General features: G+C 43.1%; 2 protein-coding genes, 1 non-coding gene and 2 pseudogenes across 4 annotated transcripts; 2 read left to right on the top strand and 3 right to left on the bottom strand.

Moving 5' to 3' along the window:
* Nucleotides 1-29,191: 29,191 nt before the first annotated feature.
* Nucleotides 29,192-95,103, bottom strand: RDX (radixin). Of its 2 annotated transcripts, XM_004585041.3 has the most exons (14): nucleotides 94,940-95,102; nucleotides 75,782-75,857; nucleotides 68,003-68,086; nucleotides 63,285-63,380; nucleotides 61,866-62,140; nucleotides 51,093-51,176; nucleotides 50,672-50,818; nucleotides 46,455-46,551; nucleotides 45,726-45,889; nucleotides 41,660-41,790; nucleotides 35,505-35,665; nucleotides 34,277-34,369; nucleotides 30,550-30,792; nucleotides 29,192-29,850 (listed from the first exon to the last, which is right to left on the bottom strand). In XM_004585041.3, exons 2-14 carry the CDS (start codon nucleotides 75,791-75,793, stop codon nucleotides 29,686-29,688), a joined length of 1,752 nt encoding a protein of 583 aa, XP_004585098.2. In that variant the 5' UTR covers nucleotides 75,794-75,857; nucleotides 94,940-95,102; the 3' UTR covers nucleotides 29,192-29,685. The 2 variants fall into 2 exon arrangements, with proteins under 2 accessions (XP_004585098.2, XP_058519927.1); XM_058663944.1 differs by lacking the exons at nucleotides 29,192-29,850; nucleotides 30,550-30,792; nucleotides 34,277-34,369; nucleotides 35,505-35,665 and adding an exon at nucleotides 40,251-40,391 and having other exon boundaries at nucleotides 94,940-95,103.
* On the bottom strand, nucleotides 61,614-61,753 carry LOC118759620 (small nucleolar RNA SNORA29). The gene has a single exon (XR_004996310.2). It is a non-coding gene; the product is annotated as a small nucleolar RNA SNORA29 (small nucleolar RNA).
* On the top strand, nucleotides 86,666-89,210 carry LOC131480010 (uncharacterized protein C3orf38 homolog). Its single transcript, XM_058662317.1, has 2 exons — nucleotides 86,666-86,737; nucleotides 87,481-89,210. Exons 1-2 carry the CDS (start codon nucleotides 86,666-86,668, stop codon nucleotides 88,186-88,188), a joined length of 780 nt encoding a protein of 259 aa, XP_058518300.1. The 3' UTR covers nucleotides 88,189-89,210.
* A 22,962-nt stretch (nucleotides 95,104-118,065) lies between the features above and the next one.
* Nucleotides 118,066-118,859, bottom strand: LOC101533815 (intraflagellar transport protein 20 homolog; annotated as a pseudogene).
* Nucleotides 118,174-118,280, top strand: LOC118759538 (U4 spliceosomal RNA; annotated as a pseudogene).
* Nucleotides 118,860-143,802: the final 24,943 nt, after the last annotated feature.

Here is a 143,802-nt window from a genome sequence, read left to right as displayed (position 1 = left end):
CAAGTACTTCCTCAGGCTGAGCTGTCAAAGTAGCTGAGCCAGAGCTCTGCGCCCTTCCCCCACTCACCCCCCCACTCCCCACCTTAGTACTGTTGTCTGAAGACAAAGGGATGATGCTGTTGATGAATGACGTAGCACTTGGAAGGGCGAGACCTGTGGAAAGCTGAATCTTATCCAAAGTTGAACAACTGGGTCTCCTCCCAGTTAAATATGCGTCCTTAGCGTTTGCACCTCAGCCTCTGAGCTGTTGGCAAGTTTACGGTGTTCCTGTGGTGTCTGTAAAGACCCTGTAGGGATTTTTTTTTTAATCTCTTAACATTTTAAAGATTTCTGTTGGTTGCTTATTTTTTTCAAAAGCAGACAGACTTTCCATTTACTGGTTCAGTCCCCCAGTCCCACAAGAGCCAGGACCGCGGCTGGCTGTGGTGAGAAGCCTGCAGTCCGGGTCTCCCACGTGAGCGGCAGGGGCCCGAGGACTGGATCCATCCCCGGCTGCTTCGCAGGGTGTGCAGCAGCAGCAGAGCCAAGACTGGAGCCCAGGTGCACCAGTGCAGGAAGTGGAGCATCCCGAGTGGCATTCTAACCCTCTGAGCCACAACCACAGCCCCTTTAGAGTCTTGAGGGTAGCTTTCTAACACTGTTTTTCTCCAGGTGCTGTTGTCACCCTTCACCCTAAGAATTAAGAGGATGAATCCCCAACCCTCCTCTCCAGACACACAGCCTTCACTCCCAGACACAGCAGATGGGAGTTCTCACAGGGCATACGGAGGGTCCTGTTCTCTTGGGGCTGTTAAGATCAAATGAATTAAAACAGAAAACTTTCGTGTATGTTGAGTGGCAGCAATTCTTGGGGAAAAGAGGTTATGTTTAAGTGCATGTAATTTTCAGGTGTTCTCATCAGAGTCTTCCCTATCTATCCAGTTAAGCTGTCTCTAATCTGGTGGATTCAATGGTAAGATCTACTTTCAGGATCTAACCTTTAGGCAGTTCGCAAAGTCCATTTCCTTGTGACCCCCATTGGTAGGTTTTTCTTGCTCTAAGGGATTTTCCAAATTTCATAAAAGAGAAATGAATACTGTAACAAATACCAATTACTGAAAAGAAAAAAATCTGGACTTTCCAGAACGTCAGGGCAGTGGTTTCCCGAGCATGGGATTGACGACCTCTGTGGTCCACTTCGCCTCCTGAGGCTGGCGCCTGGTGAGGCTGCCCATGCCTCAGGAGGCGCCAGCCTCAGGAGGCTCCTGACCTAAGTGAAAGGGCGGGTCAGTCCCCTTTAAGAACCTGCAGACTCCATCGACAGCACAGCAGGTGCTCACAGCCTCCGGTGGGTGGTAGTCGCTCCTGGGGAGGTGTCAGGTGGCAGTCATTCGCTCCTGGCTGGCTCCCTTGGAGAGACCCCCGCTGGCAGGGAAAGCATTTCTATTTGAGGCTTTAGGATAGAATCTTTGCATAAAATCATGGAACAGATATTATCCCTGCTTAAATGTTGATTTACTATCCCAGTTTTAGCAATGAGAAAAGATGGGGCATAAAGCAGGTACTCAGAGGCAGAACATGGTTATCGTTCCCCTGGTCTTCCCCACTTCACGGGGTACTGGCAAAGGGCCCTGATCAGCCTTGCTATGATTTATTCTAAAAACAGTATGAGAAATGAAAACCAATTATACTCCAACTCCTTGAAAGTTAACCTGCTGCACCTTCCCCTGGGGGCATGGCAGGCTGGGGGGAAGGTGAAATAGAACTCTTGTTCTCCACTGAGCCTACTCACACCTTCACTCTGCTTCCCCAGGAGTCAACACAAAGACATCCCTTGTATTGGAGGGAAGACTCCTGCCCGAGATTTACCTGCCCTGAGCCTTGGAGTGATGGCCAGCTGACCGTGCGGAGAGAAACCCACAGCCACTCGCCTGTGGTGGGTGTGTCTGAGGTGTTCTATGCAGGAAGGAGGTTATTGAACCCGGCACTGGTCTCAGAGACACCTGAGACTTCTGTGTGTGTCTGAAGAGTAAAAGGCAGTGCACTTATTACTTTATGATTTGTTTATTTCAAAGGCAGAATTTACACAGGGGAATGAGAGCTCTTTGAACTGCTGGTTCACTCCCCAGATGGCTGCCGTGGTCAGAGTTGGACAGATCCAAAGCCAGGAGTTTCCTCTGGATCTGTCACATGGGTACAGGTGCCCAAGCACTTGGGCCATCTTCTGCTGCTTTCCCAGGGGCATGAGTAGGGAGCTGGATCAGAAGGCGAGCAGCCGGGACTGGAGCTAGTGCCCATATGGGATGCTGGCGCTGCAGGTGGCAGCTCTACCTGCATACCAGATGGCATTGACTGCTGTTTACATGCGTATACAAAGCCCTCTTAGGGTAACTTTTAATAAGGTCCAGCACTAACTCAACTCTTTTGTGTGGAAGCAACCATGTTTTGCATTTCCCTGTGCCTTGAATTTACACCCTTTAGGCATGAGATTAACTAGTTGTTAAACTAGATGGCCAGGTTCCCTTCCCCAGGAGAATTCAGTCGGGGCCAGAATACCAAAAGCAGAAGACACACAAGGCTTTAATTCATTTTGTGCTGTGGTCCTGGGTCTGGAGACATCGCCCTCAGTCCTGCACACATAGACACAGGGCCCCCAGCACCAGGCCTCCTCACATCTCAGCCTTCAAAGCTCCTCTCTTCCCTCTCCAAGGATGTAATTATCATTCATTTGAATAACTGTATCAAATATGCATGTGAAAGATGAAGGGAGATGGCAAGTACAATTGGGGAGCTACATGAAAAGCTATTCAGTAAACCCTGGGAGTTTGATCTCTAGGAGTTGGCTATGTGTGTTACCAAATTAACAGGAGGAAAACAAAGCACTGAGTGCCCTGACGACGGCAGTACTCACGCAAACAGTGCCAATTATACAGGGAGGAGCGGAGCCAGACGCAGGTGCCAGCGCAAGCTCCACCCCCGCGCCTGTGTTGAGCCAAGGAAGGAGGAAGCTTTGGGGCTGCTGGGTGGTGGGCGGTGTGAGGGAGGTTGCAGCAGGGAGGGCCAGGCAAATTGCAACCCGCCCCCCAAGCCTCTGACCAAACCTGAAGCCCTCTAGCTCCTGCCTTCTTCACACACACCACCTGCCCCTACCTCACCCCCTACTCCGCCCCCATATCCCATCATCTCCTCCTGACTCTGAGTCATCTGGACGAGCTAGTCTGCCTCCTCGCTCTCCCAGGCAGAGGGTGCCCAGGGACGTAGAGACAAACGAGGAAGAGGATTTGAAAGATCCCCCTCCATCACCTTCACCTACAGACTGCAGGGGACTTTTGCTGAGAGAAGGCAAGGTAGTGGAGTACTGCTTACACAAAGCAACCATGAAGCCTGGTTACCAACCCAGTGCCCCCGTTGCCACACCATGAAACCTGGAACATGTTCTTAATCTTTTACTTTTGAATATGTTATTTTTGAAGATCATAGCAAGAGAGAGACAAACAGAACTATTCCATTTACTGCTTTACTCCCCCAGTGCCCATAGTAGCCAGGCTGGGACAGGCTGAAGCCAGGGGCTCACTCCAGGTCTCCCATGTGGGAAAGAGGTACCCACACACTTGAACCATCACCTGTTGCCTCCCAGGATATGCATTAGTCTCTCTCTCTCTCTCTCTCTGTCTCTCTCTGTCTCTCTCTCTCTCTCTGTGTGTGTGTGTGTGTGTGTGTGTGTGTGTTTCAAACAAATTCATCTTAAAGGAGCAGGAGAATGTTTGCTGAATGACTGCGGGATGGCCTTTCTCTGCTCCTGGCTGCCATGCACAATGGTTCTCAGCATCACGGCCCTTCCATTCTGTTCAGTACCTGTCCGTCAGGGCGACGGAAGCCGGCTGCCCCAGGCACGGGCCATCCAAGAGGTACTGCTTGTGTGAGATGAAGCCCTGGGCATCTACAGATGCTGTTGATCTGGGGGGAAGACTCTTGTGTGTTCCAACCTTGAGCTTCTTCCTTCACAGCCGGCTTCTCTCAGAGGTGGCTTGCATGGATGGAGGACTGGGCAGCTGGACAGCGGGGCCCAGCCAGCCGCCCACTCTGCTTTTGAGGCTGGGGCAGAAATTAAGAGTGTCGCGAGGGGCCCTTCTCTCTCCTAGCTCCTCCTACACTCGTACTCTGTCCCGCAGACCCTTTCTTCTGAAGTCTATGGGGCCACAGAGCGGATCAGAACAATGGGTCCCAGGTCACACAGCCTGGCCAGGTCTTACTCACCCCTCGCGGTTGCCTTCCACCGAAACCATGGAGGATCTGAGCCCACGTGAGGCAGCGCGTGCAGAGGAGCGTCCCCGGGCCTGGCCGTTGCAGTTTAGGTCCAGATTCCGCTCTGTGAGGGGCTGGGACCCGGGCGTCCTGCGCATCCCGGGAAGCTCTCCAGCGTTCTCTCTCGTCTCTGTCCTCTGGGCACCAGGACCACCCGCGTCCCATGACAAGGCGACCACCCTTGTGTGCAGAGTGCAAACTGTAGGATCATGGCAGAACCTGGGGCGTGTGGGCTGCCAAACACAGACGTGAAGCGTGGGCTTGCCCGAGGCCCCGGGGAAGCAGTCAATGTGAGCAGTGGCAGGTGGGGGTACTCCTGGCCGTGGCTTGGGGACGCTGTGAGAGCGACTCCGGACATTCCATGAACAGGAAGCTCGGCCAGGCCGGGAGTGGGGAGTGGGGAGGTGAGGCCTGGTGGGAGGTGATGAGGTCACGGAAGTACCGCCCACGGAAACAGTGGTGGTTTCCGCAGACGCGTTGGATGTGAGAAGCCTTTAGCAGTCCAGGCCGCGGAAACCTGGCCACTGGTGGCGGCGGAAGTGTCCTCTTCTCACCACGACACCACCCAGCTGGGACCCCGTCGTCAGGACGCCGCAGCAGGCCGCGGGGACCCTCCAAGCATGGAACGGTGAGTTCGGTTCTGGATGAAAGCACTTGAGGTGTGCTGGTGAGCAGTGCCAGCCGCAAATACACTGGCCCGAGAGGCCCAGGGCTCCCCTGCTTCTCCCAGCACCGGTGTAGCTGAGAAGGGTCCTGCAAGCCCTTGTGACCCTGAACTGGGAGCCAGGTGGTGAGGCCCTTGAGGCCCATGCCAGCCAAGGAGCCAGGGGTGGGCCTCTGTAGAGAACCTAGCCCTTTCTGACCAGTGCAAGTGAATGGGAGAAAAGCCGCTTGGGGGAAGACCAGGTGTCGACACTTGGAGAGGGACTGGGCTGCTCTGGGCTCGCCATGCCAGGCAGCAGGGAAGGACTCCATGGGTGGGCGGAGGGCACCCAGGGCTTGTGTGAGGGGATGTGATGCTTGTGTGATGTGAACTGCACAAGGCCGGCTGGATGCCAGAGTTGTGAGAATTCATGAATTTGTTGAGCAAAAGAAAGCAAGGGTTAAAGAGCACACACCGAATGATTTCATTAAGTATGCGCCAGGTGGAGCTGAGCTGTGTTGTTTGAGTTGGGGCTCATGCCCTCCTGGGGGTGGTGGTGGGGGCTGGGCAATGTCTGCGTGGGTGACCTTGTGCCGATGCCACCTGCGTGCAATGTGTGGGACACATCCATCCCAGTTTTTGCTGATGTGTGAGATGATTGGGTTTTCTCATCTCGATGAACAGAGTTTGAAACCCACAAGCTGCCTGTTGACTAGAAGGTCCTGGCTCAGTGTACATGTATGTGTGTGCGGTGTTTTCCAAGGTTGGCTCAGAGGAGAGCTAGACGCGCATCTCCTGGAGTTTCTTTTCCAGTCGCCGTTTCAGGGCTGATAGACAGCTGGCACTGACTCATCTTGTGTTCTGCTTGGAACTGTCTGTTTCTCCCCGAGGCGTGGGCTAGAAGAGGGTATTGATTTCTCCGAATTACTCATACTGACCCAGGAACGCTTGCCAGCCCCTCCAGAGCAGAGAGCACCCTGCTGGCTCAGCCTGGGGAACATTGGGTTCTTCTAGGGGCTGTGGGCAGCAATAAATAGAACTCCTTCCCTCAGCCAAGTGCTCTCTGGGGCTTAAGTGCCATCCCCAGTCCAGCAGCCTCCATCTCGCCTGGGAACTAGTTAGAAAGGCACATTCTTGGGCCGTACCTACGAGTTGCTGGATCAGAAACTGGGAGTGGGGCCCACCATCTGTGTCTTGACAAGTCCTGCAGGTGATTGGGAGGCATGTTAAGGTGAGAACCGCTGTGCTGAAGCAATTGAGTAATCAAGCAAAAAGACGACGCAGGTGAAGGCTGTCGTGTGGTCTCCGCTGCTGTAGCAGCCGGAGCAGGAGAAGGCGGGCTTGTGCCTGGGGTGGCTGGGCTGCCTTCCTGGTTACTGGGCTCCACAACAGAGCTTGTTAGGCTCGCTTCTCCCACAGGAGGGCCTGGGAAGGCCTCTGGAACAGAAGCGCATGCTAGAGCTGCCTGCCTCCTGCAGGCAGCCAGCTAGCTGGCTCCAGAGGGCAAGTCCAAGATCGGGACTGGACTCTGGGGGTGCCTTGCCACTTTCTGAGCCAAGCAGCTCATCCCACGCCTGGGAGAGGAATGAGAAACAGGCACTGGGGCAGGTGTGCTATGCCGAGGAAAGCTACCCCTGTGCTGCAGGCAGACCCTCTGCCTCACCCTAACGCATTCCTAAAGGTCTGATGTGGGTCACTGGTGGTTAGGGCAGAGTCGCTTTCCTTCCCAGCAACGTTCTCTTGGAAGTAGAAGGCAACCAGGGCTGAACAGTTTCTGGGGCTGGAGGGTGCTCTTCATGCTCCTGCTAGGGTGGGTGGCTGTGAGCAACTTGCGGGTGTGCTGTAGAATCATGAACACCAGGTCTGCTTGCCTGGCATACAGTAAGCCAATTCCTGACACTGGAGTGGTGGGACAGAGTAGCTGTTTATTTTGCAGAGCATGCAAAGGTGGGGATAAGCAACACAGCCATAGTTCATTTCCCAGATTGCCTGTGGGATTAAAGGTGCTGAGCTGGAGATGGAGTCGAGCAGTAGGCGATTCACTCATGTGCTGCTGGGTTGGTCCACAGTCTCCTGGCCTGCCTCTGATTGGCCAGCAGAAGGCGGCAGGTGTGGACTTCTGAAGGTGCTAGGATGGAAGGTGGACTCCAGGCTGTCTAGGGGCTGTGTGTAGCTGGATTTTCCTGGGACGAAAGCCTGGGAAACATGGCTAAGTTGCCTGACATTAGGATGTTTAAGAAAGTGAGCATTGAATTCTGAGTCTTGTAATCCAGGTTGTGGGATTCATAATCCCATGTGTGCTTTAGCGCCTTAATGCATTCATTTTTAGTGATTGAGCTAACTTGGTGTTATTGAAGTGGAAACTGAGGCGCTATAAGCTACAGATGAGAAACCGAGGCCTGATGATATGTTCGTTAAGGACATTAGGAGTAAGGGCCTTGGGATCAAGTGAAGAAAAGAGACTCATTGTCCAGCAGCTGTGCAAGGTCTTGGATGTGGACAGGGCACCTGCGCTGGGCCCAGCTGACCATACCGCTGTAGAACAGCATCACAGTGGCTGAGCTCTGGTTGGGTTCAGGGCCCTGCAGCAGACTCGATGACTCATCAACAGGCCAAGTTGGCTGTAACCCATTAAGTTGCTTTCTCCACCTCACTTCGGTTTTTCTGTAATTGCTGACTGATTGCGTTGTTGTTCTCAGAACCTGCTGTGGTTCTGGGAGCTGCTCCATGCGCAAGTCATTAGCTTTGCTTAAATGGACATGGCTGTGTTTAACTGCCTTGAGGAATTTTCCTTGGCGTAATTTGTCAGTTGTTTCTTCCTGCTCGTCTGTTCCTGTGATAAGAAAAGTCATTGTGCCTGGTACAGGGAGAGCCCAAAAAGAAATGGGCAGAAGGAGGTGCAAAGGGAGGTGCTGCCTATGGCTTCCTAGAGGGGATGTACTTAGGTGGTGCATGGAGTTACTGTCTTGATGCGTTCCTTAGCGCCTGCGCATCAGCAGTCTTCCTAAGGCTAGTCAAGCACCCCTGTTGGCCATCTCATGCCCTTTGCCTGTGGTGTTGAGAATATGCTACCTTTCTTCCCTTTCTTAGAATGGGGAGACCCTAAGCAGAGACAGGGCCTTAAAATCATTTGGTCCAAACACCTCATCTAGAACAGCAGAGGACTCCAATGCCCCAGCGCTGACTGGTGGCAGAGCCCACAGCCTGTGCCCAGGTTTGAACTCTCTAAGCTGCAAGTTGTCAGTGTTCAACAAACTAACGTGAGCTTTTCACAAACACAGCCTTCTCTCTCTGGGGTCATTTCTTTTTTTTTTTTTTTTTTAAGATTTATTATTATTGGAAAGCCAGATATACAGAGAGGAGGAGAGACAGAGAGAAAGATCTTCCATCCGATGTTTCACTCCCCAAGTGAGCCGCAATGGGCCGGTGCGCGCCGATCCGATGCTGGGAACCAGGAACCTCTTCCAGGTCTCCCACACGGGTGCAGGGTCCCAAAGCCTTGGGCCGTCCTCAACTGCTTTCCCAGGCCACAAGCAGGGAGCTGGATGGGAAGTGGAGCTGCCTGGATTAGAACCGGCACCCATATGGGATCCCAGGGCTTTCAAGGCGAGGACTTTAGCCACTAGGCCACGCGGCTGGGCCCTCTGGGGTCATTTCTTACTTGTTCTATCACCAGAAGCAAGTGATAGCTTGTTCCATGTCTCTTCAAGTAGTCATATTCTGTAACACTATCTCAGCTAGATACAAGGGGGAAAATTCGAGGCAAACAGGATCCTATGGCCTCGCAGGGGAGAGCAGCAGCCCCCAGTCAGCTACCTGTGCCCATGGCCAGAGGTTCTCTTGGATCCATTAACAGGTCAGAGTAAGAATGGATGTGGCACAATGCTTCAGACAGGTCTCTGCTTTAAGGGCCTTCCAGTTGATTTGTGTGCATGTGTGTGTATGCATATATATGTAATTTTTAAAAAATGACAGGAAGAGTAAGAGAGAGAGGCTCCACCTGCTGGGTCTCTCCTCCAAGAAGCCTTAATGGTCAGGGCTGGGCCAGACAGAAGCATGAACCAGGAAGGCCATCCAAGTGTCCCACACAGGAAGGAGATACCCAGGTGCTTGAGCCATTATCTGCTGTGTCAGGCACATTAGCAGAGAGCTGGATCTGAACTGGAGCAGCAGAGACTCGAACTGATGCTGTGACGTGGTAATAAGCTGCTATTGCAGGTACCGATTTAACCTGCTCCACCATAGTTCCAGCCCCACAGGCCATATGTTTTTAGTACATGGACAGCCTTTTCATAGCAGCAGACCCCTGCTGTAGGATATTGAACTTCTGGCTTCCCTGCATTCCCAGGCCTTTCTACTGAATCATTTTATGCCAGTTTCTGCTTATATTTGAGAGGGCCAGAAAACAACCATTTGACTTTACAACACACACACTCACACAACAAAGGATATGATTGTCTTTCAAGTATCAAAAGGTCCTGATAACCAGATATTTCAAGTTATGACACATCAGTTTGGGAATGATGCTTCTTGACATTAGACCAAGCATTATATCTGCCAACTACAAGGTTACCTACTTAAATATGTTCCTCGTAGAAGAAGGTTGTCTCTGAAACAACTAGTTGTAATGTCCTTGAAAAGCAGCAGTGACAGATGGAAGGTTCTGTGTTACACTGGCATATTTGTGTGATTTTTCTGAAAGTCTGTAGGGCACCTTCGTGCCCGTCATGTCATCATGCACAGTACATTCCTGAGGGATACAGACTCAGGAGCCGTCGCCTGATCCACTACGCCACAGTCCTTAGACATTCGAGCCACCTCCGCATGCCAGGACCGGTGCTATCTAGTGAATTAATAATGTCACTCCGCATCCTGGCTCTGCCACTCTACTCCCCTCAACCCTCTTGGTCCAGAGCACCAGCCCAACAGCTGATGCAATCAGGAGATGACTGGAACCTTGGACGGGCCAGCAAGGCCAGGAGAGTGATGACTACACACGGTGACGGCCACTGCCTCCCGCCGGGATGCAGAATCGAGCGGAGAGGAAGCAGCAGGCGGTGTCAGAATATATTTATTACTACTCTTATGTACAAGTGTACAAACAGCCTGGACAGGGAAAGGGAATGGAGTATCCTGGACTCGGGCACGGCCACGGGGCTACACACCAGAGTTACTTAGTTCAGAGCCGAAAGGAAGTCACATACTTTTTTTTTTTAAAGTGGAAAATATTTGAAAATTCTCTCTCTAGACTCTCCTTATAAGCTAGTCATGCAAGAGGGGGAAAGAGTGAGTTCGGAGAAGCTGCTGCCTCTGGTACCTGGCAGACAGAGCCTTGAAAACAGGTGCAGCGTCTGCTGGCTTAGGGCTGTGGGTGTGCCCAGGCCCTGGGTCATCTTCCCAGAATTTGTCCTGAGGAGAGGCGACTGAGAGGGGCTTGGAGAGAGAGAGAATGAGAATGAGAAAGGGCAAAAGGACAGTTAAGCAGGATGAGGAGAGAGCCATCCGCCAGGGCCCGGGTGAGGCGATGAGTCCTCATCCTTCCAGTTCCAGCCAGGATTCCAAACTCGAGGGGCTACACACAGGACACCAGGGTTCTTAGTGGACCAGAGCTCGCTGGGATGTCGGCAGCCAGGAGCCTGCGTGAGGACACAGAGAGCCAACAGCAGGGTCAGGCGAACATGACAGAAATGCAGATGTTCCCGGGACAGGGTTGCACGCTGCATCAGCCAGAGTACCTCTGTATATTAAGTTCACACTGAATCACAGCAGTCTGTTACCGAACTGTGGAGAGGAGCGGAGTGTGGCTGAGGAGGTGCAGCCTTGCAAGGCCTGTGCTGGACTCGGAGTAGCTTCACACACCCACTGAACTCAGCCCGGCTGCGCTGGTTTGGGCCTCAAGAGGAATCTAACCTAGTAAATTGTTTGCAGTGCAATCTGGGATTGCGATGTAGACCCGAGATGGTGGAGTAGACACTCTACCTTCCACGTCGGCATCCACATGCCTCTTTGTGACGTGAATAGATGAGCAGCCAGGGATGGGCAAAGGGCCGGAGTATCCCAGGAATGAGTTTACCTCCCTTACACCAAGTTCACGTGACCCATCCCAGTTCCCCTCCCAACTCAGCAATTCCAGCAATGCAGCTTTCAGGTCAAGCATGATCCAGGCTCTTAAGGAAAAAATCAGCTTGGAGCGTCAGAGAAAGGGCAAGGCCAGAGTGGTGGTGGTGAGAAGCACCTGGTCCTTACACAGCAGGCTGGGCCAGCCTTTGGGGCTAACGGGCACCCTGTGTGCCCTCCGGTCCCGAGGCTTCGGGAAGTTGTGAGGAGACCAGACAGCTAGCTCTTGCCCTTGACTTTAGATGTCACCACCTTCAGTACTCTCATCCCACAGGACCACCCCCCCAGATTCCCCAGGCATGAGGAGGGCAGGATGACAGAGTGTGGGCTCGACGAGCCCAGGGCACAGTGGGAATGGGACCAGACAGCCACCCAGCAGGCCCTATGCTTTTTGCTTTTTTTCTTTTGAGTCTGTGACACCATCTGCCCTGGAAGGGCCCAGCAGTCCTTGCAGGGCTGCCAGCTATGTGACATTTCAGGCTGAAGGATGTGGCCGTGGCCAGCAACCTTGGTTCCGTCATAAACACGTCTCTGATCATTCAGAACCTCGTTCTTTCATTTGATCTTGACTTTTCTGCCGAGTCATGGATGAAACTTGCATTTCCCTACTTTGATGACAATACCTTAGAATCAGTCTGACTCCAAGGATTGGGTGTTGAAAAGCCAAAGGAAAAAAAATTAATGGTGAACATCAAGGAGGAAAAATTATAAAGCATCAGGCCCATTTTTAAGTTGAAGGACAAAGACGACGGAAAGAGCCCTGTGACGGCAGCTCTGCGCTGTGGGAAGTAGGTTAGAGGTGAACGGCTGAGGGTGCGTTTGTGGCACTGCAGAGGACAGTGCGGATATGGGGCTCAAATAGGAATAAGACTAGCTGAATTCTGTGAATTCATAGTTAGCTGTACGCTTTCGAAACCAGGGAGCACGAAGGGTGAGGAATGGGCCACGGCCCTTCTGGGGGATTTTGAAGCAGTGTGTTGACGGGCATGAGATGTCAGAGTGACACCTGCAAACCTTAGCTTCACTTCACAGTCATCCAGTGTCAAGATCTAAAAATGTCCCTCCCTCAGTGAGCATAGACAAAAGTTTTCACCAAAAATTTTAACTAACAGTAGACGGTTATCCCAGATCTTAGTTTTGTCTCAAACATATCCACATCCAGCTAGAGTTGCTAGGAGTGTTTAGCTCAGGGAGGCCTGGTGAGCAGGCTGGAGGAACTCGGGGAGACCCTGAAAGAGCTGCGTGTTGCTGCGATTTAATTCAGAAGCAGGTGGCTCCTAAGAGTCTCTGGAAATGTAAACACTTGGAAAGAACCTGTTACAGGCAATCATGCTGCAAAATGATTTTCAAGTACCAAGTGGAGGTCAACATGTAATGCAACATAAGCCTGGTTGATGAACCAGTTTCTTCTTATGTTTTCTACCCTATATGTTTTTAAGTACATCTGAGGATTAAGATATATATATGATTGGTATAGATATATTAAGATATATATATAACTATATAGATGGACCCCCCTCCTCCCTCCCAGCAGAACCCAGGGTGCTGTGTGAGCTTGGCCTGCGGGTTCTAACACCTGCTGTAGGTTTTCTCCCAAAGGCCAGAGAACATCCTCAGGTACCACGCACAAGCACTTCCTCAAGATGATGGGCAGGACCTCGCCTTCGTGACCTCTGGCTGACCCCAGCATGGAGCTGGAGGAAGGTGTTACTGCAGAAGAGCCTGACAGAAGCATACATTCCAGACTTGGGGGCAGGAGAGCAGCTCGAATTAGCTGCTGTGGTGGCAGAGGTTGGTCTGGATGAGCTCTGCTGACTTGCAGTTTGCTATGTGACAGGCGGGGACCTGGAGGGGACCGGTGTGCCCCCAGCACCCTGGCCATGGACAGGGAGAGGAGGTCTCAGGGCAAAGGCAGGATGGCGCAGTCCTCCCTGCCTGCTGTACTTACCTAGCGAGGCTGGCCTCTTCATCCTGTTACATTTGCTTGATGCTGTTTTGGCATGAACGCATCTGGAACAAGGCATACAGTTTGGGTCCCCACCTTTCAAAAGAGACAGTAAGATGTTAGAAAGCTTGTAGTACATGAACAGCAGGAAGCCAGGCGGGCAGAGCGGACCCTGCCGGCTCAGCAGTGAGGAGCGCCAGGGGCCCCTCACCACCCGGGCTTGTGCAGGGCTGACTGGGTAACCAAACCTCCACCATGATCTTAATCCTCTTTAACCTTTGTCTCGGTCCACCTTTGAACTTCCACGCACTCTGAGAATGTGGACATAACTTGAAACCTCTCTTGTAAATCAATGCTAACTGTTGACTTGTAACACCAGTTAATCCCTTTCACAAGAATAATGGGTCTCAAGGTGGCAGGACTTCCCAAGTGTCAGTAACACTGGCTTCTGTCAGTGATTCAAGGCATTGCTAAAGTTTTAGGCACCAGTCCAAACTAATTGACCCAGGACATCCTATGAGATCCGCTTGGACATGAGTGGTTACTAACTGTGGATGAGCAAATTGTCAAAATAATGCTGCTGCCTCCTGTGGGTTAATACAGACAGTGGAATGACCTCATTCTCCAATACCTTGGCCTCGTGGGGAGAGTCTGCCTCACCTACAGTCCTTAGAGACAGCAAAAACATCAAGAAACTGCTCACCTAGCTGAGTTTATAAGTTAGTTCCCACCCTGGGGAGAATACTGTTGAGTGTGTTGCCTATTCCCATGGCCAGGCCGTTAGATCTGAAGTTACTGGCAGACTGTCATTTAAGTAGGTCCTGTTCAAAGGGCATCTGTGCACTGTTTGTCCAGAAAAGCATGTGACGGATGGTGACTCTGCACCCAGGCCTCCGACCCAGAGCGCGAAGCTCCGTCTTTGCAATGAAATGCAGTAGAAGCACCAAATGTGTCCTGGCTGAGACCTGAGATTGCTCAACCGATTTATGATTGGTAGTATGTGAGCTTGCTGTTAGGCTGGGAAGAATTCAGTAGAAACTTAATCTCTGAAAGGGAGTTGTATTTTTAGGGGCTTGGAAGGCTGGCACAGCTGGCACTTCCTTGGCTGCCTCAAAGAACGTGTCATCAGTACTACACACAGCTTGACTATGACTAAGAGATGAGGTCACACATGTAATGGAACAGAAAAAGGAAGAAAAATATTAATATGCTGAAAAGTTGAGAACAGCAGAAGAAAGGAAGATAGGAAAGTAAAGTGGAGAAGTGTAAGGCACAAGAAGAAAAACAGGAAGAGACGGTCAGCATAGGAAACTGCATCTAGACACTTCCCTAACAGGGGAAGAATTAATTTGGAAATTTCCAAGATGGCCACCAGGTGGTGCCATAAGATTAAACAAGTTCCATTGAAGCCCACAGCAATTGAGGGCAGTGGATAGATGCTGGTGAATCCGAGGGGCAGCACACTCCAGGAGTGGTTGAGTATATGTACCAAGTTATCCCAGGACCTCCAGGTTAGTTTATCAGCAAACATTCAAACGCACTATGTTACCAGTTCTTTTAAAGCACACTCAGAATTTAACTTACATCATAATTAAATGTAATATTTTAAACTGCTTTTTTCATTAAAAAGTACTCTAATAAAATAGGTATAATATAAAAGGAAGTCTCATGACTCTGATAAAAACCCTAGAGAAAACATCTTCAGAAGCAAAATGTTACAATGTTGGAAGCTTCTCTCTTCCATTAGAAAGGAGATGGTGCTGATGTTCAACTTTGGACTGTAGGTCTCAGCTACCAGCTTAGTAAGGGAAGAGAAAGAATAGAAAACTGAAAACCATCACTATCTACAGACTAGATGGAAAAATCAGACCCACAGACCACTAGAAACAGTAAAAACTAGACCAAGACCCCAAATTTAAAGTCAGAAAACAAGAACTAGTTGAATTTTTCTAACATCAGCCACAGAAAGTTTTCGAATGTAGCTCTTAGATAGTAAAAAGTGATGCTAACATGGTGACATGGCACACTAAACCAACTGCCCATGGCACCAGCATCCCACAGGAGCACCAGCTGGAGTCCGGGCTGCTCTACTTGCGATCCAGCCCCCAGATAGTGGCCTGAGGAAGCAGTGGAGGATGGCCCAAGGCTTTGGACCCTTATATCCAGGCGGGAGACCCAGACTAAACTCCTGGCTCTCAGCTTTGGACTGGCTCAGCTCCATCCAGGGAATGGAAAATCTGTCTTTCCCACTCTCTCTCCCTAACTCTTTCAAGTAAAAATAAGTAAGTCTTTAAAATATATATATGGCAAAAAGTAACATGCTTAGTAAATCTAAAGATGAAATAAATGATGTTCATGGAAAAATTCAAACACTTCCACTGATAAGTTACTTTAGTAAATGGAGAGAGAAAATACATTCATCAGTAGAAATGTTTAATATTACAAAGATGTGATTTCCTTTTTTTTTTTTTTTTTTTTTTAAGGCAGTTACCGAGAGGGGCAGAGGGAGAGAAAGGGAGATCTTCCATCCAATAGTTCACTCCCCAAATGGCTGTAACACCTAGAGCTGGGCTGGTCTGTGACCTGGCGCTCCTTCCGTGTTTTCCACAAGGGTGCAGGGGCCCAAGGACTTGGGCCATCTTCCAGTGTTTTTCCAGGCCACCAACAGGGAGCTGCATTGGAAGTGGAGCAGCCAGGGCTAGAACCAGCACCCACAGGGGATGGACGCTGGTGCCACAGGTGGAGGCTTAGCTTGTGTTGCCAGCCCCCCAAACTATTTCTAACCAATGCTCCTTTTTATCACACCAGGTTCTTACCACACAATTTAAAATCTGAAATTTCTGAAGATGGACAAAGGCCCAAAGTTAAGCTGGAATTTATTATAAAAAACAAGAATGAGAAACTTAAAAAAAAACTCAACCAGATACCAATGCTCATTAGAAAGTTCCAGTGAGCATTTGGTATAGCACTCAAAACACCTGTTGTAATGCCTGCATACAGTATCAGAGGACCTGGGTTCAAATTCCAGTTCCATTTCTGTTTGTTTTTTTTTTTTTAAGTGATTTTGTTTTTATTGGAAAGGCAGATCAGATTTACAGAGCAAAGGAGAGACAGAACTTCCACCCACCGGTTCACTCCCCAAATGGCTGCAGCAGCCAGAGCCAAGCCGATCAGGAGCCAGGAGCCTTAAGCCTCCTCTGGGGTCTCTGGTGCAGATGCAGGGTCTCAAGGGTTTGGGCCGTCCTCCACTGTCACAAGCAGGGGGCAAGTTGGGAAACCGAGCAGCCGGGACATGAACCAGCGCCCATCTGGGATCCCAGTGCTTGAAGGGGATGATTTGCTAAAAAAAAAAAAAAAAAAACCATTGTGCCAGGCTCAGTTCGAATTTCAACTTCCTGCTAGTGTGTATAATGGGAAGCAGTAGGTGGTTGGGCCCCTGCCAGCCACGTGGGAGCCCAGCTCATGGGCATTTGTGTGAGTGAACCAGCAGATGGGAAGTCTGTCCCTGTCAGAGTGAGATACATATTCTTAAACAGGAATTCAATTAAGGAAGAATGAACTGTTAAAATGCTCAACAACTGTTCATATACGTAGGGAAAATCAGATCCATACTTTATATCATGCAAATTCTTGGTAGCTTAAGATTGAATGTAAAAATAGTAAAACTTTTAGGAGAAATTTTAAAACACAAGCCTGTTAGAGGAATAAATAGAATATCTTCACGACCTCAAGAGAGAATAATTTCTTAAACAAAAATACATGCAGGAAAAAAATCTCCACAAATCACAGAGAGAACGATTTATAAAATAGCATAAAACTTAGTTGTAATCCATAAACCATAAACAGGCAAAAAGTCTGCACAACGTGGAAGATGGTATCTGTAACACATTTATGTATCTAAAATGATCGGATGAGTGAAATTCAAAAAGTTCACACAGATCACGTTAAAGTGTTGGTGCTAAAAATTGTGGAATCCACACAAACGCAGAATCTTCAAAACATCATGGGAAATGTAGGAAAAGTCATGAGTTTCCAAGGTGTTTTGTTGTCTTGCTTTTGCACGAAAATAAACTTTTAGTTATATTTTCTATGAACTTCTGGAAAAACCCTCATGGTTTCGTTACACACAAACCTACACATTTTGATGAATGCTGTCGTGGTCTTTTATGAATGCAATGAGATGCGTGCATTCCCGTGATGACTTGGAATGTTTCCCGTACTTTGAGTCCTATGAACAGGACAGCTGGAGCAGGCGTCGGGCCTGGCGGCTGAGGTGCTTGCACCCAAACAGCAGGACCTGCTCCGTTCCTGCTTAGTGACTTGCGAATACAGTTTCAACAGTGCCGAATGGCCTAAGTCATGGGTTCCTGCCACCCTGTGAGGTCTGGATTGAGTTTCCAGGGACTGGCCTTGACCTTTGGCTACTGCAAGCCTTTGAGGAGAGAATCAGGGCAGAGAGGGAGCTCTGTCTCTTTGATTCTCAAATAAATTATTCTTAAAGTGTCAGACATCGTCTTCCAGTGAGCATGAGCATGAGCAGTGCAGACAGTAGATGCCCAGACCCTAGTTTCAGGGGCTATACCTCTCCAACTTTGCCATTAAACTGGTTCCCAAAGGACAGAGCCACAACTTCACCTTGGCCATCATTTGTTTCTTTAATTGTTGCCAGTTTAATAGTTTCAGACAGTACGTCAAGGTGTTTTTAATTTGCATTTTTTTTTGTATTGGCATAGGTGAGGATTTTCCTTAAGTTTATGGGACTTTTCCTGTCTTTAAAAGAACAATTCTGGTTTATACTTATTTTTAGCTTACCTTGAGCTAGTAGATAGAGATTCTCCTTGTACCTGAAGGTCTTCAAAGGGCTCCTGCAGAATGTGGATTGCAAAAAAACCTATGCATGGATTTCAAATGTCCTTGCCCTAAGTAGACTGGTCTTTTAATTCCAGTTGTCCATAAACTTTTTGAAGTTCCCTTGTACATGGGTTTGTTTTTTCCATGTTTTTAAAAAAAAATCTAGAGGGGCCCGGGGGCCCGGCGCCGTGGCCTAGCAGCTCAAGTCCTTGCCTTGAACGCCCCGGGATCCCATATGGGTGCCAGTTCTGGTCCCGGCAGCTCCACTTCCCATCCAGCTCCCTGCGTGTGGCCTGGGAAGGCAGTCGAGGACGGCCCAGAGCACTGGGACCCTGCACCCACATAGGAGACCCGGAAGAGGTTCCTTATTCCCGGCTTCGGATCGGCGCAGCACCGGCCATTGCGGCTCACTTGGGGAGTGAATCATCGGACGGAAGATCTTCCTCTGTCTCTCCTCCTCTCTGTATATCTGACTTTGCAATAAAAAATAAATCTTTTTTAAAAAATCTAGAGGCGGTTATTTCATGATATGAAAAAATCCTGAAATTCTGCTTTAAGTGTCTGTAGATACAGTCTTATAAGAACATAGGTAGGCAGGTTCGCTCAGACGCATGGAGCCACATTGGTGCACAGCAGCAGAGGTGGCTCTGGGACAGGCAGTTTGGCCCACAGGGTCAAAAACACATAGCATTTTGACTTAGACCTTCAGCTTGCCAACCCATGCTCTCATTTGACAATCAGGATCAACTAACCTAAAGGCTAAAGGTAAGCAACTATGGCGATTTTCTTAAAAATTCAACTTCCATTTTAACTCCACAGTCAAATCTAATAAAAACTCAAAAGGAAAATTCAATCAGACCGATTTCTACCTGCAAAGTAAATGTAGTAAGTCACCTAGAGGAACTAGGAAATGTGATGAACAGTGCTGCCTTCTCTCCCTCTCTTCAGGATACTCTACATCAACAGAAACCCTGAGGAGTTCTAACTAAATACTCCGTGGCGTCCAGTTCTGCCAAACTGGCATTTTCTTCCTCCAGAGGTTGACTCGGGCAGTTTGCTTGAACTCCACACCCGGCCCCAGTCCTGGCATTCCCTCTCAGCCACTGACCACCTCCCTCCCTTGTCTCTGCCCTTTCCTGCAGCACACCAGGTGGGCAGCAGCTGTCTGCCCCCTGATGCCCAGCCTCCTGAATGTTCTGCAGGCGGGGTCCCTGGGTTCCTGAAGTATCGTATTCCGCACCTCCTCTTTCTGTCAACAGGTACCGCAGCTTCTCCTCTCTCCTTTTCCTCTGGTTCTCTAAGCACTCCTGCGCTCAGATTCTTCTTGATTTCAAGTCTTAAAAGACTTTCCATGCATGAGCAGATTCTGTATTTTGACTTTACCCACCTCATCCTGAGAATAAGAGCCGAGCTCTGGACAGATTGGCCCCATTGTCCCACACGGTACAGCTGAATGGGCCTGCTTTTGGATTCAATGGGTTTGAGTTCCAGGTCACTGGTACCTGTACTAAACTTAGTCAATATTTGAAGCATCTTTCCTTTGGCCTCTAAATTAACGGAAGCTCCCTTTGTATTACATAGATGAGAGTCTTCCAAGAGCATGTAAACATTTCTCAATCGGCTTTAAATTGGAAAGACTTCCGCTTCTAAGAAAATCAACATCCACGTGCAGACCCTGCCCTGTGGTCCATGCAGGTTTCAGAACTGTAAAGCAGGACGACGCACCTGCCTTGAAGGACACCTGCAGGCCTGCATGACATTCTGGTGTCCAGTAGGGAAGGGCACTGCTTCCTCCAGCGGATGCAGCCCTTGGCGGCCAAGCTCCAGGCTTGCTGGTGGAATATAAACAGTTGTGGCCGGCCTTCTGTCCCTGCACTGCTGTCCCTACAGCTCAGATCCTGCTTTATATGTCTTCCCTTTTCTTAGCTATGATCTGGCAGGCATGTTTTGGTCCCCTGGGGTCAAATCAGGACACTTGGCCTGGATCCTGCAGCCTTCTTACCATGACTGAGAAAGCTGCTTGTGGCCTGGCCTCTTTCCACTCCGCCTTCTCAGCTGGGTCCACTCGGCTCTGTGCCTACCACATCATTTTCTGTGAGCAAGTCAAACTCCCTCTGCCCTCAAGGGCTTTGCATATGCTGCTGTTCTACCTGGAACACTTGAAAGTAAATATTATAAACTGGTACTCAGTGGGCCACTCGCAATGTTATATTCTGCAGGCCCAAAATATATGTTATGTATTCATGAATATATAGTTATGTATTTTACATTATCAACAAAATACATTTGTGTAAATAAAATACATATAGTATATATTTGTGTATAAATAGATATTTGGCCTGCAGAAATTTTCCTGAACTTTTTGAAGTAGCTGATGTATCACAACTGTAATAATTACATGTAGTTTTATTTCAACTTAAACATATCTCTAGATACCTTCCAAAGCTATACTATTAACTAAACATATATTCGTTTTGAAAACAGTAAAATCCTTGCCCTCACAGAGCTTACACTCTAAAGAGACAGATAACAAACAATACAAGTAAGAAAAATGTAGAGAGTGCTAGAAGGTAAATGCCATAGAGGAAAACCAGAGAACAGGGAACACTGGGGCAAATGAGATTTTCAAGTAATGTGGTTGGAAAAGGTCTCATGGAGGTAATATTTATGTTTATCATGGAGGCGGCAGAGGCCTCACTCACACAGATCCCTGGGTAAAAGCACCTCCAGCTGGGGCGCCAGGAGTTGGAGTGGCCGGATTAAAGAGAACAAAGGAAGTCAGTGTGATGTCAAGTTAATGAGAGCAGGTACGGTAGATGACATCCAAAAGAACCTGTCAGGCTGTAAGTGACTGAGGGGCACACTGCTTTCGCTGAGAGGGGGTACCCAGGACAAGCTGAATGAAAGGGACGTGATCTGACTTATCTGTTTAGAGCTGCTATCTTAAACCTGTAAAACATCAAGAACGAACTCAGGAAACAGAATCCCAGTAGTCCTGTGGCTCGAACAGGATGAGAGCTGTGGAGGACATCTGAAACAGTCAGTTCTGGATCTGTTGTGTATTTTGAATGTTAAGCTATCTTTTTTTTTTTTTTTAAGATTGATTTATTTTTATTGCAAAGTCTGATATACAAAGAGGAGAGAAAGAGGAAGATCTTCAGTCCGCTGATTCACTCCCCAAGTGACCACCACGGCCAGAGCTGAGCCAATCTGAAGTCAGGAGCCAGGAACTTCCACCAGGTCTCCCATGGTGGTGCAGGGTTCCAAGGCTCTGGGCTATCCTTGACTGCTTTCCCAGGCCACAGGCAGGGAGCTGGATGGGAAGCGGGGCTGCCCGGATTAGAACCAGCGCCCATATAAGATCCTGGTGCGTTCAAGACGAGGACTTTAGCCACTAGGCCACTGCGCCGGGCCAGAAATATTGAACTATCTTTTAAAGACTAGGTGTTGGTTATGAGAAACAAGTCATGGGCGTAGTAAAAGGCTTTTCCTTGATGGAACTGCAGGAATGGGCTTGGTATTCATAACTGAGAAGGGAAAGACGGAGGCAGCAGCAAGTGGAACGGTGTAGATATTGTTTGATGTGCTTATTGGGCCTCAAAGGAGAAGTGTGAGTCTGATGTGTGCCTGAATTTGGATGGGGACATTGTGGCTGGAGACTTTAGTTTTCAGCACCCATGTGCCAGCTCAAGCAGTGACACTGGACACCGTCACAAGCAGCCAAGGATGGTACTGAGCCTGGGTATGCTCCAGGTAAGGGAATGATGAGGGAACCTCACTTAGCCAAATAGACACACACAAAATACTCTAATTAGAGTAAAGCACAAAGTATTTACAGCTTAGGACAGACTATGTCTTCAAGTCCACATACTTAGTACAGAGCCTGGTAAATACTCCAAACATATGGTCAGCAACACCTTTCGTGAGGTTCACGGTGAAAGCCTCCCATGTGAACACAAGGCGTTAAAAGTGGAAACTAAAGGACCAGGATTTATACTTCAGTATCCACGATACTGTAGAATGCCAAGACATGAGGAAAAAAAAGACAAAAGGTATTATTTGTTAACCATTAATATGCCAAGCCTGTAAAGCATTCCATGTTTTGTTATTACAGTGGTCACAAGATTAGTAATGTTCCTCCCACTGGACAGATGAGAAAGCTTGGGTTAAAGATGGTTGTAAGTAGCAAAAGGCACTTGGCCTAGATGTTAAACTGCCAGTTGGAATGCCTGCATCCCATTTCCCCTTTCAAAGGACCTGCGTTCAAATCCATACTCTGCCTTTTTTTTTTACAAACTAAACATCAAAATTTCTATGCAGTTACATGTTGTTTAGCATTAACAGTTATAAAATCTTAAGCCACAATTTAAACTTTGCAGTATATAGTGATTAAGCACAGTTTTACAGAACTTTGTATTTTAACAACTGAAGAATAGAAAAGTTTTAGGCAGGTGAGCAGGGAAATCCCCAACAACTTAGTGAGTGAGGAAGAATTTAACTCTACATCCTGCCTAGTAAAGTCCAAGAGAAGCAAATAGGGAGCCTGACCAGGAAGTACTGGCTGAGCAATTAGTTGGCCTTTTCCCTGGCTGTTTCAGACTTTCTGTGTGTTTCTTGCTGTCTGTCTGAAAAGCCAAACGGGAAGCCTCATCAGTAAGGTACAAGCTGAGTGATCATCAACTAGCTGACCTTTATTAGTCTCTGTCTGAACTAATTTTGGGGCTCACAAGCAACCCCGATGATCAGTGTGACAGGCCTGGGAGCCAAGGCTGGAACTAGATAAGGACCAGAGAAAGCTCCTCTCCTGAGTCCAGAAGGAAATTTACAATCCTTTTATCTCTGAGTGCCACCTGGGGCTCCTGGCTGTAGGGTCACCCGACCCTATGAGAGGGTTTTGGGCTGCTACCATCCAGTGTGGGAAATCCAATAGGAAATGACTGACCTCAGAGTTCTCGGCCTCCGAGGGCATTCACATTCCCTGTGATCTCCTAGGCAGCTGGGCACACTCTGCTCTCGATTCTGGCTTCCAGCCACTGCATACCTGGGGAGGCAGCAGATGGTGGCTGGGGGAAATTCAAACCCTGCCATACATGTGGGAGACCTAGAATGAGCGCCCAGCTTCTGGTGGGGGCCTAGCCCATCAGTCTAGGCATTTGGGGGAGTGAGCCAGCTGTTGGGACAATGCCCTGACTCCCAAATTAAAAAAAAAAAAAATCAGATGGTTGAGTCATCACAGAATAAAGTCATGTCAAAATTCAAACCTGATGTGGGAATACAGAACACATGCAATTACTTCTACAGTATGCTGCTTTTACCTATATTCTTACAATCGTATGCCAGTCAGGCTGGTCTTGTATGTAATCTGCTCTAAAATTTAGGAAAAAAAATGTAAATCTAAATATTTTCTGCAACAAAACGTGCTGAAAAGGAAGGAAAATCCCTGCGTTCTAGCTTGGGGCTCTGAGTCTGCGTCCTGAGTTGCTGAGGATGCGTCAAGAAGCTGTGCAGACCCAGAGAGCAGAACTGAGCCTGACGGAAAGCTGGCTCAGCAGAAATAGGAACCACATCAGGCTCAAGCTTTCCTGGTCTCTCTAGGCCACACTCAGAATCTAGTGTGGCAAAAGGGGAAAATGAAGGTGCTGTAATGGTCTGATGTTTAATAATACATGATGGCTTATGTATGAGATGGCACAGAACAATTCCTTACCTATACACAAGATACCAATAATGTAAATGTTTAAAGCCTTTCTAATGCATGAGGACACTTCCATACCAACAACCTCTCAAGACTTAAGATTACTGATAAACTGTCTGCCCTCCAAATTCATGTTGTTCAAATAACCTGAAAATAAGAGTTTAATGTACTGGGCAGCAGTGCCTTCCAGTATAAACCATATCGATTTAAGTTCTGAGTTTTAATTGTAGACCTTAGATTGTCTGGTACTCAAGTGTTTACAAAATAACCATATCTCAGGTTATTTTAACCTGCACATAAAATTGCTAAATGGCAATGATTTCATTTTATAACTGCCAAAGCAAACTTTTTGTTTTTTTAAATAGAGGCTGACAAGACTTCCCATCAGCTGGCTGACTCTCTGCAGCTGCATGCAACAGTCAGGGCTGCGTGCCAGGCCTCCCGAGCTGGGAAGGGCCCTGCCGTCTAAGCCAGCTTCTTGTCCATCAGGGAATACTCCAGTGCAGCCAGGACTCAACCCAGACACTCGAGGGAGTGAACCAGCAGACAGTGGAGCTCTCCCTCTGTCTGTAACTCTGTCAAATAAAGTAAACTTTAAAAAAAAGGGGGGGCGGTGGGAGCACAAAACTCATCCCCAAAAGGTTATTAAAGAAGAGGTTTTAGGAGTCCCAACAGATGATGTAGGAAATATAAGAAAAAGTATACTTACATGCAGCAAACACAGGAGCAACTTAGATCTAGATGTTACAGTCTTAACTTGGTCCCCAACTGTAGCCGCAGCCTTTTCTCAGGCTAATGAGTGTACATACATTTTGTATACTTTAATGGACCTCCCACAAAGCTACAAGGATGCTTTTTGGGTTAAGACTGAGTTACTGTCCTGTTCTGTAGCTGCGCCTTCCCCAAAGCCATAAATCCGACGAAACCATCTCAGCACAGGGCTTGGGTTCCACAGGAACTGACTAAACCTACTGTTTATCATGCTAGTCAGGATACAGCAACTCCAATCCTGTGTTAGATGAACTTTCTAACTCTATTCAGTTGGAAAAGGCTGCTCCTTGGGAACGCCACTTCCTATATAAGGTGCCGATTCAAGGTCAGACCACTCAGCACTTCAGATGGAGTTTCTTGCTAATGTACCTGGAAGGCAGCAGATAATGGCAATGAATACTTGGGATCCTGCCACCCACGTGGGAAAATCAGATGGAGTTCCTGGTTTCTGGCTTCTGCCTGGCCTAACCCTAGCTATTGCAAGCATACAAGGAATTAACCTGTAGAAGGAAGAGACCTCTGACTCATCCTGTCACTGTGCCTCTCAAAACATCTTTAAAAAAAATCCTGAATCCCCAAATTAGGAGTCCCCTGAGACATTTCTCCAAAGATGTACAAATGCAAATAGTATATGAAAAGATGCCCAATGCTTTTCATGATGTGGGAAATGCAAATCAAAACTAGAATGATACCATTTCACCATTAGATACCAAGGACATAAAGTTACCAATCTACTCTGACATACCTAGTCATCTTAAATCAACAGAGACAAAGTAGAATGGCCTTTTATGAGGGACTGGGGAGGAAGGATGGAAGGTTCTACAGCATGATGATAGCTGCACAATACTGAATGCACTGAAGGCAGATGGACACTTGACAATGACTGAAATGATAAAGTTAGGCTACACACACTTTGCCACAATGGGTAAAGACTTCCCTGAAAACCCAAACCCCATTAAGCTTCTTGGTAAATAATGCAGGCACCACCAGATATTAGATTTGTTTGTTCGAGGTGAAAGCAAGAGTAAATCCTAATAAGCATTAGCAAAACTTCAAAAATCACAAACTTTCCTTAAGGATATCTTTATTAACCACTATGTAAATCTGCACCTGTAAGAGGACAGTTTATCAGAAAACAGGCATATTCGAGAAATCTGTCCTGAGTGCTCACAAAGTTTCCTGTCACTGTTCTTCCTTGTGTTGTGGTAATTTCATTAATTATACGACTTTTAGCTAGAAGAACTAAAGTCTTAATTTTTTTTTCATGCTTAAAAAAAAGAGGAAGGAGAAACTCACTCATGATTCTATGAAATGATTAAAACATCGTTTTAAAATGTTGAAAAAAATTAGTTGAAAAAAGCAGAAGGGATAGAGCTCATGTTATACAGTATATAACACAGTGCAAGAATTTCAGACTTTGTTGCATCAATAGGAATTTTTCCAAGAGTAATCACAGAATCTCAAATAACCTCGAGAGATTGTAACCCTTTTACGATCTCTTTTTACCAATATGATCTCCTATTACCAATAGGAATATAAGCGTTTGGTTGTTATGAATTTATAATAAAATCAGTATTACTATGTTTAGAAACAGACATGCATAAATACCAAAATGAATTCAAATTTGTAAATGGTCATTAACAGAAGAACACGTGGAGTAAAAAAAAATCATGCATGAGAGCAGCTGGCTAAGCTGTGACGCACGGAGGAATCTGGGCATACAGGTAACACCAGCAATACAGCACTAGCATTAAAAACACATCATATTGTTAACTAAGATAATGCTTGAAATCCCATTAAGACAGACCAAAACAAAGGGTCAGCAGTTACAGTAACTGGTTTTAAAACCTCAGATATGTTAAACAGGACTGATTCAATGAACAGCCCTATGTCACCAAGTATTAACTCAAACTTGAGGTTATGTGCCGTGTGCTAACCATCTCAGTCCTGCAGAACTGTAATGCTAAATGCAGGAAATAATGCACAAATACTTCTGTTCCTAAAGGAGCATATGCAAACCCAAATCAGAAAAAAAACTCTTGTGTGAAAGATCAAATTTTAGGAGGTAAGATCTTCCCACAGGGCAAATAGCAGCTCTGAAAATCTTGACAGATAAACATATAAGATGGTCTAACAAAATGTGCGAGTTAAAATTAATTTTAAAATAGTTGATTACATGATATGGTGATTACCACTGACATATGGAACAGCGTTTTCAGTATTTTTTCCCTACCTACTGGTATTAGAAGGAACTGAATTGCTAGAACATTTTTGAGAATTTGAAAAGCATTGGTAGAATCCACTGAATTTTTGAAATGTGCTAGAACACTGTCACTGTATGGGATAGTCAATTACAATATGATAAACTGTAAACACGCTTCTCATTTAGGCAGCTCCACATTGAACTTTTTCCCTCCTTAGTAATATCTAAGACTTATCCATTCAGTAAGGTAATAACATTAATGATTTCTTAATTTTACTTAAAGCCTTAACTTTTAAATAAAGATGAGTGGTTATTGTGCATATAGAAGATGGGTGCTTTTGGGTTTTAGGCTTATTCACCAAGCAACAAGGTGACAGTAACTGGGATATAATGTGGTAAGAATTTTTAGTTATTACACCATTAACACTTTTCTAATGATGAAAAAGTTGAATTCCAGAAGTCTTAAAGTGGCATTCCTACTTCTAAAAAAATGTATATAAAAATTGTTTTGACGGCACCGGTCTTCCCTTGAACGGAAACAAGGTGACAGTTAAGTAAAGTTGGTGTCTTCTCAGTTTATAGTAATGCTTATTTTTAGAATTGATTTGTTCTCTAAGAATAGAGTATTATAAAAGCTAGTATTACACTTTCTGAAAGGCAGTTAATATAAATTTATGGTAATTGCTCTGTAATGTAGGTTGAAAATATGCATTAAATAAATGCACTTAAGCATATAGTTTTTCAAAGAATACTAGAATTTTAATAGTGAAAGGAATTTACAGCAGTGAAACAGCATCTTTATAAAGACAAACTATACACTGCTTTAAAAGCAATGATTAGAATTCTTCTATCACCTTCTGTTGACAGTCGGTTTTACCACAGAATTAATCACTATTTGCAAACCAAATGGTTGTTATTTAGGGCAGGCATCAACCTACTACTAGTCTAAAATGCTTCATACCCACTTCTCAGATTTAAGATGTGATGAATTCATGACTGATTATAATTCTCAGGAAATACAAGAAATCCATGTGAAATAACAACAGTGGACCTTAAAGACATGAGTTTTTCTCACTTTATTGTTAACCCATGAATATTATCCAAAATTAGAGATGTAATTTAATTGTACAACACAAAATTATGCTAATGGTAAAAGCCTACTGGAATTTACCAGATATTCATTAGTGTATTTTTACAATGCTATAAACATGTTTTCAACTGCTAATGATAAAAGTTATAATTGATTTTGTAATTACTAAGAAAACCAAATGGCTTAGAAAAATCCATACAGCTTTAAAAATGGATTAAATCCATTTTAATTCTAATCTACAAATAGATTATAAACAGCAAATATAACTGGTAATTTTTCAACACTGTATCAAACTGGTGTAGCAATGGTAGTGCACACAATCAGGGAAACAAGACAAGTGCAAGTCCAGGTTTTCACCTATTATGGCAATGCTGAATGTTCTGGAAAGTGGAACTTAAGTTTAAAGTCTGAACAGTGGAATCCACTATCCGTCCCCGATGTACTACTGATAAAAATGTTCTATGGTTTTGAATCATGTGGGACCACCACTATACAACAGTCACTTTAAGTTAACCAGTTATCTTTTGTCTTGTAGAGTCAAAAATATATACTAAATGCAGCTTTTCCTTTCCATGTCTGCCCAGATTAATCCTTTTAAAGTCAGCAAAATAAAGCACAAGACTTTTTTTTAGACACAATGTCAATCTACTGTGCATGAAAAAATGTTTAATAAAATGGCAATTTTAACAGATAAATGTGTAATAATACCAATGGAAAAGTAGCTGAACCACACAGAGAAAACAAGGCTCTCTGTAACTTCAAATCTAGGAACCTTACCAAGGGGGAAAAAAAATCAATATTTTTCTTTAATTGGAAGAATATCTTCAGTTAGACATAATTGAAATTAATCTGCAAGTTTCTAAAATATGAACCAAGATTTGCTTTTGAAAAAAAAAAAGTGATTTAGAAATCAAAATCAAGTATGATTATGTAGCTGACATCAAAAAACGAACATTCTTATACTACAAAGGTAATTTCTCTCAGACACTCACATACAGCACACATTACTCCTCCAGGAAGACAGTACACCAGTGAAAGCTTTTAACTTTAATACAAATCAGAGTCCCGCAGTTCAACTCAACAAGGGCAATTAATTTATCACTCAGGTATTCTGAAAGAAAATGATCTTCATGATTGAGACTATCACTATGCAGTATGGACAGTTTACACACTCCATGTTTGACAAAGCCAGTCAGCACAGGTCTAACAGTGAGGTAGTAGCCCTGTTCCCTTCCTGGGTTGGGGGTTTTCACATGGTGCCTCTCCAGAAAGGTAGAGGGTTTTTGTCTTAGTGAACAACAAACTACCAGCAAGTGTATTTGTTTTTTATTAACAATTTTCTAAGAAAATCAAATGTTTTTTTCATGGCTTTTTTTTTTTTTTAATTCTCCAGAAACTGTCCTAAAGAACCTGTTGTCTACACTTCTGAAGCAGCAGGCAAGGAAAACCATGAGGGAACTACAGGAAGCAAATGCCAGTTGGTTCTGCTGTTAGATGACGGTAATTAAGCAAATATCCAAGACTGCAAACTAGCTGCACACTACAGTATTACAATCCACATCCATCACCTATACAATGATCAGACTGCACTCTACTACCATCATTTTAAACACTGCCAACGATCTGTATCATGGCAGAATTCTAGCTGTGGATGTGGCAGAATATGAGAAGGGCACACTGAAAAATGAGAATGTGGAAATGCGTGCAGGTTAAAAATACAGAAGGGGCGAGAGAAAACAGTGCTTTACGTAAACACCATTATGCTTTAAAATGTACAAAATGTTCAAACCACACGCACATTCAGACGTGATAATTAGTGTTAATTTAACAGGAAAAAAATGGAAAATGGAAAATATGAAAGGAGGCAACAAATCACTGTTCTCCACTCCCTGCCCTGAAAGAAAACCAACCATGACATCACACTGCCTTAATGCTGAAGAGCTCGCCATAAATTTGTTAGCCACCACAGTCAAACTGGTATTAAGTGCTTTGGCAAGGTGGGATGCATTCCATCACATCTGCAAAGGCCTGCTTTTCTCTGATGGTGGTTCAGCTTATGAGGAACATGTATGCAAACGAACAGCTCTCACATTGCTTCAAACTCATCAATACGCTGCTTTGTATTGCCTTGTCGAATCTGTCGCAGAGTCTTGTACTTGTCACGGCCTGCTTTAACGTTCTCGGCATGAAGAACATCATTTTGTGTTTTCTTAGTTTCATCTCTGGCTTGGGCTAATTCTGAACTTAATGCCTATATTTTAAAAAATAGAAAGCATGACTTAAACTCATAAAAGTTTAAAGTTGCATGAATACACAGGAAATTTTTAAATGCATTATTTCTTTATGAAATATATAGGATTAAGGGTAGAGGTAAAGGAGGAATAACATTACCTTTCATTTTTGCTTTTAAAAACCCCAGTATTCTGTTGACTACTCTAGATTCCCTCGCTTCCTCATCCAATATTTGAAATGACTCTACACATCCCAAAACACACATTATAATGTCAGTAACAATCTAGAATGTACAGCATGAGGGAAGCTTTCTAAGTCTTCATACACTTATTCTATCACTATGCTTTCCGTTCTTCCTAAAGATCTCACCAATTAAAGACCCTTCTCAGAAATAATTTCCTATTCTGATCTAAACTGACCTCTTGTTATTTCCGTATTGAAAGAATAATTCGAGTTACACAGTCCCTTGCAGGAACTGAAATATTAGTACAGTCAGTATATACAAAACTGCCCATAACACATTTTTACAATACATCCTACCTCTTAAATGTGTCAAGCTATAATTAAACAACTCACTAGTTAAGGCCTGATTAGACAAAGGTAACATTTGCTAATGAGATTATCCAATGGACAAAGAGAAATAACATGACTATAGGACACACCACTCACAAGGCCAACCAGGTTGAGAGACAAAGATTTATAACTAATCCTTAAATACCTGGAGCTGCTTTTTAACACGCTCATTTTTCTGTGTTTCCGTTACACGTTCTTCCTCGCTTCTGTGGTTCATTACCCCTTCGTTGGATAATTCAGCACTAGCCTCAGCATTGTTCTCATCGTGTTCATCATGTTCATTTTCCGTTGGAGCAATGACCGGTGGTGGTGGAGGTGGAGGGGGCGCTGACATCACAGTTTTTAACTCTTCTTTGGTTTTTTCCAAGTCTTCCTGGGCTGCAAAAGCCTGAATATTGAAAATTACATATGTAAGCAACTTACTTATAAAGCTGGTAATAAAAAAATTTACCTTTATTTCAGAATAATGAAAAATCAGAGTTCATGGAATGCTATAAAGTGACAAAGTTTTTACTTTGCAAATCCCAGTAAAATTATTAATTCTAGCAAAAATTATCAGTTGCTGCTAGAACTACTACATTTGACAGGATGTGGATATTCATATGAAAATGTCACAAGCAGAGTGGAGTCTTGCATGTTGTAGTCCAGCACGCTAACCTGCTGCCATCCCCAAACAGCATCAATTTAAAATCTCCACTGTTCTGCTTCCAAGCCTATGTGCATGGGATGGCAACACAAGATGGCTCATATGTTTCGGAGTCCTTGCTTCCCTTATTGGAGACCCAGAGAGAATCCCAGACCCTGAAATCGGTGGCCTCTTGCAGAATTGAACCCACATATAAATCTCTGTCTCTCTCCCTTATTAAAAATACAACATTCAATAGATCAGCTATGAGTAATGAGGGAAAAATATAACCAATGGTGGAATACATTTTCAATGAAAATTAACAGTGAGTTGGGCCCGGCCCCGTGGCCTAGCGGCTAAAGTCCTTGCCTTGAACGCCCCGGGATCCCATATGGGTGCTGGTTCTCATCCCTGCATCTCAACTTCCCATCCAGCTCCCTGCTTGTGGCCTGGGAAACAGTCGAGGACGGCCCAGAGCATTGGGACCCTGCACCCATGTAGGAGACCTGGAAGGAAGTTCCTGCCTCCTGGCTTTTGATCAGCACAGCACCGGCCATTGCAGCCACTTGGGGAGTGAATCATCAGACGGAAGAGCTTCCTCTCTCTCTCTCCCCCTCTCTGTATATCTGACTTAATAAAATAAATAAATCTTAAAAAAAAAAACAGTGGGTTAATAAAGTATCTTCCAATGTGATACAAGATAAAATAACCACGTTATCCTGGTGTACCTAGGGTAGCCTTGTGCTCACTGCTGTCCTGGTGTAATAACACTGTTTTAATAACAGATTATGTGGAAGTCTCATCTATGATAAACTGTAGCTAAAGCGTTGCTTAAAATTATTCATGCTTCTAGGTGTGATTATAATTTACAGGGAAAATTAGGAATCAAGGAATAAGCTGAATGACAGTGTAAGAAGTAACCAAATACAGGAGACAGTGTAAGAAGTAACCAAATACAGGAAGGACAGACACTCTGCAGGTCCCTTTAATAAATCCACCTCATAAAAAAGAAGGCTGTCACAAGTAAAAGAAACTTAGGGGAGTCCTACTTTTAATACTGGTTTAGAAGATCAGCTATCTCAGATTTTTGGGCCAATTGAGAAGTTCTGAGTATAATCTAGTATTACATGAAATGAAAACACAGAAGGAATAGCATGAAGGTACACTAACTTCAAAACTTCAATGGCAGTTTCCTTCTACTTTTTGAAGCACTAAAACACACACACACACAGGTGAATAAAATTCCAGCTAAGAAAATGAAAGCCATTATCTATATTGAACACATTTTACTTTAAAAAAAATCACAATTATGTATCATTTGAGTGCAAAAGTTACTAGTAATCTCTCATATGTCCTACTCCTGCAACTAAACACTAATTGAAGGCACAGGTTTAGTTACAACTTGTAGCTCTAGGATCCCATATGAGCAATGGTTCAAGTCCCAGATACTCCACTTCTGCTCCAGCTCCTTGCTAATGCACCTCAGGAAAACAGAAGTTAGAGGCCCAACCTCCTGGCATTAGCCTAACCTGGTTCAGCCCCAGCCACCACAACCATTTCAGGAGTGAACCAAAGGATGAAAGCTCTCTGTGTGTCTATCCTGTCTGCAATTCAGATAAGTCAATCTTAAACAAAAATCCCAGAATCATTACTGTACCCCTTGAGTATACATTCAATCATCTAGTGCTATACCCTTTTCATTCTACCATACCATGTCCAACTGTTAGCATTACTGTGGTATTCTCGTTAGTGCTTCTTCAGTTTGAGTATTTTAAGAATCCACACTCTAAAACTTTGCACACAAAAGACGGGGGATAATACCCAGAATATACAAAGAACAGCAGAATAACCATAACAACAAAACAAGCCAGTCAAGAAATGGGTGATGGAAATGAGCATTTTTCAAAGGAACAAATCCAGATGGCTAACAGACATGAAAAAATGCTCAAGCTCCCTAACAATAAGGGAAATTCAGATGAAGACAACACTGAGATTCTACTTAACTCCAGTGAGAATGGTCCACCTACAGAAAACTACCATCAACATCTGCTGGTAAGGATATGGGAAAAAAAGGTACTCTCCTAGACTGCTAGTGGGCCTGTAGCCTTGTACAGCCACTATGTAAATCAGTATGGAGACTACTCAAGCAACTGAAAACAAAACATAATTTAAAAAAAATATATATATACTCTCCCATGCTGTTCTTCACATTGAATTGCATCTAATTTTTTCTTTTTAAATAAAATCAGTTTTGATTTTGTTACAACTCCTGTTTTAAAATATCTGTCTAGAGGTCCTCCCTACTGCTTTGCCCCAACAGGCAACTTTTATGTAACTTATCAGCCCTTTTCCCAAAATTCCTTTTGTAAGATTTACACATTTCAAAGGTGAAGTTACAAACAGCACAAATTTTTACAATCGTCAGTTCAATCCCCCAAAGAACCACAAACAATGTGCTGGGCCTGGTTGTATTCAGGAGTCAGGAACTCCAGGAATTCCATCCAGGTCTCCATGCGAGTGGCAGGTGCCCAACTACTTGGAACTTTTTTTTTTTTTAAAGATAGATGTATTTTCATTGAAAAGGCAGATTTGCAGAGAAAAGAGACAAAGGTCATCTATCTGCTAGTTCACTCCCCAAATGGCCACAAAGGCCAGAGCTGGGCCAATCTAAAACTAGGTGCCTCTCTTGGGTCTTCCACGGGGGTGCAGGGTCCCAAGGCTTTGCGCCATCCTCGACTGCTTTTCCAGACCACAGGCAGAGAGCTAGATGGACAGTGGAGCAGCCAGGACATGAAACAGCGCCCATGGGATGCCAGTTCTTGCAGGTCAAGGATTAGTTTAGTAAACTATCGCACAAACTTCACTATCTTCTGTAGGCTGCTTTCCCAGGTGCTGGATCAGAAGCCAAGCAACCAGAACTCTACTCATCACTCATGCGATACTGGCAGCTTAGCTGACTGCACCACACTGCCAGCCTCCAACACATCTAAATCTTAAGTTTTTGTCACTTAAAGGTTATCCTAAAGTCTAGATACGCATACTGAGTCAACCTGCTGTCCAGCACGTTCAGTCCCTCAAAACATTGCAGTAAAGTCCATCTTAAATGCCAACAGAAAATCACCTTTTCTCTGTTGTCCATACTTAACTTACATTTGCTTTTATGTTTATTCTTCTCTGAAAGTAGTCATACAGCTAAGTACAAAATAACTATTAACTAAAGGATGCCAAATGAACAAACAATGGTTACTTTGTGCTGCCACTCAGTTGCTTCCTCTTCTTTTTTCTTCTTGGCTTCTTCTAGAAGTGCAATCTTGGCAGTGAATTCAGCAAGTTCTGCTGCCTTAAATAAAAAATACAATTACTAAGATTGACAGGCTGAGTCAGCATTTTAACATACATGCTCGGGATTCTGTACATATCTGTACATTTTTACTTGTGAAGGAGGAAATGATGGCCAGTGGGGTAGAGCAAGAAGACAGAGTCCTACTTACACTATCAAAATGGTTGCAAAGGCCCAGGGTCAGCAGCTGGGAATTTAATCCAGGTCTCAACTGGAGTGCCAGGAACTCAAGCACTTAAGCTGCCACCCGTGGTATGTGTTAGCATCTCTGGGTATGGAGCAGGGATGTCCACCCAGGCGCTCTGACTGGATGCAGGTGTCCCAAGCAGAGTCAAACTGCTAGACCAACCAACTGCACGATACTTGGGATAGGTAACTTTCCATTTTAAAAAAAGCCAATACATGTATCATCTAAGATTGTAAGACACATCTATAGTAGGTCCTATAATAATAGCTTACCGGGAGGAAAGGTGATAAGATTTTTATTCTGTAGATGCATCAATCCTGGTTCAATAGCAGGATCTTAAAATGTGAAACTTAGCTACTTCTTACTTTTATCAATGAATCAGCCATGTACCGAAGTCTACAAAAGCAGGAATTACGATAAGGTGGCTCTACAGCTAAAGAGCCCTTAGTCAAATGATCTCGCCTGATTCTCCAATAAGCCCTTAACTAATATCATCCCTCTTTTCAAGAGCACTGAGGTCAAAAACATCCAGATAGGTGCCTGGACAGATATTTGATTCCAGGACCTCTGAAGTAGTCGGGCATACTCAGTAATTTCCAAGTCTACTCTATCAACAAAATTTTCAAACAAGCCTGATATCTAGTTTTCTTTTTAGGAACCAGGTTACACGGCATCAGTTCTTCTAAAGCACAAGACTCCATTTGGCCTATTGCCGCACCTGTTCAGAGTTACAATGTTGTTGGCAGTAGGCCTATTTGTAAGGTGTAAAAAAAAAAAAAAAAAAAAAAAAAAGCTATGAAGAGTTTATTTTTTAAGGGTTTTGGGAACATGTATATAAATGTTTAGATTTATCTCCACTTTTTTACTAAGTTGTGCTTTACATGTAGTTTGTAAGGGTCACTCCAAGCATGTGCTTTACTCCGAGACAGAACTAGGGCAGCTACTTACTAGCTGTTCCTGATTCTTCATCTGGTCAGCAGCTTGTTTTGCTATGGCTGACTTGGCCTCTTCAGCAGCTCGACGCTCCTTGTCAAGGCGTTCTGCTTCTTCTTTTGCTCGCTTTCGTTCCTGGTCCAGTTCTAGAGCTTTTCGAGTCTGTTCTTCTAGTTCTGTGAAACGTTAAGTGCCCCCCAAAATGATTAATTAACAAAGATTCTCACTATAAAGAAAGAATAGTACAAGGAATCTCTACAGTTTTCAAAAGTTAGCGCATATGTAACTACATGTGTAATCTCATTTGCAACTTGGCAGAAACCTAGGGATTTCAAAAATCTGTTAATTTGGGCCCAGCGGCGTGGCCTAGCGGCTAAAGTCTTTGCCTTGAATGCGCCGGTATCCCATATGGGCAGCAGTTCTAATCCCGGCAGCCCCGCTTCCTATCCAGCTCCCTGCTTGTGGCCTGGGAAAGCAGTCGAGGATGGCCCAAAGCCTTGGGACCCTGCACCCACATGGGAGACCCGGAAGAACTCCTGGCTTTGGATCGGAACAGCACCAGCCATTGCGGTCACTTGGGGAGTGAATCATCGGACGGAAGATCTTCCTCTCTGTCTCTCCTCCTCTCTGTATATCTGAGTTTGTAATAAAAAATAAATCAATCTTTAAAACTCTGTTAAAGTTAAAAATGCAAAATCTCCGTAAGTCAAATTCCTGCACAGGAACAATTTTGACTCTGGGAAACAAATTTCCATGTTTCAGCAATCTATACATAACACATTCTAAAATGTATCCAGATTAATACAGATCGAATATCCCTTATCATACAACAAAACTCTGGAACCATAAGCACTTGACCCTGGATTTTAGGGTACTTGCACATAATAAGTTATCTCAGGGACAGGACCAAATCTAAACACAGAATTACTTTATTCTTACATACATAGTCTGCAGATAATTTTACACAATACTTTCAGTGGCATCTGTGTTTTAATTAACCCTCAGTTGATGTCACATGTACAATTTTCCACTTCTGGCATCATACTGAATTAGAAAAAAGTAATTTGGAAGTTTTGGATTATGGAAGCACATTCTGTTTTAAATCAAGATTCCAGATCAGGAGAACCTCTCCCTAAATAGTAATTTTGGTATGAGTTATTGAAAATTATGTCACTGATAACACACTCAGGAGGACAAGTAATATTTGGAGCTAATATGAATCTTCATAAAATTCTTATTCCAGTGTTATTTGAATAACAAAGATTTTAAAGGAGTTTAAAAGTACTAATTTAAACATTTTCTGGACAATTCTTATTCAATCCTATCTTGGTTCTATGGTAGAAGACAACAGTGCCACCTGTTAAGAATGAAAAGTATCCTAAAAAGACTGACTTTCCCTAATATAATTCATAGAATAGAGGAAAAATTAAAAGCTTATGCCATTCCGTTTCACAGCTAAAAGAAATGCACAAGCTTTTCTTTCCCTGGTCTGAAGTAATTAAAAATTAGGATGTAAAGGGGCAAGAGGGAAAAAAATTCAGTAAGTTTTAAGCTATTATTAAAACAGCACAAATTCTGTGAAGCTATTTGCTTATAAAGAATTGTATACAGTACAGGATGCTACCACATTAAATTCTAGGATTTTTTCATGTTAAAATTCACTGTTTAATTAATGTCCAAAAAAATCAAGCCCAACAACAAACTTTTAAGAAAGTGCACAAAGCTCATGGCTTTATCATTCATTTTGAAGAACTGAAATCAAGAGAACAGGTGAAGCTGGCATCCCACCTGGCCACCAGGTGGTGTTCCAGCTATTCCGGCTAGATCCATGCTAATGGCCTGCGAGAAGCAGCAGGAGGCGGCTCTAGGGTTTTGACCCCTGCACCCACATGGGAGATCCAGATGGAGTTTAGGCTCCTAGCTTTAGACTCGCCCAATCCTGGCAATTGCAATGATTTGCAGGAGTGAACCAGTGAACAGAAGCTCTCCCACCCTCTCAAATGTTTGTTTGATATCGGCATACCAAGATTCATGGTAACATCATTGACAACTGTGAGAATGTACAAACAACTGAAGTGTCCAATGAAAATGAACACTGAAGCGAAGTGTGGTGTGTACATACCAAGAAGGAAACTGAAAGATGCTGTAACATGCATGAATATTACAGTAAGTAAAATGAACTAGTCACAGACAAACACTGTATGATTTCACTTATGGTAATTAAAATCATAACAGAAAGTAAATTGGAACTTGTCAGGGGCCTGGGGAGGGAGCACCAAGGAGTCAATTTCATGGGAAGATCACTTTAGTTTTGCAAGATGAAGAGTAACTAACATGAATATATTGTCACTGAACAATCATTTAGATACTCAATTTTGTGTTGTATTTTGCAACAAAAGCACAATGCTTTTATTTTCTCACAACTGAAAATGTTCTGTACTATAAGAAATTGAAATAGTATGGATTACAAAGTTAAATTTTAGAATAATTATTTTCTATCAACTCTGTCATAATAGTCAACCTGAAAAATGACAGATAATGCTAGTCTGAGGCATATTTTCAAGTCTAAATTTTCTTAAATGTGAACTACAACTGAATTTGTTCATTCTAGAATGGAAAGTTGTGAATAATTATACAACATATAAATGACTTCCCTATTTCTTTTACAGTTGACTGAGAACAGGAATTAGCAAACAATGGCATGCCCTAAGTATAAAACCCAACCCAAGTCCTGGTACAAATACGTATGTATGTATGCATTCATCTGAAAGGCAGAGCAGAGATGAGGGAAAAAGAGAACTTCCACTTTTAGGTTCACTCCCCAAAGAGCAACAACCAGGCCTGGGGCAAGGCAAAGCATTCCCAGGTATAATAGCAGGAAGCTGGAGCAAACACTAGGACACAGACTGGCACTCCAATATAGGATACTGCCTTTGCAAGTGGCAGATTAACTCGCTGCACCAGCTCCCGATATTTTTTGGATCTGGCTCATGAAATGTATCAGAACAGTCCCTTCATCCCCATGAGGGGCTGGGGAGAGCTGTTTTTCACACTGCAATGGCACCGTTGAGTAGCTGGCACAGAAACCATGTGGAGTCTGATATTTAATTTGAAAATTTGTTTTATTTGGAAGGCAGAGAGACAAAATTTCTAACCACTGGTACATTCTCTTAATGCCCATAACCAGAGCATTTTGTAAACGTCCATTGAGCCATACACCTAGAAGTTATTTGCAATTCAAATGAAAAAGTAGCTTCTCTCCTAAAGTACCACTGTCCAGGCAGGTATCTGGCCTGGCAGTAAAGCCTCATCTCTGCCTGTTTGTACCCCACTGAGCATCAGGTTGGAGTCCTGCATCCATCCACTCCTGTGTCTAGCTTCCTGCTACTGTATAGGAAGACAGTGAGTGATGGCTCAAATACTTCCATCCCTGCCACCCATTTGGGATATATGGATAGAGTTTCCAGTTCCTCACATTTAGGGAGTAGGGCAGGAGATGGGAACTCTCTCAAAACACAAAGTTGGGAGTTTAAAACCACTGTCTTCTCTTAGTAAGATCTACGGTCCCGAGGCCAGCATCATGGCGTATTATGTTAAGCCCTTGCCTGTAATACCAGCATCCCTCCCATATGGGCACTGGTTCAGGTGCTAGCTGCTCCACTTTGGATCCAGCTCCCTGCTAGTGTGGTTGGAAAAGCAGTTGACAAGGGCCAAGTTCTTGGGCCTCTGCACCCACGTGGGTCAAGCTCCTAGCTTTGGCGTTGCAGCCATTTGGAGAATAAACCAGCAGATGGAAGATTTCTGTCTGTAATCTGCCTTTCAAATAAATCTTTAAAAAAAAAAGAAAAGAAAAAGAGGGCCCGGCGCAGTGGCCTAGCAGCTAAAGTCCTCGCCTTGAACGCGCCAGGATCCCATATGGGCGCCGGTTCTAATCCCGGCAGCTCTACTTCCCATCCAGCTCCCTGCTTGTGGCCTGGGAAAGCAGTTGCAGTTGAGGATGGCCCAAAGCCTTGGGACCCTGCACCCGTGTGGGAGACCCGGAAGAGGTTCCTGGTTCCCGGCTTCGGATCGGTGCGCATCGGCCCGTTGTGCTCACTTGGGGAGTGAATCATCGGACAGAAGATCTTCCTCTCTGTCTCTCCTCCTCTCTGCATATCTGACTTTGTAATAAAAAAATAAAATCTTTAAAAAAAAAGAAAAAGAAAAAGAAAAACGTTAAAGTGAGGTCCACAAACACTGTAACAGTCTCAATACTAATCCCCAGTACCTGGAACATTAAATATATATATATGAAGTGTTTAATTAAGCATTCAGAATACAAGAGATTGCTAAATCTTTACTCATTCCTATGACCATTTTTCTGAATAAGGGTATCTAAAATTTTTTGAAATAGTAACTGAAATAGGTCTGGCTATGCTGTAGCTCAAATATCGTTGACCAATGTTACAATTTCAAAACTGTTAGAATTATAGGCTTTGGCCTGGCCCGGCCCCAACCACTGCAGACATTCTGGAAATAAACCAGAGATGAAAAATCTCTCTCTTGCCTTAATTCTGCCTTTCAAATGATAAACAGTTTAACAGTGACATTATGGAAATGAAAACCAAAAGAAATATAAAATAATGGCTTCAGTTTAAAAATCGAGTGAAAATCAACTGTAAAGTTTTTGCTTAAATGAAAAATTATAGCTTACATAACTTACATCTAGCCAAAGTTACTGCATTTGAATGAGAAGTCAGCATAAATTACAAGACAAGCATGTGGACTTTAGGTCAGCTTGGGAAAGCTTTATTGGAAAACACAAAGCAAGTTAGATTTCCTTGGCCTTAAGATGACTGATTTGAAATTGTCTTGATAGGGATGTTCTACAGTCTTTATGTTCTATCTTCCCCGTTTTAAATCCTAAATAAATGAGATTGAAAATTCAGTAAATAACTATTCTCTTAGGAATGATTCTAGGTAAAGTGCTATAACAATCTTTTCTTTAAAAACATTAGTGATACAGTTCTATTTTAAACTGTCCCTTTTAAGCATACATTAGTATAATCAATTTTTACTGCTTTCTTGGTCTAAATGTTCTTCTACCATTCACACAGTACTTAGTATGGCTGTCTCATTTAATATTTTTTTGCATTTATGTTACACTACATATCTATATTCCTAGAATAGATCACTAAGTAGGCACTCATTTATGTTTATTTTAATGGGTGAAAAAGGCACCTACAATGCTAGAAGCAAGTTCTACCTGTGAACTGTGGCCTGCAAACAAATGGTTCCCAACAGTTAGAGCTGAACTGGTTCAAAGCCATGAGATTTTTCTAGGTCTCCCACATAGGTACATCTTCCACTACTTTCCCAGGCGCATTAGCAGGAAGCTGGATTCCAAATGGAACAGCCAGGACTCAAATCTGTGTCGCAGGAGGCAACCTTTATGCCACAGCACTCGTCCCTGCCTTTGATCTCTTGTTTCTAAGACTTTCACATCCGTAAGAATTGATGTTCTTAGTGAGAATAAAACCCAGAATTTTTCTGTTTTTTTTTTTCTCTTACTATTAAGTTTCTGAAGGTTTGTGATCAGTTTCCAGATGTACAACAATCTTTCTTCCTTTATCCCTGGCTACCAACTGCTGGCTATTTCCAATGGAACCAAATCATACTTTCTACTAGCTGACAGGAGTAAACAGTACAGATTTCATGTGACTCCCTGAGATTCTACTGCTTGGGAAACACACTTCAGTGTTTTCAGTAATTCTGCTTGTTGTAGTTGCTGTGACAAATTAGCAGGTGGTGGAATTTACAGAACAGAAATCACACTATAAATCCAATGTAGCATTCTGCTATTCATAGTGCTCAAGAGATAAGTTCCTCCACACATGTCCCCACCTCTAAATTATCAACAGTACATCCGTGTGTTGTGTATTTCACTAAAGTGAAACCTTCCTTACGGGAATACTCACCCCCTAAAGAATAAAAATGCATACAACCATTTACAATGTGTAGAATAAAAATGAGAAGTATTTACTCATCCAATTAAATAAAAAAGCATTACAGGAGTCCATGAAGTAACGGTTTGGCAACTAAATGCACCAGAACAGTTTAATACTAGTATGGAAGTACTATCTGACAACGAAGTAATAATTCTGAATTTACTATCAAAAAGAAACTTGTACCTTTTTGGGCTTTCAGTGTTTGTTCTTCAATTTGCCTCAGACGTTCCATTAGTTCCTCTTTCTCACGTTCTATTCTTTCTTTTTCTTTTTCTGCTATTTCTCTTTTCTTCTTTTCATTCTCTAACTGTGCCCTTAAAAGAAATTGCATTATTACAAATTAACTGAAATATTTATGTGAAACCAAAGTGCTAATTGTGAATTAACTAAAGAAAAACTGCACCATTCATTACATTTCTTTAGTTTAGAATACAGGAGTACAATAATGTAAATCTAAAATGTTATCTAAAAACTTAAGACAGCAAGTGACAATGCGCCAAAGGAAGAATATCATTATTAGAATTTTATCAACAAACTACATAGAATCTATTAAAAACTTTTTGAACATTGGGCCACTTCAATGGTTCAACTGGCTAACCTCTGCCCGCAAGTGCAGCATCCCATATGGACACCAATTTGTGTCCTGGATGCTCCACTTGCCATCCAGCTCCCTGTTTGTGGCCTGGGAAAGCAGTGAAAAAATAGGCCAAACCATTGGGACTCGTGTGGGATACCCCAAAAAAACTCCTGGCTTCAGAATGATTTGGCTCTAGACATTACAGCCATATGGGGAATGACTGAGCAAATGGAAGACATTTCTGTCTTCTCTATGAATCTGCCTTTCCAAAAGAAATAAACAAACTAATTAAAAATTAAAGAAAAGGGCCTAATGAGGTAGCCTAGTGGCTAAAGACCTCACCTTGCATGCACCGGGATCTCATTTGGGTGCCAGTTCATATCCTGGCGGCCCCACTTTCCATCCAGCTCCCTGCTTGTGGCCTGGGAAAGCAATTGAGGACGGCCCAAAGCCTTGGGAACCTGCACCTGCTTGGGAAACCCAGAAGAAACTCCTGGCTTTGGATCGGCACAGCTCCAGCTGCTGCGGCCACTTGAGAAGTGAATCAGCGGATGGAAGATCTTCCTCTCTCTCTGTCTCTCCTCTCTGTATATCTCATTTCCCAATAAAAATAAATCTTTTTAAAAATTGAATAGAAAGCTAATCATAACAGCCAAAAACAAAAAACCCACTCAGGTATTCATATACCAGTGTACTGAATCTCAATGTACTTATTATAGGACTATAACTGCTGATTATTTTTAAGAGGAATTTGAAAGAGTGTCTACAAACAGCAGTAAAGTCTTTGTCAAGTATATTCCTCATATACAAAGCATATTCTTTAGGCAGACTTGAGTGGAAAAAAGCAATCTAAATTCTTGCCATTTACATACAGAACAAACTTATAGAAACTGTATGTTGGTCCTGTAACAATAACTATACAGCCGATATGCCTTAAATACATTCTTTACATTAGCACAGCCTTCCACTATGTCCTGAAGCCCACAAAGTCCCTTAAAGTAAAAGCATAAATCATACCAGTTTAACTTCTCTGGTAGTGCCCATTTACATCTAGATTACAAGGTGACATGTTTATTTTTCAACATTCCATTAGAGCGACACTAGGGTCTAATGCTAAAATAATCAAAAGCACTTGGAGGGGATGAATGCTTAGTCATGTAGCTTTATCTGCAAACACCTACCCATACCCTAGGTTAGACTCAATAATGGGAGCATAAAAATAAACTTCAGACATTGTATTTCTACCTAGTAAGTTTAAATCAATATTCAGACCACTTCCACTTCAGTGTGAATAATTTTTGCTGTTTAATAAACTAATTATAATTTCATTTCTGGCACTCAATTGATTACGCTTTAATATTCAACAATAACAACAACAACAAAATCACTGGAGGGTTTAGCTGCTACTTCAAACCCCAGCATCCCACAAAGCTACCAGTTCAAGTCATGGCTGTTGCACTTCTACTCCCTTGTAATAAGGCTGGGAAACCAGCAGAAGACAGCCTAAGTGTTTGGGCCCCTGCCACCATGTCAGAAAGCAAGGCAGAGTTCCAGAGTTCAGCCCCAGGCACTGTTACCAACTGGAGAGCAAACCACTGCATGGGGAATCCCTTTTTCTCTTTGTATGCTTCACATATAATATAAAATTTTTAAATTTTTTAAAAAGAGGGTAATGTCAATATCATGAGCAAGCAGAAAAATTGAGATATAGTGATGAACACAAGGTAAATGAATTGCAGAAAAACTACATGTTTATGTAACTGATAATAAAAGACCTTAACAAACTTTTGCTTGTGAGAGAGGTAATTAAAAGGCTCTGATGGGTAGGAATACATAAAAACTGAAGCACATTAAATAAAATATCTTAAATGTCTAAGACTAGAACTACAAAATAATCTAGTCAAATGAGAGTTTAACACAACAGAGCCCTAAGTAATAATCCCAATTAATATCTTTAATGGCGAGAACAGAAATTACAAGTTTCACACTCATCTAAAAACCATTTTGTTATTCATTTAACTTCTCTTAGGCAGACAATTTAACATTACAGAATAATAAAATTAATTTTTAAAAAAGTAAAAGTGTTTGAATTACACAGGACATAAAAATCATCGAATACAAATACTAAGATTATAATACAAAATGCTATCTAGGGACCAGTGTAGTAGCTCACGAGGTTAATCCTCTGCCTGCAAGCACCGGCATGCCACACGAGTGCCAGTTGGTGTCCTGGTTGCTCCACTTGCCATCAAGCTCTCTACTTACGGCCTGGGAAAGCAGGGGAGGATGCTTTGGGACCTTGGGACCCTGCACCCAAAAGGGAGACCCAAAAGAAACTCTTGGATCCTGGCTTTGGATTGGCTTGGCTTCAGCCATTACAACCATTTGGGGAGTCATTTAATGGATGAAAGATTTCTTTCTCTATATAAATCTGCCTGTCAAATAATAAATATTTTAAAAATGCCATCTAACAGAGAATTTTTCTAAATTTTTAGACATAAATCTTCTTTCATTCACAATGTTTAAAAAACTACACAGGGGATGGCAGTGTGGGACAGCAAGTAAAGCCACCACCTGCAGTGCTGACATCCCATATGGGCACCAGTTCAATACCCAGCTGCTCCACTTCCAATCCAACTCCCTGGCAAGGCGCCTGGCAAAAGCAGCAAGAGATGGCTCAAGTGCTTGAGCCCTTGCACCCACGTGGGAGACCCACGCGAAGTTCCTGGCTTCAGGCTGGCCATTGTGGATATTTGTGCAGTGAACCAGTGGATGGAAGATCTATTCCCCCTTTCTGTAACTCTTTCAAATAAATAATCTTGAAAAAAAGGAAACACATTTACAGCATCTCAAAACTAGTCTCGAAAACTTTTAAAAATAAAGCTTGTGGGCCTGGTGAGGTAGCCTAGCGGCTAAAGTCCTCCCTTGTACACACTGGCATACCATATGATTCTAATCCCAGCAGCCCCACTTCTCATCCAGCTCCCTGCTTGTAGCCTGTGAAAGCAGTTAAGGACAACCCAAAGCCTTGGGACCCTGCACCCGCGTGGGAGACCCAGGGGAGGATCTGGGCTCCTGGCTTTGGATCGGCGCTGCTCCAGCCATTGGACCCACTTGGAGAATGACTCATTGGATGGAAGATCTTCCTCTGCCTCTCCTTCTTTCTACATCTGACTTTCCAATAAAAATAAGAAATCTTTAAAACATTCCACCCAAGATTCTCAATTTAATATTCTTAACAATCTCTCTCTCAAGTCTAAGAGGATCACAGTTAAAATCACGACTGTATCCGGTAAGTATTAGTACTCCACTCTGCACAGCGTCTTCAGGCAAGCTCCACAATGGCACTGACAATGTTCCCAAGTTCAACATTCAGCACATTCTTACCCTGGAATATTACTGGAACCCAAAATCCCCAAGGAAATGTCAAACTATAATATCAAAACTTTACTGATTAGTGAAAAGCAAGCACACTACAAGGGTTATGCATTAAATCATGAAAAGCTATGTTTTCAGAAGTGTTGGCCAAGTACTTTGAAAATCACACATACTCATTTTAATAAAGGACAGTTACTATTTTGTCATACAAAGAAATCAGGCAAAGTGTGCATTTTAAGAGAATCAGGAAGTGGACTTCATGTGTTGGCCACTGTGTACAGGCAGATTCCGTACCTTTCCAGCTGCTTCTGGTGTTTCTCCTCTCTGGCCTGAGCCTTCATCTGCTGCACTTCAATCGTGTCGGGCTTCCGTCTGCGCATATACAGCTCATGGTTTCCCATACATAAGGCCAAAATCCGCTTATTGATTCTCAAACGAGGTGCATAAAAAACAAAATCCTGAAATAAAACAGTAACAAATTAAAAACCCTCCTCAAGGGAATATTCTGTACTAAATGTCACTATGAGGTATAAATTCTAATGTCAGATCACAGGTAACTAGAGGTAGTTAACTATTTCTTCACCTTTACATGCACCACCAATTTTGTAGAGTCTAATTCTTAACTTTCAATACAATCGAATGTTCTTTACTATGTTTCTCACACCCTGGAAGAATTACCTCTTTAACTGTATTCTGCCATTAATGTAAAAACTGCTCCACTGTTCATGATGCCAAGTATTCAGCCAAAAAACATTTTTCTCGTGTTTCCTTTTTTTCTAAGACAATAAGTCATATTTTGTATTCTCAACACTAGACCTTTAAAAATCTATCTTAAAAAGATTTTTCAAGTTCAAGGCTTCAAGTTACAAATAAAAAAAGCTCAGAGAGCAGAACACTACATATAGATGACTAAAGACTATGCTCCTCAATGCAGTGGAATATTAACAGTACCATTCAAGTATGTACAGTTAAAGAGGTAATAGACATAAAGCACATGCTTGTTTATTATTTATTTTTACTTACAGGTGCCTTTTTGTCAATTGGCTTTATAACAAATTTTTTGTCATTAAATGAAATATTTCTGATTTCACTCCAGGGAAAACCAATTTTAGGTGTTAACCTTAAAAAGAGAAAGAGAGAGAAAATATCTCTTTAATTATTAAAGGCAGGAACAATAGAAAAAAAAATTTAGCTTTCTGGGGCGATTTGGCTGAATGGCAATTTAAGAGTTCAAATTTCAAAACGCAGTATTTAACATGGTTGACAGTATCCTTCCGGGGAGAAATTGGATAACTGTACTACAGAAAATAACTGCCCAAGTTTTCATTACTATGCTATGAGCCAAAAAGCGTTAAAGTGCCTTGCTGAAATTACCTAATATAAACTATCTGGTTAAAGAGTATGCTACTAATTTCTTGGAGGTTTGCACTAGCTACTTTCACTTTTCACTTGGTTTAAATTAAATCTACTACAACTATCAGTTTAAATATGTTTAAGAAGGACGTGGCAGGGGGAGGGAAGGCTTTTACAAAAGCTTCTCTGTATGTTGAGATATAACCAAACATTTAAAAAATCCCTCTTTAAAACTGATGTTTTGGTATCTGTACACATACTAAAAACACTGAATTTTCAGTAAATTAAAAATTTTTAAAGGACCAATTTGAAAGTGTGAATTCTATCTCAAAACTTTGAATACACAATAGAACTAGAATTCAATATCCAGGAGTACATAGCAGTTGCCTCCCATTTTACTAGCCACATACAAAGCTAAAGGTAATCAGATGTGAGTGATCTTCTCTTCCATGTATTTTACTATTTTAGATTTTCCATCAATTGCTTCTCAGCCTTTTGGCTAAGATCAAGTGCAGATTTTCCATCAAATAGAGAACTGTTGCAACCAAGGTTATACAAATTAATCTGGCACTTGCCCACCTGCCTGAAGAGGGTCAGCTATAGTACCAGCTACTGGACTACCCATCCAGCTACCTGCTGGTGAACCTGAGACTCAGGCCCTGCCAACTAGGCAGGAAACACAGGATCTTGGAATTCTAGGATACTGGCTAAACCCTGGCCTAGCCTGGGATCACTGAAGCCCAGCGGACAAAAGGTCTCTATCTCTCTTGCTCACTTTGCTTTTGAAATAAGTAAGCTTTTTTAAGTGAATCATTACTTCAACAACAAAAAGCAAGAGATTTCAAGTTAACACATATGCTACCTATGCTGGACAAAAGAAATATTCTCGTGACACAGCAGAAATTTCTGTTTATAATCCTTTTTTTCTTTTGAAGATACTGTTTTTTTGGAAAGGCAGATATAAAGGAAGGAGAGACTAAGATCTTCTGTCTGCTGGTTCATCCCCAAGCAAGAGTTAGGAGCTTCTGGGTCTCCCACACAGGTGGAGGCTCCCAAGGCTTTGGGCTATCTCTACTGCTTTCGCAGTCCACAAGCAGGGAACTGGAAGGGAAGTTCAGCAGCTGGGAAATGAACCAGCACCCATATGGGATCCCAGTATATGCAAGGCGAGGACTTAGCCACTACACTATGACACTGGGCCCCATATGCCTTTTAGTTCTTAAGCAGGCAAGGTACTATAGCACTTTTTTTTACATAAACCACTCTTTTATATTCAATATCTGTGTGCTGTACTGCCCTCTAATGACCACTAAGATAAGTCCAGTAAGGTGCTTAAACAGGATGCTGCAGGAACACAAGTGATACTCTCTACTATAAAGCTTCACATAACTTCTCCCAACAATCTTGGAAGGCAAGCCTGGAAATTATTATAATGATTTTGGACAGAAAATGTTCTAGTACATAACAAAAGCTCATAGTAATTTTTGCTTTTCGAAAATTTCAGGGTCCAGCGCCATGGCCTAGCAGCCAAAGTCCTCGCCTTGAACACGCCAGGATCCCATATGGGCACTGGTTCTAGTCCTGGCAGCTTCACTTCCCATCCAGCTCCCTGCTTGTGGCCTGGGAAAGCAGTCGAGGATGGCCCAAAGTCTTGGGACCCTGCACCCGTGTGGGAGACCTGGAGAAAGTTCCTGGCTCCTGATTGGCACAGCACCAGCCATTGCACTCTCCTGGAGAGTGAATCATAGGATGGAAGATCTTCCTCTCTGTGTATCTGACTTTGTAATAAAAATAAATAAATCTCAAAAATTTTTGAATAATATTCTACCTAGCTTTGTAATACAAACTTGACTGCAGCAAAATGTTCTTTTATTTTTGAAATGTGTATCTTATTAAAAAAAATTCTGAAGTTGGCTTAGAATAAAGAATAATTACATAGGAGAAGGCAATACTACCATAGATTTGGATGTTTATGTGGCATGATAAATAAATTAAAAGACGTCTTACATATTATCCCTGATAAGTGCTTTAAGAATCTGATTAAGGAGGCCTGGCATGGTAGCCTAGTGGCTAAAGTCCTCACCTTGCACGTGCCAGGATCCCACATGGGTGCCAGTTCTGGCAGCACCACTTCCCATCCAGCTCCCTGGCTTGTGGCCTGGGAAAACAGTTGAGGACAGCCCAAAGCCTTGGAACCCTGTACCCATGTGGGAGACTCAGAAGAGGCTCCTGGCTCCTGGCTTTGGACTGGCTCAGTTCTGGCCATTGCGGCTATTTAGGGAGTGAATAATTTGGGGACAGAAGATCTTCCTCTCTGTCTCCCCCTCTCTCTATATCTGACTTTCCAATAAAAATAAATCTTTTTCAAAAAGTCTCATTAAGTTATTCTATATGTATGTATGTATGTATCTGCATATCAATTATGTTCAAAGCATATGGGTACAATATTGATCAATCATGTAATAAATATCTGATCAATTAAAACTATATTGTTCACTATGCATAATATAGTTGTTCTATTTTACCGATGTTCAAAAATATTCAAAGCAACTCCAACATATAGGATGCTTACAAAAAATGTCTTCTAAATACAATAAACAGGGCCTGGCAGCGTGGCCTATCAGCTAAAGTCCTCGCTTTGAATGCGCCAGGATCCCATATGGGCGCCAGTTCTAATCCCAGCAGCTCCACTTCCCATCCAGCTCCCTGCTTGTGGCCTGGGAAAGCAGTAGAGGACGGCCCAAAGTCTTGGGACTCTGCACCCATGTGTGAGACATGGAAGAAGTTCCTGGATGCTGGCTTCATATCAACATAGCACCGGCTGTTGCGGTCGCTTGGGGAGTGACTCATCGGACAGAAGATCTTTCTGTCTCTCCTCCTCTCTGTATATCTGACTTTCCAATAAAAATAAAATAAATCGTTAAAATATTTGCCAGTTTGTTATGATAATATTTTTGATTAGATAGGTATTACAAGATGAACTAATCTTCCATTTAGGGATATAAAATATATTGTCTTGATGTATTATCATTTTGTTTTGCCAGGCAAGACTTAACAACATTTTGTCAAGAATCTATTTATGTGTTAAGCTGCTTCATAATTTTACTTTGTATGTTGCTTCTATCATTTTTGGTATTTGAGGTATAATAATAAAATATGTTAAATAAATAAATAAATAAATAAATACAATAAACATACATGTACTAACTTCATGCTCCCATCATTCCAAGTTTCTTACAGACCTTAATTTCAACTCATTTATTCTTTATTTTAACAAGGACATAATGATTCTTGGCTGACAGTTGGAACAGTTACTAGAGACTCCTTACAAGAAATCAAGTCGCTAGAGTGAATTTAAATTATGTGCGTGCAAGCACTACTGAGTAGAGAGCGGAGGAGGTTACGGGGATAGAACAAGGGCCTGATCGTCTTCTTATAACTATACCTATGGAACACATAAAATCTACTCTCTATATCACTAAAAAATTTGAAAGTAGCAAAAGAAGAATAGAAATTACATCACCTAATATTAATTCTAAAAAACTTTTAAATGAGTTTGAGTCTGAATTTATATAACTAGATCTTTTTTCAAAGAACAGCAGTGTTGTATGATTACTTCTGTAAGTTCTTTGTTGAAAACATACAATTGATATATTCAAATTTTTATAAATACACATCAAGTAAAAGCAAATCATTTGATAAATTCACAGAGAAGTAAAACAAAGTGCAAAGTGCTGAAAATAGTACCTTCAAGTCCATGTGGCCATTAACCAATCTCCTAAAACGTCAAGGTGATCGAGAAGAGTTTTCACAAGCAGGACACAAGATGCTAGTCATTTAAGACCACAGCAATAATCACTAGTTCACTATGCATCTCATTTACTTACTTGTCATCATGCTCATAAATATTCAGACCCAGAGCATCAACACCTAGCCAGAGTTCGGTTCCCTTTTTATTTTTTATTTCAAAATAATTTACTCCATACATTTCCAGATCTTGTGCAATCTTCAGGTATTCCATCATAGAATCTTCCCTGTTGAAAAAAATCTAAGTGTAATATGTAGGTGCATCGCCCCAAATCAAACAAAATTCCAAAAAAACACCTTGGATTAAAATTTAGTGCTTCTCAAGGAAAACTGGAAGCATTTCTACCACCCACCTTCCCCCATACACAATCCTCCCCACCCCATCAGTGGTCCTCATGGGCATGCATCCTTGTCATCTATGGAAACATCAAAAATAAAATATAATTTAGTGCTTCATATTTATGCATACAAAATAGACACCGAAAATAACCACCCAGATACCTTAGCATTCCTCGATGTTCTTCATGCCAGTTCTGTATTCTTTCCTCCCACTGTTCTTTTGTCAGTTTGTGTTGTTCCAAAACCCTACAAGGAAAAAAAATTATATCAAAATCAGTATACTTAAAAAAAACAGAATTCCTTAAGTGACTTGACTGTTGTGTTTGTGACACAAAATCCATGTGATGAAATTGTTATGCATTCTTCAGACATGCGGATTCAATCAATGTCATTATGATACAGTACCATGGTCATACAAGACTTTACCACAAAGGAGAGCTAGGACAACGATACTTAGGAGGATTAATTATTTTTCACAACTGCATGTGAATATATAATTACCTCAAAACACAGTAATCTTATTTAAAACACAAACTTTAAAAATAAGTTATGATAGTTTATACAAATTCTAATGTTTCAAGTGACAAAACTTCCACAAAAAATGATTTTTCACTATTAATTGAAAAATTAAGACTAAAAACCACCATTCTAGAGTTTTTTTTAAAAGATTTTATTTTTCTTGAAAAGGTAGATTTACAAAGTAGGAGAGACAGAGATATCTTCTGTCTGCTAATTCACTCCCTAAGTGGCCTCAATGGCTGTAGCTGAGCCAATCCAAAGCCAGGAGCCTGGAGCTTCTTCTGGGTCTCCCAAGCATGTGCAAGGTCCCAAAGCTTTAGACCATCCTCAACTGCTTTCCCAGGTCACAAACAGGGAGCTGCATGGGAAGCAGAGCAGCCAGGACAGGAACCAGTGCCCACAGGACATCTTGGCATGTTCAAAGTGACAATTTAGTCAATAAGCCATCATGTCTCACAACAGAGTTACTAATTCTTACAATATTCTATGTAATTTACTTTTGCTAATTACATTTTTATGAAGGCAATACTTCTAGTATTAGTGAACACCCAGCAGCCTATAAGTTGTCTATCCTAATGTTCCTTGCTTTAACATAAACAAATGTAAATAAACATTTTAAGATTTATTTTTATTGGAAAGGCAGATTTACAGAAAGATCTTCCATCCACTAGTTCATTCTTCAAGTGGCCACAACAGCTGGACCTGAGCCAATCCAAAGCCAAGAACCAGGCGCTTCCTTCCTAGTCTCCCACACAGGTGCAGAGTCCCAAGGCTTTGAGCTAACCTTGACTACGGTCCCAGGACACAAGCAGGGAGTTGGTTGGGAAGTGGAACAGCAAGGACACAAACAGTGCCCATAAGGGATTCCAGTACATGCAAGTGAGGATTTAGCCACTAAGCTATGGCGCTGGGCCCATACGCATGTTTTCTACTGTTTGACACCAAATCGGCCAGACCAACTTACTTAGAATAACCATCATGCATAGATTGATTTTTATCTTCTTTGGGTCATATAATTAACTACCCACCTTTCTTCACTGGCTACTTCCCAGACCTTATCTTACTGACAGCAATATCTGCAGTTTTACTGTGGGAGCTGGCATTGCAGCAGAGTGACTGTTAAAGAGTCCCAGGATACTCTACTGATCCAACTTTCTGCTCAGGCACCTTGGAAGGCAGCAAAAGATGCTCCAAGTAACTGCCACAGTGTCAAACACCAGGACGGAGCTCTTGGCTCCTGGCTTCTCCAGCTGGAGCAGCACTTGGTGCTGCACTCCTCTGGGGAGTCAACAAGCTGAAGATGGTTCTGTCTCTCCTTCCCTGCCACTCTGTCCTTTAAAAAGCCTTCAAAAAACATTGTCTTACTATGCAAAAAACTGAATAAAACTCAGATTTCCTGAGAATAAAGGAATATTAGAAGAAGAATCTTCTGTTTGAATGGTTTAGCTTTCTTGGATCTCAGACAAAACATTATATTCTTATGATAGCATCGCTCCTTTATGCAGGCTCTTTCTAACTCTTGCTTTTGGGGAGAAAAATCTTGTCTTCCTCATGAGAACAGCCAGGGTTCCACCCTTTTCTGCCTGTATATCCTCTTACTGTATGATGCAGGGGCTCATCATGAGTCATGAAGTCAGCACCCCCCTCCCCCAGGAATAACCTAATGTAGCCAACTGCTCACCTGTACATGGCCATGGCTAGCAGTGAGGAGACACTGAATAATCTACAGTGAATAAAATGATTAAAACAAGCAATTACTCCACTACCATCCTGTGAAGAATGAATCTAGAACCTTTCCCTTTTTTGGAGTCAAACAATTTTTAAGGACAGTATAGGCTGTCCACTAACCTTAATTCCTGTAGCTGAAATCAACCACACACCGCCTTCAAGCTTCAACACTGTGGAATTGCTTCACTACCAATCTCCTTATCCCAACACACTAAATTTAGTTGTCCTATACTCAACCTATTTGTATTGTCAGTGCTGATCATTCACATACTGAAGGCATTATCTTCCCTTATTTTCCAAAGATGTAATATTTATCTAGTATTATTCCTGAATTGTTCTACTTTCCCCCTGCAGTACAGTCTTCAAAGGCTGCCTCCTCTGCACTTGTAAGTAGAGGGTCAGGGGCCACGGTTGTGGCATGGGGGTTAGATTGCCACCTGCAACAGTGGCATCCATCGCAGCCCCCACTTGGGGTTCTGGTTGCCCTGCTTCTGATTGCTGTGCCTGTGAATGCGCTCCAGAAGGCAGAGGATGGCCCACGTGCCTGGGTCCCTGGATGGCGCTCTGGGCTCCCAGCCTCGGTGCTGTCTGGGCTCAGCACCCACAGCCACTGAGTGGGTGAACCAGGTGATGGAAGCTGACATTCGCTGTCTTTCCCTTTCTTTAAAATAAAAAAACTGCAGGTTAAGGTTCAAACACTGCTGTAGGTTTTTTTTCTCATATATACTTTCAAGCCTCTTTCCATGTGTTACCATCTGTTTCCCAAGTACTCTCAACTAAATCTGTAGCACAGAATGCTCGAAAAAAATATGGACCCAGGGGTCTGGTGCAGTAGCCTAATGGCTAAAGTCCTCTCCTTGCATGTGCCAGGATTCCATGTGGGTGCTGGTCGATGTTCTGGTTGCTCCATTTCCCTTCCAGCTTCCTTTCCCTGGCCTGGGAAAGCATTAGAGAATCACCCTTGGGACACTGTACCCACGTGGGAGACCAGGAAGGAAGTTCCTGGCTCTGAATTGACACAGCTCCAGCCGCTGCAGCCACTTGGGGAATGAACCAGTGGATGAAAGATCTTTGTTTCTCCTTCTTTGTATCTGTCTTTCCAACAAAAATAAAGCAAAATCTTTAAAAAAAAAAAATGGACCCAGGAACTCATACCATAGCATAGTAAGTTAAGCTTCTGCCTATGGTGTCAGCATCACATACGGGGGCTGGTTTCAATCCCACTTTGTCCAGCTCTGGACTATTGCTCCTGAGAAAGCAGGGAAAAAATGGCCCAAGTCCTTGGATCCCTGTAGCCACAAAACAGACCCCGAAGAAGCTCCAAGCTCCTGGCATCAGACTGGTCCAGGTCTAGCAACTAAGGCCACTTGCAGTGTGAACCAGTAGGTGGCAGAGTTCTTTCTGTCTCTTCTCCTCTCTATAAATCTGCCTTTCAAATAGAAAGAAATAAATGTTTAAAAAAGCAAATACGGGCCCGGCGCAGTGGCCTAGCGGCTAAAGTCCTCACCTTGAAAGCCCCGGGATCCCATATGGGCGCCGGTTCTAATCCCGGCTGCTCCACTTCCCATCCAGCTCCCTGCTTGTGGCCTGGGAAAGCAGTTGAGGACGGCCCAATGCATTGGGACCCTGCACCCGCGTGGGAGACCTGGAAGAGGTTCCTGGTTCCCGGCTTCGGATCGGCGCAGCACCGGCCATTGCGGCTCACTTGGGGAGTGAATCATCGGACGGAAGATCTTCCTCTCTGTCTCTCCTTCTCTCTGTATATCTGACTTTGTAATAAAAATAAATCTTTAAAAAAAAAAAAGCAAATACAAAAAAACCTGGACCCACATATGCCAATGAACACTGTTTATCTCTCCTGGTTCTATTGTACGTATTTCAAACTCACTAATTCAAAACTTAATTCAACCTTTTCTCCTTATCTTGATCAAAGGTATTACCAATCACCCATCAATCACCCATCAATCACCCAGCTGCCAAAGTCAGAATGCTGGGATGTAGAAAAAAGCACTGTGGCGTTAACAGGTAAGAATGCTGCCTGAGACATGGGCAATCACATGTGGGCATCCCACACGGGCACACATTTGGGTCCCAGCTGCTCCACTTCTCATCTAGCTCCCTGCTGAGGACCCTGGGAAAACAGCAAAAGATGGCCCAGTGGTTTGGTTCCTACCATCCACTTGTGAGACTTAGACGAAGCTCCTGACTTTGGTGTGGTGCAAGCCCTGGCAGTTGTGGCCATTCAGGATGGAAGACTTCTGTCTTGGTCAGTCTCTCTCTCTCTCTCTCTCTCTGTAACTCTGCCTTTCAAATAAATAAATCTTTTCAAAAATGGAAATCTAGAGGCTGGGGATGTGGCATAAGGCGTAAAGCTGACATCCCACGGAGACACTGGTTGCTTCACTTTCAATCCAGCTCTACTAAAAAGTACCAGAGTGGCCCAAGTACTTGAGCTCCCACACCCAAGCAGGAGAGCTGGAAGAAGCTCCTGGTTACGGGCTTTGGATTAGCTCAGCGATCATGTAGGGAGTGAATCAGCAGATAAAAGATCTTGTCTCTCCCTCCCTCTTTAACTCTGCCTTTCGTATAAATAAACCTTTAAACAAGAAAAAAAAAAAAAAAGCCAGCATGTAAAACTTTGTAAATCTCACTCTTCAAAGGAAAGCATAGCACATAACAGAACTGATGAGCACATCACTGACAGCTAGACCACACTGTGAGACCAGACCACCTGCAGGAGGTTTCATACCAAATCAGCCTTCTTCAAAACCAGCACACAGCTTCTGGTTACTCATCGCCTTCCTGCATAGGGGGACGCTGAGCGGCAGTGTGCTCTGTTTCATACATCGGATAAACCAATCACTGTGAAGGTATTTTCTTCAGATGACTAATTTTTTGGTTTACAATCAATGAAGATGCCTATGTCTCTTTTAAGCTTAGTCTAGTCTAGTCCTCTGTAATAGACTACTAACTCTGAAGTAACAACTGACCTGCATATTAGAATTAGTTTGATCCTAGTGTTCCAGGGTTTTTTTAACCCTGATTATTAAATGTAAGCCAATTACTGCAATATGGTCTATCTCTATGAAAGAACAATAACCAATATTATACTTCAGAAAAAGCTTATTCTTTTATGGACAACTTTTTGAAAATGGATCACGTGTTTTGACTTAAACCTTATCTGTATTGTAATATACCTAAATTGTGTCTCAATTAAAAGCAAAACCTGATCCTTATCTGAAATGAAATTCACTGTACTAGTCATTTAGTTACTCAATTCAGTGCTTAAGGAAATCTAAACAAGGGATGATGTTGCAATAACAAAACCAAAAGAACAGTTCACAGTATAATAGAGTTTATCTGCATCAGAACTCAACTGAAGGTGGCGCTGAGAGTTTTAAGAGGGATTAAATGCCTCTCCCTCACAACTGCATTACTTCTTGGCAGAATGGGCTAGTTTTGCAGAGTAAGCTATGAGAAATCATCCAGTCCCTTTTCCTCTCCTCTCTTCTACACAGAACCATGAGACAGGCCGTCCAGAAACAAACCAGATAACCTGGCCCATCTAGACAACTTCCAAAAACAAGAGAAAATAAACATCTTTAAAAAAGAAAAAACAGGGCCTAGCATGCTAGCCTAGTGGCTTAAGTCTTCGCCTTGCATGCTCCAGGATCCCTTATTGGTGCCATTTGGGTCCCGGCTGTCCCACTTCCAATACACCTCCCTACTTGTGACCTGGGAAAGCAATGGAACACATCCCAAAGCCTTGGGACCCTTTGCCCGTGTGGAAGACCCGGAAGAAGCTCCTGGCTTTGGATTGGCTCAGCTCGTCAGTGAGGTCACTTGGGGAGTGAACCAGCAGGGAAGATCTTTCTGTCTCTCCTTCTCTCTATAAATCTAAATTCCCACTAAAAATAAATTTTTTAAAAAAATAGATTAATTTGGGCCCGGTGCAATAGTGTAGCAGTTAAAGTCCTCGCCTTGCATGTGCTGGGATCCCATATGGGCGCCAGTTCTAATCCCAGCAGCTCCACTTCCCATCCAGCTCCCTGCTTGTGGCCTGGGAAAGCAGTCGAGGACAGCCCAAAGTCTTGGGACTCTGCACCCACGTGGGAGACCTGGAAGAAGCTCCTGGTTCCTGGCTTCGGATTGGCTCAGCTCCAGCCATTGCAGTCACTTGGGGAGTGAATCATCGGATGGAAGATCTTCCTCTCTGTTTCTCCTCCTCTCTGTGTATCTGACTTTCCAATAAAAATAAATAAATCTTAAAAAAAACATAGATTCATTTATTTTACTTGGAAGTATTACAGAGAGGGGCAGAGACACAGAAATCTTCCATCTACTAGTTTACTCCCCAAATGGTCTCAATGGCTAAAGCTAGGCCAGTCTGAAACTGGGAGCCAGAAGCTTCCTCCGTGTGGGTGCAGTGGCCCAACCACTGCCGCCCTCCCAGGCATATAAGCAGGCAGCTGGATCAGAAGCGGAGCAGCCAAAACTAGAACCAGTGCCCAAATAGGAAGGTGGTGCTCCAGAGAGGATCAGCCTGCAACACCACCATGCTGGTCCCATAAACCTCTTTCATCAGTTACCCAGCGTCGGGTATTCTCTTACGGCAACAGGAAACAAACTCAGAAAAACATGAACAGCCTAACAGTTACCTTTCTTACTCTTGGTGACAACTCACATGATTCTGAGACAGTATTACTGTAATTAAAGCTACTGTACTTAGTGGTTCCTCAGTATTGCTAGGTTAGCCAAAATAAATAACTAAATGGATCCAGTGCAATGGACACCTGCGATAGTAGAATCCCACATTAGGGTGACAGCATCCTGGCTATTCCCCTTCAGTAGCAAACGGGCCACGTTCTTCAGTGCCTGCCACCTAAGTGGGAAACCCAGAAGTAGTTCCTGGCTCCTGGCTTCAGCCAGCCCAACTCCGGCCATTTGGGGAGTAAAGCAGTGGCTGGAGATGTACGGATAGATGTGTGCCTATTGGTTTGTTTCTTTCTCTGCCCCCCCCAAGCCTTTCAAATAAAAAAAAAATAATAATAATCAACAGGTAACACATTAGTCAAAAATAGTCTATAAACAAAGGAAACTTAATAAAAATGAATTCTTTCTCAAGATTAGCTGGAAAAAAAAACTTAAAATAGTATAAAACTGAAATTTTAACATAACAATATAGTTTTGTATATAAACAGGAATTTTGAAATTCAGGAATATTTTTTTAAACTTATTTATTTCAAAGTCAGAGTCATGCAGAGAGCAGAGACAGGTTTTCTGTCTGTTGGTTTACTCCCCAAATGGCTACCAAAACCAGCTCCAGGGCAGACCAAAGCGAAGAGCCAGGAGCTTCTTACTCACCTCTCATGTGGGCAGCCCAAGCACTTTTCCCAGGCACATTAGCAATGAGCTAGACTGCAAGTGGAGCAACTGTTGTTGTTGTTGTTTTTAAGACTTATTTTTATTAGAAAGTCAGATTTACAGAGAGAAGGAGAAACAGAGAGGAAGATCTTCCATCTACTGATTCATTCCCCAATGGCCACAACAAAGCAGAGCTGATCTGAAGCCAGGAGCTCATTCCAGGTCTCCTATGTGGGTTTGGGTTGTCCCCTACCACACTCACAGGCCATAAGTAGAGAGCTAAAAGGAAGTGGAGCAGCTGGGATACAAACCGGCACCCATGTGGATCCCAGCGCAGGCAAGGCAAGGACATCAGTCACTAGGCTACCACACTGGGCCCAAGCATTTGGGTTTTGAACTGGGGTCTATACACAATGTCAGAACCACAAGTAATGATTTTATCAGTCGTGACATCAGGCCTGAAAGTCAAGATTTTACTAGGAAACTAAGAAAAACCTTCTAGGTTCTAATAGAAATACTTCAATATACTTTCTAACATCACAAATATGAACTACCAAAATCTAAATTTAAAAAAAAAACATATCGGGCCCGGCGGCGTGGCCTAGTGGCTAAAGTCCTCGCCTTGAAAGCCCCGGGATCCCATATGGGCGCCGGTTCTAATCCCGGCAGCCCCACTTCCCGTCCAGTTCCCTGCTTGTGGCCTGGGAAAGCAGTCGAGGACAGCCCAAAGCTTTGGGACCCTGCACCCGCGTGGGAGACCTGGAAGAGGTTCCGGGTTCCCGGCTTCGGATTGGCGCGCACCGGCCTGTTGCGGCTCACTTGGGGAGTGAATCATCAGACGGAAGATCTTCCTCTCTGTCTCTCCTCCTCTCTGTATATCTGGCTGTAATAAAATGAATAAATCTTTAAAAAATAAAAAATAAAAAAAAACATATTTAGGGCCCGGCGCCGTGGCCTAGCGGCTCAAGTCCTTGCCTTGAACATACCAGCCCTGGGATCCCATATGGGAACCAGTTCTAATCCCGGCAGCTTCACTTCCCATCCAGCTCCCTGTTTGTGGCCTGGGAAAGCAATCGAGGACAGCCCGAAGCTTTGGGACCCTGCACCCATGTGGGAGACCTGGAAGAGGTTCCTGGTTCCCGGCTTTGGATGGGCACAGCACCGCTGTCGTGGTCACTTGGGGAGTGAATCATCGGATGGAAGATCTTCCTCTGTCTCTCCTCCTCTCTGTACATCTGACTTTGTAATAAAAATAAGTAAATCTTTAAAAATATATATATATATTTAAATGTAGTTTCTGATTTTACATTTTTCTAAGTTTCACAGGTACTACTAGCAAATAGCATTTGTGACAGTTTAAAGTGTAAACCAGATTCACAAAATGTAATAAAAAACTGGAAGAAAAGCAGACAATTATTATTATGCTAACTCTGCATTTAAATATTATGGATCAGAGATTTTAGGCTGTGGACCTGAGATCACGTAAATCTGTACTTAAAAGCCTACATCGGGCCCAGTGTGGTGGACTAACAGCTAAAGTCCTCACCTTGAATGCACCAGGATCCCATAAGGGCACCGGTTCTAATCCCGGCAGCCCCACTTCCAATCCAGCTCCCTGCCTGTGGCCTGGGAAGCATGTATCTGCCAGTGTTAGAACTGTTTCCCAGCAGCAACAGTTCAGTCCTTCCCCACGCCATGCCATCACTGCCTCCATGCCATCGCTGCCTCCATGCCATCGCTGCCTCCATGCCATCGCTGCCTCCACGCCATCGCTGCCTCCACGCCATCGCTGCCTCCACGCCATCGCTGCCTCCACGCCATCGCTGCCTCCACGCCATCGCTGCCTCCACGCCATCGCTGCCTCCACGCCATCACTGCCTCCACGCCATCACTGCCTCCATCACTGCCTCCATCACTGCCTCCACGCCATCACTGCCTCCACCACTGCCTCCACGCCATCACTGCCTCCACGCCATCACTGCCTCCACGCCATCACTGCCTCCACGCCATCGCTGCCTCCACGCCATCGCTGCCTCCACGCCATCGCTGCCTCCACGCCATCGCTGCCTCCACGCCATCGCTGCCTCCACGCCATCGCTGCCTCCACGCCATCACTGCCTCCACGCCATCACTGCCTCCACGCCATCACTGCCTCCATGCCATCACTGCCTCCATCACTGCCTCCACGCCATCACTGCCTCCACGCCATCACTGCCTCCACGCCATCACTGCCTCCACGCCATCACTGCCTCCACGCCATCACTGCCTCCACGCCATCACTGCCTCCACGCCATCACTGCCTCCACGCCATCACTGCCTCCACGCCATCACTGCCTCCACGCCATCACTGCCTCCACGCCATCACTGCCTCCATCACTGCCTCCATGCCATCACTGCCTCCACGCCATCACTGCCTCCATGCCATCACTGCCTCCATCACTGCCTCCACGCCATCACTGCCTCCACGCCATCACTGCCTCCACGCCATCACTGCCTCCATGCCATCACTGCCTCCATGCCATCACTGCCTCCACGCCATCACTGCCTCCACGCCATCACTGCCTCCACGCCATCACTGCCTCCACGCCATCACTGCCTCCACGCCATCACTGCCTCCACGCCATCACTGCCTCCATGCCATCACTGCCTCCATGCCATCACTGCCTCCATCACTGCCTCCACGCCATCACTGCCTCCACGCCATCACTGCCTCCACGCCATCACTGCCTCCACGCCATCACTGCCTCCCCATCACTGCCTCCACGCCATCACTGCCTCCATGCCATCACTGCCTCCATCACTGCCTCCACGCCATCACTGCCTCCACGCCATCACTGCCTCCATCACTGCCTCCACGCCATCACTGCCTCCATGCCATCACTGCCTCCATGCCATCACTGCCTCCATCACTGCCTCCACGCCATCACTGCCTCCATGCCATCACTGCCTCCATGCCATCACTGCCTCCATGCCATCACTGCCTCCATGCCAACCACTGAGGCTGGGGCAATGGAAGGCCATGATATGCATCAACTCTAAACACATCAATCAACAGAACTGCCAGGTTGTATTTTTTTTCTGTTCAGCCATTTCATAGAGAAGGAGGGTACCAAAAACGCCTCCCCCTTCAGATCATGGCAACTTTAATCTATCCCACACACATTACCACTAAAATATATTAATTGAAGAAAATGTGGTAGTCAAATGGGAAACCTAGGTTATAATTTTTAAAGTATACACTCTGATGCAGATAGCTTCTAGAAGTTTGTAAATCAAACATGGCCATCTCTTGGCAAATATAACATGAAAGCATATTTCACTTACCGTTGAGGCAGGAGTCTGTCATTAGCCAGGTAGCCCGGTTTATGAATCTCTTTATTATAATCTCCATACTTGGCCTGAACAGCATAGGAAGCCAGAAGAACTGCAGTTTCTGGTGGACAATAGATCTCATCGTTTAAGATGGCTTCTTTAACTTGCAAGAAGAAAAGTCTCTGGGTTATTTCTTGAATTAATTCCTCAGAAACATCTTCAGGGAAGAATTTAGCTCTAAATTTGAACTGTAATGGATTTTCTTTTTTAACATCTTGCTGGGTGACCTGTAATAGTAATTTCAAGTTTAACCAAAAACACATTTCACAACAATTCACTTTCGTCATATCAAGCTGCTTTTGGAAGAAAGTAGCAAATGAAAGATTGTAAATCCATAAACATAAAAAAAAAATCTATGCTGATGAACATGACCTGTTCATATATCTCACTTCTAGCAACACACTGAAAACTTCCCTTCATAGTTTTGAAAAGCTTACCCTACAGATGTGCAAATCAAGATCAAAGTGCTGAGATATACCACATGTCGTACTTGCTTTAAAATAACATTTCCTTGTGCATGCGCAATGTCTCACCTAATCCTTCACATGCAAGCCCCGGGATCCCATATGAGCACCGGCTCATGTCCCAGCTGCTCCACTTCCCATCAGCTCCCTGTTTGTGGCCCAGGAAAGCAGAGGAAGATGGCTCAAAGCCTTGCCATGAGAGACTGAGAAAAGGCTCCTAGCTCCTGGTTTCAGATCAGCTCAACTTTGGCACTTGCAGCTGTTTGAGAAGTGACCCACCAAAGCAAGGACTTTCTCTTTTTCACTTGGTAAATCTGCCTTTCCAATAGAAATTTTAAAAGCCTAAAAAATAAATAGGGCTGGCACGGTAGCCCAGTGGCTAAAATCCTCACCTTGCATCAGTTGGGATCCTATATGGGTACCAGTTCATATCCTGGCTGCTCCACCTCCCATCCAGCTCCCTACTTGTGGCCTGAGAAAGCAGGTGAGGAAGGCCCAAAGCCCTGGGACCCGGCACCCATGTGGGAGACCAGGAAGGAAGCTCCTGGCTCCTGCCTTCAGATCAGCTCAGCTCCAACCACTGCACTGCAGCCACTTGGGGAGGGAACCAGCAGACGGAAGATCTTTCTCACTCTCCTTTTAACTATAAATCTCACTTTCCAATAAAAATAAATAAATCTTTAAAAATTGTTTTAATTAAAAATAGTAATAATTTTCTTATGTGCTAAGTATTCAAAGAGGACAACTACTTTGTCTTTGAAGATGAAGTGTCTATTTGTATTGAAACATGTACCTCTTAACGATTACATAAATAACAGCAAAAGAAGCCTTAGAATCAGTAATACCCCAAGCTTTTCCAGTACCATCCAACCTGAATGCTAGCTTAACATCTTTATACATATTTTACCTTTTTATTTAGTTTAAGCCATGTAGAATAACCTTTGCTGTCTACATACTGCAGCCCAAAAAACCAGACTTCACGCAAACCAACTGTCTTCACCACCTACCAAAAAGAAAAAAAAGCCAATTTCAACTCAACATTCACATTATAACTACATGTTCATATACTTTAAAAAGAATAAAACCATGTTTGTTTGCTATAAAAGTTTTTTTCTAAATTAAAGTTTCCTTTTTACACTTAATTTTGTAGTTACTTCAATCCTTTTAATCCATTTTTAAAGACTCCTTTATTCATTTCAAAGCTCAAGTTACAGAGACAGAGACAGAGACAGAGACAGGGAGGTCTTCCACCTACTGATGTTAGCAATGACCAGGGCTGGTCCAGGTCAAAACAAGAGCAGGAGCTTCATCTGGGCTCCCACGTGGGTGACACAGCGTTAGCAGGGAGATGGATCAGAACGAGCGGCTGGGGAGCCAGAGCCGTGAGGTAGTGAGTTAAGCCACTGCCCGCAGTCTAGCATCCCACGTGGGTGTCAGTTCGGTTCCCAGCTACCCGACTTCCAATCCAGCTCCATGCTAAATTTGTTCCATCAAATGTCCAGAGCCAAAGCAAGGAACCAGAAACACAATCCAGATCTCCTATGTAGATGGCAGAAATCCAATTACTTGAGCCAATACTGCTGCTTCAGCGGGTCTACACTATCAGGAAGTTGGGGTCAGGAAACAAAACCAAAGACTCCAACACAGGATGTGGGCATTCTGCCACCAGACTAAGCATCTGCTGAGCACCAAATCTTAAGTGACAGACATTTTTGAATATTAAAATATTCCATATTTTTAGTCTGCAGCATAACAGTTTAATCAGCAGCATGTGATGCCAGCATCACATCGTATTCTAGCAGTTCCACTTCTAATTCAGCTCCCTGCTTAGCACTTGGCAAAGCAGTGGAGGATGACCTGAATCCTTGGGCCCCTGCACACATGAGACCCAGAAGAAGCTCCTGTGACCAGTGGATAGGAGAGCTGTCTCTCCCTCTCTGTAACTCTGCCTTTCAAATAAAAGTTTTCCTGCCATTTACAACAAAATGGCCCCAATTTAAAGATCATTATAATCAGTGAAATAAGCCAATTTCAAAAAGACAAACACCATATATTCTCTCTGATATTAGGCAACCTTCATGCAAAATAAAACATCAATAGATACATAGGTAAACATGTATTTACATACATTAATGTAGAGGTACTATATAATTGAGGTAAGTATACCACAAAGTAAGATATATTGCAATATGCATCTCTACTCCTGAACAAAAAAACGAACTGCCAATGAAACTGTTAAATATATCCTGACATTAGAATGCTGGACTTTCTACCAGTGTATACACCTACAACGTCACGAATGATGGACAAACCATCACGCTAATACATTAACAATCACATATTTTAAAAAGGATTTGGAAAACATAAAAATACAAACGGAGCTGACAATATGGTGCAGCAGGTTAAGCCACCTTCTACCTTCTACCTTCAGCATATGGCACTGGTTCCAGTCCTGGATGCTCCACTTGCAATCCAGCTTTCTGCTAATGCACCCAGGAAAACAGCTGAAGATGGTCCAAGTCATTGGGGCCCTGTACCCAAGTGAAAGACCTGGAAAAACTCCTGGCACAGGTTTCCGCCTGGCCCAGCTCTAACCACTGTGATCATCTGCTTCAAGGGGGTGAACCAGCAAATAGAAGAGCTCCATATGGCTCGTTATACAAAAATATGTTACACACATTCACACAACTCAGTCACTTCTTGCACCCCAGTAGTTCTCCATGGTGGGTATGAAGCCATGTACTCCCATTTCAGAGGATCCAGTCTGCTGCCAGCTTCTGAGCCCATCACATGAATGCCCTAGACCCGTGGTAAAGCCTGGTTTTAGATCCTTGCTTTTAGGCTCAAGGTAAGTTCTCAAGAAACAGAAGAGCAAGTAAGGAACTGCCAAGAAGGGTACCTATCAGTTAAGAACACCACTGCTCGGCCTTTTGGCTAAGACCAAGTGAAGAATACTCAGTATTCTAGGTCTTCATTACTTCATTGTATATGAGGGTATACTTGATAGCAGGTATTTATATGAAAATTAATAAGTTCTATTCTAAGTACTTACATGGATTCTCATTTAATTCTCACAAGTTAATGAAGCAGTAACGTTATCATCCTAATTATACAAATGAGAAAATTCAGGCAGAGATTAATTTGTCCAAAGTGAAATGGCTACAGGTAAGTCCACCAAGTCAATGGGCTCCAGAGCCCCCACCTACTATTACTGCACCCTAATAAATCTCATTTTTTTTTATTACACCCACATGAAAGTAATTTTACTTCGCCAGACACTTGAGTATCTTCTCTCAGTATACACTACTACCAAAAAAACTAATTTGCTGATTAGAGTCTAGCTATCCCACAAACATTTCGTTTACTGTAAATAACATTTCAGTTTACTATAAAAGTACAATAAATGTTAATTCTATGCACATTCAAGTAAGATAGGCTTTGCAGGCGTTAGTGTTGTGGAGTAACAGTAAAGCCCCCACCTAAGATGCTGCCATCCTATACGGCTCATATTCCAGCTGTTCCACTTCTAACCCAGTTCCCAGGTAAGGGCAGAATATATCCCAAGTGTCTGGGACGCTGATACCCAATGTGGCAGCTCTGGATGAAGTTCCTGCCTCCTCCTTTTATCCCAAACCTGAAGACTCCTAGATCCTCACCAAGGACTATCAGTATGAGCACCGAGGACTACACCCCTACTGCCAAGAAGACCACGGGGAAATGGAGTGCCTTCGGAGACCAAGAACTCTGAGGTCACCCACCCCCAACTGGATCTACCACATGGGATGGAAGAAGCCCAAATCCTGCCTTGCAGGATCCAAGGGCATTGGAACAACAACCAGGATCCCTGAGCGGTCCGCAGAAACAGAACAGTAAACTTCCTTCAGGACTAGGGAGAGGAGCTTTCTCTGGTCCTTGTCTGCTTCCAATTTTGGGTCCCCACCCCCTCTCGTAATAACCATCAGGAGCGCTCCAGAAACCCCTCAAAACAAACAAACAAACAAACAAAACTAGAATAGATATACAGAGAACAACAAGGAAAGCTTAGAAACAGACAGGAAACGGTCAGCGGGGATACACTTATAACTCACTGGGTGGGATACAAAGATCAGTTACTCCTCACTGGGGTATGGAAGATTTCTCTGCACACCCCTCCTAAACATGCTCACCTAAACTGTTGACATATATCCTGTTAGAATTATAGAGTTAGACCACCTGAAAAACAGCCAGGTTCAGCGAAAACGTGCTTTAATACTATAAACTGCTAAATACTAAAATTAAAATAGGCATGAGACAACTGAATAGCAATCTAAGCCATTTTAAGGTGTATAGAACACGGTTGAATATAAACCAAAATTGAAATGTCTATGAAGAAGTCACAGGTTGTGGTTGAGAACCTGCATTTTCCTATTAACATATTGGTTAATCAATACCATGTCAATTAATGCCACAATGTTGTAAATGGTTGGAAATATTATGTTGGGGCTTTTAATTGACTGGGATGATACTCTGCCGGCTCTACCTTCAGACCAGAGATGGTCTCACCAAGAAACCATTGAACTTACCAGGACAATAAGATGCTGGACTTTATGCTTGGTAAATACCTCCAATGAAAGAATGTCAACTGAATTTGAACTATGGAAAGGCAACAAGGTGGAGCAATCTGCCGTGGGGGGAGGGTGTGGGGAGGGGCGGGGAGAATCCCAGTGTATAAAAAATGCATCACATAATGCAATGTAATTAATTTAAAAAAATGAAATGCAATAAAAATATGTTTAAAAAAAAAAAAAAAAAAGAAGTTCCTGCCTCCTGGTTTTGGACTGCCCAGCACTGTTCACTGCAGCCATATGGGGAGTACAGCAGTGGATGGAATACCCCTCTCTGTCTCTCCTTCTATAACTCCTTCAAATAATTTTTCAAAAAATGATTTTTAAAAAGGACCCCTTGCTCTCTTTATAACTGTCTCTTCACTTTCTTATTTCATCTACGGGCATCAGTATCTTACTTTTCACAGTAAAACTCGTCTACTTACATTACAGAACAGTATTACTTGGAAGATGAAATATTAAAATACAGAGGGTCGCAAGTAGGCCTACACAATTAAATCAGAATCCCTGAAAATGGTTTCTTAGCACTGACTTTTTGGATTTTTTTTTAATGCTCCAAAGCGGGCTCTTAATGTGCACTAAAACTGAGAAAAAAAAAGATTTGTAGTTCAAGATCCTTAACATATTATGAGCCTGACACCAAATTCTTACTAGTTGTCTCCTTATAGTTTATAATTCCCCTTGCCTTTGCTCCTCTCATCCTGTCTAGGATCTCCATACCTTCTGCTCAAGAACTACATACATTAACTTCGAATGCCTTTTGTCACCGTCACGATGATATTAATAGCAGATATCAAATAAACCCTGTTAGCTACTTTCAGGAGCCCTATTAAGGGCAAATGTAGGAATGAGAAAGAATATCCCTAGAGTTATGCAAGACATTTGACTGCATACTGTAGAAAACTTAAAGGTGAAAACAATTTTGCATGACAGTTTATTAAACACAGAAGAACATAAACTACTTCAGAGAATCCACACTATCCTGTCAAAAAGTTTCATACCTCAGGAGGTTAAACAATACCTGATCAAAAAGTTGTTTGCCAGTTGTATTTGGCTGGATGGCAAATTCCAGCTCAGCATCCATCGTCGTTACTCTTACATTGATCTATTAAAAAGCCAAAAGGATAATCAGTAAAAAAAAATTGTTTAATACACTTGAAACAATTATTTTATTTGATTTATAATATTTTTCATTAGAAGTAGAGATAAAGTTCAGTTTTACTCACAGGAAACAGATCTATTTGAAACACAGAGATCTTAAGAAATTCTTAATTAAAAACATTATTGTAAGCTTATATGTATACTAAGCACTATGCTATGGGCTTTCTCACGTAGCCCTTTTTTTAAAGATTTATTTTATTTTTATTGGAAAGTCAGATATAGACAGGAGGAGAGACAGAGAGGAAGATCTTCGTCCAATGGTTCACTCCCCAAGCGGCCACAACGGCTGGAGCTGCACCAATCTAAAGCCAGAAGCTCTTCCGGGGGTCTCCCAAGCAGGTGAGGGTCCCAAGGTTTTAGGCCATCCTTGACTGCTTTCCCAGGCCACAAGCAGGGAGCCGGATGGGAAGCAAGGCTGCTGGGATTACAACTAGCACCCATATGGGATCCCGGCACGTGCAAGGTGAGCACTTTACTCACTAGGTTACCATATCAAGGCCCTCACATAGCTCTTTTACCAATACTGGGAGATACTGTGTTCATTTGTATAAAAATTCAAGAGTTTTTATTACTTGGCTGAGGACACACTGATCCTAATTTTTTGACGATCAAAGAATTTTCTCCGTAACTTTAACTCTCCCACGTCTTTCAACACAAAAATCTAGTAGTTACTTTCATTCATGTTGCAAATGTATCCTTTATAAAAGGCATTTATCTACAGTCCTTCATTTGCCAGACTCCATTTTATTTACTTATCTGAAAGGCAGAGTGATAGCAATGGAGAGACAGTTCTCTCTCATCTACTGATTCATTCCCTATGTGTTTGCAAGAGCTGGAGCCAGGACCTGCCAACCCTACGCACTGGGAATGAGTCTTGGGGCGGTGGGGGTGGAGGGCGGCGGGGAGAGCAGTGATCTAACTACTTGGGCCATCACCTGCAGGAAGCTGGACTCCTAAGCAGAGCCAGGACTCAAACCCAGGCATCCTAAACATCATCTCAACCACTGCATCAAATATGCAGCCTGGACTCCATTTTAGTTATCAGTGTTCTTGTGTAAATAATTTTCTCATCAAATACCTCAAAAATTTAATAAGCCTTATTGTTACAGTTTCGGTATTAGTTTGGGTGCCCTCCAAGGGATCCGAGCCATTAAGGTTTGGCCCCAAAGTCTTACAATAACAGTTAATAGATTAATCCAATTACGGTATCTAGGAAGTGGGCCCAGCTAAGTATACCCAGCTTTAAGTCACAAAGGCATGCCCATGGAAGGTAGTTCTTGTAACAGTGCTGGCTATAAAAGCCAGATTGGGCCTACTGCTCCCCCTCAGCTTTCTACATCATGTGACCCCTCCTCTGTTGCCCTCAAGAGATGCCAGACCACCGGGGCCACCCAATCTTGACAGTGAAGCTCCAAAATTATAGCCAAAGTAAGCCTCCTTAATAAATAGCTCCTCTCAGGTATCTACTGCACTGATGAAAAGCCAACCAACATAGTCAGGCTGAAGTGTAGACACCAGAATTCCATCTGGGTCTCCCACACGAGTGGCAGTACCCCAAGCACTTGAACTATCATCTGCTGCTTCCCAGGATGCAATAGCAAGAAGCAGCATAGGAAGCAGAGGAGCCAGAACTCAAACTGACATTTCACTGTGGAATGTAGGCAGCCCAAGTGGCTGAACTCCAGGTTCAGCCTTTTCTGTACCATCGGAAAAGGCATTTGAGTGAATCAGTAGTAGATCTGTCTCTGCCTTTCCCACAAAATAAAAATTTAAAGCCCTTTCATTTGATCCTAACAATAATTCGAGTTAATTTAAAATTGTTATCAAATCAACTGTACTTTTAATTTAAAAAAAAGCAGGTTTGCATAAATAGCAGCTTGACCAAGGTAACGTATATACTTAACATAAAATGGGGCCAACAAGATCAGTGTCAACAGCGGAGATCAAATTAAACATCTTCGAACTCTGTTTTAAAAAAATTTTTCTTAAAGGAAAGGGATAAAGAGTGACTATATTCTTGGGCCCGACGCAGTGGCCTAGCAGCTAAAGTCCTCGCCTAGAACGCTCCGGGATCCCATGTGGGCGCTGGTTCTAATCCCGGCAGCTCCACTTCCCATCCCTGCTTGTGGCCTGGGAAAGCAGTCGAGGACAGCCCAAAGCCTTGGGACCCTGCACCGCTTGGGAGAACCCGGAAGAGGTTCCTGATTCCCGGCTTTGATTTGGCGCAGCACCGGCCGTGGCGCCCACTTGGGGAGTGAATAATCGGACGGAAGATCTTCCTCTCTGTCTCTCCTCTCTGTATATCTGACTTTGTTAACAAAAATAAATAAATCTTTAAAAAAAAAGAGTGGCTATATTCTTACTAGAAAGGGAAAAAAAAGCAACTTTATCAAAATCTTTCCAGAATGTTTAATGCATTAACACCCAGTACGCTACACCGTTTCTAAAAACTGAGTTATCCACTATCAAACTACAAACAAGCTTAATATTATGATTATTATCTCTCATTCTGTTTTGACTTCATTTTTTCTGTTACCTTTCAGAGTACATATTCTTAACTTGGATGACATTGTAAACTAAGAAATGTTGCCTATCAGAGGGTTACAAATTCTTTTTTCCCCCCATTTTCTTCTACAACATTTGTAGTTTGGGATTTTGTATTTAGGTTTATGATCCATTAGAAAAGTTGATGCTTGAGGCCAGTAAAAAGCAGGTAAAGCCATCATCTGCAATGCCACCACCCTATATGGGCACCAGTTCACGTCCCTTCTGCTCCACTTCTGATCCAGCTCCCTTCTAAAGTGCCTGGGAAAGCAGTAGAGGATGGTGCAAGTGTTTGGGCCCCTGACGCCACATGGGAGACCCAGAATCTAACCTATGTATAGGTGTATTTCTCTTCCACTGATTCTGTCTACCCTTCCCCAATATCACAATGTTGTGTTTTCGTAGTTTGAGAATTAAGTACTGAAATCCAGGATACACATTTTCCAACTTCCTTTCACTGCTAAAGGTTTGTTTGACCAATTAAAAATATTAACATGCAATAACTGAAGCTAAAATGCTAATTAAAGCTCAAGGATTCTTTATCAACTTTATTTTAAAACTTACACATCTTCAGGACCTTTTTTTAAAGATTTATTTATATATTTGAAAGGCAGAGTTGCAGAGAGTCAGAGAAACAGAGAGAAAGAGACAGAGAGGCATCTTCCATCCAGCGGCTCAATTCCAAATGGCCCCAAGGGCCAGAACTGGCTGTGCAGAAGCCTGGAACGCCACTCAGGACTCCCACAGGGGAAGCAGACATCTAGGCACTTGGGTCATCCCTCACTGCTTTCCATGCACATCAGCAATGAGCCTGGGTGGGAAGAACAGCTGAGACTTCATCCCCCACCATACAAGTTAGCAGCATTTCAGACTGCGGCTTACCTCACTGTACCAGGGTGCCAGTCTGCAACTTTTATTTTTTGGTTTTGGTTTTGTTTGAAGATTGCTCTATGGGGGAAAATGGCAGAAGGGGAAGATGGAAGAAAGGAAGGAAAGACTGGAGAGAAGAAAGGATGAACCCTTAGACCTCCAAAACTGTATCGTGGAAAACAATTACTTAAATCAATAAAAACTATCCTAAAATAAAAGTCAAACAAAAACAAAGCCAAACAAAACAAAAACAAGACTGCTTTAGCTGGGGTCAGCACACTTGGATGTAGCCAGCTAATCCTCCACTTTCAAGGCAACCACTTGGGCAGCAGTTCTTGTCCCGACTGCTCTACTTCCTATCCAGCTCTCTGCTTATGGACTGGGAAGGTAGATGAGGACGGCTCAGGTCCTTGGGACCCTGCACCCACGTGAGAGACCTGAGAGAAGCTCCTGGCTCTGCTTCGCGTCGGACCAGTTCTGACCATCGCAGCCATTTGCAGCATGAACCAGTTAATGGAAGATCTCTCTCCCCTCTTTGTAAATATGCCTTTCAAATAAACAATCTTTTTAAAGAAAAGATTGCTTTAGCTAACTCCATATAATTTTTTTTAAATTTCTACCTACATTTTAGAATCAGTTCATCAATTTTAACCAAAACGAACTAGGTTTCAATTCACTGGAATTAAGTTAAATGTACCCATATCTGGGCATAACTGACATCTTTTTAAAGTTTTTATTAGTTTTTTTTCTTTTTCATTTTTTTTTTTTATTTTTATTTGGAAGGCAGAGGTAGAGAGAGAAAGAAAGAGAGATCTGCTATCTGGTTCACTCCCCAAATGTCCACAAGAGCTAGAGCTGAGCCGGTCCAAAGCCAGGAGCCAGGAGCATCTTCCAGGTCTCCAACATGGCTGCAGGGGCCCAGGTACTTGGGCCATCTTTCACTGCTTTCCCAGGAGCATTCGTAGGGGAGCCGGATCAGAAGTGAAGCAGCCAAGACTCAAACTACCATCATAAAGCTCATAAAGCAGCAATTTAGCCTGCTGTAAACTGCCAGGCCCAAAATTGCCATTTTAGCCTTTAAATCTCTAATCCTTAAAAAAAAAAGTTTTTTTCATCTACTCAAAAGACAGACTGATAGACAAAGAGAGATCCTCCAAAAGTTGGTTTTCTACCCAAAACCTCCAGGTCCGAGGCAGAAGCTTGGACTCAGATGCCTCATCTGTGTCTCCTGCTGGGGTGGCTAGGAGCACCTGGCCATCATCTACTGCTTCCAGGAAGCTGGAGCCGCAGCAGAGTAGCCAGCTTAGCCTGCTGCACCACAACACCCACCCCCAGAATACTAATTTTATATAGCAAACTTTCAGTGAAGTCATATACAGTGATGGTTTGTTTATTCCTAAGTATTTCATGGTTTTGATGCTGTTATCAATGCTATTCATTTTTCAAACGTTGGTACTTACCTGTAAAAAAGAAATCTTTCATAATATATCCTATGCCTAACAATTTTGCCTAATTTAGTTATCAGTTACAGTTTTGTAGTTTCATTAAGCTTTTCTAAATCATGTCAAGTATAAACAGAAAACTGCACTTCCTTTGTAAACTTTATTCTTCTACTTTCTTTTAACTTTTACTCTTTCCCCATTAATACATACTTTTTTACCAGCTAGGTCTTTTAGTCATTCCAAAGTAATGACCCATACCAGAAAATAATAGTTACTAACAATTTTTCTTTAGAAATATTCTGGGATGGGGCCAGCACTTTGGCTCAACTGGCTAATCCTCCACCTTGAAGCCCAGCATCCTATAAAGGTGCCAGTCACGTCCCAGCTGCTCCATTTTCCATCCAGCTCTCTGCTTATTGCCTAGGAAAGCAGCAGAGGACAGCCCAAAGCTTTGGGAACTCCTGGCTTGTCAACTCAACTTTAATTGCTGCAGCTACTTGGGCAGCGAACAAGCAGACAGAAGATCCTTCTGTCTCTCCTCCTCTCTATAAATCCACCTTTCTAATAAAAGTAACTAAATCTGTTTTTAAAGTAAATGGGTAAGAAAAACTTCACTAAGGTGCAGCTTTCTGGTGTGGAGGGTAAAGCCGCCACCTGTGAAGCCATCACTCATGTGGGCACCTGTTCACATCCAAGCTGCTCCGCTTCCGACCCAGCTCCCTCCTAATGGCCTGGGAAAAGCAGAAGATGGCCCAAGTGTAGGCCCCTGCTCTGCGTGCAGGAGACCTGCATGAAGCTCCTGGCTCCTTGCTTTTGGCCCAGCCTTGTCCAGTGTGGACTTTTGGGGTATCAAGATAGAAGATCTCTCTTTCAAGTAAATAAATCTTCTTTTTCAACCTCTGAAGAAATACCCCATTTTATTAAAGAAAACATTAATAAACCTTAGTGAAGAACCATATAATTCTATAACTATAAAATGAGCACAAGTAAACAATTTTAAGGCTGTGTAATGGGAGCAATCTCATAACCATGAAAACTACAATTATGAGAAAATTAGTCAAGCCTGGATCTCCCAGTCGTCTAGTCAATTCCTCTTGTTTAATAATAAAGTACCCTTATGGAGCACTGAATGTGGACCAGATTTTTCTAATCTTCACCATACTCTCTGAATAACCACCAAGTGTATCCTTTCTCTGAGAAAACTTCAGTGAAAAAACAGATCAACTAAGGTCACCTGGATTCAGTGGCAGAACCAAGATAAGTACTACAACTGCTCGACCTCAGAACCCCCAAATTAAGAAAGAAAAAAAAGATTCACACACACACTTATTTTTTATATATATATATATACATATATATATATATATATATATATTCATTCACTCATCTGAAAGAGAGGCTTAGAGAACACATAGGAACAGTTCTCTCCACTGATTTACTTTCTAAATGGTCACAATGGCTGAGGACTGGGCCACGCTGAAGCCAACAGCCTAGAACTCCATCCAGTCTCCCATGCAGGTGGCAGGGGCCCAAGCACTTGGACCACATTTCATTGATTTGTCAGGCACATTAGCAGAGTCAAATCAGAAGTGGAGCATCCAGGACACCAACTGGCACTTCACAGGATACTGGGGTCATAGGTTGTGATTTCTCCCACTGTCCCACAGCTCATGACTTAACTACACTACAATCATGCTACACTTGAGCATTAATCTAAAATAATAGTGGAACGGGCATCTGGCATAGCAGTTTAAAACCCCATTGGAGAGGTCAGCATCCTATGTTAAAATGCCTGGGTTTGCGTCCCCAGTTGGCTTCCAGCTTCCTGCCAACACACTAAGAAGGCAGCAGTGATGGCTTAGTAGCAGGGTCCCCACCAACCTATGGGATGACTCAGACGGAACTCTAACTTCTTGGCTTCTGTCTGGTCTAGCCCTAGTCACTGCAGGCATTTCAGGACTCAACCAGTGGACATTGTATGTATGTCTGACTCTCTTCTTCCCACCTTTCAAATAAAGGAAAATAAATGGTGAACACAGGAGTAAAATACATCACTGCACAGTGCATTTTTCTTCTAAAAACTTTATCTTAATATGAACTTAAAAACTAAATTAATAATTTGCCTTGCTCCCAAAAGGACTTAACACCACCTTACTTTTTTTTTTATTGTCTTAATTTTTAAATTTATTATTCTTGCTATCACCATCAACATTTTATGATACAATTCCATAGGCTCCTGGGATTTTTTCTTATCCCCTGCCCAATCCCCCCCACTAAGTTCCCCTATCTCATTACTAGGGTATACTTCTTCATACACAGTCATATGTCCATCATTCTCGGCATGGACAACGGCAGAGTCCAGCATCTTATTATCAAGATATAATAAACAGGGAACAACACCTTACTTTAAGTAGTGTCGAAAGTCAAAAGATGGGATTGGCACGATAGCGCAGCAGCTGAAGTACTCGCCTTGAACGTGCCAGGATCCCATATCCTGGTTGGTGCCAGTTCTAATCCCGGCAGCTCCACTTCCCATCCAGCTCCCTGCCTGTGGCCTGGGAGAGCAGTTGAGGATGGCTCAAAGCCTTGGGACCCTGCACCTGCGAGGGAGACCCAGAAGAGACTCCTGGCTTCAAACTGGCTCAGCTCCAGCCATTACAGCCGCTTGGGGAGTGAATCATCAGACAGAAGATCTTCCTCTCTGTCTCCCCTCCTCTCTGTATATCTTTCCAATAAAAATAAATAAATATTAAAAAAAAAAAGAAAGTCAAAGATATACTTACTGGTTTCGGCATTTTTCTTTCCTTTTTGTTACTGTCTTTAACAATTCTTCACTTCTATGAATTCTATTATCACCTCCTGTTAAAAAGAAAGTATAATTTACATATTATCTTTTATGAAAGGTTTTTATTATCTACATTATATGAAGCTAAAATGTTTTGAAATGTATTGAAACATGGAGGCCATTTATTTTAACTTTCAATGCCTTCTAGCATTTCATACTCCCCAGAAAACTTGAAATCTGACATTTAAAATACCATACATCTCAAGCCACAGCATGTTGGTCTACCAAATATGTTTAACTTAATTACATACACACAGACAAAGAAAACACTACCAAAGGCTCACAGGCACCTCAAGTCAGGTTCATTCCAGTACCCATCTATGTTGAGGAAGGGACAGTAAAAGAGCACTAAAACTCATCTCAGGGCTACCCAAACCAATCCAGAAACACTCTTCCCCACATCAGGGTCTCTAGGGCATCATCTAGTACTGTCTCCCATCCCCAGGTGCTGATGCAATTTGACAGCAAGAGGCAGCTCTCTCCCCACCTTCTACCCAATGGATTCAGGAGAAGAAAAAAAAAGTCAAACATGTTCCCTTACCTTCCTCCATACCTGACCCTCCCCACCCTGATCAGAGGCCCACATGAGCTTGCATCCCTCTCAACTACGTAAGGAATACTAAAAACAAAACATAAAACAGAGTATTCAGATTCTAAAGAGTTAAACTCAGGAATGTTTTTCATTCTCTTTATGGTACTGCAAAAGACAAAAGGTGTTTCTAGTTAATATAATCTACAAAGCTTTTAAAAATAAACAATATCCCCCCTTTTCAAACATTAAATATGTGAAGTCAAAAACAAATGAACTTATTAACTTAAGGTATGGAAAATATAGTTCTGCACACCAACAACCTACATGCTACTCACCAACTGCCTTTGAGACCAATATTAAACTGTGTATCGTCACTCAAAGACAACAAATCTGCAACAATAAGAATCCACACCAAGATCTAGGTACTGCAACTGTGCTGTGGTACGGCAAGTAAAGTTACAATCCACAAAGCCAGTATCTTCACTGCTATGAATTTCACCCCAATCTTCAAAATTCTGTAACCTTTTCATCCCAACTACCACTGCCACCATTTCAAACTGCTACCATTCAATTCGCATCTTGATTAAAACAGACTCCAAACTGATCTGCCTTGCATACAGCTTATTTAGTAATTTAGTAACCCCCAAATCTCTATACCCAGACTGGCTTGGCTAATTTGACTTGCTCCACACCTAAAGGATTATCCCAAACCTAATGTGGCCCACAACTGTTCTCCAAATCTGGATGATCTATATTACTTTATAAAAGTTATGTACAGTAGTCATTTTCACTCATTATTTTTGAATTGTTATGCTATCTGATGCTATGACCCTCTTCATTCCCATTACTGCGTGCTGAAGGTTTGTCTACTTTATTGCTCTAAAAATCAGTTTTTGGTGATGTTGACCTGTTTATTTCCTGTCTCTCCCTAATTCTGCCTTTTAACTAAAGAAAATTTTTTTTAATCTTTAAAGAGCAAAATGCTACTACCCCACACAACTTTTCATTTACAAGAGCTAAGATTCTCCATTCTTCTGACTTCTGTACTGCAGGAATTTTTTAAATATCCACACTGTAACTCGTGGACTATTTAAGTTTCATTTTTCAAAGCAGACCTTTTCTAGATATGTTTCTTTTTTATATTTAAATTTACAAGATGACCTGTGTTCTTTCCAAACTCATATGAACTAAAGGATTTAAGAAAACATGTTTTTTCTGGGCCCGGCGCCGTGGCCTAGCAGCTAAAGTCCTCGCCTTGAACGCGCCTTAAGCCGGGATCCCATATGGGCGCCGGTTCTAATCCCGGCAGCTCCACTGCCCATCCAGCTCCCTGCTTGTGGCCTGGGAAAGCAGTCGAGGATGGCCCAAAGCCTTGGGACCCTGCACCCGTGTGGGAGAACCGGAAGAGGAGGTTCCGGGTTCCTGGCTTTGATTTGGCACAGCACCAGTCATTGCGGTCACTTGGGGAGTGAATCATCAGACGGAAGATCTTCCTCTCTGTCTCTCCTCCTCTCTGTATATCTGACTTTGTAATAAAAATAAATCTTTGAAAAAAAAAAGACATGTTGCGAGCCGCAACAGCCGGTGCTACACCGATCCGAAGCCGGGAACCAGGAACCTCCTCCAGGTTTCCCACACGGGTGCAGGGTCCCAATGCATTGGGCCGTCCTCCACTGCTCTCCCAGGCCACAAGCAGGGAGCTGGATGGGAAGTGGAGCTACCGGGACCAGAACCGGCGCCCATATGGGATCCCAGGGCTTTCAAGGCAAGGACTTTAGCCGCTAGGCCACGGCGCCGGGCCCAACATGTCTTTTCTTTAAACAATATTTTAAGAGATTTATTTCTATTTAAAAAGCAGATTACAGAGAAGAGAGACAGAAATTTTCTATCCCGCTGGTTCACTCCCTAAATGGCCTCAGTGGCCAGAGCTGGGCCAGTCTGAAATCAGGAGCACAGTTTCTTCTGGGTCACCCACGTGGGTGCAGGAGCCCAAGACTCCAAGCCATTTCCCACTGCCTTCCCAGGGACCTTGGTAGGGAGCTAGATCAGAAGTGGAGCAGCAGGGACCCTGCACCCCAGTGGGAAACCAGGAAGAAGCTCCTGGCTTTGCTTGACCCAGCTTGATTGCAGCCATCTGGGGAATGCACCAGCAGATAGAAGCCTGTCTCCCTCTTTCCCTAAAACTCTGCTTTTCAAAATAAGTAAAAATCAATCTTAAAAAACTGGTTTCAGGGCTGGCCCTGTGCAGTACATTAAGCCTCTGCCTGCAGTGTCAACATCCTATAAGGGCACCCAGTTCAAGTCCTGGCTGCTTCACTTCTCATCTAGCTCCCTGTTGATGGCCTAGGAAAACAGCAGAGGATGGCCCAAGTCCTTTGGCCCCTAAAGGAATGTGAAGCTCCTGACTTCAGACCTGCCCAGCTGTAGCCATTGCAGTCATCAGGGAGTGAACCAACAGATAGAAGATCTCTCTCTCTCTCTCACCCTGATTCTGCCTTTCAAAGAAAAAATAAACAATCTTTTTAAAAAAATTAAGTTTTCCAAATGAAGAATTAGTCCTGAGGGCAAAGTTCTGTCTTATTTATTTCTAAGCTTTCTGTATTATAGTCAACTAATTCAAGATTTGATTTATGTATAGAATTTGGTGATGTATTTTTTCACTATCTCAGACATAACAGTTGAGCAACTCAACTTTTAATGTTTGTTGTCTCTCTTACTACTCATATCGGCTATTTCAGTCAATTTGACAGAATATGCTTTCTCAACTCATCTATTTTAATTTCTTGTCAACTGCCAGTTTTTAAATTTATAATAGGCTATGTTTTCACATGAAGATCTGGGTTTAGAGTTATTTGACTGGGGTTGCCGCCTACACCACGAACATTCCATGTGAATGCTGTCTAGACTAATGCTGGGAAGGGAGGACAGGATGGCCTCAAATGCTTAGGGTGGAGAGTTCCAGCTCCTAGATGTGGCCTAGCCCAGACCTAGCCACTGCAGGCAGTTACGGAATGAACCTACAGATCAAAGATGTATCTCTCCGATTCTCCCTCTATGCTAGCTCTATCTTTCAAATAATTAAGTCAATCTTTGGGGTTTATTTTTCATTTATTTGAAAGGCAGAGTTTCAGAGAGGAAGACAGCAAAGTTAAGGAGATGACAGAGGCAGTTACAAAGAATCTTCCATCTGCTGATTCACTCCCAAAATGGCCACAATGGTCAGGACTGGGGCAGGCAGAAGCCAGGAGCATGGGTATCTTTAGGTTTTTGACATGGCCGCAGGAACCTAAGCACTTTGGCCATCTTCTGTTGCTTTCCCTGGTGCATTAGCAGCAAGCTGAATTGAAAGCGGAGCAGCAAGTGCCAAGGAGGGAAGTCGGTGGCAGAGGCTTAAATGCTGACACAGAAGGTGCTGTCAGTATCATTTCTTTGCTATTCTTCAGTTTTGCTGTATCTTACTCAAAATTTAGTAACCACCTCTATCTCAAAGATTTTCTTGAATTCTAGAAAACTACCAGCTATTGCCTCTTTTCCACTCTTCACTCTGCAATTCTTATTAGATAAACATTGGACACTTCATTCTCTGATCTATGCCATATTTTCTCTAACTGAGCATTCTAATCACTACTTTCGTCCAGTTGTTTTTACGCTTTTTCACCAGTCTATTAGTTCAAAGTCTCAGTGATTGAGTTCTTATTTCTATAAATTCTCCCACTAAAAACTTTTCATTTTTTCCTCCCTCCTTTAGTTTTTTTAAATCATATTTTTGACAGTCTTTACATAGTTAATTAGGGTAAAAAGGTTCAAGAGCTATAGTAAAGTGGGTAAGACTATTATTTCCATATTTTTCCTTCATGTATCTGAGGTAAAGGGGAATATTGAGAGAGAAGCCCCACCCATTTCCCACCCACCCCAGGTCCAGGATGTGGGGCAAGCTCCGAGATTCTAGCTCAAGTGGTTTTGATAGTTGACCAGTTATGAATCACTGCCAGTCTCGCCACTCCAAACACGATGAGGTTGTTGAAGAATCCACTGAATGACATAGTCCATCATAGTCTCCATTTTAAAAAACTTTTTAGCTTAGTTTTTTCCTCCCTCCTTCCCTTCCTTTCTGGAGAAGACAGGAGATGAAGGTCCAGGCTTAGATGCCAGAGATAACACATGGGCAGGGGACCTTGTGACCCTACTGCACAACAGCCAGCCTGGCCAGGAAGTCCTGGGACCCTAGGTGCCCAAGCTGCCTGTGGACCAGGGTCCTTATACAGGGAGTCAATGGAGAGTGTTGCTGCCTGTGTCCCTTCCAAGTCCCACAGGCAACCCCCTAGAAACCCTGCCCTAATCAGATCTGCTCTCCATCCCACCAATGGCTTGAGGCCTCGATAGGCAGCATCCTTTCATGTCCAGTTGGTTTCCGACACCTCAGGATCTCCGATCTCATGGACCACAGCCCTTGAGTGTGTCCTGACAATAGCACACAATCACATGTGATGCAACTGCTTTTGCAAACTGTGCAAAGGGGAACATATCCAGAAGCACATGAAGATAAGCCTGCCTACTCCAGTGAACCAAGTGAAGAACACAAATAACTCTCAAAAAGGAGGTGAAAAAAAGCCCAACAGCTTATCAGAACCATATATGTTGGCATAACATGCTGATCACACCAGTTCTTCTGTAAACCCAGATCCTGTCCCATCAGCCAGCATCAGACTAGTCCAATATGCTACAGCAGTTCAGCTCTGTATGACTTGTACTGGCTCTCTGCTCATATCTGGGAAAAGCAGAGGAAGATGGTCCAAGTGCACATGGGTTCCTGCCCCCCATGTGGGTGACCCAAATGAAGCTCCTGACTTTAGGCTGGCCCATCTCCAGCCACTGCGACCATCTGAAAAGTGTATCGGCAGATGGACGATCTCCCCCTACCGCCCAGTCTCTGACTTACAAATAAAATTACTTTTTAAAGTTTTCTTTTTAATATCATGGTATTTTATAAATTGTTTTAAATCCTTTTATCCCTGTATTTTATGCCTCTTTAAAATCATTCAACTGTCAGTCCACTATCGCTTCAAAGTTCCAGTCACTAACGTACTCCCAGGCAGGAGCCCGGCCAGCTCTCAGTTGAGTTTTAGATCGCACCAATCCTTGTGAAGCTATTTCCAGCACGCACCTACCAGACTACAAAGGATTGTTCTTATCCCAGACCAGCTAAAATTATTTCATTTTATTTGAAACACAGTGAGATCTTCCATTATCTGGTTCAATCCCCAAATGGCTGCAACAGTCAGGACTAGGCCATCCCAAAATGAAGAGCCTCCTCTGAATTCCCCACATGGATAGAGGAGCCCAAGGACTTGAGCCATCTTCCAACTGCCTGCCTGGGCACATTAGTTGGTAGTTAGGTAATTGGAGCACACAGGACTCCAGCCAGTGCCCAGAATGGATGCAGGCATCGCAGACAGTACCTTAACCATTATGGCACAATGCCAGCCCCTGTTCTGTTACATTAACGCTTGACTTCTATTCCATTACCTTATCAATTCCTACAGCCACACCCTGGAGAAGTTAGCAGATACTTAGGTGGGCTTCCTTTGATCACACTAAATCATGGGCTTTTTCTAAATCATGCAGCTGCTGTCTTATCAATAAGGAAAAACAAAGGAAAAAACTGAGCATTGATTATATGCCAAACTATACAAACTAAGCTAAAGCCATTAGACTACAGGAAAAAGTATTCATTGGTGCCGGGGCAACAAGGCAGGTTAAAAAAAAAAAAAATCAAGCATGTTGAGTTGGCTGAATTCCTGAAGTTTTGCATTCATTAAATACCAGCACCAAATAAAGGTTAGGAGTTTTATCTTTTCTCTAAAGACATACTTTATCGGAACCAGCTTCATTTAGAAATTGACAGGAACTGGGCTGTGGCAGGATCAGTCTAAATCTCCACCTGCAGCACCAACATCCCATTCGGGCACCAGTTCTTGTTTCATGTGCTCTGCTTCCCATCCAGCTCCCTGCCCATGGCCCAGGGAAGCAGTGGAGGATGACCCAAGTCCTTGGGACTTTCATGAGAGACCCAAAGGAAGCTCCTGGCTCCCAGCTTCACACGGGCCCAGAGGGGCCACTGCAGCCCCATGTAGGGAAGAGCTGTGTCTCCCTCTCAATGAAACTCTCAGTTCAAATACAATAAATGTGTCTCTAAAATATTTTTTCTAAAGTTAACAGTTACCTTATGTGAAGGATTATTTTTAACACCCATCCCTAAAAGCTTTTATGTATCTGCTGGGGTTGTAGATTTCAGAAGTATGCAACAATTAGCTTATGTAATACCCAGACTTCATACATACTGGTCTATAGTACAGTTATTCTCTCGTGCTTGATGGGTTTTATTAAAGCTAAAACTCGGACAGTACTGTGCTTGAAGAACTGCCCACTCTTCACACTTTACTGAGAATGTTTGTTGACATTACAATTCTTTAGACCATTCTTCTCATTTTTTTCCAAGATGCGTGTATTTATTTCAAAGGTGGGTGGGAACAGAGTGACAGACATTCCCCTGCTATCTAAAGGCTTAGCAATCATTTTAACTTGATTTTTAAAATCTCACCAAAAATAAGATTTTAAGATATACCATTGAATCTATTTCTATTAATAAAAGTTTCACTAATACACAGAATCAGACAGGGGCCAGCACTGTGGGATGGCGAATAAAGCAGCTGCCTGCCACAATGGCATCCCAGATGCTCCACTAGTTACACCTGAGAAAGCAGAAGGTAAGGACTCGGGTCTCTGTTACCAACATGGGAAACCCAAAGCAGCTCCTGGCTCCTGGCTCTAGAACAGACCAGATCTAGACCTCTGGGGTGTGAAGCAGCGCGTGTAAGACCGCTGTCTCTCCTCCTCTCTTAACTCTAATACTCAAATAAATCTTAAACACAGAAGGTTTGCTGTTCAACCTGTTTATTAAAAAAAAAAGTATAAACTACATAAGGTAATTCTGGTAGTCAATTCAATAGAGTAACAACATCCACAGAGCACCCTAAGCCTATATATTCCTAGGACAGTATTTTTAAAATACATGATATATAAAATTGCCAAAGAAATCAATTACAATAAAAGACCTTATTAAAATATAAATACAAATTTATGAAACAGTAATATATCTGGTACTTTATTCATGTGTTAGAGTATCTATCTATAAGCGGATCTAATAACTAAGTGATGATAAATGTCATTTGGGGACAAAAGTTACTACATTATGAAAATACAGAGAACCAGGGCCCGGCGCCGTGGCCTAGCGGCTAAAGTCCTCACCTTGAACGCGCCGGGTTCCCATGTGGGCGCCGGTTCTAATCCCGGCAGCTCCACTTCCCATCCAGCTCCCTGCCTGTGGCCTGGGAAAGCAGTCAAGGACGGCCCAATGCTTTGGGACCCTGCACCCATGAGGGAGACCCGGAAGAGGTTCCAGGTTCCCGGCATCGGATTGGCGCGCACCGGCCATTGCGGCTCACTTGGGGCGTGATTCATCGGACGGAAGATCTTCCTCTCTGTCTCTCCTCCTCTGTGTATATCTGACTGTAATAAAAAAATAAATAAATCTTAAAAAAAAAAAAAAGAAAAAATACAGAGAACCAGAGTGCCAATATAATATGCTAAGCCTCCACCCCCCAGCACCAGCTTCCCATATGGGCAGCACCAGCTGGTGTCCTGGCTGTTCACTTCCCATCCAGCTCCCTGCTTACAGCCTAGGAAAGAAGTGGAGGTCTGGCACTGGCTCAGCTCCAGCCATTGCAGCCATTTAAGGTGCAAATTAGCAAAGACCTTTTCTAACTTTGCCTTTCAAATACAGATAAATCTTCAAAAATGAGATAAAATACACACAATCTTTTGGAAAGTCTGTTAGTTACTACACTGATGCTACTTCCGCCTACATTTGTAACAGAAAAGTGTAAAGACAAAATTCCTAGATTTAAAACCTTTAATAAATATGCATATGCATCACTGTTAGTACTAGATTTAATAAACAAAGCACTTTTACCTAAATAATGCCAGGCAATGCATATATGTTTAGAAATGGAAAAGCAGGCGAGCATGATAGTTCATATGGTTAAGTTACTGCCTGCAATACGGGCACTGCCCTTGAGTGCTGGTTCGAGACCCAGCAACCTCTAAGTCCGATCCAGCTCCCCTGCTACAGCATCTAGGAAGGCAACAGAAGATCGCTCAAGTGCTTAGGTCCTGCTGCCAACACAGCAGACACGGGCGGACTGCCAGGCACGTGGCTCGGGTGTGGCTCGGCCCTGGCAACTGTGCTCATTTGGAGGAGTGAACCAGCAGATGGAAGAGCTCTTTCATTCTGTGTTAAGTCTACCTTAAATAAATAAAAATATGCTAAATAAATAAATATTTTAAAAAATGGAAAACTAAAAAATTTTTGTAAGCCACTTAGGTAGCAGGAAAGGAGCAAAGAATCAAATTAACCTGAGGAATTCTCATAAAATAATTCTATATTTCATATATTTTACAACACCATATATTATACCTTCTTTTCAAAACAGAACAAAATGTTTCTTAAATATCTTTAAAATTAGACAATGTTCTTTCACAGTCAATAAGCTATAAGGCAGTTCTATTCCCATAAAAACCATTTAAACTTTTAATTTTCTAGATAGTCAAATCCTATTTTTGAGAATACAGAATAACACCTGGCTCACAGTTCAGCCTTAATTGCTTGCTTATTTTTTTTTTTTTTTTGGTGAATTAAGCTTATGTGCAGTAATCATTTAATTTGTATGTTGTTCACTGTTAAAGGTAATATTTTCCTTTTTATTGTTGTAAAATGATGGCAATAACCAACACTGAAGTGACAGCCAACATGAACTTGAGAAAAGCTTTCCATTCCCCTGCCCCCCATACACATACATACATACGTACACACACACACGCCAGGGAAAATTGAAACATTTATCTTTCTCATCACACCTCCCCAACCCTCTTCATACTGTAAATCAGAGGTCCACATGGCTCTGCAACTCCCTCATCTTTGTAATAGTAACATAAAATTTAAAAATTTTACAATACTTTTCACAACTGCATTTCCAAGTTTAAATTCAGGTTCTTCTACCCAAAACGTTATTAATCATTTAACAATCACATGAAATTTAAAAAAAGATAATCTGGGCCCAGCGCCATGGCCTAGCAGCCAAAGTCCTTGCCTTGAACACGCCAGGATCCCATATGGGCTCCAGTTCTAATCCTGGCAGCTCCACTTCCCATCCAGCTCCCTGCTTGTGGCCTGGGAAAGCAGTCGAGGACAGCCCAAAGCCTTGGGACCCTGCACCCGTGAGGGAGACCCGGAAGAGGTTCCAGATTCCCGCCTTTGGATCGGCGCGCACCAGCCCGTTGCAGCTCACTTGGGGAGTGAATCATCGGACGGAAGATCTTCCTCTCTGTCTCTCCTCCTCTCTGTATATCTGACTTTGTAATAAAATAAATAAATCTTTAAAAAAAAAGATAACCTGACATATGTAATTGCTATACTGCTGTTTATTACATGTCAGTAGTAAGCTTTCTTTTATATACATATACATGCATATATATACTTATTATTAAACTCAGTTTGTAGTTTTTCTAAGTCTAGAACCTATATACAGCTTACATGTCAAGAGTCCTTATAATGGCTAAGAAAGTTTAATACACCCCAGAATACAATAGATTCTGGGCCCAGCGTGATGGCCGAGTGGCTAAATCCTTGCCTTACGGATCTTATATGGGTGCAGCTTCCCATCCAGTTCCCTGCTTGTGGCCTGGGAAAGCAGTAGAAGATGGTCCAAAGGCTGTGACCCTGCACCACTGTGAGAGACCCAGAAGCTGCTACTGGCTCCTGGCTCTGCTCAACTCTGGCCATTGTGGCCACTTGGGGAGTGAAGACTGAAGATCTTTCTCTTTCTCCTTCTCTCAGTAAATCTGCCTTTCCAATAAAATAAATCTTAAAAAAAAAAAAAAAATCAAAGAAACACAGCTTTTTCCTTCATCTACCTCACATGGGATACATTGAAGATCATGGCTCCTGGCTTCAGCCTAGCCCAGCTCTGACCACTGCAGCCCCATCTAGGGATGAAGATATCTCCATCTCTTTCAAGTAAATAAATTTCAAATATATATATGTATACACACACATATTCAGTTAATTTACAAAAACAAGAGATACATAAAAGATTGATAAACACATTGTTGTATTTAATTCCTGCGTATACACATGCCCTGCAATAGTCCTTGTAGCTCTTTACGATAAACATGGTACATCCTCCTCTGGTGATCTGCTTAGTGTATTACTCTTCTTTCCACACTTGTGGAAGCTGTCAGAACGTATGATTGATACTTTCAAACAGTAATCAGCAAACTATAAAGGGTTAGGTCAGTGAACATTTTAGGCTTCTGCAGTCCATACTGGAGTTATGACAACTTGACTATTCTAACACAAAAACAGCCACAGGTGATATATAGAAGCAAATTAGCTATTATGTTTTCAAATAACACTTTATTTACCAAAACTGGCAGATGAATTTAGCCCACAATTATTAACAAATGGAACTGGACTTCTGTTTTAATTGGTTACTCCTCCACCTTCAAGTGCCAGTATCCCATATGGGCACTGGTTTGTGTCCTGGCTGCTCTACTTCCCATCCAGCTCCCAGCATGTGGCCTGGGAAAGCAGTAGAGAATGGCCCAAAACCTTGGAACCCTGCACCTACATGGGAGTTTAGGGAGAGGCTCCTGACTTCACAGCAGCTAAGCTCCAACGAAGCGACCACTTGGGGAATGAACCAGTGGATGGAAGATCTTTCTGGTTCACTCCCCAAATGGCTACAACAGCTGGAGCTGAGCTGACCCAAAGCCAGGAACTTCTTCCAGGTCTCTCACACCACTGCAGGTCCTTTGGACCAACCTCCACTGTTTTCCCAGACCACAGCATGGAGCAGGATGGAAGTGGAGCAGCCGGGACACAAACTAACAGCAATAATGGGATGGCTGGCTCATAAAGGTGGAGGACTAGCCAGCTGAGCTACTGTATCAGCCCCCAAACTCAAAAATTTTATCAAAACTGTGAGAACATCCAACTCTCTCAACAGCAGGCAAAAGAAGATAAAAAAGCTGAAAAGGTTGATTTCCGACGCGTAGAAGAATTTTGTCACTGGTTCTTTGAACTTCTAAATTCTCAGAATCCCTTTCTGGGACCACCTCAAGATGAGTGGGGGCCACAGCACTTTTGGCATGATGTCAAGCTTAGGTTTTATTACAACACATCAGAACAAAACGTGATTGACTACCACGGAGCGGAAATGGTCAGCCTCCGTTTGCTGTCACTAGTGAAAGAAGAGTATCTGTTTCTGAGCCCCAACCTGGATTCGCGGGGACTCAAGTGCGCTTCCTCGCCGCATGGGCTAGTTATGGTTGGCGTTGCAGGGACTGTCCACCGAAGGAACTCCTGCTTGGGTATTTTCGAGCAGATATTTGGACTCATCTGTTATCCTTTTGTGGAAAACACTTGGAAAATCAAATTTTTCAACTTGAGAATTGTTGGAGAGAATTCCCTTGGTCCTGGATCATCACAAAAACCTGCAGTTACGTTTGAACAGAGTGTTCTAGAGGCCTTTTATGATACCATCACTGTATGTGGTACGACCGAAGTACAGGACGTACAAGTTAATGTAAAGCAGGCACTGGATAGTGGAGATGGCGACCAAGCTTTATGTGGTGGAAATGAGGTGTTGTTGGGCAAAAGAGAACTGAGTTTACCTGACTCTCTAACACATTGATCACCGTATGTCAGCCTAAAAAATTTATACATAAACTCTTCCAAAAACTCAGTCATGTCAAAGCGATTTCAGATGTGGAGATCGACATATTTTAGTTGGCAAACCTTTCTGGACTGCAGACTGGCACATTACATGAATCCTTGGCTGTTTCTGAGTTACAGTAGATGTTAAGAGAGCCTAATACAGTTCATCAAATAAATCCCACTTTAGGTGTTGTAGTTAACTGTGTGCCTTAGAAACCAGGTAATAATTTCATTTTACTTAGTGACTATTCTAATGATAATACTTTGCTTGTAGGAAGGGATTCATCGTGTCCAAGGCTTCCCCTCAGAATGCTTCTCAATAACTTTTTCTTTACATATTTCAGGAAGCTTTTTCAGTTATCTGCACAAGCTAAATTTCTTAAAGTTGGGGCAGTGATAAATGCTGTTCTCAAAGCAATGTTTGTTTTACCTATATTTCAGCTAACAGTTTTATAATGCATATATTGCAACACCATATAAAGGAACTATACTGTTGAAATTTTAAAAGTGTGCCTCTTGCTTAACGTTTAAATGAATTACTGTTCCTCTTGATTGATCTGTGGGGTGACCAAAAAAAAATAAATTGAAAACACCTCACAAATTTATAATGTGAGTATGCACATCCACTCAATATCATGACAGAATTACAACTTTGTCATCTCTAATTCGTGCTGTTAGGTTTGGGTTATACAATTGATTTACCAGATTAACTTCACAATTTCTTTAAGTAAAAATTTTTCATCACACAGTAGCTATGTGCTGAAACTGTATGCAACTGATATTAGTTTTTATAAATATCACTTGGAAAAGAAATTCTGCTGGAAAATGTTGGTTGGTATGTTTTCCATGTTAGTTTTTACATTTAACTCTGCTTCTGATCTTGGGGGATTGGTAAGACTCATCTTCTTCTTTTTTTTAATTCTGTGCCTCTTATGAGGAGAACAAATAAATATTTCCTGAAATAAGAAGTTAATAAAGGAGGGAATTCCCTTTTGTTTGTTCTAAAAAAAAAAAAAAAAAAAAGAATCAACAAGACCTTGATATATCTATTTTCACTTGAAAGCCAGATTTTCCAGAGTGAGAAGAGAGAAGTCTTCCATCTGCTGGTGAAAATTTTTGATACCTGCTAAAATTTTTTGAGAAAGATTTACTTATTTTTGAGCTGGCACAAGGGAAGGCAGTTTTAGCATGAAGCTAATGGGAAAGATCACAGGACAGAGGCATACAGAGAGCAGTGTCTGATGACATACCTGAACTATTCTTGGGCCTTCGGACTTTATTATATTAGACATTAAATCTCTTTACTGTGTAACTGAGTTTGAGAATTATCTGCTATTTGCAACCAAAGCACTTTAAATGATGTAAGGACCCAAAACTGGAGATGCTCACTTCAAATTTACCTACAGCCATTTCAGCTTAACAAACTTCATAAATTCAAAAGGCACTTTTAAGGCCCAGAAGTCTGTAGAAATTGCCTATAACTCAGGAAAACATTTTTATCAATTACTGATACAGAAGTTCAGAATTTTGTAAGTTCCATAAGCTTAGCAGAACAATAAACAACGTGGCACCTCATTAACACTATCTAAAATATTCTTTAGGGCCCGGCGCCGTGGCATAGCGGCTAAAGTCCTCGCCTTGAATGCCCTGGGATCCCATATGGGCGCCAGCTCTAATCCCGGCAGCTCCACTTCCCATCCAGCTCCCTGCCTGTGGCCTGGGAAAGCAGTCGAGGACGGCCCAAAGCCTTGGGACCCTGTACCCGTGTGGGAGACCCGGAAGAGGTTCTGAGTTCCCAGCCTCGGATCAGCGCAGCACCAGCCATTGCGGTCACTTGGGGAGTGAATCATCGGACGGAAGATCTTCCTCTCTGTCTCTCCTCTCTGTATATCTGACTTTGTAATAAAAATAAATAAATCTTTAAAAAAATAATAAAATAGGGCCCGGCGGCGTGGCCTAGCGGCTAAAGTCCTCGCCTTGAAAGCCCGGGATCCCATATGGGCAGCTCCACTTCCCATCCAGCTCCCTGCTTGTGGCCTGGGAAAGCAGTCAAGACGGCCCAATGCTTTGGGACCCTGCACCCGCGTGGGAGACCTGGAAGAGGTTCCAGGATCCCGGCTTCGGATCGGCGCGCATCGGCCCGTTGCGGCTCACTTGGGGAGTGAATCATCGGACGGAAGATCTTCCTCTCTGTCTCTCCTCCTCTGTGTATATCTGGCTATAATAAAATGAATAAATCTTTAACAAAATAATAATAATAATAAAATAAAATATTCTTTAGCAGAACGGTTTCTCCGAATTAGAGGCTAGCAAACTTCCTATAGAGTCGAAGAATAAATATTAATATGTTACAATATTTCTATATTAAAACACCTGTATTGTGGCACGGCCAGTTAGGCCACTGTTCAGGATGTTCACATCCCATACCAGAGCATCGCTTGAGTCAGAGTTCCTCCGCTGCTGACCCAGGTTCCGGCCAGTGCATCTGCAAAGGCAGTGTTAACAGCCAAAGTACCTGGGTTCCAGCCTCCAGGCTACTTCCTAGCCCAGTCATTACTGCTGTCCACATTAAAGTTATGAAACAGCAAATGAAAAAAACCTCTTTTTCCCTCTGACACTGCCTTTCAAATAAAAGTAAATCTTACCAAAAAAAATTTTTTTTATTTTATTTGGTGCCAGAGAAACTGCTCACCAGGCTAATCTACCTGCAAGCACCAGCATCTTATATAGATGCCAGTTTGTGTTCCAGCTGCTCCGCTTCCCATCCAGCTCCCTGCTTGTGGTCTGGGAAGAGAGGAGAACATTCCAAAGCCTTGGTACCCTGCACCCACACTGAAGACCTAGAATAGACTCCTGGCTTTGAATCAGCTCAGCTCTGACCATTAGACATTTCAGGAGTGAGCCAGCAGATGAAAGATATCTCCATCTCTCCCTCTCTCTGTAAATAAGCCTTTCCAATAAAAATAAATAAATTTTTTAAAATTTAGTCATGGTTTTATAAACCACATAGACTGCCATTATAGTATGTAAATACATGGGAATGTATGAGTAAGCTTTCTGATAAACCATCAGCTAAAAACAGACAGGCAGGCTGGACTTAGCCTACCAGCCAACACAGTACTGACCCCTGCTCTAATGGCCAACAGTAAAGAACTCATCCTTCTCACATCAACGATTCCAACATCGCCCTTATTTCAAATACATAAACTGCACAGAAAAGTAACCAGCATTTTCTTATTAGATCACTTATTGGAAAAAGTATAATTACACATAAATTATAACTTAAAATTCATAATTTAGAACTATACTGCTAAAAGGCCACTTATATTGCAACAGAAAAAATATACTTTCATACAAAATGTATCTACCTATTAAGTAAAAGTATCTTAAATTAGTGAATTTGCAAGAATTTTTATACATAATTGCTATCCAGGAAGTCCTATACAATCCCTAACCTGTATGAACAACACTCAAGTCCACAGTTAAATGGAAGAAACGAAAGAGTAAAATCATATGAAAAACCCTGATAAAAGATATACATATCTGAATATCACTGTATGGACATGTCATATTACCCCACTCATCATTTTTTGAAAAAACACCATCTATCACTGTTGTTTATATACTACACACTCTACAAAGAAATGAAAAGTCAACTTCATACGGTGCTGGTGGCTCAGAGGGTAAAGTAGCTTCCCAGGACCACAGCATTGCGCAGGAGCATCCTGGCTGCTCCATTTCAAATCCAGCTCCCTGATATGCCTGGGAAGGGAGCAGAGGATGGCCCGAGTACTTGGGACTCTGCACTCTCAGGGGAGACCCAGAAAAAGCACCTTGCTCCTGGGTTCAGTCTGGCCCAGCCCTGACCACTGCAGACCAGTCAGGAAGTGAGCCAGCTGATGGAACACTGTCCCTTTCTGTTTTTCAAACAAAATTAAAATCTTCTAAAAAGGGAAAAAAGAAAATCGGTGTGTGTATACATACACAATTTTGAGAATTAGTAAATTCCACTGTGACTTCTTTCAAATGATGAAAATTTGAGAATGTGATCTGTTCCCTGTTCAATACAAGCAATAAATATCCATTCAATGTTTGTTACAATTTAACTTCATTTTAGCAAACTAAAAAAAAGATCACAAGGAATACAAAGTTTCCGTTCACCCTTGCTTAAATTTCTACACAGACCGAACTGCTAACAGCAATCACCTATGATTAACAAGGCTGGGGAAGGGAAGGGCTGGAGCATTCTAGGGGAATAAAGAGGACTTCTCCCTTCATGACCTCCTGGACTTTTTTACTTTACTACTTTCACAGTTTGAAAACACGTTCTCAAGTACATATTCACAATGAATATTAAGAAATACACCATAACTTAAGTGACGGGGAAAGGTAGGGTTTCTTTAAAACAGGCTGGAACCTGGGGGACTCCCTGGAGTGACACGGGACACCTCCACTCCCAAAGAAGCTCCCACCAACAGCCTTTGGCCAATCAGTAAGACCAGCCACGCGATGTGAAGTAACTTAACAGGAGAGTCCACAGCCAGCCAGCCAGCCAGCCCAGCCCGGCTGGATTCTGCACTGCAGGGGGCCTATGAGGCAGAGCTTCCCAAGCCAGCCAGGAAGCAGGTACCTTGCTGGACTTCACAGCAGTGCGCTGTGCACACACGCTCCCCAAGCACAATGCAGTCTTCACAACCTTAACTGAACCTTTTCCTCCATGTAGAAAATATTTGCTAAGATTTGCCCCCATTTTTAAATAGCATAGGTCAAAAGGCATTACATTAAAAATAACACCATCAGATTATTACATCAAAGACTTCAAACTATTACATTAACTCAATATTAAAATGTTAGGAAGTGAAAGTAGAATAAAAACATAGAGATGTTCATTTCAACAGCCTACCAAAGATAAAAATGCACAACAAAATCCCATCCTGGTTTTTTAGAGTGGCAAAACACACAACACACACACACACACTTGTTCCCCATCTCTGAGAGACTGTTAGCAATAGGAAGACAAACCAATGGGCTCTCAAATTTTTTTTAATCATCACAAGAGAATCAGTCTAATTAGCAGTTAAGTAGCCACAGCTTCAAAGGGAACAGACTCAATTTATTTCCCCTACAGCAAAGTTAATCAAACCTCTTCTACAAAATATTTCTGAGACTCTGCTACATGCTCCTCCATGTGCAGGAATACAGCGACGAAGAAAACACCGCACACAATCCACAAGGGGGAGAATCAGAGGATACTTAAACGCCATACTCAAATGCTGCCTCACGCAAGTAAAGCCAAAAAGCCCGCTGTATGGAGAGTCAATCCTTATGAATGATATATCAACCGTTAAATTCTGTAGTTAGAAGGGAAAAAAAGCCGCTTAAGCAAAGAAATAAAAGTGCACTTTTTCCAACACACCATTATCTTGAAAAGGACTTTTACGCATTTTGGAGTAAATTGTTGTAAGCAACTGAAAGGTAAAGCACACGGAGAAAAGTAAAAGAAATCCCAAAGTGTTAAAACAACTGATCCCAAATATCACCATCTTCAAATCCAATCATGCAGTTTGGGCAAACAGATTAAGCCATTATTTATCCAGCCAAATGAACAGGGTAATTGTTCCTTCTTAGCGCCGTCCATCATAAAACAGTGCTTGGTGTTCTAAAAAAAGTATGCCCCACCAACAATAAATGGTCACGTCCCTGTCAAAGTGTTCCTTTATCAAATAAGCCCTATTCTCTCGGACTTCTACCATGCTCGTCTCCGTGCCACAACGTCGAGCTAGTAACATTCCTTCCCAAATATCTACGGTGTTCTAAAACGCATTCATGACCAAGCTGCGTTTTAACACGTTTTCAATCTCCTTAAGGAAGGGGGAAGAAAAACCCCACTGGAAGCATTTAATCTACACAGGAATTGGTGCGCGCTGCTGAAACTGAAATAATGATGTACTGCCCCCTTTCAAAGTTCGACCGGGAACTGCGTCTGGAGCCCTCCAAAGGGGAACGGGGGAATTTAACGCACCAAACTTGTCTGGTGGGGTCTGACCGACCAGACGCGGCGTTGCCCGGAGCGGGAGCAAAGTTGAGGGCGGCGGGAGACCACGGCAGCAGCAGGTAGCGCGCCGCGGGGCGGACGGGCCTCGCGGGTGCGGCCGGCGCCCCAAACCCCGTACTGCAACCCCCCTCAGCCGCTGGGGCGGAACGCACGCTCTCTAGTAATTCAACACCCTTACTTTCAGACGGAAGGCCGAAGTTCTAAATAAATGCCCTTCCCTTCCCTGCAAAAACACAAATTGTGCCCACGCTTCCAACTCCCCTAGGGGCCCGGCCAGCCGGAACCGGGGCCGTGGTCCAGCCGGCGGGAACAGACCGACGAGGCCCGACGCCGAAGGATCACTACTCCAAGCCCAGCCGGGAGCCAGAAACGCCGCGAATGCGGCTCCACATTGGCCCGGTCCGGGCACGTTCGGGCCGCGACCCCACCACCCGTTCGGGGTGGGCCTGGAGATGCCCACCTGCCCCCGGAGCGGCCTCGGCCGCGCCCGTCCGTTCACCTCGGCGGCACCTCGGCCAGCGGGGCGCGGAGGTGAAGAGCTTGCCCAAGGCCCTGGGCGGCAGCTCGGGCCCCGCAACTTCTCGCCGCCACCTCAGCGTCTCCGGCCGAGCCCAGCGGCGGGGGAGTGGGGGAAGGGGGAGAGCGAGCGAGCGAGCGAGCACCGGCGCCTTACCCTCCGAGAGGCAGCGACTCCCAGCCGCCCTGCGTGCGGAGTGGGCGCTGCGCGGCGGCGCCCGGCGGCGCGGCTACGGCCGAGAAACAGAGGCAGCGGTGCGAGCGCTGGGCCGCGGAAGACGAAGAGGTGCCGCCGCCGCCACCAGCACCAGCAGCACCACCGCAGACAGCTCCGCAATATGGCCGCCCGGCGCCTCCTCGGGGGAAGGCGGGGCCGGCCCGCGCCCCCCGCCTCCCCCTGCCGGCCGCCCGGCCCCGCGCCGCGGCCTGAGCGCCAACGCCGCCGAGCCTCCTCACGGCCGCCCCGCCCCGCCCCGCCCCAGCCGGCCCGCAGGCTCCCGGCCAGAAGCCTCGCTCCGAGCTCGGGCTCCGGGCTCGGGCGCCGGGGGGTCGCGGTCCCCTCCCGGAGAGTGAGGGGTGGTGGGACGGAATCACCCGAGCGGCCAGGGCTGTGTGGGCCTGGGAACCCCGAGAGAAGGCGGCGAGCCCCTTCCCGGGAGGGCCGGGCTCGGGCCAAGCCTTGAGGCTGAGGGGGAACGGAGTGCCCAGCCCGGGGAGCTCGGAGCGCGCCCGCCGCCTCCCCCGCTCGTGGAAACTTGAAACTCCCGCTGGTGCCAGCCGACTCGCTGAGGGCGGTCCCACCGCCTCCGGGAGGAGTTCTTCCCTCGGCCGTCGGCCTCGAAGGTCCTGGACTGGGAGAAGGAGATCGGGCCTACCCGCGATGCAGAACGGTTAGAATGTGTTGGCGGGTTTTTAACCAACGGGGGGGGGGGGGACTTGCTTTTTCAGGGACGGTTTTTTAAACCCCACCCACCCAAACCTCCGTGGACATAGCACCAATCGGGAGTACAGTTTTTAATCCAAACGACAAGGATGTGTGATGGTTTTGCTGTTAACGATGGCATTCTCGGACTGTTGGAAGGAGGGCAGACAACTCTATTCCAGATTGGGAGAGTCGTGCGATCACAGTGTGTCCCCTTATTCCCCACCGCTTCTTCAGTTGCTGTCTGGGATTAGATAAACTACTGGGTCGTGGATCAGTGGACCACCTACTCCCCGCTGCCTCCTCTCCGCGTGTTTTCTGTTGGGATTCAAAAAGTCGGGCCCGCCCTGTTTGCGGTGTGTTCTATTTAAGTGCATCTTTTGTGAACGAACTTTAAAATTCCAATAACAAAACTCAAGGACGTACTTAACTGTTTTACAGAGCAAATAATTCATATCCTTCCTGCCTTCGCCCTAGAGGCTGGCTTCTCCAGGAACCCTCCCTCCAGCTGGCTTTCGCTAAGCTTCCTCTGGAGTGAATTTTCACCCCTTGCCCTTTTGAGACCTCGGCTGACAATTAAACTCCCCCAGGGACTCGGGGTTAACCTCCAAGACCTTTAAGTAGCAAATTCCCCAAGGATGGGAACCAGGTGTGTGCTTTGTAACCAAACAGGTTTATGTGATGTTTACAGACCACCAAGAGATTACTCAGGCTGCAGGCAAAGGGTGGGAAGGAAGATTTAGGTAAATTCCTAAATAGCTCCCTAATCAAAATTATGTACAGGCACGTTCACACGTGGCAATGAAGGAGTCACCTGCCAGGTAGGTCACCTGCTAGGCTCCTTTAAAAAGATTTATTTATTTGTTGGAAACAGACCTTCCATCAGCTGATTCAGCCCCAGATGGCCACCATTCGCTAGGGCTTGAACCGGTCCCTGGACAGGATGAGGGCATTGCAGTCTGCGGCTTTACTGCTATGCCACGAGGCTAGCCCCTGAAATACTTTTATTTACTATCTCCTGTAATGATTACAACAATCTAATATCTGCAGTAACCACGATTCATTGATTTTTCTTATTTAAACCAGTGAGTCATGACAGCTTCAAAATGGCTGTAGCATAACCAGCTGTAGCATAACCATGCTGACGTCAGCATTCCATAGAGGTGCCAGTTCAAGTCCCACCTGCTCCACTTCCAATTCAGCAGCAGAAGATGGGCCAGATATTTGGGTCCCTGCCATCCAAAAGGAAGACTCAGATGAAGCTCTGGCTCCTGGCTTTGGACTGGCCAAGCAGCCGTTTAGGAATGAACCAGCAAATGGAAGATCTCTCTCTTTCTCCTTCTCCCATCCCCAACTCACTGTATAATTCTTTCTAATTAATTAATTAATTACTTTAAAAAAAAAGGTTAAAGAATGTACTCATTGTGATATGGCCAGGAAGTGGCAGGGCTGTGGCTAACCCCAATACACTTGATTAGAAAACTATGACTTAATCCTATGCAATGGCACACAGACCAGAAAGTATATCTCAGGCAGTTGTGGTATTAATAAATATTTAAGAAAAAGATAATATTCAAAACCGGTGAGATTAAAAGGGTGCACTCATTTTGAATGGGAGTGCAAACTGTAATAACCTTTCAAACATGATTTAGAATTGTGACTCAATCTTTAAGAATGTTCATGACAGGCCCAGCATGATAGCATAGTGGTTAAGGGATCCCATATGGTCACTGGTTCTAATCCTGGCGACCCTGCTTCCCATCCAGCTCCCTGCTTGTGGCCTGGGAAAGCAGTTGAGGATGGCCTAAAGCCTCGGGATCCTGCACCTGAGTGGGAGACCTGGAAGAGCTCCTGGCTTCGGATTGGCTCAGCTCCAGCTGTTGCGGCCACTTGGGGAGTGAGTAATTGGACGGGAGATCTCCTGTCTATCTCTCCTCCTCTCTGTATATTTGACTTTCCAATAAAAATGAATAAATCTTAAAAAAAAAAAAAAAAGAATGTTCATGAGGCCAGTGTAGTAGCATAACAGTTGAAGTCCCTGCCTGTGGTGCCAGTATCTCACTTGATTCCACTTCCGATTCAGCTGCCTGTTAATGGCCTGGGAAAGCAGCAGTGGATGGCCCAAAGTGGTTGAGTTCCTGCATCTACGTTGGAGACCCAAAAGAAGCTCCTTGTTCTTAGCTCTCAACCAGCTCTGCTTTGACTGTTAACACCATTTGGGGAGTGAACCAACAGATATAAGGTATTCCTCTCTCTCTAACTCTGCCTTTCAAATAAATAATCCTTTTTTAAAATGTTCATAAGTCTTAGAATCTGTAATCCTGGGCCCGGCGCTGTGGCCTAGCAGCTAAAGTCCTCGCTTTGAACACACCAGGAACCCATATGAGCGCCAGTTCTAATCCCAGCAGCTCCACTTCCCATCCAGCTCCCTGCCTGTGGCCTGGGAAAGCAGTCGAGGACGGCCCAAAGCCTTGGGACCCTGCACCCGTGTGGGAGACCTGGTGGAAGTTCCTGGCTCCTGGCTTTGAATCGGCGCAGCAGTGGCTGTTGCGGTGACTTGGGGAGTGAATCATTGGACAGAAGATCTTCCTCTCTGTCTTTCCTCCTCTCTGTGTATATGACTTTCCAATAAAAATAAATAAATCTTTAAAAAAAAGAATCTATAATCCTAAATCTGTGATTCTTTCTGAAAGAGATGATCTGAAATACAATGAAAGTGTATTCATAAACTAAGCATCACAATATTATTTATGAATGCAAAATTGAGGTATCTATAAGGTAAACATCTACAAAGCAGCCATATGTACCCAATAGCATTTTTGGTAACAAATGTTTACGTGGTTTGTAGAGCAATGTGGCAAGATTTTACAGCATTAGGTGGGGGAAAATATGAAGCTGTCTGCAATATGATTACAAATAGTTTTTGTTGTTTTGTTTTTTTAATATGAAGGATTACAAAAAAAGACTTGGTAACCGCAGTTGTCTCTTGGTGATTTTTTTTTTCCTAAGACTTACTTATTTTTATTGGATAGGCTTGTAAAATCTGGTCACAAAATGGAGTCACTTTGGTTCAGGCCTGCAGAAGTTTGCTAACCTGCTCTTTATGCTCCTGTACAAAATGCTTTGCCATTGTCCTGCTTTTTGAGCAAGGAGTAACATGCCCTGCTAGCAACCCTCCGTTCCAGGAATCAATATTGTAGGATTTATTCACCCATTGTTTCCATGACTGCCTCCTGTGGCTGCTCCAGCCCACCCATTGTACCCATGGCAGCTTCCTGAGGTTGCTATAGCCCACCTATTGTCCACCCATTGTTCCCATGGCAGCCTCCTGTTGCTGCCCAACTCACCTGGTTCCCATAACTATATAACTCACTCTTTCTATAAAAAACCCATCTAACCCTCACCTCGAGGTCTCTTGCTGAAGGAAAGGAGAGCTGACCAGCCGGTTGTTCTGTTTACCAGCCTCCTCAGTAAACTTTGCTGCTTAGCAGAGTTGTCTGGGCTGCATTTCTTGGGGAGAGGCTCAGGTTGGCAGGCAGATTTACATAGCGGAGACACAGAAAGATTCTTTTTTTTTTTTTTTTTTTTTTTCTTTTAGTGAGAAAGATCTTATATCCACTTGTTCATTCCCCAAATGGCCACAACAGCTGGAGTTAAACCAATCTGTAGCCAGGATCGGGGAGCTTCCACCAGGTCTCTTATGCAGGAGTAAGCTCCCAAGGCTTTGGGCCATCATCTGCTGCTTTCCCAGATCATAAGAATGGGAAGTGGAGCATCTGGGACACAAACTGGCACCCATATGGGATGTTGGCACTTGGAGGTGGAGGACCAGCTAGAGGAGTCACCACACCCTTCCCTCAGGTGATATTACTGTAGGCATTTCTTTTTCTTTGTCCTAGTCTTTATTCTTTCAACAATATTACTTTTATAGTATTATAAACAAATTAAGTAGAGTTTTCCTACAATATGGATCACTAATTACATTAAAGGATTTGGGGGGAATTTTTGTTGGCATGAGTGAGGTTTATCATTGACTGCAAAAGTAATCTACACACATACACCATATTATTGTTCTATTTTATTCCTTCCAGCAAGTATGCACACTTACAGGAAATTAATATTAGAAATTTAATTGTAATGGGCACAGAGGTTGATGGCTAGCACCCACTTGACAGGTCGACAGTGGACAGCAGCAGAAACAGAGTTCCCCACGGGCCTTTTCTACCTCCTCTCATGGCATTCAAGTTAATAGAAGGCATGGAAACAACTTCAGAGGCCCTTCCTGCCTTCCGCACCATTCAGGACAATTGATAGCGCAAAAATGACTCTGGAGGTTCCACACACCTGGCCCCTCCTGCTTCCTATTGTACTAGGTTAAGTTAATTAACTACAGGAAAACTTTGGGCTTTGGTAACTCCCTTCCTGCCCCTGTACCTGGAAACTTTGAACTGCCTGGTTTTCAATTTGATTTGTTTGTACTGTGTGGCTCTCAATCTGCTTGGAGGATGAGAGGTTAAATACCCCTGACTTTGGTGGCTCAGTGCAGTGGCTCCTGGATTGTAGCGGGAGCTGTTGTCACCAAGCTTGGGCAAGAAAAACTCCTCCTAACAGTCTACGTTTAGGTCTGGTGTGATCTCTCTCGCGCTCTATGAGATTATTACAAATTTTCCTTCCTGGGCCTGGCACAATAGCCCAGCGGCTGAAGTCCTCATCTTGAACGCATCGAGATCCCATATAGGTGCCGGTTCTAATCCCAGTGGCCCTGCTTCCCATCCAGCTCCCTGCTTGTGGCCTGGGAAAACAATTGAGGACAGCACAAAACCTTGGGACCCTGCACCCGCATGGGAGATCTGGAAGAGGCTTTAGGTTCTTGGCTTTGGATCAGCTTTGGCCATTGCAGTCACTTGGGGAGTGAATCAGGGAATGGATGATCAACCTCTCTGTCTCTCCTTTCTGTATATCTGAGTTTCCAATAAAAATAAATACGTCTTTAAATTTTTTTTCTTTCTCATCTTTATTCCAAAGCTGAGGTTCCAAGGGGTGAACATACGTATTTGCTAAAACTACTTTAAAAAAGCTGTTATTGATCAGAAGTGTTTTATATAGCCCATAACATGCTTTAAAAAGAAACGAGATAATCTACCACAATTTTTCTCTTCTTCACTGTGATAAATTGGTTCTGAGTTCTGAAATTCCAATGTTCCTTACAAGACTTTTGTTAACACTTTTGAAAGTACTTGAAAAGAGGGCAGTACTGTGACCTAGTAGGTTAAGTCCCCAACTATTTTGACATCGGTTCTAATCCTGGCTGCTGTTCTTCCAATCTAGCTCCATGCTAATGTACCTGGGAAAGCTGTAGAAGACAACCCAAGTCCCTGGGCCCCACTCACCACTGTTGTGGCATGAGAGACTCAGAGGAAGCATCTGGCTGTTGTGGCCAACTGAGGAGTGAACCAGGGGGTGGCAGATCTCTGTCTCTCCCTCTCTGTAACTCTGACTTTCAAATAAATAAATCTTCTAAGAAGTTTTTAAGAAAATTCGTTTTTACAAAACAATGATTTTTCTTTTTTTTTTTTTTTTAAAGATTTTTATTATTATTGGAAAGCCGGATATACAGAGAGGAGGAGAGACAGAGAGGAAGATCTTCCATCCGGTGTTTCACGCCCCAAGTGAGCCACAACGGTCGGTGCGCGCTGATCAGAAGCCAGGAACCAGGAACCTGTTCCGGGTCTCCCACGCGGGTGCAGGGTCCCAAAGCTTTGGGCCGTCCTCAACTACTTTCCCAGGCCACAAGCAGGGAGCTGGATGGGAAGTGGAGCTGCCGGGATTAGAACCGGCGCCCATATGGGTTCCTGGTGTGTTCAAGGCAAGGACTTAAGCCTCTAGGCCACTGCGCCGGGCCCAAAACAATGATTTTTCAATGGAAGACTTTTGATCTAGAACCTTGAGTTTCAGGTCTCTTGCTAATTTGAATAAGGCTTGGGTCCTGCCCTCTGACTCAATCATGAGAAAAATAGACAAACAAAGCTGTACAGTGACAGATGCAGTTGAAAAAAATCCTGGTGTCAAGGGACACTACTAACTCTATTGAGCAAGATGGGGTGGGACAGGTGGAGGAGGGGCCAACGAAAAGACAAACAGAAGTTCATTACAGACAATTAGGAGACTGACAACCAGCTTTTCAGATTGAGTAAGAAGACAGTTGATGGTTGGCTATAAAAATATTTATAACCAAAGGTTTCAGACAGGTAAGTTGAGTTCTCAATCTTTGAATGAATAGTAATCCATCCTTAAGAGACTTTAAGAAGAGGAATAATAGGACTTTAAGTAGGAAACTGGCAGCCAAGTGAATTATTTGCATCTGTGGTCATGAGCGTAGATGATGAGACCAGCTGGGATGTTTCAGTTTGCTTCTAAGTTCTATATATGAGGGAATGAGGTTGTGAAATTATGATGGCGAAGAGCAAATAGAATCTGTTAAAAGATTTGGAGATCGACTTTTTTGGGGGGAAAAAGGAGATGTGAAAATAATTTCAGAATTTCCTTTGAGTACCATTAAGGTAATTGCAAGTATACAAAAAAAAAAAAAAAAGAAGAAGAAGAAAAGTCTGAGTAGGCAAATGTTGTGTCTGAACAATCTAAGAGCAAATGTGTGCTCAGTAATTGGAACTACATGAACTGTAAGAATCACATGAAGTGAGACAGTCTAATGCTTGTTCAATAAATGAGCATAGATCTCTTGCTGAAACAACACTTGCATTTCCAATTCTTTGGAACATATGATTTTGTTCAAAACAGGATTTTCTAACAGCATTGGATATTAAAACATTGTATTTGAAAATTTTTTTCATCAAAAAAATATTCATTTTTTTAAAAATCCAAAAAATGACATATAATTTTTAAAAGAAAATGTTAAATGTAAACATAAAAATTCACGAGAATTTTCTATTAGGGACCTTCATAATTTATGCTATTCACATTGTCTTGCATGTTTAAGAACATATTAATGGGACAAGCATTGTGGCACTATAGGTTAAACCTCCATCTGCGACATCAGATTACTGACTAAAGTCCCAATTGTTCCACTTCTGCTCCAGCTTTCTGCTAACACACCTGGGGAGGCAGCAGAAGACATTGCAAATACTCAGGCCCTTTCAACCTACATGGAAGATCCTGATGGGATTTCAGGCTTCTGGCAGTGGCCGCAGCCCATTGTGGTATTTAGAGAATGAATCAGTGGATGGAGCATCTTTCTCTCTGTTTCTGCTTTCTCTCTGTAACTCAGCCTTTCAAATAATAAATAAGTCTTTGGGAGAAAAAAAGAGCATGTCCCAGTGTGTTCACCTATATAATAACCCTCATTGAAAATAGACAAAGTAAATACAACTATCTTATCAGTTGCTTTGTTTGTCTAGTAAATCATACACATGTAATTGCTGATTTGAGATATACAATTTCAGTGCAGTCAATAGGATTTTATGGCTAATTTCTCTAAACTAAGGAAACCACAGGTCTACTCTTACTTTTATTCTCTGCCTATCTAAGATCAAATTGCTTAAGTACATAATTCATAATGTGGTCAAAGATATGAGCATATTAGTCTTCAAGGAAGACTGGGTGAAAGTTATTACTTAATCCTCTTTGCTTGTATAATAAAGCCAATTTAGTTTGTGATAAGCAGCAATAAAATTTCAGAGGTAATAAACAGATTGGAAAGAGTCTAAGTGAGGGAATCTATATCCTTGGCTCAATTCCCCAAGTCTTGCAAGTTACTAGGTGGCTTATGAGCTATTCTACAATAATAAACTTATGAGCTACTCTGTAACTAACTTACAAACCAGGTTAGAAGAGGCAAAGTGTTATACCTACTGTGCCTTGCTCAAATATTATTTTAAGACATCACAGATTTCAGGACCAGAAGAGAACCCAGAAGACCACTGAATATCTTCTCCATCATTGTTACTATCCCATCAACAATAGTTGTTTTGTTTTGTTTTTTGGGTTTTTTTGTCACAAATTGTAGGAGCATACCAGGGAAATCTTTCATGTATAGGAATCTTTTTTTTTCTTTTTTCTTTTCTTTTCTTTTTTTTTTTTTAATGATCTTTACATAGTTGACTAGGGCACAAAGTGTCAAGGAAAGTGGATAGGACCATTGTTTCCACGTTTTTCTTTCCTTCTTGTATCTGGGGGAAGGGGAAAGACAAAGGGAGAAGTCCCACCCAACCTCCCAACCATCCCAGGGTCCCCAGTGTGCGGCATGCTCCAAAGGCACTGCTCAAGTGGTTTAAATAGATCAACAGTTCTGAATTGCTGCCGATCTCACCATTCCAAGCATGATGAAATCTCTTCAGAATCCACTGGCTGACTTAGTCCATCTTAGCATCTCCACTTGCCCAGATTTACACTGCCAACACATGGATGGGAATAATGATCTCCACTAAACTTCTACCAGCCCTGCCCACCCCATTTATATTCCACCACAGTTTGAGAAGACATCATCTTCTTTTTTTTTTTTAAGATTTATTTATTTTTATTAGAAAATCAGATCCACAGAGAAGGAAAGAGAGAGGAAGATCTTCCATCAGCTGAGTCACTCCTCAAGTGACCACACGGCTGGTCACTTGATTCGTAGCCAGGAGCCAGGAGCTTCTTCTGGGTCTCCCACGTGGGTACAGAGTCCCAACTTTGGGCCGTTCTTGACTGCTTTCCTAGGCCACAGGCAGAGAGCTGGATGGGAAGTGGAGCTGTCAGGATTAGAACTGGCACCCATATGGGATCCCGGCACATTCAAGGTGAGGATTTTAGCTGTTAGGCCACTGCACTGGGGCCCTGGAGAAGATGTCTTCTAACCAATTACCCATCCTAGAAACCCGGGAGGAGTCATGAACACAATCAGCTTTCCCTTTCTGTCAGTCATCAAGTTATGCTCACCTTATCTTTCAGTCTTCTAAATCACCACCTCTTCTGTCCACCACGTCTCAGCCAGGATGATAGCGAGCTTCATGACTGGACACCAGCCCAGTGCTTAGGCCCTCACAAGCCCATTCTTCATAGGATGTTCTTCCTAAGGTCTGCTTAGAAAGCTTAAGAGGACCATAATCAATACTACGATAGCTGGCAGTATGTGTTAATGCAAATGGGAAGCCGTGACAAGCCAAGCTACTAACCAGTGAAGTACTGTATTTGCTTTTGCTATGCTACTGTGGAATGTCAATATTGTGTTAACCCAAGCGTGATCAAGTCACAGAATAACTGGCTTACAGAATTGACATTTATGAGAGATGGTAAAATGCAATGACAAAAATATTGCCTTTATTTGGACAAGGCTGGGTTATAACTCCAGTGCAACCATATGAAATGCCATACAATGCCACTTGATGTTTGTTTTCTTCCTGCCCACTCACTTCATTCTTATAGAAAGCCAATTTCCTACTTAAACAGTTAGGATAGAGGTCAGCACAAAGTGACAAAAAGGCCAAAATAATAGTTGTTTCCAGGATAGAAATTAATTTCTTCTTTAAAATAATATCCAGATAGGCAGACTAGAGCTGATGTGGTATTTTCCCAATCATCAGGAGCCCCAACTCCTACTATTTTGTGCCCTACCACCTTCAACATGTAACTTGCCAAAAATAGCCATAAATAGCTACCCCAGTTCCAGGCATCACATTCACAATAAAACCAGGAGGAGGAATGCAGACAAACAGAACATTTCCATTCTTTTTAGAACACTTAACCAAGGAGGGCCCAGAGTGTTAGCTCAGATGGTTAATCTTCCTGCAAGTGCCAGTTTCATATGTGTACTGGTTCATGTTTTGGCTCATCCACTTCCCATCCAGCTCCCTGCTTGTGGCCTGGGAAAGCAGCCAGGATGGTCCAAAGCCTTGGGACCCTGCACCTGCCTGGGAGAACCACAGGAGGCTCCTGGCTCCTGGCTTCAGATCAGCTCAGGTCTGGCCATTGCGGCCATGTAGAGAGTGAACTAGAACGTGGAAGATCTTTCCCTTGTCTATTCTTCTCTCTGTAATCTGACTTTCCAATAAAAATAAATAAATCTTAAAAGAAAAACAAAACAAAATAAAACAAAGCAATCAGTGCTCAGTACGGTAGCCTAGTGGCTAAAGTCCTCACCTTGAACGCGCCAGGATCCCATATGGGCACCAGTTCTAATCCCAGCAGCCCCACTTCCCATCCAGCTCCCTGCTTGTGGCCTGGGAAAGCAGTCAAGGATGGCCCAATGCTTTGGGACCCTACACCTGCATGGGAGACCCGGAAGAGGCTCCAGCCTCCTGCCTTCAGATTGGCTCAGCCCCAGTTGACCATTGTGGCTACTAGAGGAGTGAATCAATGGACAGAAAATCTTTCTCTCTGCCTCTCCTCCTCTCTGTATATCTGATTTTGTAATAAAAATAAATAAATCTTTACCCCCCAAAATCAGGTTTAATACTTAATATTTTATATTTATGCATTGATTTAAAAGCATTTTTGCATTAAGAGAAGCTTGTACTTTAACTCTATTTTTCATAGTTTTTTTATTTTTATTTTTGATGAATTTTACATAATTGATCAGGGTGATAAGGATCAAAGGCATAGCAAGGTGGCTGAGGTTACCATTTCCGCATTCTCTTTTTTTCCTTCTTGTATCTAGGAAAAGGCAGGTGTGGATAAGGAGAGAAGCCACACCCAGCCTGCCAAACGCCTCTGCACCCTGGGATGGAGGACAGCCACCCACATCGCCTCAGGGTCCCCAATATGGGGCATGCTCTCGGGGCCATGCTCAAGAGGTTTTGATAGTTCAACAGTTCTGAATTACTGTTGAAAGCTGAAAGATGTGAAGTAGCACCAAGAGCCACCTGCTGTAGTGAACTTTTGGCAGTCTCAGTGATACTCCCCTGTGGCTGGGCTAAGCCCACTGGCAAAGCCAGTAAGCCCCTGGTGAGTCTCGCCTAGAAAGTAGGAGTGGCTTGGGTGTCTCATGTCCCACATCTTGCAAATGCTCAAAGACATACCGACTACCCAGGCTGGTCTCTCTATTTCTCTTTTTCTCCCCGAAGACCCAAGTCTGATTCACTTCTTGCATCACCCCCACATACCCACCTGAATTTCTTCTGTCTTTGAAACAATGATTTTGTTTTCCTCTCTATCTTCCTTGTCTCTCTATCATAAAATGACCCTATTTGAGTGTACAGCTCACAAAAAAGAAAATTATGTGTAAAATTAAAATAACATCACAGGGAAATTTGAAACTTGTAAGGACCCCGAAAAGTGGGATCACTACATACTTACTCCCTTTTTTTCCTGGAATGTCAATGTAAGTAGGTCAGGATTTCTGACATTCCTTTTTCTCTTTGACCTATCATTTTGATAAAGTTGGACCCAGGCAAACCAATTCCTTCATCAGTAATTTACTCCCAGGGTTGGCGCCTTCTCAATCTGTTTTCTTTGGAAAGGAAGACATTTCGCTTCCTCCCTATCCAATCTCCTCTAAAAGTTTATATGGGAAAGAACAAGAACAGCAGAGAGAAGTACGATCTATTAAATTCAAAAGAAGCTCAGACTGCTCACCTTCACATTCATGTCTTTGCTCTTCACGCAGAAAATATGGAAGATTATTCTGAGCGTGGCATCTGGGCATCTGAACCCAAGCTCTTTCCTTGGTTGGAGTTGTTTTGGTCTCCACTGATCTTTCAGCAAGGCTAGATCAGAACCGTTTGTTCACTCAGCAAACTTTCATTATCACCTGTAAAATGCCAAGCACCACGGCTGGTAAGTCCTTGCACGTATCGTTTCAGTATCCCCCCTTCACAATTTGAACACATTTTCTTGACATACTGCAATATCTAAATCACATTTTAGAATATTTCTTTTTGAGGAATTTCCTGTAGCCCTCACAGTATATTTATTTACTGTTTGGCCTCAGTGTAAGATTGTGTCTGTTTCTTACCATTTTTCTTCCCAAATAGTTTCCTGAAAGCTGATACAGCATCGAGCCTGTGGACCTTGGCCCTGGCCTGACTCTTAGGAGCTACAGGCCTGACATTTCACAAACTAAGGCTATATCATTCTTTGGCGCTGGACCATCAATCAGTTGGGCAGAGGTCAGGATTATCTAATAAAGACCCAGACAATTCAGGCTTCTAAGAAGAACGTAGAGATGAAGTTGTATCACATAATGGCATGTGGCTTAGATTTGTCCCTCATAGGAAACAATTAGAAACAGGAAATCTATCTAGACTCTAGATCCCTGAATGACTCTTTGCTGTTTTAATTATTTATAGTCTGTAAAATCAAACTTAATATTTATAGCTAAGTTATTGTCAGTCCTAACCAAGTGACCATTCCACTGAAAACCTTAATAAAACATCAAGCTAAAAAGGAAAAAATGAATTGGCCATTTGTTTCACACGCTATGCCTTAAACATCTCACAAAATTTTTACTTGGCAGTGTATCAGAACCAGAAATTATTCACCGTAGAGAAGTTTTTATATCTGCAGAAGAAAAATAAACTATTAGCATGTTTATGAGAATAACAAAACAAGATGCATTATGAGCATTTTGTATTTCTGAAAATATTGTAAATAATATTGCTTTATTTATTCACTTATTCATTTTATTTGAAAGGCCAAGTGACAGAGAGGGAGAGAGTAGGAGAAACTAAAGGGAGAGGAAGAGAGAGAGAGATCCTCTGACTTCTGCATTATTTTCCAAATGCCTGCAACAGCTAGTGTTGGCTCATACCAAAGTTAGGGGTCAGGTACTCCATCCTGGTTTCCCACATGGACAGCAGGAACCTAAGAACATGGGCCATTGTCTGTTCTCTCAAAGGATCATTAGTAGGCAAATGTAACTGACGTAGAGGAAGAACTTGATCCCAGGCCTTCTAATATGGGATGAAGGTTCCCAAGTGGCTTAACATGTTGAAATATCTGTCCAGTAATTTTTTAAACATTTATTTATTTTTATTTGAAAGACAGATTTACAGAGTGAGAAACAGAGCTTCCATCTACTGGTTCACTGCCCAGTGGCTGGAGTTGGATGAGTTCAAAGCCAGGAGCCTGGAGCTTCTCTTGTGTCTCCCATGTGTGTACCCAAGGACCTAGACCATCCTCCGCTTTCCCAAGCACATTATCAGGGACCTAATGGGAGGTAGAACAGCCAGGACTCAAACTGGTATCCTTATTGGCTGCCAATACCACAGATGGAAGCTAAACCTATTATGCTGTGGCACCAGCCTAAGTATTGTTTATTATTATTATTATTCCTAAATTTCAAGTTCAGAAGGATGATAGGTTTTACATATTGAACTTACATCTGGCAGCATTACTCTGCTAAATTGTTAACTTTTTTTTGGTGAGTGTGTCATTGCTTAGGATATTCTGTAGGCTTCCATTTTGCCTGAAAATACAAAGTTTTAGTTTTCCTTTCCAATCTGTGTACCTCCTCCTCCTCTACCTTGCTCTATTGTAGGAGATATTCAGTGTAATGCAAAAACAGATACCTTTGTATTATATTCAATTTTAGGGTAAAAGCATTCAGTTTTCTGTTTAGTATGATGTTAGCTCTAAAAGTTTTACTGATGTTCCTTACCACATTGAAAGAATTGTCTACTACACATATTTTGCTGAGAATATGTTTGTTTAAGTCACTATTTGAAGTTTCTTTTAGATAAATTTATTTCAAAGATGTGTTGAGGGCAAGAAAAGAGACAGACATCTATTCCATCTGCTGAGTCATTCCCCTGTTATTTGAAGTTTCAACAATCATTTTAGCATAATTTAAAAATTTCCCTGAAGACTATATGATCATATTTTAATTTTCATTTAAAGATTTATCAGTGAATTTCTTTCTAATTAGTAGAAGTTACAATCTCAGCAATAGACAGAATCAGAGGGGGATGGTGCTGTGACCTATTTAACAAAGCCACCTGTAAAAATAGCAGCCCACATGGGTGCCACTTGGAGTCCCAGCTATTCCATTTCCAATCCAGCTCCTTACTACTGTGCCTGGGAAAGCAGGGGGAGGTGGCTGAATGCTTGGGCCCCTCAACCGTGTGGGAGACCAGGAATAAGCTCCTGACTCCTGACTTTGGACTAGCCTACCTTTCCAGTTTTGTGGCCATTTGGGGAGTGAGTCAGCGCATGGAAGACCTCTCTCTTTTTCTCTGTCTCCATCTTTGTAACTCTTTCAAATAAATTAATTCTTAAAATTTTTTTTAAAGATTTATTTATTTTTATTACAAAGTCAGATATGCAGAGAGGAGGAGAGACAGAGAGGAAGATCTTCCATCCGATGATTCACTTCCCAAGTGACCACAATAGCTGATGCTGTGCCGATCCAAAGCCAAGACCAGGAACTTCTTCCAGGTCTCCCACGCGGGTGCAGGGTCCCAAGGCATTGGGCCGTCCTCAACTGCTTTCCCAGGCCACAAGCAGGGAGATGGATGGGAAGTGGAGCTGCCGGGATTGGAACTGGCGCCCATATGGGATCCTGGCGCTTTCAAGGTGAGGACTTTATTTCTTTTTTAAAGGATTTATTTATTTCATTACAAAGTCAGATATACAGAGAGGAGGAGAGACAGAGAGGAAGATCTTCTGTCCAATGATTTACTCCCCAAGTGAGCCGCAACGGCCCGTACGCGCCAATCCGAAGGCGGGAACCTGGAACTTCCTCTGGTTCTCCCATGAGGGTGCAGTGTCCCAAAGTTTTGGGCCATCCTCGACTGCTTTCCCAGGCCACAAGCAGGGAGATGGATGGGAAGTGGAGCTGTCGGGATTAGAACCAGCGCCCACATGGGATCCCGGGGCATTCAAGGCAAGGACTTTAGCCACTAGGCCACGCCACCAGGCCCAAAGGTGAGGACTTAAGCTGCTAGGCCACGGCGCTGGGCCCAAAATTTTTTAAAATTAATGCAATCAGCTGATTTGAACTTGGGAAATATTTTCTCTTTAAAACCAGCTCTGCAGATTGTTATTTTATTCTGATAATTGGGGCAGTTAAAATTGGAAATAATTAAGCTGCAATTACTACAAAGGTTGTGGGGGGGGCGGTTCCTCTGTCTGTGTGTGTGTGTGTGTGTGTGTGTGTGAGAGAGAGAGAGAGAGAGAGAGAGAGAGAGAGAGAGAGAAAGAGAGAGACCCTTGCGTTCCAGGCTGCTGGTGATGCTTGGGTGGTTGAGATAGTTGCCTGTGCCACTTTCCTTTGAAGGAGAGTAGGCCCGTCTGCTGAGCAGGGAGCATGGACCACTGTATTTATTATTGGGTAGCATCACAAATCACATGTTTCAAGGTATCTGGACTGTAGTAAAGTCGGTTTTGATGCAGGCTAACAAAATTAAAAGAAAACCATTGAGAACAGAATTCTGCCTTCTCTACAAATCACAAAGCTGATACCCAAATCCCATTGTCTTTTTGTTTTTTTCTTTTATCCTAGGTGCATGTTGTACCCTTTTGTGAAAATACACAAAGATACTATCTCAACTTCTAGACAGTGTCAGGAAATCCTTTTACTTTAAAAAAAAGAGAGAAGAACCCCACCTCATTTACTATTATTTGGAAAAATCCCTGGGTTTGTGTGATAAACACTGACATAGTTTGCACTTGTCTGGCAAGTGGCCAGGTTGCTCCTCTGTGAACTCTAAGATAATAGACCTTCATTGTTCTGTTTGTTGTCACTGCAGATTGCTGTCAGACTGGCCCTTCCCAGGCATGGGGGCCTCTGCCATTTATCAGAAGTCTGGCTTCGAAACTCATTCCAGTTGTCTAAAGGAACAATTCATTTATTTATTAAACATACTTTCCTAGAAATTTCCAATGTTGACCAATGATTGGTAAACTTCCACTATTTGTAAGTTTTAGAACTCTGTAGAGTCACATTATTTTAGAAAAAAAAAAAAAGCTATTTTGCTGTAGCTATCTTTTTGATTCTTTGATTTGAGTCCTTTTCAGTTTCATTGAAAATAAGTATTTTCTGTTACTCAAAGGATTATTTTTCTTTACCTCAAGGAATTCATTCATGTTTAGAAAAACACCTTTCTTGCAGACATAGTTAGGGACTGTGCCATATAACGTGATAGCATTTTAAAGCCAAAAACGACCTGGTTTCATTCAGAAATTAACTTGCATACAATTCCAGTGCCAACTTTGTTTTTATACAGGCTTTCATTGTGTGTTTTGATGTTTCTCTAACTAATTTCTACACCACACAGGTGTATAGATATTCCAAGTTTCTTTTATCAAAATATTTTTTTGTATTTTAATTACAAAATCTGGCAGTTCTGAACTGAAGACTATTTTCTCTTTCTCTTAAACCCATTGAACTGCATTTTCACAAATCTCCAAATGTGAGCTAATGAAATAAAGACAATATCAGCTCAACTTTTATCATATATAAATTTATGAGTATGTTTGCTTTTGGTTCGGGTAATTGAGTGTATCGCAGACAAGGTTGTAAAGACCATTGACAACAGGAAGTCAAAGCCCTAAAGCGGGTCCTGCGAAGTGGCCTAGCAGCTAAAGTCTTCGCCTTGAGTGCCCCGGGATCCCGCTTCCCATCCAGCTCCCTGCTTGTGGCCTGGGAAAGCAGTCGAAGATGGCCCAAAGCCTTGGGACCCTGCACCACCCACGTGGGATACCTGGAAAGAAGTTCCTGGATCTTGGCTTCGGTTCAGCACAGTACCGGCCATTGCGGTCACTTGGGGAGTGAATCAGCGGATGGAAGATCTTCCTGTCTGTATATCTGACTTTGTAATAAAAATAAACTTAAAAAAAAAAGACGTAAAGCAGTCATTCTGTTACTAAATTTACCTTGGAGAGCTATTTTGAAAAGTAAGCAGCAGGTAGGGCTAGCATTGTGAAAGCTTTTGCCTGCAATGCCTACATTCCAAATAGGCTATTCCACTTCCTACCCAGCTCCTTGCTAATGTGCCTGGAAAGCAAGGAAAGGGGGTGGCCCAGGTGCTTGGGCCCCTGCACCCGTGTGGGAGACCCAGAAGAAACTCCTGGGTCCTGTTTTCGGGCTGACATACTCCTGGCTTTTGCGGAGAGGCCTTTGAGGAATAAACCAGTGAATGGAAGACCTGTTCTTTATCCCTCTCTATAACTCCTTTCAAATAAATAATTTTTTTAAAGTAAGCAACAGAAACAAAGGTCAACAGAGAAAGCAAAATTGTAAAGCATGTATTTGTCACAGAAAATCATAATGAATTTTTGTGTCAGATTTTATTTGTGTAGATTCTGCAGGTGACATTAACAAAGATCATTTATAAAATCTTAAAGAAATGAAATATATGTATATATGTACATGTATATATATATACTTTTTTAATAAGAAAAGAGTTTTTAAAATTTCCTTGATTTATTGGCAATTTGCAAGATCATAAAAATCTCCACCCGCTTTGTGTCCCTAAAGCCAGCCAGGTGGCCCGTGGCTTCTGAGCATCCTAAAAAGAGCACTCCTCATCTGTGGCTTTGGCCTCTGCAGCACCAGACATCCTGCTCCCTGGGAAGGAAATGACAAGGCAGGAACCAGCGCAAGGATCAGACAAGAAGGCTTGGTTTCAAGGTCATTTTAATCATTCAAGCAGTTGTAGGTGTTGGTGTTGAACTCAGCCATCGCCCCTGGATGGACGCCCACAGACTGGCCATCCGGTGGTCAGGTTCTGCTTGCTTTACAATAAGGCAAAGGAGAATGCTTGTATCAGGGAGGGAGTGTTAAGATAAGATGACAGGATTTCCCTTATGGGAGAGGACAAATGTTTTCTTTAAGATAATAAACATTCCACAATTCCTTAGAGGCAATCCTTTATTTGTTTCTCCTGCCCTGACAATGAGAAGTCCAACAACCTCTTTCACCCCAATGCCAAAACTGCTGTGCAAGTATAGACTTCAGGGAAAAGAGCAAAGATAAGGTAGGAATCCATCGGGGAGCAAGGTATCGGCCTGCCCCATGCCACTGCCTCCTTTTCCTCCCAACCTCACATTCTCCACCGTATCTGTCAGGGGCCAATTCCATTATTTATCCTGATGTAGGTGTGGGAAATAAGTCAATTTTCCTGTAAGTTCAACTGGGACTAAGTTGGAATTTTAAAAAAGGAAGGAAAAGAAAGCAAAGATGAGAGAATAGAAATGGATAGGTTTATAAAGCCCAGATTCTTCTTTTTTTTTTTGGAATCACAGTCTCACCACAATCTTGTTCTCTCCTGGTTGGATTGGCAGTCTGTCCAGCTCCAGTTATTTTTACTGGCTCCCACACTGTCTGGGCTGATGGGGTGGAGTCCAATTTCTACTTCCATATTACTTTGCAACAAAGAATCTGTGCTGCAAACTCAGAAGAATTTTTGATTCCTTCTGGAACAGTCTTCAGTGTCCGTTCCCTGACACTTGCCCTTACCTAGCTCTTTGGTGCTGGCTCAGAGGCATCATTGACTGTCCTTATCACAGAACTACCACAGTTTTAGTTCTCTGAGTTTCTTAAAAAAAGAAAAAGCCAAGAAAATCAACTAGTTTTCTCTCTGCACTGTGGGGGATTCTGCTGCAGTCTTCCGGCAGCAGGCTTCAGCTCTGATGACTGGCTTGGTAGTTTGGGCTCCTGGGAAACGCTACTTTTGCTTTAATCCCTGTCTTCTCTACTTGCTCAGTTTACCTAATGAAAATCCTGAAATAGCTTGTTGAGGTTGCGTCTACTAAGTGGTGGTTATGGCACAGTTTCTTTTTCTTCTCTCTCTTTTTTTAAGAGCTATTTATTTTGATTTGAAAGGCAGAGTTACAGAGAGACAAAAGGAAACAGCAAGAGAGATAAAGGGAGAGAGAGAGATTTCATTCTTTGGTTCATTCCCCAATTGGCCCCAAAGGTTGGGGCTAGGCCAGTTGAAAACCAGCAACTAGGAGCTTCTGAATCTCTCATGTGGGGGCATGGGTCAAAACCCTTGGCTCATTTTCTCATTTTCCACTGCATTTGCTGCTGTACCCTCTTCATTTACTCTAAGCCATCATCTGGGCTAGTCTCATGTAGCTCAGTTGCCCCTGGCCCCAGACTTGTCTCCCGCAAAGGACCAGCAGTAGCCACCTTCTCTTTTTCTCTTTGCCAACATACATCTTGTGCTGGACAATCCAATTTCCTGTTTGATGACATTTTCCAGTTTCAGCACAGCTGGATAAGTAGATGATAGAAGCATATAGAGTCCAATTTCCTAACAAGTCAATTGCCATTTCCACCAACTTATAACAGAGTTGCTAAGACAACTTGTCATTCAGGGATCTTCCCTCGTCATGAGTAACTTTTAATGAATTGTATTAATTGTACCAATCAAGTTCCAATAAAAACACGAAGAATTTGCAGTGGCTGATACACATTCATACACACAGAACTGGTGTCTTTCTTATTACCACAGCCACTATAAAGAAGTAAAGAGGGCCCAGTGTGGTAGCCCAGCGGCTAAATCCTCACCTTGAACATGCCACGATCCCATATGGGCTCCGGTTCTAATCCTGAAAGCCCTGCTTCCCTTCCAGCTCCCTGCTTATGGCCTGGGAAAGCGGTGGAGGACGGCCCAAAGCCTGGGGACCCTGCACCTGCGTGGGAGACTCAGAAGAAGTTTCTGGCTCCTGGCTTCGGATTGGCTCAGCTCTGGCCGTTGCAGTCGCTTGGGGAGTGAATCATCAGACACAAGATCTTCCTCTCTGCCTCTCCTCCTTTCTGTATATCTGCCTTTCCAATAAAAATAAATAAATATTGTTAAAAGTGTGTTTTGTTCATTTACCCTTAGCTTTCCCTTCTCTCCCTTTTTATATCTACCATGCTTTGTTTTCCAGAGTCTCAGCATAGAACTATGGGTTGAAAAAGTTATCACAATTTCCTGGTCCCCCAAAAGATCTATTTTTTCCGCTTTTAAAAATATTTATTGTTTATTTATTTGAAAGTCAATGTTGCACACACAGAGAAAGGGAGAGCCAGGGAGAGAGAGCAAGAGCAAGAGAGACGGATGGAGATCTTCCATCTGCTGGTTCAATCCTCAGACCGTCACAACAGCTGGAGCTAAACCAATCCAAAGCCAACAGCTGGAAGCCAAGAGCTCCTTCCTGGTCGCCCACATACTCACGAGGGGTCCAAGAACATTAGCGTGTTCTGCTGTTTTTCTAGGGATGAATATTAGCAGTGAGCTGGGTCCAAAGTGGAATATCAGACCCTCAAACGTGTGCCCATATAGGATGCAGTATTGCAGGTTGCACAACACTGGCCCCTTTTCTCCTTCTCAAACCACTTCACTCAGCATCACTTCAAGGAATAGTATTAGATCAACTTAAAAACATTTATTTTTTCCTCTTCCCCCCATTTTTTTTTTTTGGAGTTCCTCTTCCTTTTTCCTTCTCCCTTCTTCCTACTTTCTGTTGCCATCAAGTATCACATTTACTGTGTTGCTTTAAAGTCTTATTTTTTGCACAACCTGAGGATTGGGGGATGAGGAGAAAGAAACAGATCTTCTGTCAGCTGGTTCACTCCTCAAATGCCTGCACCTGCCAGGGCTGGGTCAGGTCAAAGCCAGAAGACAGGAGCTCCATCTAGGTCTCCCACACAGGTGTTAGGAACTCAAGTTCTTGGACCTTCACCTGCTGCTTTCTGGGCACGTTAAAAGGAAGAGTGGCAACAGAGGTGGGATTTAATCCCAAGGAACTTAATGCGGGACACTCAAATGGTGGTTTAACATCCTTTGTATCTGCCCCCAGCTGTATTTTTATAAATACCATTCATAAATTAAGGAATTTTCCTTCAAGTCTTAGTTTGTTGGAGGTTTTACCTTGCAAGGACTTTACGTTTAGCAGATTGCCTTATCTGTGTCCATTGAAATGATGAAACCAATTTGCCCTTTTCTATTAATAAGGGATATTACATTAATTGGCTCTTAAATGCAAAAGCAGTTTTACATCTTTGGGATAAGACTTAATTGGTCATAATGCATAGTCATCTTGTATACTGCTGTACTCTATTTGGTGAGATTCTATTGAGACTTTCCTACCTGTGTTCATGAGAAATATTTATAGATGGATATTTAGTGGAAGAATAATGCAGAAAATCAGCATTATGTATAAGATTATTAGGGAAGGGCCCGGCGGCGTGGCCTAGCAGCTAAAGTCCTCGCTTTGAACGCGCCTTAAGCTGGGATCCCATATGGGCGCCGGTTCTAATCCCAGCAGCTCCACTTCCCATCCAGTTCCCTGCTTGTGGCCTGGGAAAGCAGTCGAGGACGGCCCAATGCCTTGGGACCCTGCACCCGCGTGGGAGACCGGAAGAGGTTCCTGGTTCCCGGCTTCAGACCGGCGCAGCACCGGCTGTTGCGGCTCACTTGGAGAGTGAATCATCGGACGGAAGATCTTCCTCTCTGTCTCTCTTCCTCTCTGTATATCTGACTGTAATAAAATAAATAAATCTTTAAAAAAAAAGATTATTGGGGAAAATATTTCCTCCTCCTGTATTTTCTGAAGGTTGCTATAAGAATAGTATTATTTCTACTGTAATGTTTGATAGAACTTACGACTGAAGCCTTCAAGGTCTGAAATTTTCTTTGTGAAAAGTTTTTAACCAAAAATTCAATTTCTTTACTGATACATTTTCAAATTTACCATCTCTTTTTGAGTCAGTTTTGTCAATAGGAAGTTCTTTTTTAGGATTGATTTTTTTATTTATTTGAAAGGCAGAGTCACAGAAATGGGAAGAGAAACAAAGAGATCTTTCATCCAGTGGCTCACTACCCAGATGGCCATGATGGCCAGTGCTGGGCCAGACTGAAGCCAGGAGCCAAGAGCTTCATTGGGATCTCTTGTGTATGTACAGGAGCCCAAACTCTTAGGCCATCATCTTCTGCTGCTTTCCTAGACACATTACCAGAGAGCTGCATTGGAAGCGGAGCAACTGGAATTCAAACTCAAAAGCTGCTGGCTTTTTAGGCCGCATCTTAACCCATTGTACCACAATCCTAGCACCTGTTTCCTTCCTTATTCTCAATTTCTCTGTGCTCTAATCATTATTTTTTCTTTGTTTCTGTATTGTGGGTCTGATTCACTGTTTTATTTTTAACTTCTTTTCTTTCCCATTTGAAGATAATTTATTGCTCAATAAATCCACAAAGATCAAAGTTTATAGCTTGCTTAGTCCAGACTGAATGGCCAGGGGGGAGAACATGTGCTGGTGGCAACATCTGTTCACAGGTACTCAGAAAACAGATCCTCCAGACTCCAGCTGCTGGGGGACACCTGCTCATGCAACTTGGTCAAGCCACTGGGAAAGGTACAGAGGCCTTTGGGAGAATTTCTTCTTCTCTATTTTCTTTTGATGTTTTCCTCATATAAAAAACGAAACTTTCAACTCATTTCTGAAATGTAATTGGGTCAACGAATTTATTTTGCTGTGCTTTTCCTTTACACAAAACTTCAGATTCAAATCGATACTTCTCTGATTACATTTTTCTTTTCTTAGCTTTGCGCAGTGGCAGTATCATAGCCAATGAGGTTTATCTGAGGCATGATTATTGCTAATTGAAAACATTTTTCTTTTCTTTTTAAAATTTTACTTATTTGAAAGTCAGAGTTAGAGGGAGAAGGAGACACAGAGAAAGGGAGGTCTTCCATCCACCAGTTTACTCCCCAAATGGCCACAATGGCCAGGTCAAAGCCAAAAATCAGGAGTTTCTGTAAGATCTCTCAAGTAAACACTTGGGCCATGCTTTGCTGCTTTTTCAGGCCATTTGCAGGAGGAGAATCAGAAGTGGAGCAGCTGGGAATTGAACCAGGATCCATATGGGGTGCCAGCACTGCAGGCAGGGGCTTTTACGCACTTCAGCCACACTTCTGCCTCTTGCATTTTATTCTCTGCTCTGAGTACCTGAAGTTGCTGTTAGTCTTTGCTCTACTTTGCTATAGAGTTGAACAAGTTTGTAGCATTAATATTCTTCACAAGTCTGGTTTCTGCTTCCTCTGCACGCTATTCAACAAGCTCAATTAAACCACCAACTGTTGTCTTAAACGGGTCAATTTTGTCCACAAAGTTCCTACACTCATCTTTGAGCACAGCAGTCTGTTGGGTAACCTCTGGGTCCAACACTCATAGCTTGTTCGGCTCATCAAAGTGTAGTCCTGCGTCCCCCAGGTTGTCCTTGGTCATAGGGGCCCACCTGGAGTGGCTGCACACTGCGGCTCAGGCTCATGTTGATGGGCAACTCATCTCTCAGGGTGGGAGAGGGTGTGCAGCAGACAGGTGCCTGGCATTTTCCAATTTCTAAACATCTGCGTTATTGATTCTGAATTTTTCTTCCTTTTAAATATATACAAAATAGAGCTATAGATTTCCCTCTAAGCCTGCCTTGGCTTCATCTCACAATCTTTGATTCATGTTTTCGTTTTTAAAAATTCATTTCTAATCTTGCTATGATTTTTTTAAAAGACTTGTTTATTTTTATTACCAAGTCAGATATACAGAGAGAAGATATACAGAGAGGAAAATCCTCTGTCCGATGATTCACTCCCTAAGTAGCTGTAATGGCTGGAGCTGAGCCCAGCTGAAGCCAGGAGCCAGAAGCTTTTTTCAGGTCTCCCATGCGGGTGGAGGGTCCCAATGCTTTGGGCCGTCCTCGACTGCTTTCCCAGGCAGGCAGTTAATTGGGAAGTAAAGCAGCTGGGACACGAACCGGTGCCCATATGGGATCCTGGTGCATGCAAGGCGAGGATTTAGGCACTAGGCCATTGTGCCGGTCCCATGATTTTCTTTTGACTCACTGTTATTTGAAAGTGTGTTGTTCAAAACACAAGATCAATAGATGCAAAGGTAAACATGTATATATATATATATATCCATTTAGAGGAACTGTATAATGGAAACAAATATACCACAAAGTAAAGATATAGTGCAGTATACATCTCTATTCCTGAATAAAAGATGGATTCCTAAACTGTTAGCTGTATCTTGACTGTTCATAGAATGCTAGATTTTCTACCCCTGTCTATACCTACAATGTCATATACACCTAAATAGAAGAAGATTTGTGACTGTAATTGTAGGTCTATACTATCGTTACAATATAAAGGAAAAAATAGAGGAAAGGATAATTGGGAAGGGTGGAAGAAGAAATCCCTGAGCTAAGGAACTGTATCATAAAAAAATAAAAATTAAAAGAAAAATCACACACACACAAAGAATATAAAAGGAAAAAAAAGCATGTTGTTCAGTTTCTAAGTATTAGGAGATTATTTGAAATTCTTTCTGTTACTGATTTTACTTTAATTCTATTGTGGTTAAATGACATACTTTGTAGGATTTCAATCATTTACATTCATTGATGCTTGTCTTAGCATATAATCTCTACTAAAGAGTGTTCCAGGCACGTTGCCAAATAGCAGGCATGCTGTTCTTCAGGAGTTGAGCGTTCTTGCTCTGTCACAAAGGCCAAATTGGTTGGTGGTTCCGTTCATGTTTTCTGTGTCCTCATTACTTCTTTTTGTCTAGTTCTATTTACTGTGAGACAGATGCCCAACATTTCATTTACTTCTACTAAGTGTTGCTTTTAAGTGAGACAGTTTTTACTTTATATATGCAAGGAGTATTTTCAGGTATATATCCATTCCTAATTATAAATTCGTCCTGATATGTTCACCCTAAAATACTGTGAAATGTTGTCTCTAGAAACACTTTTCTTTAAAAAAAAAAAAAAAAGGATTTGTTGCTTGATTTGAAAGGTAGAGTTACAAAAAGTGAGACAGGGATGTGAGGGGGTGTTTTCCATCTGTTGGTTTGTTCCCCAAATGGGCACAAATCCTGGGGTTAGGCCAGGCCAAAGCAGGAGGCTGGAGCTCTGCTTGGTTTCCCATGTGGGTACAGGGGCACCAACACCTGGGCCATATTTTGTTGCTTCCCCAGGTACAATAGCAGGGAGCTGGATCACAAGTGGAGCATCTGGGACTTGAACCTGCTAAATTATATGTGATTCCACAGTCTTCTATATTGAATATATTCGCAACTTTGAATCTAAAATGTCATAAAGATGCATGCATTTAGAAAAAAAATTTTGTCCATTTTTCAAATTTATTTAATTTGTTTTTTTAAAAAGATTTTTTTAAATTGGAAAGTCAGATATAAAGAGAGGAGGAGCGACAGGTGATTCACTTCCCAAGTGACCACAAATGGCCGGTGCTGTGCCAATCTGGAGCCAGAAGCCAGGAACTTCCTCCAGGTCTCCTCCACGGGTGCAGGGTCCCAAGGCTTTGAGCTGTCCTCGACAGCTTTCCCAAACCACAAGCAGGGAGCTGGATGGGAAGTGGAGCTGCCGGGATTAGAACCAGCGCCCATAAGGGATCCTGGGGCGTGCAAGGTAAGGACTTTAACCACTATGCTATGATGCCAGGCCCCATTTTTTTTTTTCTTTCAAGATTTTCTCTTGGTGTAGATGTGAGATTTTGTTGCTATTTATGCCAGTTTATTCTTTTGCTCTGTAGATCTATGAATTTCATCAAATTTGAGAAGATTTGGCCCATTGTTTCTTCAATGTTTTTGTCTTTCTGCTCTTTCTGGGACTCTTATTACATAGTTAATGTTATTTCTTAGGCATTCAAGGTTTTTTTTTTCAGACTAAGCATTTTCTATTCTGTTTGAAATTCACTGATACATCCTTCTGCCTTCTCAAATCGGCTTTTGAGTTTGTCTAGTGATTTAAAAAGAATTTATTTGTTCATTTTGGAAGTCAGAGAGGGAGAGACAGAGACATAACTCAAAATGGCCATCATGGCCATGGGTCTCTCACAGAGGGAGCAAGCGCCCAACCACTTGTGCCATCTTTCTCTGTTTTCCTAGGTCATTACCAGGTACCTGGATTGAAAATGAAACAGCAGGCCTGGCGCAGTAGCCTAGCAGCTAAGGTCTTTGCCTTGAACGTACCAGCCGGGATCCCCTATAGGCACCAGTTCTAATCCCAGCAGCCCTGCTTCACATCCAGCTCCCTGCTTGTGGCCTGGAAGGCAGTCAAGGACAGTCCAAAGCCTAGGGCCCCTGCACCCGCCTGGGAGACCTGGAGGAAGTTCCTGGCTCCTGGCTCTGGATTGGCTCAGTACTGGCTGTTGCGCTCACTTGGGGAGTGAATCATCAAACAGAAGATCTTCCTTTCTGTCTCTCCTCCTCTCTGTATATCTAACTTTGCAATAAAAATAAATAAATCTTAAAAAAAAAAAGTGGAACAGTAGGGGCACAAACTGGTGCCAGTATGGGATGTCAGTGTTAGAGTAAGACTTCAACTCTTATGTCACTACAGTGACCCCCATATATACATCTCTTTAGAAGTTAAGCTGAGCTTATCATATTATGACCTAGCTGCCCTACTTACGAAGTTTAATTTTTTTTCTTAATGTCATAAAATATCTTTTAGGTTCTTAACCCTTATTTTCGTGACCTGTATAATTTTCTGCTTTTCATCTGTTTTCATATTTCTATGCAATATCACATATCATTTCCTGTGCTTCAATAGCTTCCTCTCTTCTTTTAAGACCCAGAGAAGAGTTACAATTTTGTGATAGCATTTCTGGTTCATAAATGTTAAAGTATACTCCCTTGTGGGTTACAAGCAAGAGCAAAGGAACGGATACTCAATAAACACAGGATGTGCGACTTGCTCTGTGAGCAAGTGAGACTCTGTTATTCAGGCAGATTTAATGAGATACATCTCATATGCTCATCTCCATTCACACACACAAATAAATATTTGATACCAAAATAGGAAAGGTCCTAAAGTAAAGAATAGGAAAAAAAACCCCAAAAGTGACTGAACACTTTAAACAGTTATCTGAACAACTGAACAGGGAAGTAATAAGAACCATAGTAGTTGTGTGAGTTTCAGAGATATTTAGGTATGCAACCCTTAGTAACCTTGTAAGACTGAACACAGGAGGGAGGCTTGATGAAAAGCTGAAATGACTTCACTCAAGCCTCTTCCTCTTTAGCCTGTGTTCCCTCCCTCATATCTGCAAACAGTTGGAGCAACATTTCCTCTCTGCAGAAGTTGGTCCAGGGATTTTTGAGCTCTGTAACAGCAGGCACAGTGGAGAAGGGCCACCACCAAAGCCAAGGCCTAATAATAAATTATGTCTCTCTCAGAATTCCAAGAGACAAACTTGTATCTGTTGGATCAAATTGAAGGATTTCTTGTTTTGCCTATGTACAGATTGCTTGAAGAAGCATTAGGGCTGGTGCTGTGGCACAGCAGGTTAAGTTCCACCCTACGTAACTGATTGTAAGCTCCAGTCATTGAAAAATTCTGCCCCTACATGTAGTGTTACCATTCAATCATGCATTTCTTGTCCTTTAGAAGTTATTTTTTTTTAAGATTTTATTTTTGTTTGCAAAGTAGGCCCAATTTACAGAGAGAAGAAGAAACAGAAAGATTTTCCTTTTGCTGGTTCACTCTCCAAGTAACCACAACAGCTGAAGCTGAGTCAATCCAAAGTCAGGAGTCAGGAGCCTGCTTAGGGTCTCCCATGCAAGTGCAGGATCCCAAGGACTTGAACCATCCTCTACTGGTTTTCCAGGCCAAAAGCAGGGATCTTGATGAGAAGTGGAGCAGACAGGATGCAAACTGGTGCTTACATAGGATCTCGGAGCTAGTAAGGTGAGAATTTAACCAACTGAGTCATTACACCAGGCCCATAGAAATTATGCTTGATAAAAAAGACTTATCAATTAAATAAAGAGATTATTCCTTTCAGTCATGTCCTTCAGAAGAATTTGGTAGATCATTTGACTTTACATCATAGATATTTCCTTTAAAAATTGCTATTCCAATTTTTAACATTTCATTATGTAGTATACTTTTGCTAAATCCAGTGTCTGAAACATAGTTATCTGGTGCAAGACAAATCCTCAGCCTTGAATAGCCTCATCTTTGGTGAAGGGGAAAGAAAGGTCATTCTTCTGTTCTACTAAAAAGTAGTCAGGAGCTCCTGAAGGCTGTGGAGATGGCCACGTGGGCTGCTGACAGCGCTTTTGACCGCTGCTCGGAGAGTGGTAGATGTGACTATGGAAGACTTGACAGTTACTGAGGCAGAAATGGCAGAGAATGGTGACAGCCTGGGTGATAGATGGCATGGCCCAGCACACCTCTGTGGTGAATTCAACAGCAACAGCAGCCAAGGCTGCTGCAGTCCATGGATAACAGGCGTTGGTGGTGGGGAGAAGGCAGCTGCCAGTGAGGCGGAGATGACAAAACTGATGCGGTCACAGTGGCTGGAGATAGGACATCAATTGGGTTTTGTTTTGTTTTGTTTTTTCAATGAACAATGAGATCCCTTATATCCCAAGCGAAATGTCAGAGCAAATGAAAAGCAAAGTGACTGATAAACTACAGACCTAGCTGTTTCTCATGGTTCTGGACATAGACTGAGACATGTATCAAGTTTAAGAGATGCGCTCAGGTTAACTGTAAGGTGTTTACATGCAAATGGCCTTATTTGTGGCCCAAGGAAGCTAGAAGATGGTCAGAAACCAGTAACCAGTTGTAGAAACAAGAACCACAGTGCTATAAGTCACTTCAATATCAGAGTTTCAAACTTAGGGTTCCCAGTGGGCAGTTTCCTATCCTAAACTTCTTTGGTTATCACCAAAATCCCTGTCTACTTTGGACTGGGCCTGACCAAAGGACAAGTGTGAACAACTGTGAGCAGGGCATTTGGGCTGCGAAGATCCTGATGCCTTGCACACTCTAACTGTTCTCCAGTACGTTGTACTGTTTTCCCTATATCAGGAACCAACGCCTTGGAGAAGGCAATCCCTAACAGGAAATGAAAATGGAATCATCAAATAAATGTCTTTTCAATCACTCATGCACATATTTCACCTAAATATTTATGAAACTGGAAAGTAGCTTAATTTAGAATTCAATGACTTTTCTTCTTACTACAGATTCACTTTTGAACTACACATCATAAAATACAATAGAATGATACTTTACCACACACTGCTTAGGATGGCTACTATTCAGGAAGAAAACAAGCATTGATTAACAGGAAAACCTTTGTACATGGTTAGTGGGAATATAAAATAATAGCCAGTGTGCAAAACAGAATAGTGATTCCTCAAAAAATTAAAAGTGGAATTATTATATGATCTAACAATTCCATTCCTAGATATAAACAAAGGAATTGAAAATAGAATTTTGAAGAGCTGGCACGATGGCTCAATTGGCTAATCCTCCTCTGGCAAGTGCTGGCGTCCCATATGGGTGCCAGGTCATGTCCTGGCTGCTTTGCTTCCCATCCAGTTTCCTACTTATGGCCTGGTAAAGTAGCGTAAGAGGGTCCAAACTTTGGGACCCTGCACTTGTGTGGGAGACCCAGAAGAAGCTCCTGGCTTCTGGCTTCAGATCAGCTTAGCTCTAGCCATTGCAGCCATTGTAAATTACTGGAATAAACCAGTGGATTGAGGATCTTTCTCTCTGTCTCTCCTCCCCTTTTCAATAAAAAGAAAGAAATCTTTTTAAAAAAAATGGAATTTTGAAGACCTACTTGAACACCAGTGTAAGGAAAATATACTAATACATATGAGGAAATATAATTAAGTTTATTGTTATTAATTACAACACAGATGAACCTTGAGGCATGACGTAAAGTCAAGTCACAAAAAGAAAAAGCTGTAGGATTCCATTTAGATGAGCCATGTAGAGCAAACAGTCAGATCCATAGAGATAGAAAATAGAATGCTGATCGCCAGGGGCCAGGGTTTGGAGGAAATGAGAAATTGCTTAATGGATATGCAATTTCAGTTTTGCAAGATGAACAAGTTCTGAGAATTGTTGCACAACAAATTCACTTCACAACAAGTGAATACACTTTACCAGATTTTACACTTAGAAATGTGTACGATAGTGCATTTTATATTTTGTATGTTTACCACTAATGAAGAAAAGTGGAATAGATGGTATTGCAAACAATGTATCAAGCAGGACATACATAGGGTGTTTATTTATGAATATGTGGTTTCTAGTCATGTTTGTGATTTCTGCTTTGGATATGAAGTTTCTTGTGTGAATAATGTCTCACACTTGCACAGTAAATGGACTCTTACAGAATCCTATGTCCTCCTGACACTGCTGTATTTTCTTGCATTCATTGTCTGTTCCTAGACAGCTTGTCCCCAAATTTAGAAGCTTAAATTCTTATCCTAGCTTCTGGGAGTCAGGGATTGCGGAGTGACTTTTCTGGTGGTTCTGGCTTAGGGTAGCTTACACAGTGGCAGTCAAGGTTTCCAGTGGCCAGAGGACCTGCTCCCAGGTGACAGTCATGCAGTTCTGACCGGGAGCTGGAGGCTATGTGCCTCCTCACGTGGACCTCTCCACAGGCTGCTGAGTGTCCTCATGCCACACTGGCGGGCGTCCCTCAGAGTGGTCCAAAGAGCAAGTGATGAAAGAGGCAATGCTTTTTGTGTCTTTGCTTGGGAGGTCACACTCTATCATTTCCATCAAGTCCTATTTTTAGGTAAAATGAAGTCCAGCCTGCATTGGAGGGAATGAGAGTTAAGCTTCACCTTTAGAAAGGTGTCAGCTATATGGGGACTTTTTTTAAGCTACCAGAGATACTGATTATAAAGCCTATATTATCTGTTATGAATATAAGATCTATTTTTCTTTTCTCTTTAAGGTGGACATATTTTTCTCTCTAGATCTCAGGTCCACTCTTAACTTTTTTATTTTTTAAGATTTATTCATTTTATTACAGCCAGATATACACAGAGGAGGAGAGACAGAGAGGAAGATCTTCTGTCCGATGATTCACTCCCCAAGTGAGCCGCAACGGGCCGATGCGCGCCGATCCGATGCCGGGAACCTGGAATCTCCTCCAGGTCTCCCACGCGGGTGCAGGGTCCCAAAGCTTTGGGCCGTCCTCGACTGCTTTCCAGGCCACAAGCAGGGAGCTGGATGGGAAGTGGAGCTGCCGGGATTAGAACCGGCGCCCATAAGGGATCCGGACGGGTTCACGTTCAAGGCGAGGACTTTAGCCACTAGGCCACGCCGCCGGGCCCCACTCTTAACTTTTTTGTCAGGAAGAGAATAGCAAAGGGAAATATAACTTACTGTATGCTAGTGGGTGATTATTCACATTTTAACTGGAATGTCATTTGTACTGGCCAATCTGAATTACTGCCTTGAAGACAATGTGATATCAGAAGTTAATTTAAAAATAGCTTATTTTGTAACAAGCCTTGGAAGTAGAATAAATACATGAATGAGTTTATTTTTAAAAGTAGCAGTCATCAATTTCTGTGTCTTACTTCAAGACACATTCTTCTTTGGCTTGCTCCTGTAGATTATATCTGTTCCACCCACCTCTTCCAGGGGTGTTGAATCCCCTCTGCAGGTTGGGTCAAGGCCACGCCCTCCTGCCAAGTTTCTTTGCCCTGCACAGTGGGCATTTCTGTGCCGGCTTTGCTCTCTCTGAACAAGTCTGGCAATGGACCGTCCTAAGTCCCTTGTTCCATCACTGTTTATTCTTCTCTCACCTCAGGCAGTAGCTTCATTTTCTTCTACTAGGTATTTATCAACACTTTCAAGTTCCTTTTTGTTCCTCCTCGTAGTTCACTTAATTTTATTTACCATGAATAATTCTTTTAAATCTTTTCAGTTCAAATTACTGACAGGAGTTCAGTCCCTTGAATGGACCCTTACTGTTGCAGAACTGGTATCTGAAATTGCCCCAGCCAATAGATGGTAAAAGATGGGCTTGGGAAGTTGAGTAAAATACTGCACTTCATGCTAATGGGAATTATATGCTAGCAACCCATGCATAAAGCAACATTACAATTAAGTTGTTACCTATGGTTAATTGCAATGTAATGCCAATTAAGTGAGTGCTGAGGGAGCCCATGCAGCTGCTACACTTGAACATTATGGGTTCTTCCCAGGACACTGGAGCATGTAGAGAAGAAAAATGACAAACTCCATTTCTTAAACTATTGTACACAATCATGGTCTTAAAACCATAGAATTGTTATGCCAACTTTAAAATAATCTCACTTCTTGTAACCACAGGCTCACTGTTAGTGAACTTGAAACACACAGCTGGAGTTGCAGAATGACAGCATCAGTTAAATTCACAGCCCTCTCAGGATTATCAGGTGGAAGTGACGGTGGGTGTTAGCTGGTAAACCATGACTCCCTGAAACGTGAAGTAAGGTCATATGGATGCACTCAGAGTAAACAGAGAATCTCAAAGTTCTGAGAAACTTTAAAGGCGTGGCTGTATCCCAGTTTGAAGGTCACTGTTGTAGATATATCACTTGAAGAGCCACGGGGAAGGAATAAATTGGGAAAGAGTAATGTGAGAGAGATGCAAGGTCAAGGGAGGTGTTAGATTAAACCAAGGCTTAACTGTGTTCAAGAGCTGAGTAGAAGGAGCCCACAGCGAAGGAAGGGGAAGATTCCTGTGGGAAGGTTATACCCCAGGACTTCATCTGCTATTTTCTGGTTTTCCTACTTCCATTCTGCTATGGCTTAAGTGTGATTAAGCACCTCCCAACTCACGCAGGGGTTTAAGCCCCAAATTCATAAATTAACAGTATTAAGAGAGTAGAAAATTAATCCTGCTGTAGTGCATAGAGGTGGAGCCTTTGGTGAGTGATTAGATTAGGTCATTTAGAGTCCAATCCCTATGGCTTAATCTTGGTAGCTTTACCAGGGAGAGAGAGAGAGAGAGAGAGAGAGAGAGAGAGAGAGAGAGAGAGAGAGAGAGAGAGAGAGAGAGAGAGAGAATATGGATTAATACACACGGACAGGCACATGCAGGCTTCATCATTTCCTTACATGATGCAGCTGGGAGCTGTGGGACACTTGTCAACGCCTGTGTCATGCTCTTTGGACCTTGTACCTCCAGAACCAAAAGCCAAAGCAAGCCTCTTGTCCTTCTAAGGCAGCCCGCCTGGAATTCTCCCTTAGAGAAACAAGAAGTAAGAAGCTGACGTGTATATCTTTCGTGCCCTAACTGGCAGTTGGAGGACAGTTTTGTTTCTCAAGATCATTATGATAGCCACCAGAGAGCTCCTTTTTGAGCAAAAACGAAAGCCCAAACTAGGACTTTGTAGAAGCTCATCCCAGGGCTTAAGTGAAACTTACGGGGGAAGGAGTGTAGCAAAGTAGGTACAAAAAGACAAGGAGAGAACACATTTAGTGCATGAAAGCAGCCTGAAAAGAGAGCCCCTGGTTACTAAGCAGTAGTGCTCTAACATCTTGTCCTATCCTTCCCTCTCCCTGTCCTTTGCCTGTGATAAAAACACTCTGTATTATTCTGGTAATACTCAATATATATATTTTTAAAGATTTATTTATTTTTATTGGAAAGTCAGGTTTATGGAGTGAAGAAAAGACAGAGAGGAAGAACTTCCATCCGCTGGTTCACTCCACAAGTAGCCGCAATGGTCGGTGCTGAGCCAATCTGAAACCAGGAGCCGGGAGTTTCTTCTGGGTTTCCCACTTTGGTGCAGGGTCCCAAGGCTTTGGGCTATCCTCGACTGCTTCCAAGGCCAAAAGCACAGAGCTGGATGGGAAGCAGGACTGCTGGGATTAGAACCAGTGCACCATATGGGATCCCAGCACGTGCAAGGCAAGGACTTTAGTCACTTGGCTACCATGCCGAGCCCATACTCAGTATTAAAAACAAAAACCAAAGCTTTATTTATTCAGCAAACAGAGAAACAGAGACAGAGAGATCTTCCATCTGCTGGCTCACTCTCCAGATGTGCACAACAACTAGGACTCTTTCACCTGATGTTAGGAGCTCAGGACTCAATCCAGGTCTCATACATAGGTGCAGGGACCCAAGTATTGAGCTATGACCAGTTGCTGCCCAGAGTGCCCACTGGCAGGAAGCTAAATCAGAAGTAGAGGAGCTGGGACTCTTGCCAGGCCCTCTGACATAGAACATAGGCATCCCAAGAGGCAACTTAACCACTGCCAAACAGCCACCTCCCCTCTAGGATTCTTACACTCTTGTAATTCTCCTCTTTAGGACACCCTTTGGGGGAATTGGCATAACCCCTCCAAGGTGGGGTGGAAAGAAACAATCAGAAATTCTTCTATGTGCTGGGCTAGAGTGAACACACAGCCCTGCTGTTAGTTTGGGTCATGGCTTTTGTTTGGGGGGCAGGATGGGGGACAGTTGACAATGCTAATCTTTGTATACTGAAAGAATTTCTTGTCTCCTGAGCCCCTGTCTATAGGTTTTAAGCTGTTTTTGAAAGTACAGTAGTGATTAGGTAAGACTGGTGAGGGAGCCCAGGAAGTAAAATTTGAAACATGGCCTATTGAGAATTACATTCATCTATGACATTGGCCTCTCCAACACAAACTTCCACAAAATGGCAAGGGAAAAAAAAAAAACCTGAAAAATTAGTTTAAATCTGGGAACTTCATGGAAATATTAATTTAGGACATGGCCTTTAAAAATATATATAACTGCCTTTTCTCATGTATATTATCCTTGTGGTAAGAGTAATAAGTTACAAAGACATGTAGAATAGAAACTGAAAAACAAACCACAAATAAATACATGCAAATGAATGTGAATTATATATTGGCCACCTGCTATCATTACAAGCAAGGCATGTTAGATGTTATTTAATTTCTACTTTAGTTATATCCCAAAGGAATTCCTCTCATGCCAGAAAAAGAGAAACATGAAGGCAGATTATGAGGGAGACTTTGGCTTTTCCACAAATTATACTTATGCTGTACTTCTTGGTGGTAGTTTAAAACTAAGCTTCACGAAACATCCCATTTGTTGTCTAGAAGTGTATTTTTTTAAGGATTTATTTTTATTGGAAAGTTAGATTTACAGAGAGGAGAGAAAGATCTTCCATCCACTGATTCACTCTCCAAGTAGTCACAACGGCCAGAGCTGAGTTGATCCGAAGCCAGGAGCTTCTTCTGCGTCAAACACATGGGTGCAGGGTCCCAAGGCTTTGGTCCATCCTCATTGCTTTTCCCGGCCACAAGTAGTGTGGGATATGAACCAGCACCCATGTAGGATTCTGGCATGTGCAAGGCAAGGACTTTAGTCACAAGGATACCGTGCCAGGCCCTAAAAGTTTATTTTCAGGGTTTCAGAATGCTACATGCTTTTCCCTGCATATTTGACTTTTAGTTCACTACATTGATCATTTTTATGGATCTAGACATGTAAACATATCACAGAGATTCTGATCCATAGGAGTCATCAAAATATGTTTTGAATCATGTTTATAGTTAGGAATGATGTCATACAATATATAGGAGTCAGAATATTATATAAAGATTTTAGAGAAGTAAATATATATGAATATAAATGTCATGAATACATACGCATGTGTGAAAATACAAAAAAAATTCCCAAAGAGGAAAAACTGGGGGATAAGTATTACTGTATGTTAAGTCACCACTTGCTTGTATTTCATCATGCAGTGCTTATTTGAGTCCTCTCTATTCCACTTCCCGTCCAGTTTCTTGCTGCTGCATCCTGGAAGTCAGCAGATAATGGCTCAAGTCTTTGGGGTCTTCCCACCTATGTGAAAACTGAGTAGAGCTCTGGTCTCCTGTCTTCAGGATGGCCCAACTCTGTCTCAGCCTGCACTTCAAAGAGATTAAAATAAACATTTAAAACATTTGATCAGAGCTGCCACATGGGCATCGTAGGATAAATCTACACCTGCAGGACTGGCATCCCATAGGGATGCTGATTTGTGTCCCTGCAGGGGGCCCCACCTCTACCCACAAGGCTGCAAATCCAGGCAACAACCCTCTGGCATCCTGCCCTCTCTCAGGCCCTGGGGAAAGAACCACTCAAGGGGCCTTGTGGCATGGCCTAGCGGCTAAAGTCCTCGCCTTGAACACCCCGGGATCCCATATGGGCACTGGTTCTAATCCCGGCAGCTCCACTTCCCATCCAGCTCCCTGCTTCTGGCCTGGGAAAGCAGTTGAGGATGGCCCAATGCATTGGTACCCTGCACCCACATGGGAGACCTGGAGGAGATTCCAGGTTCCCAGCATCGGATTGGCACGCATCGGCCCGTTGCGGCTCACTTGGGGAGTGAATCATCGGATGGAAGATCTTCCTCTCTGTCTCTCCTCCTCTCTGTATATCTGTCTTTCCAATAAAATGAATAAATCTTTTAAAAAAAAAAGGAACCACTCAAGGCCTTAAAATTTGTGCAATCTTTTTTATTATTTTAATATTTATTTATTCGTTTTGTGAAAGATGAGTTCACAGAGAAAGAGAGAGGTAAAGAAATTGGTTTTCCATCTGCTGGTTCACTTCCCACAAGGCCAAGAACCAGGATCTTTTTGCTGTTGTTGTTGTTAAATTTTTATTTTGAATTTTTGAATTTTATGAGACTGGGATTTCAGTCCCTCCAAAATCCCACCCCCCCAATTGATTTTCCCCATGTTGCTATAGAAGTATAGTCTTCATAACGAGTCATGATTCCATTTTTTTAAGTGTGCTCCAACTTTGCTGGTACAGACAATGCCACACAGTCCATCATCCCATTGAATTCACATTTCCAACAGTTTCATTGGGAGTTCATCTTTGATTTGGAAGCAGGAATGCATATTGCATATCCACCTCTGGATATGGTAGTTTCTATTACTCCATCACTATACCTACCCTTGAATGAAAAGCCACAAAAAAGGTCAACAATTGGTATGAATTAGAACAACAACAACAAAATTACAACACCATGTAGTCGAAAAAACGTGCCACTGAATAACCAATGCATGGGTGACAAAAAGAAAACACGAAAGTCTCGGGTAAAATGATGCTATAGTGTAGTCCATGAGCCAGTGATGAATTGAACAAGAGAAAAGAAAGTGTTTGGGGAACCAGGATCTTCTTCTGGGTCTCCCACATGGGTGCAGCAGCCCAAGCACTTGGGCTATCCTCCATTGCTTTCCCAGCCCACTAGCAGGAAACTGAATCAGAAGTAGAGCAACTGGTACTTGAATTGGCATCCATATGGGACGCTGGCATTGCAAGTCACAGCCTTGCATGCTATACCACAGTGCTGGCCCTTGTAGCATCTAATTGGTCCTCGTACTTCCCATATTTGGGATTCTGGGGTAATTCAGCAACACCCTCCCCTTAACCTCAGTTTAAAAGTAACAGCAGATTAGGTCTTCCGCCTAACAGTTCAGATGCCAGTGAACATGCTGCTGTTCCATATGGGGATATCTGAGTTCTGTTACTGACTTCAGCTTCCTGCTCATTCAAACTCTGAGAGTCAGCAGTGATGGCCAAATAGTTTGTTCCAGGTCATGCATATAGGAGTCCTGGATCGAGTTCTTGGCTCCTGACTGGCCTATTGCCTATCATTGTAGACATTTGGGGAGTGAACTAGTAGATGAAATTCCTGTCTCTGCCTCTCAAATAAAAATAAATAAATAAATAAATAAATAAATAAATAAATAAAGCAAATGATACAAAACAAACCATCTTAACTCTTCCACGGTACCCAAGAAGTCCTAACTCTAAGGGCCCCTATGGTGTGATAAGGAAGGAACTACATTATTTAGATTTTCCTTTACCTGAAAATAACAGAAAAACCCACTCCAGTTACTTGAGAAGATAGAGGGTGATTTTTCTCATTAGCAGGAAGTTTCCCTGTAGACGGTTTGTGAGTTTTGGTTCTCAGGCTCAGTGAAGTCAGGGTACATTTATCTCTGCCTCTCCTGACCTTCCTGTCATGGTGACAAGCTGGCCCTTCGGATCTAGCCATCAATTCTGTGCTCAAGAGATAAAGGACAGGCTAGAGGAGAAGGAGCACCATCAGTCTTGTCTGTTTTGTTTTGCTATGTTTTTTTCAGAGAAGCAGAAGCTTTGTCAGAACCCTCTTTCTCTGACCAACAAACTTCAGTTATGTCTTTTGGCCAGAATTTCCCAACTCCAATTCCAATTCTGGGGAGCACCTTTAGATACAAAGAAAAACAGAAAACATATCTTCTGCTTTCAGGCTATGCACTGAGACACGTGAATGCATAGGAGGTTTAGAAATGGCTTCTAAGTGGTCATTCAACCTTATCTTCTATAATCCCCCCATTGTTTCCTGATGAGTTGAAAACAAGGCAGAATAAATGTTTAACTTGATATCTGAGTCCTTGTGTCCTAGCAGCTGAACACATAGTTATGGTGTCTTGGTGGGAAAGGTAAGAACCCAGTATGTCACAGGCAAGAAAGATCTGTTGTGCTTAAGAGAAGGGAGAATGTAACCACAGGTTTAAAAATGCTGGAAGAAATAGGAGAGAAATGGGAGGGAAGTCAGACTGGCCGACATAGAGAAGATAAAACACACCTAAGGACCTGGGACTCACAACTCCCCAAAGGAAGGAGCACAAAGGATTCTTCAGGAATCGTGCTCTCATTGGCACAGCACACTTTGTGTTCCTCTGTGAATCACCCATTCCTACAAAGGATTTGGGACATAGCCACCTCCAAGCTCAGGGAATACCACTTTGCTTCTGGTATTTCGAACTTGCCAAATACCTGGACAATGTAAGTTACACAATCCAATCTGATGTGTCAGTCACGCTGCACTTGGCAGACACAGCTCCTTTATACTGTATTTTTGAAGCAAAACCAACACCCTAAACAAGAATTATCTAATAAAGGCTAGTGACAGTAAATGGACAGAGATCAGGGAAAAGGCTGTAATTTCTCCACTAAATTCCATAATTATAATTATTTTATGCTCTCCACAAAATTAGTTTTCTTCACATAGGTTGAAATTATTAGACCCATACTGTGTATGCATGTGAATAGGTAAGTTTTTGAAAATCTCATAGAAAAGTACATTATGGGAAAACTGTACACCAAAATAAACTTAGCTTTTAATTCTCCTTTCCACAGAATTTTGAAGTACCCTCATATAAGTGCACATGCGCACACACACACACTACTTATTTTCTTGGGGCTGGCCACCTGCAATGCCAGCATTCCATATGGACACAAATTCAAGTTTTGCCTGCTCCATTTCTGACTGGGAAAGCAGTAGAAGAGAGCCCAAGTGCTTGGGTCTCTGCACTCATGTGGGAGACCTGGAAGAAGCTCCTGGCTCCTGGCTTCAGCCTGGCTCAATCCTAGTCATGACAGCCATTTGGGGAGTGAGCCAGCAAAGTCAAGATCTTTCTGTCTCTCCCTCTATCTTTCTGTGCCTCTGCCTATCAAATAAATAAAATATTTTAAAGCCTTCTTGGACAGATGTGGTAGAGAAAGTCAGACTACTGCCTGCAATACTGGATCCCCTGTCAGAGTGGTGGTTTGGTTTCCAGCTGCTCTGCTTCGGATCCTGCTTACTGCTGGTTAGCCTGGGAAAGCAGAGAATGGCTTAAGTACTTGGACACCTGCTACCCACCTTGGAGGCCCAGGTGGAGTCCCCGGCTTTGGCTCCTATCTGCCCCAGCCCCCATTGTAACAGCCATTTAGGTAGTGAGCCAGTGCATGGAGGATATCTTTTTTTCTTTGTCTTTCCCTTTCCCTTTGTGTCACTCTGCCTTTCATATAAATAAGTTTTTTTTTTAAGATTTATTTATTTTTATTACAGCCAGATATACACAGAGGAGGAGAGACAGAGAGGAAGATCTTCCATCTGATGATTCACTCCCCAAGTGAGCCGCAACGGACCGATGCGTGCCGATCCGAAGCCGGGAACCAGGAACCTCTTCCAGGTCTCCCACACGGGTGCAGTGTCCCAAGGCATTGGGCCGTTCTCAGCTGCTTTCCCAGGCCACAAGCAGGGAGCTGGATGGGAAGTGGAGCTGCCAGGATTAGAACCGGCGCCCATATGGGATCCCGGGGCGTTCAAGGCGAGGACTTTAGCCGCTAGGCCATGCCGCCAGGCCCATAAAATAAAAAAGTAAATCTGTGTTTACATGTGTGTTGCTGTATTTCAAATAAATAAATCTTTTTAAAGAAAACAGTGTTAATTGTCCCCTCTTACCAACAAATTATCATGCCAACAGGTATTTATTTGCACATTCCTTCCATACCGTTCCTACTGCTTTGACTGCAGACTTTAAGGGAGTCACAGTCATGATTTTAGGTGATGGTTAGAGTTGAGAAAGGCCTGGTGTGATGGCCCAGTAACTAAATCCATGCTTTGCACATGCTGGGATCCCATATGGGTGCCAGTTCATGTCCTGACTGCTCCACCTCCCATCCAGCTCTTCGCTTGTGGCCTGGATAAGCAGTGGCATATGGCCCAAAGCCTTGGGATTGTGCACCCATGTGGGAGACCCAGAGTAGGTTCCTGGCCTCAGGTTGCCTCAGCTTTGGCCGTTGTGGCCGCTTAGGGAGTGAACCAGCAGACAGAAGATCTTTCCCTCTGTCTCTCTTTCTCTCTGTCAATCTGCCTTTACAACACTAAAAAAAAAAAAAAAAAATTGAGTTAAAAGAAAATGTATCTACTCCAGATGGATATACAGACACTTCTCCCACCGTCCTCCCCATCTCAGATCCTGGAAGCAGAGATGAGTTAGGAAGATCAATTACACGTCAAACTCCATCACTATCATAGTGAAAATGCCACAGGACTTCTCTATTTCATTGCTTTTTTCTGAGACAAGACTGGTATTATTCCTTCCCCTTTCATCTCTCTTGTCAAACTACTTAGCATATCTGTTACATAGATAAATGAGATATTGCTGGTCACATTTCTCTGGGAAAAAGTAAAACCAAATTATACATGAAAAAACACTTTTCTTCACTAGAACTTTTATACTTGCCACCAATGGATCAGCTCAGAAGGAGGGAATGCAGCTGTCTTGAGAGTGTCACGGAACTCTTTTATCTACATTTGTGTTGCTGTCTTTTGGTTTAAAGAAGTTAATCAGAGTGCTTATATATGTCTCTCACTGCCTCGAAAGATATTAACTCATATATTCCCTGTATAATATTACTGTAATTTTATTGTCACACTTATTTAGGCAACCAGTATTTGATATTTACCTAAAATATGCCAGATATCGTCATTCTTCTAAACTTTTGAAGGTATAAGAGCAAGTGAGACACAGGTTCTGAAAACCTGGAGTTTTACTTCCCAAGAGGAGAAACACATCACACACACAGTATAAAGTCAGAGAGAACTAAGACCTGGGAAGAAAAATAAAGTAGGTCAAGATGATAAAGAAGCTGTAGGACTATTTTATACTGGGTCGTGAAGGGAGACCTCTCTGATGAGGTGGGAGTTACGTGGAAGCGTGTATGAACTAAAGGAGGGAGTCATGCTGATATATAGATGAACCACATTCTGAGCAGAGAGACACAAGTGCTGAGGCTTTCAGGGTGTCAGTGTACAGAGAAAGCCCCAAGGATAGTACAAAGAATAGCATTAGAGAGGCAGCCATAGGCCAGATCACATAGAGCCTCATAGGAAAAGGTGAGGGTTTTATTCTCAGTGTCACAGGAAGCCATTGAGAAAATATTAATAAGAAATATTTATACACACAGATATATAAAATTCACCCAACTATAATGAAATATTGAAATATTAAAAGCAAGGGTGGTGTCACTTTTGATTATCATTTGATTTTAGTTGTCTGGCCTAGTGAATGCTCCATAGAGACTTCTGGAACACTCTGTTTTGTTCAGACTGTTTCAAAGGAATTGAAATAATGCCTATGGGCTTCCCTTGAGGTTGTAGAGTGTATGATGGTGTGGAAAGACGATTGATAAAGTCATAAAAGGATCACATTTATTGTGATAAACATTGGCATTCTAAGTTTAAAATGGCAAATGTGTTTCAAAACTACAATGTAAGCATACATAAGAAGTGTTGGATACTTGGTAACCTCCAAGTTAGTGTGCTTGCAGGCTATAACTGTGACTGCGAATGTAAAAAAAAAAATCTATTTTGGGAGAAGTCATGAGTTGGAAACAGTATCTGCCATTAGCCCATCTTGAAGCATTTCAGTGTTCAGACAGCTCAGCCTGCACCTTTAAGCTTGTTTTCTACTTTGGTTCATGCAGTTAGAAAATAGTATTGATTCTAGGGAAGGTAAGAATAAGACTGCCAGTTTGTTCACATCAGCTTAGTTGCCTTTCCCCTCTCCCCACCTCGTTTGCCTGATTTCCTGGAAGCAAATGAAATCCCATGAAAAACACAGCAATTTTTTTTTCAGATCACTAAGCAACATTTGGCAAATTACAACTTTAGTGCGTTAGATAGCTTCTAGCATTCCAAACACTTTTATGTAGTTCCCCTGTATCACCTAAGCTGCTCTGTGAGTAAAGAGAAGGGAGAATGTAGCCACAGTGAGGAATGCTGGACCTGGTTAACCACCTGCCCAGTGGAATCATGATCACCATTAGGTAGGACGGCCACGTAGAACAATGATTCAAACAAACCCAGGAGGAAACAAGGCTTGCTTGGAAAGCTCACAGATATCTGAGTCAAAACACTCCTGCCGTGACAGAGGATTAAAGCGGACCTCCTGAAAGAGAGTCGGCCAGAAACCAGAAAGGAAATAGAAATTTCCTAGAATCCACCAACTGTTAATTTATAATGTGTTTACCAAGCAAATTTTTCATACCTAGGAAAAGATGTTAGGGACGTGCCAGAGGAAGAACTTGGTGTGTGAGGGATTGGTTTGTAATAAAAAGCAGCAGTAATGGCACACAGCCACATCACTTACCTCCTTCATGACTCAGTTCTCACTGGAGCTGCAGGAACTGAAAAATGCATCAAGCATCAGTGTTGTGGGCTTGTGCGTCTTCCTCTAGCTCTTTTTTTCTTTTCTAAGATTTATTTTATTTCTATTGGAAAGTCAGATATACAGAGAGCAGGAGAGACAGAGTGAAAAATCTTCCATCCGATGATTCACTTCCCAAGTGAGCGCAACAGCTGGTTCTATGCCGATCCCAAGCCAGGATCCAGGGACTTCTCCGAGGTCTTCCAAGTGGGTGCAGAGTCCCAAGGCTTTGGGCCATCCTCGACTGCTTTCCCAGGCCACAAGCAGGGAGCTGGATGGGAAAATGGAGCTGCCAGAATTAGAACCAGCGCCCATATGGGATCCTGGTGCGTTCAAGGCGAGGACTTTAGCCGCTAGGCCATGCCGCCGGGCCCCAGTTCCTCTGGCTCTTAGAATGAAAAGAGGAGAGTCATATAACCCTGGTCCATTAGAAAAGCACTGATTGGGTTTACACTGATATTTTTGGATCCACAGCCCTGGAAACTAGCCAAACCCTCCTTCCTTAAATATTGGGTCTCACAAATGGTTATGTTTTATTCTGTTCCAGAAAACAGAATTAGCTCTGGCTCCTTCTGGGTACTTTTGAATACAAGTTTTGGATATCTAGGGTAGTATAAAACTAGAGTCATATTTTGTGCAGTTAAAGTTTGTGGCTTTTGAAATTTACTCATTCTTGACACTACTGCCGCCTCCAACACTGGTGACTCACTGATTTGCTCCACAAGCATCATTCAACATGTCCCATGCTTAATACCTTCAGACTTTTAAAAATGGTCTATTTACTTATTTTGAAAGAAAATGTTTATTTCAAAGGCAGAATTACAGAGGGGGAGAGAAAGAGAGAAAGAGGGAGAGGAGAATGTGTTCTATCCACTGCTTCATTGCCCAAATAGCCACAGTGACCGAAGCTGGATAGATCTGAAGTCAGGAGGCAGGAGCTTCTGCCAGGTCTCCTACATGGGTACAGGGTCCAAGCACTTGAGCCATCTTCTGTTGCTTTCCTAGGCACATTAGTATGAAGCAGCATCAAAAGTGGAGCAGCTGGGACTTGAACTTGTGCTCATATACAGTGCTGGTGCTGCAGGAGGCAACTTTATCCATTATGCCACAATACTGAGTCCTGAAGGTTTATGTTTTTATGTATCTGAAAGGCAGAGTTATAGAGAGAAAGGGAGAAAAAGAGATGGGTAGATAGATGGATAGATAGATAATAATTTTCCATCTGCTGATTTACTGCCCAAATGGCCACTAAAGTTGAAGCCCACGCTGAGTCATCTGGATCTGCCATCTGGGTGGTAAGGGCCCAAGCATTGGGCTGTCTTCTGTTGTTTTCCTAGGTGTGTCAACAGAGAGCTGGATCAGAAGTTGAGCAGCTGGATCTCAAACTGTTGTCATATGGGATAGTCAGTGTTGTGGACGGCTGCTTAATGGCTGTACTACAACCAAGCCCTGGGATCTTAAAAGTGGATCTGTGAAGCTGAAATAAACAAGTAAATTTTTAGTGCCAATAAAATATTGCAGGTACAGTTGTCCTTCAGTATCCACAGGGCATTGCTTCCAGACCTCCCCCCTCATCGTAAATACCCAAGCCCAAGGGTGACAAATATAAATGATGTAATATCTGTATATAACCTGTGCACATACCCTCATGCTCTTTAAATTATGCCTAGGTTATTTCATACATAATACAACATAAAGATGGTAATTAATCATTGTGCTATACTGTTTAGGGACTAATGGCAAACAGAAGTCTATACATATTGAGCACATTAAAAAAAGAAATATTTGTTGGAGTGCCTGGCTTCCACCAGGAAGGGTGGCCTCATGGGGGCTTGGGGTGTGGGCTTGCAGGAGGTCTGGGATAATGTTGGCAGGGTCATGTGGGGACCTGGGGGCTCGTGCCCAGCAGGCAGAGCAAGCCTGGGGATTTTCACAGGTGCTTGAGACTTGGTTGGGTGGGGACGGGGGAAGGAGAGCCTTAGGTTAGCATGTTGGCATGGTGTACTGGTGGACTGCGCTTGAGGAACTGTGAATGTCCTTGGATCTTAAGGGTTGGGGAGGGAAAGGGGTAAGGTCCCACGGCAGCATATATGCCAGGAGCTTGGGTCCCTGGTGAGTGGGCCACATAACCAGCAGCATATACAAAGACAGACACAGAGGGGGCAGACTATGCTGGGTAAGGGCTTAGCACCTACTGGCACATGTAAGACCTGTGTCTGGGAGGCAGGGGGTGAGGGAGGCAACAGGAGGAGAAAGATGAAACACAGCAGATGACCTAGTCTTCTCCACAGACCTTGGGTGGACAAGCAGTCATATCTTCTGAACCATGAGCAGATCTTGTGCTTAAAATGGTGGACATGTTGACAAGTTGTAATGAATCTGTCTGCTTCCTGGATTTATAAGCCCGAATACATTTATATTATCTTTGAATCCCCAGAAGTGATCCTTGACTTTAGCTGAATGGGGTTCTTGCTTCTTTGGGCCTCTCCTTTGTTTCAGAGCGACAGAGCCTTGAGCAGCACTGCCTGTGCTGTGCTACCTGTGTTCTCCACTGACTCCAACACTGATCACGGAGTGTGAGACGCAGTATTCAGGCATCACCCTTCTGGCCCTATTATGCTGCAGTTCCTCTGAATTAAACACCAGGACTACATTCAAACCCTTTTTGTGTTCACCAAGAAGCGTTTCACTTTCCATTTCAGTAAAATTTCTCATGTGTTCCCAAAGCAAAAGCTTTTTCTCTTGGATTCTGAAATCTAAGGCCCTTTCTCCTTCCAGCAAGATGGACAATCAGATCAGTTGCTTCTGTCCCTTGACAGTTTTCCTTCTCAAGTGTGCCTTAAGGTCACGTCTATAACTGGGTGGCTAACACAGACATCCTAGGACTGGTAGTGTCTTTATCCCAGGAAAGGTCCCTCTGAGGACCAGACCTGAGCAGTTCATGCTTTAGTCACTCACAGGCTGTGTGCGTGGACTTAGGGAACATGAATCTTACCAGCTCCAGGAGTGTGCTGTCTCAGCCAGGCCACTCTCAGTGGGGACTTCCTCGCTTGGAGGTGGTGACATTGCATGCTTGCATGGCCAAATGTCAGGCTTCAAGTCTTCAACTTCAAAACCACACAGGCCCTAAAGCTGACAGTTAAGTTGCTTGTGTATTTTTTTAAAGATTTATTTATTTTTATTAGAAAGGCAGATATACAGAGAGGAGGAGAGGCAGAGAGGAAGATCTTCCATCCAATGACTCACTCCCCAAGTAGGCACAATTACTGGAGCTGAGCCAATCCGAAGCCAGGAGCCAGGAGCTTCTTCCAGGTCTCCCATGCGGGCGCAGGGTCCCAAAGCTTTGGGCCGTCCTCAACTGCTTTCCCAGCCACAAGCAGGGAGCTGGATGGGAAGTGGTGCTGCCGGGATTAGAACCGTTGCCCATAGGAGATCCTGGTGCATTCAAGGTGAGGACTTTAGCTGCTATGCTATTGCACCAGGCCCAAGATGTTTGTGTCTTTTGCTCAGTATGCAAGCTGAATTCCCAGCATTGGTTTCTGACTCCATTTTCCTGCTAATACACACCCTGGAGGCAGCAGTGGCGGTTCAAGAAATGGAGTCTCCAAGATACCTGTGTGGTCCTGGCTCCTGGCTAGTCACCTGTACAGTTCCAACCATTTTGAATATTTAAATAATTGGCAAACTTTTTCCTAGTGCTGTTTGGTGTTTAGGATCCATTAAATTGTCCTTGCTTATTTTTATCCTTTCAAAAAGTTTAATTTTCTTTTGTCAAAAAGAAATGGTCAAAATTTTTGTTTGCCTGTAATCAGTTTTCAGATGAGTTTTAGGGAACACTGACATATTTACAGTGGATGCCTTCCAAGCCATAAAAATGACATGCCTCTTTATTTATGCAAGTGTTCTTTTCAGTGGACACTGATACTTAGTGATATAAAATAATTTCTTCTTGGGAAACATTTTCTTTTGCTGCCAATCCTGCTGTGAGAAGCAAGTCCTATAAAATGTAATTACTTCATTTTAGGTCACTGAAGACTCCAGACTAATTAACATAAACCTATGGGTATATTGCTGAAACTGTACTGTAATGATTAACTCTCCCAAATCCCAGTTTGGGTTTTTTTTTTTTCTGTTTTGAGCTTACTATACAGGTTCTGTCAGTTGGAGAAAATACTTGGAAAATTTAAGGCATCCAGAAGCCACAAAAGTGTGTAATTTTCCTGTGAAAGATATCATTTATCAAAACACTATCATTATCCCTGAACACTATTCCTTCATAAAGGCCTTTGATGTTATCTTGGTTGCATATTTGTGGCACATCTGAGGAGTATTTTGAATAAATGCACTGGCTAGAAGCCACATCTGTTAGTTCAAAAACCTATTCTAATGTTGATATGACATTAAAGAATAATGGGAGGGGTCAGCTTTCTGGCATAGCAGGTTAAGTCACCTCCTATATGAGCGCCAGTTTGAATCTTAGCTGTTCCACTACTGGGAAAGCAGTAGAGGATGACCTGGGTACTTGAGTCTCTAGCACCCATGTGGGAGACCTGGATGGAGTTCCAGGTTCCTGGCTTTGGCCTTTACTGTTAAGGCCATTTGGAGAGTGTACCAGTGATGGAATATCGTTCTGTCTCTCTTTGTACTCTGTCTTTCAAATAAATCTTTTAAAAGATAAAGGTGGCAGTTGTGGTGCAATGGGTCAAGAACAGTACCTACTAAGCTGTTTAATAGCTTGCCAAGGTGTTGATGGCTGCCTTCCTTTTCCATGGGTACCCAGTGACTAACATTGTGTCTGACACAGGGTTTCTGTTTGTTGAAGGGATGAATGGAGTTGCCAAGCAGGATTAAATGTGTGCTCATGAAAGTGGAAACATGAACGGTGTAATTATTGCCATCCTGGCTAACCACCACTACATCTCTGCCTCCATAACCCTGCCAACAACTTCTGGTTTGGCGGCTGAAACCATTGACCCTCATTGTTTGGCTTCACCACATAAGCTCCATGGTCTGCCTCTACAGCTTGGTCACTCTCTCCCAGGTCACCTTCCATTCCAATGGTTGATGCTTCCAAAAAAAAAAAAAAATCAAACTTCTGTTTTCCTCCCTACAACCCTTCCTGCCAAAGATCCTTTGTGCTTCTTAGTCATCCAAGTCACAAAACCTTGAATAATCACAATGGCATTTTGTCGTTGGCACTGGCAGTAGAGGCTATCAGGCTATAATTTGAATTTTGGAATAATCACTTGAATGACAGATTTTGCCTGCGCTTTATGGAGGGACTAGAATGAGTCAATTGTGAACAAAATAGGGCAATGAAAACAGTCTTTACCCACAGATGCAGATATATGGAATGTATGAGTAAGGATGGTG

The sequence above is a fragment of the Ochotona princeps genome, chromosome 4 (assembly GCF_030435755.1).
Source record: "Ochotona princeps isolate mOchPri1 chromosome 4, mOchPri1.hap1, whole genome shotgun sequence".
NCBI classification, from domain to species: Eukaryota; Metazoa; Chordata; class Mammalia; order Lagomorpha; family Ochotonidae; genus Ochotona; species Ochotona princeps.
This window is presented reverse-complemented; position numbering and strand designations above follow the sequence as displayed.

Excerpts from the sequence above, each read along its gene's own strand:
- RDX (XM_004585041.3), bottom strand. Across the intron at positions 62,141-63,284 it reads GGCTTAAACTAAATAAAAAG|GTCACCCAGCAAGATGTTAA; the intron begins GTAAAATATGTA and ends TTACTATTACAG. Across the intron at positions 50,819-51,092 it reads GAACATCGAGGAATGCTAAG|GGAAGATTCTATGATGGAAT; the intron begins GTATCTGGGTGG and ends TTTTTTCAACAG.
- LOC131480010 (XM_058662317.1), top strand. The coding sequence starts at position 86,666 with ATGGTACATCCTCCTCTGGTGATCTGCTTAGTGTATTACTCTTCTTTC. Across the intron at positions 86,738-87,480 it reads CTTGTGGAAGCTGTCAGAAC|AACATCCAACTCTCTCAACA; the intron begins GTATGATTGATA and ends CAAAACTGTGAG.